The following is a 144179-nucleotide window of genomic DNA, read 5'->3' as shown; positions in this document are numbered from 1 at the left end:
CAAACATACTGTGTTGCAAAAAAAAAAAATGCTGTTTCCTTCTATCAGTAGTTGTATTATGATATTATATTGCGACTATATTTGTGAAATTTTTAAGTATTGCAAAATGGGTCAAAGGGATTATGAGTAAAGACAAAAGGAAGCATTTCAAATGTATTCTTTCATTGAAAATAGTTTTTACGTCCTCTTATCATACTTGAGAAAACTTAAGAGCCCCCATCACACATAATATCATCATTGTAAAAAAAAAGGCTTCTTAAGAACAGTTTACAAGAAAATACCATTCAGTTTTACTAGTTAATTGTAAAATGTACTAGCAATTTCTGAGAGAAAATTGTTTCTACAACTGTTTATTTCTGTTGAGGAACCTTGTGCAAGTCTCTTTGCAGACTTTGCTCAGATTGCTGGATCCTCAATCATGAACTCCTCTTTTCAGCTCCTGCCACATCGTCTCTGTAGGGTACAAGTCAGAAGTTTGACTAAAAGCCACTTCAGATCATTTTGAGTTTTGGATCAGTGTTCTGCTTCCTAGTTACATAGTTTAATCTCACACACTGATGGACAGATATTCTGTTTAATAACAGTCTGGTATTTAGCAGAGTTCTTCTTTTGCTTAGATCCCAGTGCAGAAGAAACATCTCATAACAAGTGGAGTGCCGCATTCGCTTTACACCACACTCCTTCAGTTTGGATTCACCTGCCCATATAATGTATATTCTCAAACTTCTTGTAGATCATCCAGCTGCTTCAGCGCAAACACAAGAAGAGGTTTGATGATCCTCTTGGTGGGCAATGCTTTCAGTTGTTCTGCTCATTCTTTTTCTCATGAATGAGTCATGAATACTGAACTTAGCTGATGCTAGAAATGTCTGCAGTTCTTTCAAAGTTTTTTTTAGATCTTTTGAAACTTTCTGAATCAGGTGCTGCTGTGCCCTTGAAGATGTTTTTGGCAGATTGGCTACCTCTGCATATATTCACCACTGTTGTGTAATGGCTCACATGGAGTTCATGGGGACCATAAACTTACAACTAGCTATTTTGTTGCATTTCAAGACTGAGATTTTATCAAACTATCGAGATTTATTGAGACTTTTATTTTTTATTTTTTAGCTGTTCATATATATATATATATATATATATATATATATATATATATATATATATATATATATATATATGCATTACTTTAAAAAGTTAGGAGTCAGTATGATATTTTTTAAATGTTTTTGAAATAAATGTTTTTAAAATTCTGAAATATTATTACAATTATTGTTATTATTTAAATATTTTAATATATTTTAAAATGTAATTTATTCTTGTCATCATAAAACTACATTTTCAGCATCATTACTCCAGTCTTCAGTGTCACATGCTCCTTTAGAAATCATTCTAATATACTGATTTGTAAAATTTGATATGGATACAAAATATATATATATATTGCAAAATGCTATATAAATGTATTATGAAATTGTCTAATAAAAACATTTATGTTAAATCATTCACTTAGAGAAATAAGCAATAAAAGAAGACAAATACATTTGAACCATGCTGTTAATATTCATCTTGAAGTCTTTAATCAAAGCCTATTAACTGAATATGGATTTTAATTTAATTAGGATAACTGAAATATTTTTGTAATGTATCTGGCTTTCACAGTCTTTCAGAAATACACTCACTCTTAATTCCTCTGCGTAATCAAGAACACTCTTTTTCTTTTACTGAAATGCTCCCAGTTCAATTTTAAAACCTTTTTGCTTACACACAGCTACAGATGATGTAAGAAACAGGGCTTCAGCAGCCAAATAAAAGCTGCTGATTTTACCCTGAGGGCCATTCTGTCCTGTTCTCCTCTCTATTAACTATCTGTGCATCTCTCTATAGCTTCAGTAAACCTCATTACACAGCATCATAAACCCACTTATAAAACCTCATTCTGAATTTCATTCAACGGCTGACATCCCCTTTTGAACTCTTTATCATAATAGCTGTCTGCTGGTGTTTTTGCAATTGTGTAAGTGCATTGTAGCATGTTTTTGTACTTAATTAATCACAGTATTGTGTAATTCATAATATAAATTATTTGCATTAACTCGCTCTAAGTTTATAAATGCAAGTTCAGCCGAGAGCTCTGGGATCGTCTTGACACATTCACATAAACACATGAACTGCATGCTTTAATCATTGTTATTTTTTGTGTTATTTTAAAACATCCATTAAAATTTGTAAACTATATCTTAACTTTTTTTTCTTTGATGTTTTAATCTAACAAATCTTTGAAAGTTTGTAATATTATTTCAAAGTCAAATGTATTTTTACATTAAAGGATTATTCAATATTTTCACTAGAAAGCAAGATATAAAAAAATAAATGACAATTTGTAAACATTTATTATCAAAGATAAAAAGAAATAAAAATAATAATACAGCGCTGCAAATCCTCAAAGCACATGCATATAACGAGACGCACTGCAAATCCTCACAACACATGCACATTAAGAAACAATTAATGAAGCATTGCAAATTTATTTTCATTAACCTTGAAATTATATTTAACTGAGGATATTAAAGTTAGCCATCTTAAGTAACGTTTTACATTTAATCATGTAATTATTCAGCTTATTTAGGCTACTAATATCCAAAAGGTAAAGGAATCATGAAATCAGGGTGTAACAAACAAACAAAAAAACTCACCTTTCAGTTCACCAACAACTCCAATGACCAGCAGCCACTGCACGATAAGCAAATCCCACATGACATTTTTTGGGGTCTCCTTGAAACATTTCCATTGTGGTCTGTGCTATTTGCAGCACATTTGTTAATTTGCATGTGTTGTAAGGATTTGCATTGTTTCTTAATTTGCATGTTGTGAAGGATTTGCAGTGCATTTCGTTATATGCATGTGTTGTGAAGATGCTTTTTTTTTTTTTTGCTGGTGTTTTTTCAATTTGCATGTGTTTTCTTAAATTTCAGCGTGTTGATCTCTCTCGGCCACCGTACATTTGTGACCCTGAAGCACAAAACCAGTCATAAGTAGCACAGGGATATTTGTAGCAGTAGACAACAATACATTGTTTTGGACTAAATTATTTTTTCTCTTATGCCAAAAATCATTAGGATATTATGTAAAGATCATGTTCCATGAAAATATTTTGTAAATGTCCTACCGTAAATATATCAAAACTTAATTTTTGATCAGTGATATGCATTGCTACATTTGGAAAACGAAAAAAAAAATCTCAAAATGTAGATTTTTTTTTTTTTTTTGCTCCCTCAGATATTCAAATAGCTGTTTCTTGACCAAATATTGTCATATCCTAACAATCCTTACATTATTGAAAAGCTTATTTATTCAGCTTTCATGTTATGTCGATCTCAAAATGTTTACCCGTATGATTGGTTTTGTGTTTCAGGGTCACATTTTCTTATTGCCATTGTCCCCAAGCATTAGGTTTTGTGTTGAGCTCAAACTCAGGGCTTTACCCTTCGGCTGAAGGTCCAACTGACGCTCCATTTCATATGCAGGAGTTAATGGCTCAGATCTGGTGTAATCAGGAAGCAAACAAACGAATGCATAACATAATGATCTTCCAGTAAGGCCAGGCCTACTATACACAAGCTCTCTTTAAGACTCCTGCTATTTATTTGTCACAAACCCAACTATTTGTATGTACATCTAGTTCAACCTTGAATCACACTGAGGTCTTTCACATTACACCTGCTGTTGGGTGTTTTTTCTCTTTTATTTCAGACCAGTGGCATATGTCAGTCGAGATAAGAGAGGCTGAGTTAAGATCTAATAGATGGCCACCAGAATGGAAGCGCTCTGCTCAGAGGAAAAAGGATTGTCTGCAGACATCACAAAGGAATATGATTATACTGTCAGGTAACTTGTATTTTAAACTATTTTTAAAAGCTGTTACTTGCACAGAAACTATGAAGATTTCAATGTTTTATCAAACTTTATTGGATAATTTGTGTTGGGTCAAGCTGTGATGAAAATATTGTAATTATGCTTAATTTTGAAATTATCATTCTTGCTTTTTACTCATGGTCTCACAGTTGTTTATTCTTAAATTTGCATTTAAGACGATATTTTGATTGCCACCGGTAAGATGATTAAAAATCATACTGTTCCTTGTCCTAAGATTATTCAGAACTCTGCGAACCAGAGCCCCAAACCTGCCATCACCCCCAATGGTGCCTGGAGCCGTTCGGACAGTATGAGCTGCTTTCACAGCATTCAGTTTGAGGATAAAGCAGTTTCCCAAGTCTCTGATTTTCACATAAAGCTCATCTCACAGCATTCAAAGGGGAACAGAAAACAGACTCTGATTCAGTGCTGGGTTTTAATTGCTCTATAATATTTATTGTCAGTAAGGATGCATTAAATTGCTCAAAGATGACATTAAAGACATTTCTATTTCTATAAACAAAAGACTCGAAGTAGAATGATTTCTACAAAAATATATAATAGCATAACTGTTTTCAACATGAATAGCAAATCAGCATATTAGAATGATTTCTGAAGGATCATGTGACACTGAAAACTGGAGCAATGATGCTTAAAATCTGCTTTGCACCACAGGAATAAACTACATTTTACAATATATTATAATAGAAAACAGTCATTTCAAATTTTAATAATATTTCACAATTTTAAAATACAACTTTAGCAAGCATAAGAGATCAAAAAAAAAAAAAAAAATCAAATCCCAAACTTTTGAATGGTAGAGTAAATATTCTGAATTCATTATTATTGCAGAGTATAAAATTTTAATTAGTATTAATAAAAAACAAGAATATAATATAATATAATATTATATAATATTATATATATATATATATATATATATATATATATATATATATATATATATATATATATATATATATATATATATATATATATATATATGTATATGTTGAAATTATTATTTTTTTATATCTTTTTTTCAGTATTTATTTATTTTTTGAGTGAGCGAGTGAGTGTGTGTGGACAGATAAATATATCTGTACTGTATATTACCATACAAAATAATCTCTTGATTGTGTATGTTACCCTCGTTCCCTAATGGAGAAAACACCACAGGATTTTGGCTAGTGGATTTCGCATACTTGAGCCCCTCCAAATGCATCTAGGTATAAATGATGTTTTATTAACAAGGTTTGGGAGGAGCACGATCAGATAATCACCTTAGCAAGCACTATACAGGTATATATACCTCCAACTTACCACTCTTCCACAACAGTTTTCCAGCATCCTGCCTCCACCCCAACACTCGTAATCTATTTTTCATCCCATTCTTGGGATGGGGTGGCGGTGGGGGGTTCTCTAGGTTCGGGCTCTATCCTGAGTTTGGAGCCCTCCCTCCGGACAGCATGCCAAATATGCTACTAATTGCTCTACCATATTATATGTTAGTGCAACTTGTGAAATAGGCAACAGGTGCATCCACTCACTCAGGTTTTATGCCTCCCACATCTCTGGGTTGCCCCATGTCAGGGCCACTTTGCCATCTTTTTAGAGGACCTAGGGGCCAGCTGGGACATGGAGGGTGCCACAGTCCTCTGAGTGGATCGGCGTACCAGCCTTGACGGTGTCTCAGCACGGGGCGGAGGCGCTCTTGAGGACACAGGGGGGTGCCCTGGACAACGAGTAGGCTGAGGCACGGCCTGCGGTGGAGTGGTTGCAGCTGGAGGATCACGTCTGGGCAAGATGTGCTGGATGGCCTCAGTCTGTCTCTGCACTGCCTAGAACTGCTGGGCAAAGTCCTCGACCGTGTTGTCGAATAGGCCAACCTGTGAGATGGGAGTGTCAAGAAAGCGCACTTTGTCGACATTTCTCATCTCAGTGGGGTTAAGCCAAAGATGCCGCTCTTGGGCCACAAGCATGGACATCACCTTCCCAAGGGACCGTGCCATGACTTTCGTCTCCTGGAGGGTGAAGTCACTCTGTGTGCACAGTTCCTTTATTAACCCTGGGTTGGAGTTATGCTCATGCATTTGTTTGAGTGCCTTGGCTTGGTGAAGTGGCCATAACTCATAGTGACCGACAGACGGGAACATTTCGAACACAAAGAAAACAGGTTTATGTTTTCTCAGTTTAAAGTATATAAAAAAAAGATACACAGCAATGACAGATGTCAGGACTTAATGTTTTGTGCATTTATTCAGTTCCGCAAGGCAAAATTCAACATTCGTCAGTCACAGCGACTTTTGGGCAAGCAAGTTAATTTCCTGTCCTGATTGTAACTTGTTGTGTCACTGTCATTTCTCATGATGGGTTTGCTGGTGTTACATAATCACACGATTGACCACTGAAGATAATTTCAGAATTTAACTAAATATCGATCGCCTTTTCATTGCATAGAGCAATACAGTAATTACCTTAACGTGATCTACAGTGTTATTGCAGAGATGGACTTGACATTGTCAGTATGTTTTATCTCTAGCGTGTGGCTAATCTGAGGATGATGTCCGTCAGTGAGCACTGATTTGTAAAGCCTCCTCTCTGTCAGTCCCATCAGGGCTGCTTAGCATCAGCCTTTGGCACTTGCCGAGGGTCTCTTGCCACTTGCCATCCCTGTCAATCACAGCCTACTGTCAGACAAGTCGAGTTGCACTGACGGCTGTCCTTGTGGAGGAGGATCTTAGATGACCTCTCACTGCAACACAGCTTCTCCTGCCCACTGTATGAACAGATTTATATCCTTCAGCAACTGGACTCTGGGTCAACTGAGACTGAAGTATCCCTCGGGATCCGATATGGTGACTCTGCTGCCACTGTATTCTTGTTTTTTTTTTTTTTTTTACAAAACTATTATTAAATTGCTGTGAAATCAATGTAAAAACAGTATGACCTTAATTAATTTCACAACAAAATGGAACCACCTACATTATATATTCCAACAGAACGTTTAACTTTAAAAGACCTCATCCTGATTTGTATTATATAAAGTCAAATACTGTTTGACTTCATTTAAATTTCAACAAAATTAACTTGAATATTTCGGCATTTATTTTGGTATGTTCAACTAAAAAAAAAAAAAACACTTCAATTTTATTCAGAGATTGTTTTAATGTAGTATAGTTATTTTTTACTAATATTTTCAAAGAGTGTAGGCAAAAAAAAAAAAAAAAAAAAAAAAAAAAAAAAAAAAAAAATATATATATATATATATATATATATATATATATATATATATATATATATATATATATAAAAGCAAATAGGTTTCACAGATAGATAAAACAGAGTTGGAGTGCAAACTCATCAGCAAACATTTTATGAGAGGTCAGTACCTTCATACTCAAGTCTTGAGGGGATCCAATATGAGATTATGGAGATATGAGAATAAATTAAGCTCTTTAACAAAATATGTATTGTGCATTGAGGTAGATGGTAATAATTCCAGTTTCACTTCTTTGAGAATAAAATGGTGATCCTTTGACCACACAGAAAGGTATATGGGAGCCTGCAAATTAAGGGACATTTCATATTACTTTGTGTTTTTTTATATATATATATTATATGCATGGCTCAATGAGATCCATTAATGAATATGCCTTTATCTAGCATCTGATGACCTCCAGTCTTTTCTCCAGTGGCTAAATATTCCCATCTGACTATGGACTTCGTGAGATAAAGTCTGGCCATGCAGTATTGTTGAATGAAGGGTGCGCTTCTGCTGGAGTCCTGATTAAGAAACACTTCTGGAGGTACAGTATCTGTTCTGAAAGCAGAACCCAGCTGCCTCACAGTGGGGGTTATCTGATGGCCACAGCTGTTCATTATTGAATGCTTTCTTATTTCTTTTAAGCCTATTTTTCTCACTAATCTGCATCTGGGGTGTAAAAAAAAACACTGGTTCCTCTGAAAGCTCCAGAAATATGAAATGATCTGAATTTTGAAAGTGATTTCTGAAGTGATTTCTGTTCATTCTGAGATACTGACATGCTCGGGTGCCAACGCTCAGCCCGTGAATGAGGCCACTTTGACGGCTGGCCTGAAATAGCAACTGCTGTGGAGAAAAATGACATTGTTCAGGTTAGGGAAGCATGCATTGAAAGGAAGAATAGAAAAACACTTCAATCTCCTGCTGGGTCTAGACGTAGTATTGGCTGTGACTGTGGGAAGCATCCCTAGAAGGTGTTGCTTCTCTGCAGGAGGGAGGAAAGTTGTGCCCTTTATCTTCATGACGTACTGGACGCACTTGACCGAGCGCCACAGTCACAAAGACTTGGTCCACTTCCTTCACTACTGGAGATCCTCAAACCCAGACGTGACCTTCAGAAGGCCTTGTCTTGTGCATGAATTAGTCACTAGACCGCAACATAATCAATCCCACCTGCAAACTCCTCATCATTTAGTGAAATTCTGTATATATAATGTATATCTGAATTAATGCATTTATCTCTGAAGAGAAATTACCCCAGCTAACAAAAATATATTCTTCAAAAATATATTGTAATGTTCCCTTCATGCTTTCTCTAATGACTGCACTACCAAAAAAATAACACAACTCGCCCCTCTCAGTTTTTTCACCGGAGATTGCAGAAATTGTATGCATGATGTTCAGTTTGAATAGCGTGACATTTGGGTCCATCTAGACCATTTCTGTTGGAAAAATGTACTGTACATGAAATTTGTTTATTATAATATTGTGTCAAAATATTGTTTCAGTTCCCCCAGAGAGTGTTTTCACAGGCCTGTTGTTTCACATGCCTGGTTGTAGTTAAGTGGATAATTGCTGGTAAACTGAGGAAAGCTCTTTAAGTTTCTCAAGCTATTTGTTGGCAAATGTCCACATTCAAAAATTTCCAAGTAAATCCAGTGAAATGTAAGTCCCAACTGGGCTCAGATTTATGATGGGAAGGGTTGTTTTTTTCACTCTTTCCCAGAAACATTACAGTATGAGCCTATATGTGGTGTTTTCAGTGACATAGCATGCCAGTTAGCCATCGCTAACCACTAAAAACCCTGCAAGCAGAAAACAAATAATTTAGCAGGTTTTCATTCGGCATTATAACAGTATGAACAAAAATCTGAGAGTTTAACATTCCTCGAAATCCGGACGAAGAGCTGATTGAACATCCCATTCCTAAACAAACATATTCTCCACAAAGGAATGGATCTGGCTCGAATAGACACTTGATTCGGACAAAAACATTAACATCAGTTAGTCTGTTGTATCTCTGTCTTTTTAAGGACAGCATTTGCTAGTAATTGAAAACGCTTGTCTATGACAGAGCAGTTAAAGTCATTGTGCTCTTTGCCTTCCTTCATGTAAAATATACACATCTGCCATAGAAGTCAAAGCACTGTCACAGAAACAATCTGACAGTCCTTTTTAACTGCTCTCATGGGAATCTATTCATGTGCTATCTTGAAATGATTCAGAAGGCTTAGCAAGGGGTTGTTTGTGGCACTGCATACAGTCTTCACAGTGCATTCAGCAGTCAAAAGCCTGCAGTCCCCTGATCAATGCACTGTCGTTCTATTTGTGGCTCTCTTCGACATACCATTGATGCCTGGCCAAAATGTAGCTCCCAACAGATCAATACCTTGACCTGTTACTAAAATCTGCCATGAATTATGGCACACAAATCAGTTAAGATAAACTGATTTGCACTTCGATGGAAAGTCAATGTCTGGCTTAATTAGGAAATCTTGTTTTACTGGATGTCCCAAAATGTACTCTGAATTCACACCAGCCCGATCTCACTGGTGTTTTTATAAAGGTACTGTACGCAACCTAAAGCTGCAGTAGGGAACTTTTGACGCTCTAGTGGTTAATAAACAGAACTGCTTGCGTCTTGCGGAAGAACATCGTAGCCGGAACTACTTCTCTCTGTTTATGTCTATGAAGAATCACAAAGGTACTGGGTTACTCCGCCGCGGTATCCCCGAAGCAATCTAAAATAGTCCGAATATAAACACTTATTATAGGTGTACCCTAGTGATTCAGGACAAGCCAAAAACACGGTTTGGAAAATGGATTCATGGTGTACTCGCTTATTATGTTCATTTTTCTACATTTTGAACACAAACAAAGTTACGGACCGCAGCTCTGATTGGTTATTTTTTATGGAGTTTCTGCGAATGGCAATAGGAAACTGGGAGGAGACAGAGGAGCTTGATTTTTTCACAGATTATCTGTCTCATATTCTACTGTCAGGACATAATGACAGGTTTAACAAATATGTAAAAAATATTTTTTTACAAAAGTTCCCTACAGCACCTTTAAATTATTATTATTTTTTGTACATATGCACATACAGTTTTTGCGTGCACATTTCTCTTCTGATTCAGACAAGATGCCTTTTCACTGGAGAAAGCAATAATATGAATAAAGGATATTTTCACCGGAAGCCACAGTTTAGTAAAAGGTAAAAACGTCTTGATACATTTGTGAATAAGCAAATATGCAGCTTTTCACGTTACAAGATGTTAACTGATGGACTGGAGTGTTGTGTATTACTGTGATGTTTTATCAGCTGTTTTGACTCAAATTCTGACGGCACCCATTCACTGCAGAGGATCCATTGGTGAGCAAGTGATGCAATGCTACATTTCTCCAAATCTGTTTTGATGAAGAAACAAACTCATCTACATCTTATAGAGAGAGTGAAATTAGTGACATGCCACTCATGAAATCTCTGAGCCTTTGGCTAATTGTTGCATCATTTAAGATAGTCAGAGACCACATCTAATGTCCAATGTCAGGTTCAGTCATGCAGTAGCTCAGAAGCACACTCTTGCACGTCATGTCAATGAACAGTTGCACTCAATTTAACGTAATTATAGGATGCAGTGTCCACGAGTCAGCTGACCCACACAAAAGACTAGTGTTGCATACTGGCATAGGATAGTGTTTATTGATCAGAGCCACTGATGCCTACTGAGTGGGAACAATGTGGGGGCGGCAGATTGAGAGCCGCTGCAGAGCTTCACAGAACCTGGAATAACATTTTTATGGGTGGTCCACTTCACCCATGGCCCATGTGAGAAGCTTATATCATGTGGGACCCGAGCTGGCCACTCTTTATGTTTCCGGATATCTGGATAGATACTCACCATAATGCATAAGAATAAAAATACAATACCTGTTAGGGAAAATAATGACGCTCACTGTGTAGAGCATGCATCTCTCAAGCTGGAATCTGCAGTAAAAACAGTTGTCACATAATGCTTTGATTGTGGAAAAGTAATAAGTCTGTTCGGCTGAATGTAATGACAGTGAGACATCAGTGTTTAAATACAGGATTTATACAGCTCCAAGCTATGAAATTACTATTTTTGGCTGATTGACATTGCACGTGTGTTTGCATGATTTGTAAAAGCACATGGTGAGATTTGTGGGTAAAAGTAGAGCTTTATTGTTAATCTATCACAGTTATTTTCGCTTATGCACTAAGCCTCACAGATTGATTGTAGCAGCTCCAAATCACATGTGGTACATTTGGAAAATCCGGGCTTAAATACAGGTTCACAAGACGGTGAGCAATTAGTTAGACCAAATAGATCATCTTTAGGATTTATTTGGATCTATCTAAACAGACCCAATCTTTTGTTTAATGGAGGTTTGTCACTCGGTTCTGGTCATGAAAGTGGTTCTCTGTCACCAAAATTCACTGTGTATTGAAAAAAAAAAAAAATAGGAACTATATTTGAACTGCTAACTCTGCCAGCAGAATAAAGTTGCTTTTTGTATATTTAATGTAATATAGTAGTGACTGAGTCAGATATTCAGGGGAATATAAAAACAATAACAAGCACAGAGAAGGGATTTAATGGTCATTGTGTGGTTTCTTGATTTGATTTTAATGAATTTTATGCACTTAGTTGGTACTTGTCAGTGCTTGATGGATGATTTTAAGGTAGAATAACTGTAATATAATATTATCACAACCTGTGAAGGGAAAACTGGAGGCTGCACAGCTGGCTCTTCCAAATAGCACAAGTTGAATAGGAATGAGAATCAGGGCTGCTAATGAAGTAAAAATAAAAGATAAATATTTTGTTTAAATATATATATAGATAAAAGTAATGTACACTACTATTCAAATGTTTGGCATCAGAAAGATATTTAATGTTATTAAAATAGATCACTTATGCACCAAAGCTGATTTTATTTGAAAGTAAAACAGCAATAGAGTGCAATTTTATTGCAATTTAAAATAAATGTTTTCTATATTAGCCCTAATAGAAATGTTTTCTTTATAATATATTATTTATATATAAAATGCAATTTTAAACAGCCTTTATTTAAAATAGGATTAAAAATACATATTTTTTATAATGTAGAAGATTTTATAGTCAAGTTTAATTTAATGCATCCTTTTTGATTAATTAATTTTTATATTAATTTCTATATTATATTATATTATATTATATTATATTATATTATATTATATTATATTATTATTTCACACAAAATATGATTATAGGGACAGATTATTGATTAGTAAAGGCTTGTTTTTGCGTGGTTCCTTACTATATATACTAGGCCAAAGCCAAAAAATGCTTTTCCAAAGCATTCAACTAATGCACTTTGAATCACATAACTAGTCTTTACAGTCAAGTTTGAATACTTTAATGCATCCATTCTGAATTCTGAATTCTGAATTTTATATTAATCAATCTTACAGATCCTAGACATCTTATGCAACTAATTAAAGAAAAAAAAAAAAACAGGAAGAGAAAAATATGAATAAATCTTCCATTTTGTAATATTGTGCTAATATCTTAATTTATGACTCAAACTATATTAAAAGTAACAAGAGACACAATATATATATATATATATATATATATATATATATATATATATATATATATATATATATATATATATATATATATATATAGGGTGAGGATGAATAAACCCGTGTTGCATATCCTTTCAAAAAGCCTTTAGTGAGCTGCTTCTTTTGGGTTTTTCATGCAAGCGTATTATAAAAGGCCAGACCAGACGTCTCTATGATCAGAGACATACCACAGAGAGTCTGTGATCGTGTGCTTCTGGAGGACCCAGATATGAACACCTCCTCGGGCACGGCGATGAATCATCTATGACTTCACCTCACCAAATACCAGCGCAAATTGAGGAGAAAGAAACCTGTAGATACCCTCTTCGTGTCAGGACAATACCTTCGACAGTGAACAGTGGGGATATGCGACAGAGCAGCCAACTCCTCAGAGAGAGACGTCTGACACGCTGTAGTTTCCCCACCACCCACCCAATCCATTAAAGGCCATTGTGGACAAGAATGCCAGTCGAATACCTGTGCAGATGCTATCTGGCCCTTCAGGAGGATATCTGCCCGGGATGTTTTTCTTAGAATTCAGATTTAGTTGTCATGGACACCAACCAAACCGTCACTGCCCAAAAAGTGTCATGACGCAGATGCAATTTTGCTGTTTACCCTTGCCTCGCACTGACAAGGACAATATGACACATTAAAGTGATGGCTCACAATGCAGAGAAAAAGGAACATCTAAACAATAAATTGTGTTGCATAACTGCAGACTCAAAGCCCCACGGGAACCTACAGTACAGAATGAGTTTATTTAAATCATTTCTATCATCATGTTTCAGACCCACATGGTTCGAACTTATTTCTAATGTGAATATCACCGCTTCATCATTCTGAATAGTCTTTTTGGACTGGTTGTAGACTCATTGGAAAAATGTATGTCAGGATCCAAAAACATACCTATCCACACAACGCAGTATTAAATCCATAGTGCATGATTTGTAAACTAATGCATTTTGATGTTTGATGTTCACACAACCAGCTCCATACACATGGCTTTTCTGACATAGTAAACTTGCTTGGTAGCGCACCCGGTAAACCACTGTACTTGCAACGCAGAGCCCCTCAAAACACAGGTCACACTAATAGTGCACAAAGACTTGGTAATCTCACATCAGAAAGGTTTATTATAGGGTTTAGCGAAGGTGCCACGTTATTTTCAAATGCAATACAGAATTAACCTTTTAGTGCCACTCATCAGACATTTCACTCCAAGCTGCCACAATTTGGACACCATAATCAACATCATAAAATGTTTCCAGATACATGTTCATCTATTTCAAATAAAACTAAAAATGCTTTTAGCACCACTCACTAGACATTTCACCTTGAAAGTATTGCAAAACATGCCAAAAGCAATATCATTGGTCAAACCTTATATTTAATGATCTAATTAAAATGAATTAAATGACATAATTACTGAACATCTGTTTACTTAATTTGACTGTATTGTTGTAGAACATCACTGCTGGTATAATCAGCAACATGCATGATCTATATCTTTTTGATTTTATTTTTATGCTCTTTAAACACATCGTTGAGTTACATGTCATTAAAACATATGTTAAAATTTTATTTAAACTCCCATTTAAGCCCTGGAGATTCATTTATTTTAAAGTTTGTGATGACTAACTTGTTTCATAGCCGTTACATTGCCATAGTCTTCCCACAACACGAACAGTAGGATGAAATCCACCCTAAATAATTGAGTAGATTGTATAGGTTTCTTGTTTCAGTGCAGGAATATTGCCACAAGCACATATTTCCAGTCAGCCTTGAGGCTGTTTACATACCAATGTCCTAATGTGTTTTCTCGTACCATGTGTGCACAGGGAAGAATCATGCAAAAATGAGATTGCGTCATGTCCTGGGTTTGATTGTACCCGTGGCACATGATCTTCCAGGAAACGCAAATTTGATTGCAACCGTGTCAAATATAATCATTTTGGAGACGCGTGAGAGAGGTATTCCTTGGACAGCACAGTGTGTGTCATCAGACAAAGAACAGAACATCATGATCCGATGTTCCAAACCCTAAAGACCAGGTCGGGATTTTGAAGAAGTTACGGCTTTAATAGAGAGCCATTTCCACCTGTATCCAGCTTCAGAAGAGAGCCAGTAATGAGACTGCTTGGAGCGACTACTAATGAGCACTGTGGACTTTTCATTTCAGCTTTAGCTAGACGTATAATAGTCTTTACCAGGCAATTCGCACCGAGTGCTAGAAGTTAAAGCTTGTGATATACTGGCAACAGCTCCAGCAATTCACTAGATAACTCAAGAGGTGACATGTCATTTCACAAGGAGGAAATTGCATCACAACAGATTCCCCCGCATTTAGTGAGTATAACAGAATGAGCTTCTGTTTGTTCCTGAAGTGGATGGAGTAAACTTTGGTCATCAACTATAAATCAGACTGAACTTTTGTGGAAAAGAGGAACATTTATTTATTTATTTTTTTTGTTGTTGTTGCTGTTGTTTTAGAGACATGGGGCAACACATACCATTTAAAAAAAAACTATATTAAAGTTATTTTTAAAATATATTAAATATATTATTTTAGAACACTGTTTTATATATTTTATAAAAATTATAATATAATTAGTACTGTCACACGATTAATTGCGATTAATCGCATCCAAACTAAATGTTTTTGTTTACATATGTATGTGTACTGCATTTATTTATTATGTATATATAAATACAAACATATGCATGTATGTATTTAAGAAAAATATTATGTTTATATGTTAAATATATTTATATATAATATAAATATATAAACATAATACATGTAAATATTTTCAAAATATATACTGTATGTGTGTGTATTTATATATACTTAATAAATAAACAGCACACATATATTATTTAAATTATTAATCGCGATTAATCATTTGCAGTGGTGGACGAAGTACACAAATCAAGTACTTGAGTAAAAGTACAGATACGTATAATAAAATATTACTCCAGTAAAAGTAAAAGTGCTCCTTTTTCAATTTTACTCAAGTGAAAGTACAAAAGTACTAAAATTTTTATGTACTTAAGTAAAAAAGTACTGAAAGATAGATGTTTGCAATTTTATATAGGCTAATTTACACATTTGTTTTATTTTTTTTATAATCCTACTGCTCAAAATACCTGGGATTTTTTCCAAAATAACCACTATATGGAGTCAAGATATATTTTTGTTGTTGATATGGACTACGTTGATGAGAGTGATGTTAACTGTGAAGCTTACACTATGATGTACCTGAGAGAAAACAGAGATGATCATCTGATTTTCACCAGTAAGAACAAAGTATTTTAAAGTTTGTTGTTTTACAGAACATCACAGTTATATATGACATGATAATAAGGCCTGAAGATTTTAAGGAAAATATAATTATATTTTCATAATGATTTTTTCCTTCTCAAACCTTGTCTGGGGTGTAAAAACACCACTGGCCAAATGGGGTGCATCTCTTCCCCTCTTTGATAATTACTGTAGTTACCATGTTCTGAACATCACATCCTTTCTTTTCTCCCCAGATGTAATCTATATATATATATATATATATATATATATATATATATATATATATATATATATATAGGTGGTTGAATAACGTCCTTTATTTACGTCCTTAATAACAATGGATGAAAAGTTTAGAGCTCTACTGATGATTAAGTCAAGAGTGTGTCCACCTTTGTGTGTGGGTCCATGTACATGCTGAATCGACAAGTAAAAAAAAGCCTCAAGTCCAAATATTCATTTATCACCAATTAACTGTTTGAAAAACACTTCCTGCTTCGATGTCTGAATTTAAAAAAATCTCAAACATGCTCCGATGTCCCGATCTGAATCAACCGAGTCGCGAACAGGCTCCGAAGTGCCGATCTGAATCAACCGAGTCGCGAACAGGCTCCGAAGTGCCGATCTGAATCAACCGAGTCGCGAACAGGCTCCGAAGTGCCGATCTGAATCAACCGAGTCGCGAACAGGCTCCGAAGTGCCGATCTGAATCAACCGAGTCGCGAACAGGCTCCGAAGTGCCGATCTGAATCAACCGAGTCGCGAACGTGCTCCGAAGTGCCGATCTGAATCAACCGAGTCGCGAACAGGCTCCGAAGTGCCGATCAGAATCAACCGAGTCGCGAACAGGCTCCGAAGTCCCGATCTGAATCAACCGAGTCGCGAACAGGCTCCGAAGTCCTGATCTGAATCAACCGAGTCGCGAACAGGCTCCGAAGTGCCGATCTGAATCAACGGAGTCGCGAACAGGCTCCGAAGTGCCGATCTGAATCAACAGAGTCGCGAACAGGCTCCGAAGTCCCGATCTGAATCAACAGAGTCGCGAACAGGCTCCGAAGTGCCGATCTGAATCAACAGAGTCGCGAACAGGCTCCGAAGTCCCGATCTGAATCAACAGAGTCGCGAACAGGCTCCGAAGTCCCGATCTGAATCAACAGAGTCGTGAACAGGCTCCGAATTACCGATCTGAAAACGTCGACCAAAGAATGTAAAAAAAAAAAAATAACTCAATTTCTCTAATAACTCTAATAACTCTACAAATCTATGAAAGACTCAGATCACGTGTCTAAAAATAAATCGCTATAGTAAATGAGAAGTAAGAGGAGTGAAGTTTCCTACCGTTCTGCTGTGTTTGGTCCTCACGCGCGTCTGACGCTCCGCGGCGCGTCTCCGCCCCTCACACGCGCGTTTACAGCGCTAAATTAATCATCTTTGCTAATTATTATACATTTACTTCATTGTCAGCTCCAGGTACTTCATTTATTATTGTTCATTGAACTGTTTGAAACAAAAAAAGGTTGTATTTCAGTAATAATTCTAAATTATCAAAATAAAATATATAAAATAATGGTTTCTATTTTAATATCCTTTAAAATATAATCTATTTCTGTGATGTGCGCTGTATTTTCAGCATCATTCCTCCAGTCTTCAGTGTCACATGATCTTTAGAAATCATGAAAATATGATGATTTATTATTAGAACTATTAATAGTTGTGCTACCAAATATTATTTTGGAATCTGTGATCTGTGAAAGTGTTTTAAAGTTTGTGGTTTTACAGAACATCACAGTTATATATGACATGATAATAAGGCCTGAAGTTAGGAAGAACATTTTAAGGAAAATATAGTTATATTTTCATAATGATTTTTTTCTTTCTCAAACCTTGTCTGTGGTGTAAAAACACCCCTGGCCAAACGGGGTGCATCTCTTCCCCTCTTTGATAATTACTAGTTACCATGTTCTGAACATCACATCCTTTCTTTTCTCCCCAGATGTAATATATATACATATATATATATATATAGGTGGTTGAATAAAAATATTTGGACATTATTTATAAAAATTACCTCAAGTTAGCACCAGCAAGCTTGTTAGCTAGACATTTAGCATCAGCTACAATATTTACTTATTTTCAGTACTGTTATGAATAAACATGTCTGTCTAACGTTGTCTAGTTAATCCAAACAATATACATATGTATAACGTTACTGTTAATACACAATATAAAAACAGATGTCATGGTAGCATTTTAATAAAACTGTTAATGTTACGGTAGCGGGGAATTTGGACATGCATGAGTTATTTCATTTAATCTGTGTTAGTTTAAGGTTATTTTATTTTATTTTTTTAACCTAAAACACAGAGACGCTGATTGATGTGTCTGCATGTCAGCATTTCAGTGGGCTTAAACAGATCACTCTTTACAGCGGATTTAGTTCCCAAACAACTGACAATTTTGACCTAAATATGATTTTCAGTTACAATAATTAATCCTAAATTTCGACATTAATAACTTAGCAACATCAGACGCACGCGCGCTCACAAAATCTCCCGGTTCTTACTTCTGTAGACTCGCACTTAACGGTTCATTTGAATCAGTGAGTGGTCGACTCCAGAACAGCTGCAATCGGATCATTCTAATTCGTAAACGAATCGTTTGGTGCGATTCGCGATCCGATTAAAGTTTATTTTGAAAAGACTCAGTTCGTTCATGATGAATCAGACACCGCTTCTGCGTGTCGGAGCACGTGATATATTATTGGGAGTAACGATATGTTATATGAAATGTAGTGAAGTTAAAAGTACGATCTTATGCTTTGGAATGTAGTGAAGTAAAAGTAAAAGTTACTCAAAATAAAACTACTCCAGTAAAGTACAGATACTTGAAAAATGTACTTAAGTACAGTAACGAAGTAAAGCTACTCCGTTACTCTCCACCACTGATCATTTGACAGCATTAAATATAATAAAATATCAAAGTTTGGTCTTATAATTATATCATATTTTTTAAATATCAATGGTTTTAACCAAAATAATTTATTAATAAATAAACATTTGTACTTTTAATAGAATGTCCTGTTTTATAGATGTTTTTTACTGGACAACAAAATACTGATTAAGAAATTACAGTTGAAGTGTTTGTTTCATGAGCATAAAGTTGTCCAGTGTACTAGAAGTGCAATATGCCTTTAGTATCCTGCTGGAACAGGATCAAAGGTCGCATTTACAACTTCCTTGATGACTGATCAGTTCCATCACAGTCTCATTAAAGTGTCAGGTAGGGAATTATACTGTGTAACATGGAGGATAAGTAGACCTGCAGTCAATTGACAATATAGAGCCACCTGGAAGTCTTGTCTACAACAGTAATCAAGAAAATTACCATGTCATGGAAACAACCGCATGTTCTGACTCTTATTACTTATGAGATTTAATTCTTTGTTAACTCTGCTGTATTCTCCCTGGTTCTGAAACATTTAATTAAACAATAAGTCAAAAGAGGCCATGCTTTATGGTGAATATATATCATTCGGAAAGCTGTGACTACCAGCAACCCCTTTAGCCTTCAATATATTCGATATAATACAGCATAGCCTCAATAATATTACTGCATTTAAAAACAAATACCACATGAAATAATAATATTAAAAAACTTTTGCATTAACTTTTTTTTTATTGTTATTATTTAAATATATTGAACATATACATGTATGTGTGTGTGTGTGTGTGTGTGTGTGTGTGTGTGTGTGTGTGTATATATATATATATATATATATATATATATATATATATATATATATATATATATATATTATTAAATACATTTTATAGTTTACTTTGTCTATGACATAACTCAACATTGCTATGCAAATAACATTAATAAAAAATCATTTTGCTATGGATGCTGAAGCAAATGGTGAACAGGTGATTTATTTAGTAACTATAAGAATATAGTGGATTTTAACATTCACTGATCAGGACCAAAAGCAGAAACCGGAGCTATCTATTTTACGGTTTCAGCAATTAACCGCTCAATTAATAAAGTATGTTAAATAAGCATTGCACATGAAATGTCCCCACTCTGATGCAATAATCACAGTTTGTAGTCAAAATGGTGTGATTAACCCACACAATTAACCCACTGTACCACTAACATTTTCAGTGTTCTTAGTCATTGCTACCAGAATAATTTTCTCATTATTGCAAAGCAGAACAGAGTCTGACACCAATTTACCTGATAGAAAAGTTTGGGAAAGGCCCTCAGCATGACCTTACTGTGAAGACCTAAAGTCAACTTTTGAAATCATTATAAGAGAGACTTCATGACACTGAAGACACTTAATATCATACACCATACTGTATCTAGATTACTATTTAAAAAAAGAGAGAGAGAGAGAGATAGAAGGTTTGAAAAGGTTTTGCTACATACTTTTGTGATACATTTTTTAAGCTTTTATGAAAAATAGAATGTTTAAAAGAACAGCATCTATGTGAAATAGAAATCTTTTGTAATATTATAAATATCTTTACTGTCATTTCTGATCGATTTCATCTTTTCATCTTTGCATTTCCTTAAAAAAAAATCCCAAACTTATATGTATATATAAATATGTAATAATATATGTAATAATATTTTATTCAAACTTCATTGAGTTAGTACCCTTTTGCAAAAGCCATTAATACTGTGATTTCCTCATAATTAAAATGGCTGTGTGAAGAGCAGGCGTCACAAACCCTCACTTCAAATCAGTGTGTAACACCAAAAGTGCTTTGACAGATCTAGTGTCGGCTGTCCGGATCAAATCAGCCTTATTAAGGTGATGCAATGTGAAATTTGTCATCTTGGTTCTGGAGGCAGAACGCATGTTTTGTAGTTGTTCGGGGATCAAAGACACAGGCTTCTGGCTGCTTTGATGCGTGTAAAGAGAGCCTCCAATCTGGCAGCTCATACCACCTGTTAAGGTTATGGATTAATTTCACAGGATGTGACTTTTATGAGGCAGCAAGAGGCTTCACAAGACTCGAAAATGATGTTTTAACAGAGCTCTGGCAGAACTAATGGACAGTGACAGTGAGTCACACAACAACATCAGCGCTGACTGACTGTAACTTTGACCAAATCAGTAATTCAATCACTTAACATGTCATGGTTAGTCAGTTTTGATCCGTGCACTGCTATAACGTTAGTCAACAGAAACATGGATAGTTTTGAATTTAGATGCTGAACTCTAAATTGGGACACTTTTTCCATTATGAATGACCAACCTGAATTCACCCTAGTATATATACTTCATTTAACGAGGACACATTAAATTGATCAAAAGTGACAGTAAAGACATTTTTATGTTGGTATTTTATATTGATTTGTGATGTCAAGATAATGTGACAATGAAGACTGGAGTAATGATGCTGAAAATTCAGCTTTGCATCACAGGATTTATATTTTAAAATATACTACCAAGTTTTTTTGATACTTATTACTTTATATATTACAGTTATTTTAAATAGCAAAAATACTTCCCATATCTATACAGTTTTTTTCTATATTTTAACCAGTAGCATGTTTGTGTGTATGTGTGTGTGTGTGTGTGTGTGTGTGTGTGTGTGTGTTCAAATTGAAGATTCAGAGCTAACAATTTTATTATGATCATGGTTGACATAACAGGCTTTTGATTTCATGGGGTATGTAAGGAAACTGTATTTCTGTTTTTACCAAACAGTCTTTATGCAAAGACAAGACCAGATGAGACCAAAACATGTTTGGATGTTATATCCCGGAGTGGTCAGACAAATTCTCAATTCCTGGAACATGGACTATACCAGTAAATGGTTATTAACTTAATAATGATCTATCCAAAAGCTGCTGTAAAGCTCATAGCTCAACAATATCTTCACCCAACTGATAATAGCTAAAACATCGAGACTTCTTTAGCCAGTGACCACATTCTTGCCCAAAACGTAGGCTGTGTGGATATCCATGGATGACTTTTCCAGGAAGAAATGTTGACGTGTAAAGCTGCTGGACCATGACCACTCTAATAAAATCGATCTCTCATCCTGATATGAGATTGACTGTTGCCCTTCACCCTGCTGAACTGTAGAGAGGACTCACAGTAGGTTTTTCTATATCCTCATGATTTAACACTTGTGAAAAGGATAAAAAAATATTCTTTGTTTAATATAGACTGCCAAACAGGGAAAATATAATATAGTAAAAGTAAATGTAAGCTAAAAAAAGCAAGTAAACTTAAACAAAAACAGAAAACATAAACTAAAACAAGAAAAAAACTCTACAAAACGAAACAAAAACAGTAAAAATAAACTAACAAAAAATAAAATGATAAAAGCTAATTAAAACAAAAACAGTAAAAGTAAACTAAAACAAAACAAACAAAAACAAAGATATTAAAAGTAAACTAAAACAGTGAACTAAAATAAAAACAACGATAAAAGTAAAATATATATATATATATATATATATATATATATATATATATATATATATATATATATATATATATATATATATATATACAGTATTGTTCAAAATAATAGCAGTACAATGTGACTAACCAGAATAATCAAGGTTTTTAGTATATTTTTTATTGCTACGTGGCAAACAAGTTACCAGTAGGTTCAGTAGATTGTCAGAAAACAAACAAGACCCAGCATTCATGATATGCACGCTCTTAAGGCTGTGCAATTGGGCAATTAGTTGAAAGGGGTGTGTTCAAAAAAATAGCAGTGTCTACCTTTGACTGTACAAACTCAAAACTATTTTGTACAAACATTTTTTTTTCTGGGATTTAGCAATCCTGTGAATCACTAAACTAATATTTAGTTGTATGACCACAGTTTTTTAAAACTGCTTGACATCTGTGTGGCATGGAGTCAACCAACTTGTGGCACCTCTCAGCTGTTATTCCACTCCATGATTCTTTAACAACATTCCACAATTCATTCACATTTCTTGGTTTTGCTTCAGAAACAGCATTTTTGATATCACCCCAAAGTTCTCAATTGGATTAAGGTCTGGAGATTGGGCTGGCCACTCCATAACATTAATTTTGTTGGTTTGGAACCAAGACTTTGCCCGTTTACTAGTGTGTTTTGGGTCATTGTCTTGTTGAAACAACCATTTCAAGGGCATGTCCTCTTCAGCATAGGGCAACATGACCTCTTCAAGTATTTTAACATATGCAAACTGATCCATGATCCCTGGTATGCGATAAATAGGCCCAACACCATAGTAGGAGAAACATGCCCATATCATGATGCTTGCACCTCCATGCTTCACTGTCTTCACTGTGTACTGTGGCTTGAATTCAGAGTTTGGGGGTCGTCTCACAAACTGCCTGTGGCCCTTGGACCCAAAAAGAACAATTTTACTCTCATCAGTCCACAAAATGTTCCTCCATTTCTCTTTAGGCCAGTTGATGTGTTCTTTGGCAAATTGTAACCTCTTCTGCACATGCCTTTTTTTTAACAGAGGGACTTTGCGGGGGATTCTTGAAAATAGATTAGCTTCACACAGACGTCTTCTAACTGTCACAGTACTTACAGGTAACTCCAGACTGTCTTTGATCATCCTGGAGGTGATCATTGGCTGAGCCTTTGCCATTCTGGTTATTCTTCTATCCATTTTGATGGTTGTTTTCCGTTTTCTTCCACGTCTCTCTGGTTTTGCTCTCCATTTTAAGGCATTGGAGATCATTTTAGCTGAACAGCCTATCATTTTTTGCACCTCTTTATAGGTTTTCCCCTCTCTAATCAACTTTTTAATCAAAGTACGCTGTTCTTCTGAACAATGTCTTGAACGACCCATTTTCCTCAGCTTTCAAATGCATGTTCAACAAGTGTTGGCTTCATCCTTAAATAGGGGCCACCTGATTCACACCTGTTTCTTCACAAAATTGATGACCTCAGTGATTGAATGCCACACTGCTATTTTTTTGAACACACCCCTTTCAACTAATTCAACTAATTGCCCAATTGCACAGCCTTAAGAGCGTGCATATCATGAATGCTGGGTCTCATTTGTTTTCTGAGAATCTACTGAACCTACTGGTAACTTGTTTGCCACGTAGCAATAAAAAAATATACGAAAAACCTTGATTATTCTGGTTAGTCACATTGTACTGCTATTATTTTGAACAATACTGTATATATAAACTGTAAAAACTAAAAGACAGTAAAAGTAAACAAAAACAAAAAACACAAGCAGTTAAAGCTAAAATAAAACAAAAACTGTAAAAGTTAACAAAAACACGAATAAAATCATAAAAAAAAGACAATCAGGTAACTTATTTTGAAAATTATTTCTTCTTTCTATTGTGTTTCTTAAAACACTTAAAGCGAAAAAATAATAATAATAATAATAATAAGTTGAAAAGAGATTTACCTTTTTCCCATTTACATGTGTGGATAAATCCATTTATTATAAGTAAGATTATTATTCTGTTGTATATTAACATGAAAAAGACTGACTCTTAAATAATTTTTCAACAGTTTGCTTTATATAATTCTCTCAGCAGCTGTTGCGCTCAAGCCAGTGCCAAGAGCAAGCCAGCTGGAGAACTCAGCGGTCACATGAGACCCCCGGTGCTCGTCCTCCTACTGCTGCTGGCCAGGCCTCCTTCACACTCAGAGAGACAAGGGGACAGAATGAGAACTCGGAATTGGCCATAATGAACTGTGGGGTCCTAACACAGACAGACGGTGGGAGATCCCAATGGGAAGATGGAAGAGCTGGTCTTGCACTGGCCAAACAAAACTAGTTCATCAGCTGGCCCTCAATGGCAAGATAAACAGAATAATTGGCATAAGGGCTGTCACCTGGCATCTGCCATCATGAGCTCACCCAGACTGCTGGCCAGACCACTTGCACAGTCAATGGCTTCATCTTAAATTGCTCCAGAGGGAACAGGCCGGATTATTGACCTCGGTGGCAATCGAACAGAGGTCGCACTGGGTCTCTGTCTGTGTCACTGCGTTCAGTCCTACTGTGTAGCACAGTGCAGGTTCCTATTAACTTAATATATTTCATGAAATATCACACACAGTATTTAAAGATAGAAAACATATTACATTAATGTATAACATACAAAGCTTGTTTCCACCAAAAGATAGCAACTGCAAATTTTATCTAACTTTTGTTTGTATTGTAATAAAGTTATAATCGAGAGGCAGTCAGAACAGCAAGACATAAACTCGGAACTGCAAGACAAAAAAATCTGAATTTAGAGAAAAAGTCAGAATTGAGTGATGTAAACTCAAAATTTAGAACCACAAAAAAGAATTGAAAGATATAAACTCAGAATTTAGAGTCACAAGTCATAATCGAGTGATGTAAACTGAGGATTTAGAGAAACAAGTCAGAATTAAGTGACGTAAACTCAGGATTTAGAGTCACAAGTCAGAATTGAGTGATGTGAAATCAGGATTTAGAGTCACAAGTCAGAATTGAGTTATGTAAACTCAGGATTTAGAGTCACAAGTCAGAATTGAGTGATGTGAAATCAGGATTTAGAGTCACAAGTCAGAATTGAGTGACGTAAACTCAGGATTTAGAGTCACAAGTCAGAATTGAGTGACGTAAACTCAGGATTAAGAGTCACAAGTCAGAATTGAGTGACGTAAACTCAGGATTTAGAGTCACAAGTCAGAATTGAGTGACGTAAACTCAGGATTTAGAGTCACAATTCAGAATTGAGTGACGTAAACTCAGGATTTAGAGAGACAAGTCAGAATTGAGTGATGTAAACTCAGAATTTAGAGAAACAACTCAGAATTGAGTGACATAAACTCAGAATTTAGAGAAACGAGTCAGAATTGACTGATGTAAACTCAGGATTTAGAGAAACAAGTCAGAATTGAGTGATGTGAAATCAGGATTTAGAGTCACAAGTCAGAATTGAGTGACGTAAACTCAGGATTTAGAGTCACAAGTCAGAATTGAGTGACGTAAACTCAGGATTAAGAGTCACAAGTCAGAATTGAGTGACGTAAACTCAGGATTTAGAGTCACAAGTCAGAATTGAGTGACGTAAACTCAGGATTTAGAGTCACAATTCAGAATTGAGTGACGTAAACTCAGGATTTAGAGAAACAAGTCAGAATTGAGTGACGTAAACTCAGAATTTAGAGTCACAAGTCAGAATTGAGAGACGTAAACTCAGGATTTAGAGAGACAAGTCAGAATTGAGTGACGTAAACTCAGGATTTAGAGAGACAAGTCAGAATTGAGTGATGTAAACTCAGGATTTAGAGTCACAAGTCAGAATTGAGTGACATAAACTCAGGATTTAGAGTCACAAGTCAGAATTGAGTGACGTAAACTCAGGATTTAGAGAGACAAGTCAGAATTGAGTGACGTAAACTCAGGATTTAGATAGACAAGTCAGAATTGAGTGATGTAAACTCAGAATTTAGAGACACAACTCAGAATTGAGTGACATAAACTCAGAATTTAGAGAAACGAGTCAGAATTGACTGATGTAAACTCAGGATTTAGAGAAACAAGTCAGAATTCAGTGACGTAAACTCAGGATTTAGAGAAACAAGTCAGAATTGAGTGACGTAAACTCAGAATTTAGAGAAACAGGTCAGAATTGAGTGATGTAAACTCAGGATTTAGAGTCACAAGTCAGAATTGAGTGACGTAAACTCAGGATTTAGAGTCACAAGTCAGAATTGAGTGAGGTAAACTCAGAATTTAGAGAAACAAGTCAGAATTGAGTGACGTAAACTCAGAATTTCGAGAAACAAGTCAGAATTGAGTGACGTAAACTCAGAATTTCGAGAAACAAGTCAGAATTGAGTGACGTAAACTCAGAATTTAGAGAAACAAGTCAGAATTGAGTGACGTAAACTCAGAATTTAGAGAAACAAGTCAGAATTGAGTTATGTAAACTCAGAATTTAAAGTCTCAAGTCAGAACTGTGTGATGTAAACTCAGAAATTTTAGAAAAAAAGTTAGATTTAGAGTGAATTTATATCTTGTAATCTGACTTTTTTTTCCTCATATTGTTCTAATTTGTAGTTGTTTTATTTTTTATCCCTTCAACTAATAGAATCTAATAATAATAAAAATCTAATCTAATCTAATAATAATAATAACTAATAAAACATCATCCTCCAGGAAGTGGCATCATTTTAGAGCAAAATCCACATCACAAACATCAGTATGCATAAATATTTAACACATTTTTCTCACTCGAAAGCACTCAAAAAGTATTTAACATCAATCTACACTCCATCCCCCTTAAAGCAAAACACAGATTTGTCATGTTTTTGCAAATTCACTAAATAGCTAAAACCTTAAATATCACACAGCATAAGTATTTCCGCCCCAAAATTAATGTCTAAATACTTTCTGAATCAACTGTGTATATGAAACTCAAACTGACACCCTCAACTAACTCTCTCTTTTACTGAGCATGGCTAACTTTAGCTTTCTATTTCCTTTCAGTTTGGATTCCTGTTCATTTCCTCGCCATTGTGTAGTTTAAGTGCCTTTGAGCAGAGCTTATTTATTAAAGTCTGATATATCCTTTTATAGAAATCCTTCCCTAAATTGCACCACAAGCATATTTATATTTTGAAGTTACAGTTCAAAAGGTGACCAGCACAGTCTGCAGCGCTGCGATATGGAGAGCAGCATTTGTTACAAAGAGCCCCATTAACATTTTTATGCATAAGTACAAAGAATACAAACATTTTGGTGCTAGTATTTTAAGAAAAAACTCTCTTAAGTGAAAATAAATGATGGTCTGGCTGTTAAGCCATAACACAAAGAGGCTAAAGCAGATGGTGGTGCTCCTCTAAGGTGGATTATGTAAATTCAGCATTTCACAAAAGGAGATGAATAGAGATGCCAATAAACTTTGCTTATCTCAACAGCCTCTGAGCTTTGTTCAAATGTATTTACACCAGCAATGCATACAGAATCACAAAACAACATCCTTCCATTTATTGCAGGAACTGAGCTGAAAAGTGCTGGAACAAAATGGATCTTTTCTCTTTACCTTTTTTTATAGTTTATGTAGCATTTTAAGACTGCTTCTTATTGATTGGAGGAAATGAGGCAGAGAGAAGAGCTTTCACATGACACAAAAATGTGAAATGAGCTCAAATGGAGATCGCAGATGCTTTCACTTATGCCCTGAGGTGGGAGATCTTGGGTGCTGAACTGATGACCGATAATTAATGGCACAATTACACTTCATTAAAGTGATGAGATTCACAGCAAATGAGAGTCCAATCAATACAGAGACAGTTCTTCAGGATCACACTGTTTATTACAGCAGTGAGGACTCTGCTCACTCTCTCTCCTAACTTTTCCTTTTTATTTTAGTCGTGATCATAGAATGATATCTACGGATTATGGAGCCCTGACATGCCATGCAAGAAACAATTAATAAATCGTGCGCACGATTAACTAATTTGTTCCCTTGATTAGCTAAATCGTCTGCACAATTTACTAATTCGTTCTCTCAATTTATAAAAAGTGTAAAATCACTATATTTAATTTATGTAAGTGAGGAAAGCAAAATAAACGGTGACATATTATACCCAAAAATACCTCATACAGTGGACTACCAGTAAAATTGATAAAAAAGATAAAAATAAGTGTTTTTTTCTTTAACTGCGATTGCGAACTTTTTGCACCACAGAAAAACTAAATTAAGCATAAACTATTGCTATAAAGTGCTGATAGTTGTGTAAATGCTGCCATAATAACAGTTGCCATAATTTTGGGTTGATTGTAATCCATTACATACCTATCAAAGTTATCTGACATTATCAAGACGAATTTGTTCTGATACAGTTTATGTTTAGTTATTGTCATATTTTATTAACATTTTCTAAACTATAGCGAATAAACAGTGATATAATATGAGAAATGTGTCTGGTGTCTGAATAGTTTTGACTGTATATTTAATTTTTACAGTGAAGACTATGCAGTGCTAATTTACATTTGATTATTCGGTTTCTGTACCTGGACACCTACAAACCTGATTTTTTTTTTTTTAAACATTGAATGAATAGCACAAATAAATAAATAGGATGAAATTAAACAATTTCAAACAGTGCCCACTACAACCTTCACTGGGGTCCCACAAACTCCAGCCACAGCCATGATTGTAACAGTATAGTATTAATATATTGTTTGACCATTATTATGTATATGAATGCTTCATAGAAAGTGTTAACAAATATATTTATGTATTTGCTAAATTTACATTGAAAACATGATTTGCACTGCAATGCTTTTTTTGTGTGTATTCAAAGGTCTTGTCCTTGTCAAAATCCCAGACAGCTGCTGTCTCCTCTGCCATCCCAACACCTGCTAAAGTCATTGAGATGCTCCATGTCTTTCAGACATCCTTTCTCTCTGGCTGCCTCGTAGATGTGACAAAAATAAATACTTTTGACAGGAGACAAACTGCCGAAAGAATCTGAAGGCATCATAAACTGCAGATGTGCTGGCATGCACAGTTCTCACGCCAAACTTTACAGCACACAGGTTCCTAGAAAAAATAACCTGTCAGCAGCTGCATAAAACACTGGAATTTTAGTACGTTTTCATCTGCAAAATACCATAAATTTAGGAAGTTTGTCAGCATTTTTTTTATGTTAAAACAATAGTTCACTTTAAAAAAAAAAAGTTTTATCACTCTCACATCCTTCCAAACCTGAAGTGTATGACTCTATCTCTTACATAAATAATATAGGTAAGACATTCCTCTAAACATCTTCTTTTGAGTTTTGCAGAAGATCAGTCATACTGGTTTGGAACAACATGAGGGTGAGTAAACGGTAACAGAAGTTTCATTTTCAGGTGACCTATCCCTTTAAAGACTAGACACATGATCTGCTGCAGGACAATACTGCACACTGGTGGTAGCTTTGAGTTAAAGCTGCTTTTCTTGAAGCATGCCCTCAACTGAGTAAGTTAGGGTTTCCTCTCACTCATCTTGTCATTCAAGATTACAATTAATTCAGTTTATATATATATATATATATATATATATATATATATATATATATATATATATATTTATATATATATATATGCACATTCAGCAGACTGCCAAAGGAAGCACCTGATGCAAAGGAAAATCCTTTTTTTTACATTTCTAATCAAGACAAGGACAACTTCACTTTCTATAAACATTTAGTTTATTTTGTATTAATTACAATGCAAATTACATTTGTAGATGACAAAATGTCACATTAAAAGAATGATATAGGTTTCCTCCCAATATCAGTGATTATAAATATTCTGTACTGTATTCATAACTAGTTGCATAGCTATGGGAATATGTTAATCTATCTATCTATCTATCTATCTATCTATCTATCTATCTATCTATCTATCTATCTATCTATCTATCTATCTATCTATCTATCTATCTATCTATCTATCTATCTATATATATATATATAGAGAGAGAGAGAGAGAGAGAGAGAGAGAGAGAGAAATTTTAAGAATATAAAATACATCTTTGACAATTAAGTAAAGTCTCCATTGCAGTAATTCTAATGCAAACTTAAACACACAGAAGCAATCCAAAAGCATGAACTAAAAACTATTATCAATGTTTCAGCAAATAAAGTATCACCATATGTTCTTAAAAATAAAAGTTATTTCCATGAGGAACCTTTAACATCCATAGAACCTTTCTGTTGCACACAACACTCTTTAAAATGTTCTTCACACTAAGAAAAAAAAAAGTTATTTTAAGAACTCTGGACTGGAAGTTCCTTAAGGAACCAAAATGTGGTTCTTCTTTGGCCTCACTTTTGGAGCCTGTATTTTTAACAGTGTAACAACTACATAAGACAAAAACTACATAAATAGTTCCTAGTTTGCCCTAAAAGACATATGTTTTAAATTCTGTTTCCATTTGTGCTAGCATTCTATCAGTTATATACATAACACAAGTTCCAGCATTTTAGAAATATCATCTGCATGCATACCCCGTTCCATTTGAACCAATGGGAGGACAGATTATGTAATTTCCCTGAGCCTGGGTTAGGCATGAAGTCGGATCATCCGGCTATGTCTCCTGTTCCTTCAGACCTGTTCAACAGGTTCAGACACAATGCCATTAAAATGCTCTACCTGAGCCCTCTTTGCTCTCAAAATGATGCACATTTTCCAAAGCTGCACAGTCACAGTGACAAGGCACATCGGCACACTCTCTGGTGCTTCTGCGACTGAGGTAAACATCTGATGACTGGGTGAAAGAGTTCAACTCGCATTCACCCAGACAACAAGCTTTATGGTCGTTTAAACATGCACAAGTACCCATAAAGCTGGGTAAATGTCCCAAATGAGATTATATAAGATATCATTCTGACCGAATGAGCAACAGACTAGAGAGGAAGGAGATAAAGAGTAAATATACAAGCTGGAGCTTGTCAAGCACAAATAATTTCTATTCATGTAGAAAAATTAAACCCTCGAATACGGAGTTTTAGCTATTTAAAATAAGCTCAACATGTTTTTAGATGTATAAATGATGTAAAAATACATCATTTTAAGACCAAAAAAAAAAAAAAGATTGTCATCCTGACTAGACAAAGGTTGCAGTTAACAAAGTTTGAACTTCTATTTTAAAGGTTCTGCAGAACACAACACAGCACACTGTTTTAAATAACAGATATAAACAGATGATTACTTATCCATTTTAAGAAGGTACAGTGATATCATTTACTCACTCTTATGTGGTTCTAAACCAGTAGTCAATAGTCAATATTTTGGACCCCATAAAAAATAAAAATAAAATACAAAAACACTTTCGGCGCATTTTTTTTGTAAATAAAAAAAGTTTTACAAATTTTGAATTACATGAGGTTATATAAACAATCATATAATTCTAAATTGCCGAAACAGACAAGAGACAACTTCAGATCAATGCATCACAAAGTGTTACACAACAGTGTCACAATCACCATTGTGTGTCTTCAAGCTTTGGGCATAAGAGACGGCATCACTAAGAGTGTGAAACTGTATTTCTTTGGTCCCTTTCTTTGGGTCATAATACCCTCCCCTCCGCAAAGAATCAATGACGGAGGGGTTGCATTGAGCCAAAAGCACATTGACTCCTAGCCCCTTGTAGTCCTTGCTTACCTCTTTCAAAGCATTGACCCCGGCAGTGTCCAGAAACAGCACTGGACTGCAGTCTATGACCAATGTGTGCAAACTGTTGTGCTGTAGCAGATACACAATGGTGGTCACGTCCACCTCTTGCTTTTGGTCTTCTCCACATTGTTTCTGATTCCTCTGCTTGTCTAGTTTCCTGCGCCTGGCCTTCTCTTGAAGCGGATCCAGACCTGCACTGCGGTACAGGGATTTCTTAAAAAGAGCTTGGTTGGCATAGTAGATGGGAGCCTCGTATCGGAAAACAGCCACCCCTGGCAGGCTCTGGAGACCCTTGTAGAACGCAAGGTCCTCAAAGAGCTCGCGGTCCCCTGCTTGGCCCAGCTGACGGATTTGGGCGGACTGGGTTCGGCCTAACACACAGAACGCAGAGACCAGGACTCCAACTAGTAGACCTAGCTCAGTGTTCACTAGCGCTGATGTAGCCATAGTAATCAGCCAGATGATAGCATCCACACGGTTGACGCGCCACATTTGGGGAATCTCCCCAAACTTTCGCAGTGCTCCACGGAGGTTGACGACTATGATGACAGCCAGAACACATCTGCGGAGAACAAGAGGACACAATTACACTCCCTTCAAATGTTTGGGATCAGTTCGATTTTTAATCCTTTTTAATGAAGTTTCTCATCAATGCTGTATCTATTTGATCAAAAAAACAATACATATAATTAATTTTGTGAAATATTATTCCTTTATTTAAAATAACAGTTTTGTATTTTAATATACTTTAAAATATTATTTATTCATGTGAAGCAAAGCTGAATTTTCAGCATCATTACTCCAGTCTCCCAGTGTCACATTATCATTCAGAAATCATTTTAATATGCTTAATAATATGCTTTAATAATATTATTATTATTATTATTATTTATTTTCTTTTTTGGAAATTAATCTTTTTATTCAAGGTTCATTGATAAATAAAAGGTTAAAAAGAACATTGTTTATTCAAAATATACATTTTGTGTTACAATCATAGACTGTATAAAAACATTGACACAGAGTCCGTGATGTCACTCGTAGGTTTCTGAAGATTAATTATGCAAAATGAGCTATATAGACCAACACCACTTTTTGTACCAAGCTTTAAACACATTTTTTTCTGCTGTAAAGTTGGGCTTTTTAAAATGGGGAGTCTATAGTGTTCCTGTAGCTCAATTGGTTGGGGGTTTGATTCCCTGGGAACACATGATAGGTAAAAATTGATAGCCTGAATGCACTGTAAGTTTCTTTAGATAAAAGCGTCTGCTAAATGCATACATTTTATTTAATTTAATAAAAATGTATGGGATTGACTCCCTTTTGAAGCAAGCCTCTAGCTACCAGTCGATTAATTGCAGCATTAGTCACTTCTGTGTTGGTTTCACGAGAGTCCAGAAGTTTGCCGCTTGGTTATGAACACATGTTCCAAAAAATTAACATTAAGCAGCACAACAGTTTCAACACTTATAATAAATCCTCATTTTAGAATGACTTCTAAAGGATCATGTGACACTGAAGACTGGAGAAATGGACATCAAAAATTCAGCATTGCGACAATAAAATAGGAAACCATTATAAGAAATTAAAAAAAATTTTCACAATATTAACTTTTTTTATGTATTTTTGATCAAATAAATGCAGCCTTGATGAGCATAAGAGACTCCACTAAAAAAAGAATCGTACTGAATCCCAAACTTTTGAATGGCAGTGTAGGTGAAGTCTAGACAATTTCAACATGAAAATGGCATAATTCGTACGTACTTCTGCAAGGAGTAGAAGGCAGGTGCTACAACAAGCAGGACGAGCAGCAGCACAAGAGCAGTAATCAACCCCGAGATCTGAGTCTGGCATCCCGTCGACTCCTTCACAAGAGTCTTGGTCAAAGCTGCGCTGGTCGTGAAACAGCAGAAGAAGGAAGGAATGATATTACAGAAACCAATAGCATACATCTCCTGGTTAGGGTCCACCATATAACCATGCTTCTTGGCAAACATCTCAGACAGAGACACAGTAATGGCAAAACCAACAATGGCGATTGAGAATGCATCAACGGCGATATTGGGAATGAGAGACCAGTTGGGAAGCTGCGGTGGCATGAAGCCTGTGGGAATGCTACCGGCTACATTAGAGCCATAAGTTTCCTCGAACCGTCCAAAGTGGGAAGCTAGAGTAGCAGCAATGACCACAAAGAGTTCAAAGGGAATAGGGGCCTTGAGCTTGGCCTTGAAGCGGTCGTTGAGCTCTTTGGTGGGTACAAGCACAAGCAAGCAGAGCACGCTAGTTACGAGGTCACATAGGTTGGTATGACCCAGATTCTTGAAAAGACTGATCCAGGTTTTTATGAGCGAACCCCAGCCTTGGACACGAGGAAGGTGAAGCCCCAGGAAGTACTTTATCTGGGATGTGAGGATGGTGAGAGAGGCTCCAGTTGCGAAACCGCTCAACAGAGAGTCCGAGAGATACACAGAGACAAAGCCAACCTGTAGGAGCCCCATCAACACCTGCAACCCAAGCAGAGCAATTAATACATTTAGATATTTCAAAAATTCTGATAGAAGCAACTAACCTTGACTAACCTGGTAGACCCCTGCTGTGAAAGTTAGTGTTGCTGCCACCATGATTGCATAACAGCTTCGGTCACAGACTGGACCAGTGCCGTTGTTCAAATTTCCCAAGGTGGTCTGATTGGTGTCCAATGGATATCCTGCCAGAGTAAGTTCCCTGTCCACAACCTGTCCCACCAGTAGACACAATACCCCAAACATCCCCACAGAGATGTGCCTGGAAGTTCCCAGTAGGGCGTAGATAATGCTGGCAAAAAAGGATGTATAAAGCCCATAAATAGGGTCTAGTTCTGCCAGTAAAGAATAGGCGATGGATTGGGGAACCAAGAGGATGCCCACGATAAGGCCAGACATGGCATCCCCAATGATCCAGTCTTTGAACTGATATCTTGGCAGCCATTTCACGATTGGGATGGAGTCTACGAGAAGGGCTTTAATTCGAGCAGAACTGCAGGAACACTTTTTTCCCACCTTCTTTCTCAACACGTCCTTCCAGGACACTTTCTCTTTTACACGCTCTTCTAAAAGGAAAGGAACATCAGGCCCTTTCTTAGCATCATCCTCTGCTGAAACACCATCACAGACTTCTTCAGTTGGCATAATGTCCAGAAACTCTCACTGAAACAGGACAAAAAAAAAGCACATTGATTAATTGGGTTTTAAAACACAGTTTGGTTTACAAAGATAAAGTAAGAGAAAAGGGTGTATCTTAGTTTTTGATAATCTTAAGTACGATTATTGACTTAAAAAAAAATGTTTATCATTAATTTCTCATTCTCATATCATTCCAACCCCTGTTATCTTTCTTGAAACTCAAAGTTACTTATCAGGCAGATATTACGAGCTTCTGTTTCACACACAAGGAAATGTTTGATTTAACCAATAAAAATATCATAAAAGTAATAACACTCATGCGCCGTATTAGCGTGAGGTAGTCAAATGGACTTTTCTGAAACTCTTTAAATTTGTTGTTGTCTTTGTACAGTATGAAAGGCACAACAATATTTATGTAAAGGGAAAACCGATCAAGAAATTAATCTATCAATGTCAGTACTAGCACACTTTATTATACAACCACAATACACAATTTACTAAGACCTTGACTATCTCAATTAATTTCTAAAATCCAAATTCTTCATCAGAGAAAACAGATGGCAAACATTATCACTCATTATGACTGTAGGAACAAAAATGTAAGAAGCATGCCAACTATGGAATTCAAAGTTATGCTGCCTGTTTTGTTCAAGCTAGAGAATAATTCACTTAGAAGTAACACACGAGGACCATAAATATTAATGATTAAATAAAGCAGTAAAAAATGTACTTTAGGTTAATAATCAAGAACTCAGCAGTACATAAATGACACACCAGAGTACATAAACCGAGTGCATTAACTACTGACTGACTGGACTGTTTGCAAATACTGCAAAATGTATAGATTTAAACAAGTCTTTGCATGGCTCTTTATTACATTTAAATATTTCTCATAGCTGCTTGACACCAAACACATTTCCTATGAATTACAGCTTGCATTCTTCATATTTTGCAATCCATACATAACTGTATTAAAATGTCATAACACTGGTATGCTCTCAGACACAGAAAAAAAGTTACAAAATACCTTTAATAAAAATACACCTTAGTACAGGGTGCATCCGAATACCTTAAAAGGTAGGCTACATATTAGTACCTTAAGTATTCAAAAATGAAAAGGTACTGCCCCCAGTGATGGCTTTTGTACCTTGTTTCTGAGAGCATAATAATAAATGTTTTAATATGCTACACCAAATCAGCATATTTTGTTTTTTACAGTCTATGATCTGAACAGATGCATTAATGGCCATCATTAAAATTAAAATATTTCTTGCACTGAAATTTCACACAGAATATTCATCTATGGAGTGGACAGACTTTAAGACATCAATTAGGGAAAAGCATCATATGAATTGACATTTACAGCTTTAAATCTGACACTAATTGATCATTAACAATATGCAAACGAATTCAAAATGGGACCTCATGCTTTATTTGTGATTTGCTGAAGTTCCCTTTTGGTTAAACTTTGGTTTGTGGTCCAATTGGCAGCTGGGGAAGGCAACTTGCGTCATTGTACATGATAACGTTCAGTCTGGGGCAGCATTCACGGGAAAAGGTTTTGCATAAAAACAACAAAAGGAATAAAGTGTAGAGTCATAGATCAGCTCAGTAGGCTATAGTCATATAGGTTGACTTAACTAAAGACTAGATTCAGGAGGCGAAGATGGTTGTCCGCATCACCTTTACATTATGAACCCGTAATAAAATAAAATAAATCACAACATTTACAAACCAAATGGTGGATTAGTGATGCTGACGTGTACACTTTATACACCTTTGATCTCTTCTGCAATTATGCCTTGAAATTCCGATGACGTAGGTTAACTGAATGATCAAAGCGGTTTACACTAAACAAACAAACAAAAAAACAAAAAAGACACGTTGCAGAAATCAGAAGTGCAGTAGTCGTATTTTAAAACTTTACTTTAGTTAAATAATCCAGTGGTGAAAAAACGCCACATTCAAATGACAATGGATGATGTGGAAACTTTTTTATTAACTTCATATAGGCTACTGCTTACTTGTGCCTTTTTTGTTGCTCATATGAATGTTAGTCATTTCAACAAAATATACTAGCCTACAAACAACAAGATTCAGGAAATTTTAACTAACTTCTTAAAATTAAAAATTTTAACTTCAGACTTAAAATTAAAGTCATTTAATCTTCCAGAATATATAAGTGTACAGAAGCGATGTAGCCTAATCTACAGTAACAGTGGTTTGTTTCACGCAGTGCTCGGACTTCTTCATGAATGGGACCATTGAAAACAAAACTGCAACCTGTAAAGTCACATCTATCAACTGGAAAATAATAATAATAATTATAATAATAATAATAATAATGATTCAGTAAGCAAATATTAAATATATAAAACTCACCTCAGACCGGCTGCACAATGAGATCGATTTATTATACATCAGGAGGACATTTAATCATTCAAGAGTCTCACCTCATGTACCTCACATAACTATAGCCTACTGAACGGGTAGGATCTACTCTGTGACACATGAAGCCTCGCTAAATTTGTAATATCACGTGGACAGTGAAACCAACATTAGGACTCGTCACGTGACTGCTAATTCCTGCTTGAGGCCAAAACCTAAAACACTGCTTTCTCAGTATTCACAAAGTTTTTGTACAACTCCTCCAAAGTTTCGAAACTGTCCCTGTTCCCGGATTGCCAAAATACTACGGTCAAGGCTTAATTTATGAATATTAATCTTACGCGCTCCATAGGTCGAGCTGATTGGCCAAATGCAGACGTGGGCAAGTAGTTCTGAATGCTTGGCTCATGAATATTAATAAGACTAGTTGACGCTACTGGCAGGATTCGGCGTTACGTCAGCGTCGCCTATTTAATAGTCATAAATTCAACCCTCGCAATAGTATGAGTCATGCATACTTCACTTATTGTAACCCCAATCTGATTTAGGCTAAATTTATCACTCATTATGGCTTAAGGAAAACAAATATAAGAAGCAATCAGGTACAAATGACAAATTATGTAACTCTATTGAGATCTGTTTCAATTTATTGATCAGTAAAGGAGCATATTTAATATGAGCTGGATGTGACTGGATTTCTTTTAGAAGACAGATGGGGATAATAAAGTATTAATGATTATATAGAACAAATGCACTTTGGTTTTATTGCAAACTACTACGTACATAAACAGTGTGCCAGTAATGTGCAACGCGTTACGCAAATCTTTGATGTCAGGGAAAAACTAAGATAAGATGGCATTAGTAAACTTTCTGACAAGCTAATCAAGGCTTTTGCTGTGACTTATCTTACTTCTAAAACTGATTTGATTATACTGACAGGTCTGATTAAATCCCAACATTCAGCAGTAAAATGAGGCTGACAATGCACAAATTATAATAATATAAGCTCATCATCGACAGGATGATATTTAATGATTATTTTTGTTTGTATGTGTACCTGTGTGTGTTAGTGTGAATTTTGAAATTTTCCTAGACAGATTTTTTTGAGCATTAACCCTGGGTAAAAAAAGGTTCTCTACTGCTATGAGGCCACAGGTCTTAATCCATATGGACTTCAAATTCTACACAGGCTTGAGAAAAGTCAGTCACACTGCCCTGCGATGAAACAAAGAGCACATTGTGTGATTGAAAGAATACAAGGCTGGATCTGATGCAGGGCATTTTTGTGTTATCTCACAATGATTGAAACACTTTTTCATTGGCATATCATTCTCAAACATATTTTACATTTTAGATATGTTTCTGTCCATTTTTGTTTTAATTTCTGAATGTTCCTGTTACATTAATTGTAAATGAATAATAATATTTGTTTGCTTGTTTCTTTATTTCTTTATTTTACTTCATTAAACTTTCACTTCTATCATCATGCAAACCTGAAGAATTTTTCCTGTTGAACATAAGGAAGTTATTTTGAAGAATGTGGGTAATTAAACTGTTGCTGGCCCCCATTCACTTCCATAGTATTAATAATAATAATAATAATAATAATAATAATAATAATAATAACAACAACAACAATAATGGGGACTAGCAATTCTTTGAACCAGAAACTCAAACAGGTTTGGAACAAATTGAGGTGAGTATATATGAAGGCACAATATTTATTTTGTGGTGAACACTATCCCAAAGTTCTAATAAAATAAAATAAAATAATAACACTAGAGTTGAGCTACAGGAATATATTAACATACTCCTGTCAATAATAATCAATACATGCAGTGATGTTACCAAAGAGCTGCTATTGACAGAAGCACAGCAGACTCGCCAATGTCAAACATGCTAAAGCTGCAGGATCACAGTACATCCAAGATAAACATAAGCATGTCAGATAATTACAGATAATAATAGGTGAAAAAAAGACCATGACGTCATATCGTCAAATCACAGACAGTCAAGCTGAAATCTAAATCAGTACACAATCTTCTTGAAAGCAAAGCCCTAACTTAACTCTTTGAAATGAAGTTTGTGTGTGCATTAATATTGTGGAATTTTGTGTTACACACTAATGCTGTTAGGACCAGGTTATGAAATGTGGTCATAACGTTCACCTTGGAGATTGAAAATGTTTTTTGAGAACCCAGGAGCCCAAATTCAGACCCAGAACAATTAAACCCACAGAAGAGGTGGCAGTTCAAAGAAGTAATCTTCATATTACCATACTGCAGGGAGTGGAACGGTAGATATAAGTCATGATCTTTTGAGTCTGTTCGGCAGTTCGGAGCGGGTTCGCAAATAATTTGAGTCAGTTTGGCAGTTCGGACCAGAATAGCGAATCATTTGAGTCAATTCGGAAGTTTGGAGCGGGAGTTCGGAGCATGAATCATTTGAGTCAGTTTTGCAGTTCGGAGCGTGAATCATTTGAGTCATTTCGGGAGTTCGGAGCGTGAATCGTTTAAATCAGTTTGGGAGTTCAAAGCAGGTTTGCGAATCATTTGAGTCAGTTTGGGGATCGCGAATCATTTGAGTCAGTTCGAGAGTTCGGATCAGGTTCACGAATCATTTGAGTCAGTTTTGCAGTTCGGAGCGTGAATCATTTGAGTCAGCTCGGGAGTTCGGAGCGTGAATCATTTTAATCAGATCGCGAGTTCGGAGCGGTATCGCGAATCATTTGAGTCAGTTTGGGGATCGCGGATCATTTGAGTCAGTTCGGGAGTTCGGAGCGGGATCGCGAATCATTTGAGTCAGTTCGGGAGTTCGGAGCGGAATCGCGAATCATTTGAGTCAGTTCGGGAGTTCGTAGCGGGTTCGCGAATCATTTGAGTCAGTTTGGCAGTTCATACTAGTGCGCGTGTGCATTTTGAGTGCGTTCTTTCACTGCATTATTCTGTGTATTCAAATGCATTTATGAATATGGGGGTTAGAAAATGTATATATTTTTATAATTTTATGTAGCCAATCAATATCACACGAAGAGTGCCATTTCAGTTTTTCTTCAAAATCAGTATGATTAATATGTTATATTAAGTTACTACAAACAATAATTTAATTACAAATACAAAATGTTGCAGAATAATGTAATATATGAATACATAAAACCGCCTAAAGAACCTTTGTGGGTTCCTTCCTGTCATTATAGAAACTTTATAACATAAAAGGTTCTTTGGAGTTGAGTAAAGAACCCTATGGTTCTATATAGAACCCCAATTAACCCCCTTTTTTCTAAGAGTGTACTACTGGGAAAGCATGGAAGTACCAATGGAACACTTTTGACTAGTGTCACATTGTCTGGTTTGTGTATCCCTGGGCGTCCACTAGAGGTCTCACTTCCCCATATCGTCACCCCACTTCAGGAACTGTTTTCACAATAGATTTATCTGGACTAATCACTGTAAATCACTGTAAGCACACAGCTGTTCCCACTCACATTGTTTGCACATGTCTATATATACCCGGTTTGTTTCTGTCATTGTCATGGAGTCTTTGGTTAATGTCACCCGGTATTTTGTGTTCCCTGGTTTTTGTTCGTGTTACTTGTTTTGAGCTGCTTACCTTGATTTTGACCTTTGCCTGGCTGATTTATGATCCTGGATTACCCCCAATAAACACTGCTATTGGATCTACCTGTTTGTGTGTGTTCCGTGACAACTAGATATACAATATGAATGGAGGCCCATTTACAACACATAAGAAAAAAAAAGCTTGATAAATCATAATAATAAAATGTATTTATTATGGATAAAACATATTGTCAAGCAGTGAATTCAGGTTAAAATGGTGAGGGAAGATGATGAGGGAAGAAATGGAGGATAAAAGAAGACACTTCGGCTGTGAATTAGAAATAGACAAGTTCAAGATTACAGTAAAATAGCTGAGAGATTCCTATATATAATAATATTATATATTTTGTATATGTTAGCCTATAAACTTAAATGATGATTTCTATTTGGACAAGAAGGGTGACAAAAGACCCCAGTTAGGTGACAGAGGGCACTAATGAGACAGTTTTCAGGAAAACAGATCCAGAAAAATGGCAATGAGTGCTTTCTAGATTTAAAAGGTAGTGAACATTTTGATGATAATGTTTCTGGGTGTTTTTACTTTTGAAACTTTTGTTTTTGTAATTCCTATTTCCATATAGAAAGGATTAAAATGTGATGTTTATACCATCTCATCTTATTAAAAAATCCCCCTTTTTGCTTTAAATAGCCTATATGTTGTTAAATGTTTGATGCTAGGACGAAAGTTTGATTTGGACATTGGACATAACAGCAAACCTTTTTGCATTTATGCTACACATAATAGACTGTCTGCCAAAGTATTAATTTATAGATATTGTAACTACCATATTTATAATAAAGAGAGCCTCAGACAGTTGGTAGCCTACACAATTTTGATTATACAAAACCAACAATTTTGTGGCTACTTGAGGAGTGCTTTTTATTTATTTTTCTTAACATGGGAACATGGGAACACATCCCTTAAGAAAATTCACAATGGCTTTACTAAAAAACCCACGAAAATAAAGCGGAGTTTGGCTCCCTCTTGAGGAGGAGGAGCTTAATGGCAAAGCGTTCTATCACGTGACGCAAACGTCACTCGAGCATTCATGAGTCGGCCTTCGGCGCGGTCCACTGACTGGCTGAGGCTGCTGTGAGGAGAGAGATGGATGCGACGCCGCTGTCCACCGGCTGTGGTACTGAACATTTTAAATATAACAATAGAGTTGGCTCGTTTTGAATGGCAACGATTTTACTGAGGAAAGCGGCATGTGAGATGATTGTTTAAATGCTTGATGCATTTTTGTGTGAGTGATTCTGCTGATCTGTGCAGTGAATGAGATGGAGACCGGGGGAGATGAAGAGGGAGAGGCTCGGGAGGAGAGCAAGGAGGTGAGAGATGATGTATGCACGAAATAATGCATCTTAACTGCCTTCACGTTTAATTATTTTAACATTCTCTATTCTTGAGTGTAAAATGATCTCAGAGTAGTGAGGAAAGGGAAATTCGGAGATCAGGCTGTGGGTGTGTGAGTTAACCGGCTTTTTATTCATTCGAGGGTTGACACCCTTTTCATGTGACAGTGTCTGAGCATCTTTTTGTATGTCTCGTCAGAGTTTAAGACGATAATGCAGATGATGACCTTACATTATCAGTATTTTTTCTCCATCAGTTTACTTTGGCATGCCACATCCTTTGTGGTTGTTAGTGTCACACCTCTTAAATCCACCTATTGTGGTTTCATGCATATTCATATTTCTTTTGTGGTTTTATTCATATTAATAGTTCCAATTATTGAATTAAACTAAATACACTGGATTTATTTAGATGCACAGAATAATGGAAGATTAACACTGACAGGTTTTACTGGATCACATTTTTTTGTGTTATGACAAAGGGAACATCTTTGCATGTGTTTGCAATTTACATAAAGGAGAAAGGAGAAAGAAATATTGGTTTTGTTAGTTTCTCACTGGAACTGGCCTTTTCTGAAAGGTGTCTAGAGTTTCTCCATAGAATTGCATCACTGTCACCATCTGAAAAAACATAAGAGTATATTTAAATTTTTACAGTGTTGGGAATAAGACAAGCGTATTAATTTTAGGCCAGAAGAAGATCATAACTACAGACCGATAACCTCACATCTACATCTGCTTCAGGCAGGGGAACCTCATTACTTCGAAGAAAACAACTATGTTTATTTGGACGTTGAATAATGTGAATAAGAAATATTATTCTGTTATATGTAATCGTACATGAATGTCCGTACATTTATTCTGTTTGGGGTCGAAAAAAATTTAGTTTCTTCATGTTTTTGAATGTCTTTTATGCTGAAAACAGTTGTGCTGCCTATTTTTTTTTTTTTTTGTGGAAGCCATGATACATTTTTTAAATATTCTTTGTTGAATAAAAAGTTAAAATGAACAGCATTTATTTAAAATAGGAATCTTGTGTAACATTATAAAAGTATTTAATGTCAATTTTTATCAATTGAATGCATCCATGCTAAATAAAAGTATTAATTTATTCCGGGCTTAATTTATTACCTTGCTAAGTAAACTCACACTTTTAAACAGTAGTGTAGCTATGTTTTAGGAACTGCTATGCTCTCAAACTATATTATATAATTTTCTGAATATTGCATCACCTGTTCTCTTCTTTAGTGCCAGAGACTCACTGCAGAGAGAGATGAGGCTGAGAGGCAACTCAAGCACATTAAACGGGGTAAGATCAATAAAGTCATCTGCTGTTTGTTTGTTTTTTCTTCCATTTTTCATGCATGTTTGTCATTCAAAATGGGAAGACAAATGTTGCAAAATCCGACATAGAGTAGATTCTGTTGATAAGTGCAGTCTGTAACTTGAATATAATTTCTGTTACTGCAGCAAATTCATTTTCTGATCTTCTGTATAAACCAGAGGTCAACAATTAGCATCCTGGGGTCCTGACCCCGGCTCAATCTGGACCTCAAATCCTCACTCACAAATGAATACAGCCTTTCTTCATAGCACCCCACTTAATCCTTCAGGTGAAGTCAGAAAGATTGCAATAACGTTACCGTAAGGCTGTAATTACAAGTGGGAAACTTCTTTCTGAGTTGGGTTCAGACTGATTGTGAATTTTACTGATACTGATAGCTAGACTGGACTACACTGGGTGATACGGTTGTAACCTCACTGATAAAGAAGAGTGTTACAGATTCAATATTAATATGTGGCAGTGCTACATAGTTTAAAGGGTTAGTTCGCCCAAAAATGAAAATTAGCCCATAAATTACTCACCCTCAATTCATCCTAGATGACTTTCTTCTTTCAGACGAATCCAGTCTTTGATCTTTCACATTGTTTAATACCACTCAGCGGGTGTTGCATGCATCAGTCCAAAAGAAGTAAAATAAAAAGCATGCATCCATAAAAAGTGTCTTTAATCAACTGATAGGTTTTAAAATGGATACTGGATGAAAACTACAACTGTGCTTTACTATAAAAAAAAAAAACAGTAATGACCTGTACTTTGTAAAAGAATAAAAATATGAATTATATATTGATCATTAAAGTGAAGTCATGATTCATTAACTAATGTTAACAGAAGCAATAGACTATCAGTCACAATTGCAAAACGGATCAAACAGTTGACCTCTAATGTTGATGTTAAATTTGTGGATTGTTTTTATTTACAATAAAACTAAGTTGCATCCACAAAATACAACAGTATTATACAATTACGAGATCATATAGCAATTCTATTTACAGCACCTTTATAAATTGAATATAAACATTTATTCACATTCTTTATTTATCATTTTGCGGAACAAAATCTTGCTGAACTACTCTGACTAAATGATTTGAACATCAACTTCCTAATTCCCAGGGGGACTTGAATGCACCACTTCACTACCAAGCGTGGCCAAAAGTCTTAAATTCTCTTTGGTTTACACTTTAACCACAAAATTCGAAAAAGGTTGTACATTAAGTGTATTATTTTGTATTTGTGATGATTCTGGGGTCCATCACACCTGACCTCAGTGAACTCCATACATCATCTTTTCACTCAGAGTAGGCGGTGAAGATGATCTCACTTGGCTCTTCCCACTAACTCGATACTCTGTGTTGTCTCATTTCCGATCCCCTTGCCCTGTCCCATATCATCATGACATTACCTGGGGGATCTTCTCAATGCTCCATTATTGTAGATGCTAGTGCCTAAGGTGACCTTACCTGCTTCCATTCCATTTGATGACATGTAAGGAAACCCAGCCTCAGTTACAAGCTAATTAGTTAGCATTCTGACAACACTCTAGTGGCTGCCAGCTTTAGGAACAGAATCTGGAAATTGTTCACAGGTGAGAAAAGGCCATTTTTCTCTGCAATATTAAAAATGGGTTTCACTTAACAGGGTTTTACGTTACTTTACATTGCAACGTTGTTGTACTATATATATAGAAATATATATACACATACACACACAGCATTGTGGAGTTTTGTTATTGTTTTTGAATGGAGATTAAACTCTAAATACCTAGTTACGTGTGAAGAGAATACTAAAGAACACATATTTTAGTTGTTTGGGAAAAAAATGATAGATTCTCTATTTATGATTAAGTAAGAATATACTTTTGAATGTCAATTTGCATGTGATATTTCTCTTAGAAATTTATATTAAATGATCAATATCTAATTATCAGGTTATATATGTAAAATTGTAGATAAGTCTATTTTCATTTCTATGTAGGATATTGTGAATATTAGTTCACAATATTGTTGTTGTAAGTGAATCCGTTTTTATTTTAGACTGTTTTAGTCTTCTTTTTATTGGAATCCTGGAACGGTCAGACCCGGGGGAGGCAACATAGACCAGGCTGAATTCAGCTCTCTCATCACTGTATTGTTATATCATTAAATTATTAAAAATCACCAATTATGAATTATTTATCAGTAGAAAACGAACAGGCATCCGCTTTTCAACCTTCCATTGTAGTTCAAGTCAAACCCCTCATACACTCTCATATCATTTCTGAAATGCAAGTCACCCTGAATATGATTACAGTAAGTGGAAATATATTCAATACGAATACCTCAAAAAGCAAAATGCATGACATTTTCACAATTGCCTTATTCATTGTTTTATGCAATGAAATGGCAGTGTATTTATTTTATAACCTCAACCTCACTAAATGGCACAAATTCTTGCTTGGCTAACATGACACAGCAAATGTCACAGCAGTTTGGCCTAGTTGCTTTCATACTGGACAATAGTCTGGTGCTGGGTGCGCGTGATTGGTCTGTGTTCTGTTTACTGATTGGCTGCTGCAGGGGAACTGCTGTCGAGTATCTGGGAGGTTCTGGATCTTCGTCTGGAAAGCAGCTGATCCCACCTCCTCTTTGAGACGCCTGAGCAAGCTTCATTGAGAATACCCTCTGCACTTAAGTGTGTTAAGCTGTCAGCCCCATTACTCAGCTTATTTACCTTTACACTTTACATATCTTACGGTTCATGGGTGGGAAGAGATAACCCTTAATATTTACATAAAAATGAATGCTGCATTTTAATGTAGTCTACTGTCCTGGGTTTGGAATAGATTATGGGTTGCAAGCACAGGCACAATTAGTGCTGGAGTTGAAACCAAAATTGCTGGGTGATTAAAACCTTAACTGTTGAGATTTATTAAAAGAGCTTAATCGCTGTGATCAAAATTGGGATGGAAGCTCTTTAGACTAATGCCAACCTGAGGTTGTGTCAAAGTGGCAGATAAATGCTTATTTGAAGCAGTCTGGAAAGGATTTTTAAGCTTTCGCCTCTGTTTGACTGACTCTGCAGAGCCATATTTTACTCATGCAGCATTAGGCGTTCTGGACTTGCTGACCTAGAATCTGCTCACAGAAGAAAGCCCAGAAGCAGGGCTCTCTCGGTCAATCATTAGAAGCCAAATGAGTTGAGCAGATGAGTTTGAACTGATCTGCGAGGGAGAGATAGGGAGCCACACCCCTTTCATTGTGCTGCTTTATTTTCATGGTCGGCACGTGCACACAGAAAGAATCAGTGAATGACCCAGATGAGCAAAGATTGAGGCTGTTTTGCTTTTATTGAAACTAATAAATGCCAGGTTTGGTGATTTATACAGCATTCATGTAGCTGACATTAAAATTTCAATCAGTTTCTGCGATTTTGGTTTAAATGCAAAGTGTAAACATATGTTTTGGGGGGTGTCACGTATCACGTATCAGTTCAACACAAGATACTCATCTCACGATACAATACTTAAAAAGCCTACTATGAAATAGCCACTTCCTGACTAAATACATTTAAGAAGTTTAAAATAGTGTAATTTATTAAATTAAGCATTTTATTAAAAAAATCTCAAATGTCTGACCTTCTGGGTTTACCTTATTTAATGTGCCATATCTGATGGCAAATTAGTACATATTATATTAATGGACATTTTTCAAAAGGTTTCTCCTGAAATAATTTTAGAATTTTTATCATATAGTTATTGAAAGAATCTATATAATTGCACAATGTACAGTTTGCTTGTAGGCAATAGCAAGCATGATATGTTTGGTCAGTGGCAATAATGGATCAATTAGCTAAAAACACATATTTAGATGATTTCTGATATGCATTTCTCTTGTGGACATTTGCATTACTGAATTCTCTTTCGGATTTCGGTTTTGAGCAAGAGCTCTGATAGCTGCTTGGAGCTGTGAACATCACTTTGAACTGTCAGGTTATTCTCTTATTGAATCTGCAGATCTGCGCACTGCAGCACTGATGCCCATCCTGCATATTTAACAGGAAATTAAGAAAAATGTGCCTTAAACCAGCTGAATTTAAATAATATTAAAGTAATAGTATTATAGTAATGTTTAAGTATTATATGATACCCTAAGAGCAGTTTTAACAGTTTGATCCGTGTTTATTAATTATGATCAACTTTTGCATATTTATTTTACATGTTTGCATTTTTCTGTTGTCAAATGTCTAATATGATGTGATATCAGAATCATGATCACCCCCTGAATAAGGGGTCAAATTGGGGTCGTGCATTGTCTATGACCTGCTTTCCATTCTCACAGTATGTTGCCACATGAAAAGAAAATTAGGAGGGATATTTATTCTGGGGAAGGTCTCGAGGGCAGGCCGTTGATGCACTTTGCTGACTGCATGTGGAGAGACGCACAGTTCCTGCATAATTCAACAGCCTTTCATGGAATAATGTGTAAAAACTCCCTCTCTTGCTCATTTCCTGTGAAAAGCACAGATATAAATGATGCATAACCAATATTTTGTCTCATACACATATATTTATGTAATATTAAAAAAAACAATAATTTCCATTTGACCACTTTGAAGAGCTGCTGAAAGTTTGTGTTTTTTAGATGCTATTTGTATGCATTGCATTTGTAGTGCAATGCACCAATGACTTGATCAGGAGTCTCTGCTCTGGCATTGCTATGACATCCAATCCTGTATTTGAGAGGCCAGTGTAGTGTATAGAGTTACCGCGCCGGTGTTTTGTAGCGGCAGTCCATCAATGGTACACAAAGTGTTGGGAAATGGTCCCTATTGTGAGTGTGCAACTGATAACTGTCCATCTCATTGGACTCTGATAATGTTTCACTGATAACAAAAGCACATCTAAATGAAAATGTACTTTTTACTGTTTTTATAATCCTTGTTTTATATGCTGTTAATGAATCAAGTCACATTTAAGTCATATATTTTCATATGTGCCTCATTTCTGTTTTAACAGTTCATGCAACAAAGTTTTTTCCTTTTAAATGAATTTTATACATTAAACCGCGACACTTGTGAATCATTTCTGTGCTTCTGGATTTGACCACCCCCAATTAACCATGTAGGAGGTTGCTTGAAATTTACTTCAGGAAATACTGTAAAGGATATAGCTGAACACATGACTTACTCACAAAAAGACTTTGTTAATACTTATATCTAAAATGTGAATAGAATCTAGATTTATATCTAATTGATTTAGATTTAGTTCCTGCATGATAGATTTCACTGTATATGACCTGATGTGCTTTAAGTTCCTCATAAATGCATCTGATTTCTCTGCACAGTTTCCCAAATGGTGATCGAGGAGGTGAATGTGCTACAGACCCAGCTTGAGATTGAGAAATCTTGCCGGGAAAATGCAGAGGCTCTGGCTACCAAGGTGTTTACCCAACAATACTGCCCTCCTGTTTCATTAGAAAACCTGGTAACACTTTACAATAAGGTTTCATTTGTCAACATTAGTTAACTATCCATCCATCCATCCATCATCTTCCGCTTATCCGGGGCCGGGTCGCGGGGGCAACAGTCTAAGCAGAGACGCCCAGACTTCCCTCTCCCTAGCCACTTCCTCCAGCTCTTCCGGGGGGACCCCGAGGCGTTCCCAGGCCAGCCGGGAGACATAGTCCCTCCAGCGTGTCCTAGGTCTTCCCCGGGGCCTCCTCCCGGTGAGACGTGCCTGGAACACCTCCCTGGGAAGGCGTCCAGGAGGCATCCGAAATAGATGCCCGAGCCACCTCAGCTGGCTCCTCTCGATGTGGAGGAGCAACGGCTCTACTCTGAGCTCCTCCCGAGTGACCGAGCTTCTCACCCTATCTCTAAGGGAGCGCCCAGCCACCCGACGGAGAAAGCTCATTTCGGCCGCCTGTATCCGGGATCTTGTCCTTTCGGTCATGACCCACAGCTCATGACCATAGGTGAGAGTAGGAACGTAGATTGACCGGTAAATCGAGAGCTTTGCCTTACAGCTCAGCTCCTTCTTCACCACGACAGACCGGTACAGCGACCGCATTACTGCAGAAGCTGCACCGATCCGTCTGTCAATCTCACGTTCCATCCTTCCCTCACTCGTGAACAAGACTCCAAGATACCTGAACTCCTCCACTTGAGGCAGGAACTCTCCACCAACCTGAAGTGGGCAATCCACCCTTTTCAGTCGGAAATTAGTTAACTATAGTTATGATAAATGTTTTAAAAAGCACTTATTTATTAGATTCCAACATTTACAAATACTTAATGATCTTAATACTTAATTTCTACTTAATGATCGCGGTCTGTCAGGAAGCACTATACTGCATCATTACACAAACAGACTGACGTTACCCTGAAGAGGAATGTTTTGCGTTGTTAATCATAATGGGCATAGTCTCTGAACTTTTGATCACCCCTTCTATGTTTGGATAGCACGAATAGTGTACCTTGAAGTTAGCGCAACTGTGCATATAACAGACAGTCATCGGACTCCTCCTCTTTAGTAACACCATCATACGATCCTTTATCTCTGGATGTGAAATAGTCCATTATAACATCTAATCTATCATCTCTGAAAATATCTTTGCAAAGTTCACTTGTTTAGTGCAGAAAAATAGCAATTTATTGCAGCAATCAGAAAAGACTGTTTTCTCTCATGTTAAGAACATGCTGCGGAGGTGTTTTCTCTTAACACAACAAAAACAGTTAACCTATCAAAAAAGATTATGTAACATATTTAAACCCTGATTTTGACAAAAAAAATTACAAATAACCTATTTTTAGAATTTCCTGAAAACATCCCAGCACGACATTGCATCACAAATGTGTTGCTCATTGTTTGTTAATGTTACTTAATGCATCAACTATAGATAACAAAGGGAACCTTGCTGTAAAAAGTACCTGAAAATCTTAATGATTTTATCAGTTTATTTCTGTTTGTTTACATATTTCAGCTTGTCATATATTTTTACTATAAAGCAATATAAGTATGAAAAAATATGTCTACATGGTTATAAGTGTTGAACACAACGTACTGGCTGTGATTTGGAACTTGAGAATTTGAACTAAATGTGAAAAAGCTCTACTCCTTTAGATGACTTTGCTATACTAAGTCCTTCCAAAGGTCCAGAGTTTTGTGACCTTAGGAAGCAAAAATTGTAGCATGGTAGAAGACTGGTTAGGTAAGAAATAGTATTTTGTAACTGATATGGAGCTTAATAGGTAGCCAATGCAGAAACTGTAAAATTGGGGTAATATGATCATATTTTCTTGACCTGGTAAGGACTCAAGCTGCTGCATTTTGGACTACCTGTAGCTTGTTTATTGAAGATGCAGGACCACCCCCAGCAGTGCATTACAATAGTCAGCGCCTATAGGACATGAATGCATGAACTAGTTTTTCTGCATCAGAAACAGACAATATTTTTCGTAGCTTGGCAATGTTTCTAAGATGGAAGAATGCTGTTTTTGTAACATAGGAAATATGATTTCAAAAGGCAAGTTGCTGTCTAAAATAACACCCAGATTTTTGTGACTGTAGAGAACAGTACATCCGTCTAGTTACAAATTGTAAGCCAAGAGATTGTGCATACTGTTTTTTGGTCCAATAAGTAATATCTCTGTCTTAACTAAATTTAATAGGATAAAATTATTGGTCATCAATTTTTTTACATTTTAATACACTCTATTAGCTCAGATAATATAGAAGTTTTATCTGGTCTTATTGAGATATATAGCTGAGTATCATCTGCAAAACATTGTTATTTTTTTATAATATTACCAAAAGGCAACATGTATATTGAAAATAGCAGAGGACCTAGGACAGATCCTTGTGGCACTCCATATTTTACTGGTGATAACTGAGATAACTCCCTGTTTGAATAAACAAAGTGGTAGCAACCGGACAAGTAGGTCATTTTATCTGTGATCATTTCATTTACAATAACTGCTTTGGGTGCGAGTGATCACATTTTTTGGAGCCTAAACTATATTGGACCCCTAAAAATATTTTTTGTTCATTTATTTTGCAATTTACTGGTTTAATCACAATCATATTTTTTTCTAGACCTCACTACTCGGGGAACAGACACAGTCTTTATAGATTGGACAGTGCAAGTACTTCTATTATTTGAGTCGGTAGAACCAAACCCATCAAAGCAGTTATTTGAGAATTGGTTTACTAGTCATACGAAGCGTAGTGTCCTGGAGATGTTGTCCGACAGGAGTTCTGCTCTGACCTGATTACCAGGCAATTTTTTTAAATCTGTGAAATATAAATTAAATAAAAAAGCCGTAGTAGTCTACCAAAACATTAAGTGAAAGTGAAAGTGAAAGTGAAGTGACATTCAGCCAAGTATGGTGACCCATACTCAGAATTTGTGCTCTGCATTTAACCCATCCGAAATGCACACACACAGAGCAGTGAACACACACACACACACACTGTGAGCACACACCCGGAGCAGTGGGCAGCCATTTATGCTGCGGCGCCCGGGGAGCAGTTGGGGGTTCGATGCCTTGCTCAAGGGCACCTAAGTCGAGGTATTGAAGGTGGAGAGAGAGCTGTTCATGCACTCCCCCCACCCACAATTCCATCCGGCCCGAGACTAGAACCCACAACCCTTCGATTGGGAGTCCAACCCTCTAACCATTAGGCCACGACTTCCCCTAAATTTATTTATTACTGTAAATTCCCCATTTATTTATTACTGTAAATAAATGGGAGCAACATTTGAAGTTTTACAGAATTAAATGAAATTAATATTAAAAACATGTTTAATTAAGTGAAATGTCAATATACCAAATTACTAAAATTAGTTTTTTTATTGTTTAAAAAATTTCAATGGCAACCCATCAAATGTGAGCTGTCAGAGAATGTTAGTTTAGATTTTTTTTAATGTAAATTTTAATAAATTTTTTTAACCATATTTTTTTCTGTAAAATTACATAAAATGTCCAATTAGATATTGTCACAGGTTTTTCCTGTATGTAACAGTTAACAGGTTTTTACCATATTATCTTACAGCCTTTTACTGTTAAAATTACACTTTTTTAATAGTGCAAACATAGCTATGGCAAAAGGCAAACTTCAAATGTCACTAATTTAAGGCATTAATAATTTTATTTTGACCTCTTTTAGTTGAACTGTGAGAACAGGAAGCTGAAATATTTGAGCCTGTCCTCACGACCCTGTCTGGACGAGCTGCTGCCCAGTATTTCTGACTGCATTTCCCTAGAAGAAGAGACTGACACGCAAGATCCTGGCTCTGATCCTTTTTCACAGTATAAGCAGCAGGTCAAAGGTAAATATCATGATGTATCGCATAAAGTTATTCACATTTTCCTTTGCCAAGCGTTATGTCATCATATAAGGTACGTCGATTGCAACCTCTGAGTTTTCCACAGATCTCCAAGAAACCGTGAGTTCTTTACTGGAGGAGAAGAAGCAGTTGACCTGTCAGCTTCAAGATCAGCAGAGGCAGATAGAGGAGCTGGCAGCACTTGTGAGTTGCAAAGCAACACTTGAACTGATTACTAAAATCGAGCTCAGTCAGGCTTGATGGTAGTGAACGGTGGCTTGGACTGCAAAGCGTGCTATTTTAACCTGTTAATAAATAATAAATCAGCTTGAAATGAAGCCGTAGAGATCTGCGTTATTGCTAATCCTAAAGGATACCGAAGTAACAATGTCTAATTGAGTTTCTGAAACATGTGCGGTGCCTCATGTTAATTTACAGACTGAAAAGGAGCAAGCCGAGATGAAGGAGCTTCATAAAACCATTGAGCAGCAAAGCAAGACCATTAAGAGGTTCAACAGGGGTGAGTTAGGACATTATGAGAGTAGAGCCACTTCATTTCCTCACTTGTATTCAAATGCATGAGCATGACATCATCTCAAATGGCCAGCAGTGCATCTGTACATCTGCCTTCCAAGAAGACTAATGTTCCTCATCAGCCCACTCACTACCAGCCACACATCACAGCCCCTGATCAAATTATCTGTAAATAAATTCACCACAGGAAGCTCCTCTCTTCCAGCTGGGGGTGATGCACTTTGTTTTGACGTCCTCCCAGCTCCCACTTTGCTCATTTGTGTTATTACTCTGAAACTGCATAGATCAAGTCAAATGCTGCACTGGCTTGTGCTGAACTTGTCCTGCACATGCTCACAGTTTAGTGGATTTAATTTAGTAAATTAACATTTTGCCTATAAAATTTGATGGAATTTGCCATGATGTAAAATAGGTGATATATGGAGACTTGTGACTGTATATTAGTTAAGGATATATACATATAGCCTATATTTATGTGTGAATCACATTGTTATTTAGAGCTTGGAACCTATTTCTGTTCTAAGATGGTTTTTGTAATGAAAAAGTGTAAAAGGCTTAAAAAGTTTATACCTTTCAAATGTTTCAGGGTCAGTATTTTTTTCTCTTATGCTCCCCAAGGCTAGATTTATTTAATGCAGTATTTTACATTTTACATTTTTTTTTTACTTTATTTTAATTTAATCCTGTGATCAAAGCTGAATTTCAGCATCATTACTCCAGTCTCCAGTCACGTGATCGTTCAGAAATCATTGTAATTTGATGATTTACTACTCAAGAAATATTTCTTATTATTATCAATGGTGAAAACATGAATAGGAAGTTCAAATGAACAGCATTTATGTGAAATAGAAAACTTGTAACATTATAAATATCTACTGTCACTTTTGACCAATTTAATATGCTTTAGCTAAATAAATGTATTTCTTTATTTTTCAAAATTACTGACATTCAACTTTTGAGTATATTTGTTAAGTATATAGATAGATCAAATTATTCTTCACTTACTAAAAGATTTATTAATGTAAAAGTGGAATCAGTAAATTCCTTACAATTACCATTCAGGTTGTTGCATGTAATACTGTCTTTTATAAAATTGTTTTGTATTATAAGGATTTTACTAGGTTTGTTGCTTTATTAGAATAAAACAGAAGTATCATTGTTCATGTCTTTAGTGTCTATGATGGCCACTCATGAGTATGAAAACATGAAGGAGCAGCTGGATTTGGAGCAGAGCCTCAGGCAGAAAGCAGAGACCTATGCACACGAGGTACGGGACAAAACACATCTGAATCCACTGCATCAATAAAACTGTAGTTTGTGACCCGGTGACCTCAAAATTATTTGATGAATGAGTATGAGTTGTCCTTGACTCGATGCAATGTTTAATTTCTCTTAATAGCTAAAGAAGAAAAATTAAGATGTTTCCTAATGTTCATTTTCTCCTGTAGATGATGGTAAAGCAGAAAGGAGCAAACAGACAGAGCATGATTCTGCTGCAGCAAGCAGATCCCAGCATTCAACTGCTCAAAGCTTTAGAAGATGTGGCCGGTGTGACCAAAACATTAGAAGAAGAGAGAATACAGCACCAAGAGAAGGTATAGGCGAAGCTTCAAAATTGAATTTGAATTTTATGTGCAAAACTATAGTATAGATTTTCAACAATAAAAATAAATAAACCTTCAGTGAAAGTTTAACCATATTTGCATGAACCCAATAATCCTGACCTTATTGCATATGCATTTGTAGGAGGAGAGTATTTAAATGAATCATGGAAAGTGATTTACTAAGGTTTGCGATAGCAAATTTATATTTGCGCCATTATTTAATGCACAAAAATGCATGCATAGCTGCGTAGATTACTTAACATATTTTAGTCTGTTGCTGATTCCAAATTACATGACAAAAATGTAAATTATTTACGTAATCTATTACATCACACATTTAAGGTAATCAGACTACTTTTATTATTGTTTGCGACCCAACTCATTTATTTAATTTCGCTTCCCCCACAATGTCTTGTAACACAGTACTTTTCTTAGGGTCTCCTGTGGGTTTTCTGTACTACACTTGCAGCTTCAGCGGTAACATGTAATATTTTTCAAACCAGATTAAATGATAAACACATGTGGGTGTTAGACTGCCAACACAACCACAACTATATTAAATCAACACAAATCTCGAAGCACCAGAAGAGACATCCGGAGGCTTGACAGCTGTCATAATTAGGAGATTCATTCAGCATCTGTCTGTCGTATATATAAGCTATGGCAGCAAATAAAGAATTGGATGATCATCTGATGCTCATTACACATGACAGTTACCACAAACTGAGCAAACTGGATGAGCAAGGAAAGAGATGAGGCAATATTCAGTGGCAAAATTGTAGCATCACTAGTACTAGTACTGCTTTTGGTGGCAAATGGCATTTAGTGTCATCAGTCAATATACAGTCTGACCCACAATTGAAGTCCAGAGAGCATGGATCCTAACTGCAGACGTCACGTAATCAATATGTTGAGTTAGCACAGCCATGTTTACAAGTCAGCCTGTAAAAATGGACTAATTCTGTACTAAAGTCAAGGGCGGTTAACATTTGGAACCAGTTTGGGTTCCATTTGAGTTCAGTGCACCATTCAAAACAAATGACAGATTTCCACAGGAACAAATCATTTAAATAAAACATTTATGGTCATTTAATCTGTTTTTGAATTTTTGTGCACTCAAGATTTCCTGATAACTTCATATTTGTGAGCTGGGAAGTATGGTGTGTTCAAATCAGGCACATCCACACATAAACATCAAAAGGGGCTTGAGCACTTGCCATTTTTTGTCCTATTCGTTTGATGTGTGCGTTCAATTCGTAGACACACTTTTTCCGACTTGAGCTCACCATATGCCCAATTTGTTTTGCAGGTAAAGGCTCTAGAGGCTGAACTGGAAGAATGTGCTTTGCATAAGCAGCTAGTTCAGCTGCAAAGACAACTGGAGATATTAGACGAAGAAAAAAAAGAGACGGAGGGACGACTGCAGGAGGAAGAGAAGAGAAACACTCTTCTGGAACAGAAAGGTAAAACTTAGGATGACTTAAATGTAGGGCAGCAAAACGATTAATCGCGATTAATCACATTTGAAAATAAAAGTTTATGTTTACATACTATACATGTGTATACTGTGTATATTTATTATGCATATATAAATACACACATACATGTATATATATTAAGGAAAAATATGTTAGATTTATAGATTAAATAAACGTATTTCTATATAATATAAATTAAATTCAATATATATGCATAATAATATATACAGTATGTATATATACGTATATATACAGTACATATATAGATATGTGTGTGTGTGTGTGTTTCTATATACTTAATAAATATAAACAGAACACATACATATAGTATGTAAACATAAACTTTAATTTCGAATGCGGTTAATTGCGATTAATCGTTTTGCAGCCCTACCGTAAATTCAAAGGCCAGATACTGTAATTTCTGTAACAGATAATTTAGGCATAACCCGCAGTGACCCACATACAGTAACATCCCACATCCTTTTGTCGTTTGTCACAGTTAAAGAGCTGCAGGAGGAGAGGAGGAGCTGTGCGTCAGAATCAGGCCCCGCCCCCGGGACAGCTCCGCCCCCGACCCCTCCTCCTCAACCACCTCCCCCTCCCCCACCTCCTCCGCCTCCACCTCCCCCGCCTCCTCCCTCCCGCTGTAACCCCCTCAGGTAACGAGCTGAGCCGTCATACACAATCATTAAGAACGGTGCTGGTGAACATCTAATTACATCTCTCTGTTTACGGCAGCTCTCTCATTGCCATCATGAGGAAATCTTCCAAGGGAGGTAAAGGAACCCCCAAACTAGAGCAAGCCCCAGGTGATTGTACCTACATTCAGAACAGTGTGTTTTCGTTCTCTTGCCCTATTATTGGTATCTGGATAGACGCATTCTCTTTCGATGCAGTGAATGAAGCAGTGGACGATGTCAAAGTCAAAGCTGTCAATGAAATGATGGAGAGAATCAAACACGGCGTGGTTCTCAGGCCTGTGAAGAGTCAGGACACTAAGGTGAGATTCTGACCCTGGACCAATATTCATAGTTTAATTGACTCCCTTTATAAGTTTAGAGTCAAATTGGCCACACCACAAAAAATACAACACAGTCACAAAGCATAGAGCTTGAATTTAGCCAAAACAAATAAATTTAAGATTTCCATTTGGTAAATCTGCTTTGCGTTGTCTGGCTCTATTTTGAAGACTTTGGGGTAAATTTTAGCATTATGTGAAATTCAATGTTTTACCTTTATGGTCTATAACATAAATGTTATTATTTATTTTTTTGTATAATGAAATTTGTATAGACTAAATACAAATATATTTAAATGCCATTTCAAACATTTCACTACCGCTCAAAGGTTTGTGTCTGTAAGATTTTTTATTTATTTATTTGTTGGTTCGAAAGAGGAGCTCACCATGGCTGAATGTATCTGATAAATCAAGCATTAACAACAAAAATATTGTGAGATATTATTAAAGTTTCAAATAACTGTATTCTAATTGAATATGTTTTTAAATGAAATGTATTCCTGTAATCAAAGTTGAATTTTCAGCACCATTGCTCCAGTCGTCAGTGTCACATGTTCCTTCAGAAATCAGTCTAATTTCCTGATTTGCCAATTGATAATTAATTTCTTATTATTTCCATTGATGAATGCAATTGTGATAATTCATATTTCTCAAAAGAACAGCATTCATCTAAAAAAAAATATAACTCTTTTGTAACATTAGAAATGTCTTTACTGTGTTAAGTTTGATGAATTATTATTATTATAGTACCTCATATGCTGTGTGTTTCATACCATAGGTAGTACATGCTGTAAAATACACATTTTATATTATGAAGTCAAATGAAAGGACTACTATTCAATAAATTTGAATTTCAGTCATTCTAATTTCCAATGTAATGATTCTTTCTTGAATTCAAATTACACTTCTGTATGTTTGCACTTCAGTTTCTAGAAATGAACTGGAATTTAAAAGGAGTTTATCACATTCTCACACTGGTTATGAATATATTGTGTATTATGTGTGCACTGATCGTTATTCTGTTTTCTCTGCTCTGTAACATCATCTGCTGACCTCATCGTTGCAGAGATTTGGCACAAAGGTATGTTCGAACCACAAATGTTGTTTACAGTGTTTACTCACAATTATTACACTGCCTCGACCGCTCTGTTATGATTAAAACAAATCCTGTGTTTTACAACTCAGCACCATTTGGTCAATATAGATGGTTCATAGCATTTAGTCGCCCTTCCTGAGGAAGGGCCGGGTCATTAAAGCATTTTGTGCACAGACAGTTGATGGGCTGAGAGGGGATGCATCTCGTTTAGGTTATTGATGGGCAAAGACTTCTGATCAATAGCTATAGTCCTGACTTTACAGATTGCCTCTAGCCCATTATGCTGCATACGCAGATTGTCTTTTGTTTTTGGCATTCAGACATAAATTAAAAACACCACATGCTGTAGCTGCTTTTTAGTAATTGAAGTTTTTGTAATGTTTTGGTGATCTATATCACCAGTGTTATTTTAGTATTATTTATAGAATTTCATATTATTTAATAATATTTTGAATTAGCTTTTTTATATTTGAATTTAAGTTTATGTTCTGATTTTGTTATGTCTATTTGTAATTTTGTAATTTTTCTTATAAAAGTACATTTTTACATTTGAGTAATTTTACTACAACTTGAATACAACATATTTATTTCGGTTACTTTAGGAAATATTTCTCATTTTAGTTTGCAAATGTAAGTCTTTAATCTAATATATAATCAAAATAATATATATTGTTTTACCTTTATTTCAATTACTAGAACATTTTTAACATTTATTAATAATTTATAATAAAAAATTTTGCTCAAACCATGATACATTTTATAAACAGAAAGCTCAAAGAAACAACATTTATTTAAAATATAAATATTTCGTAACATTATAAATGTGTTTACTTTCAAAAAAAGCAACACTGTTCAATTAATTTCCAATTTAATTATAATTTTTAAATTCAAATTGCCCTTCTGCATGATTGCAACTCAAATAAATTAAAATAAATTCTGATTCAGTTCTATTTATTTCAGTTACTTGACATGGCAACATTTCTATGTTTATTTGTTCAAGTTTTTAATCTAATATTTATCTAATATTTTAGCTTTATTTAAATCACTATCACTTTTTTTAGGTTCAGTTAACAGTAACACCACTAAAAACCATGTTAATTGCAAAATATGTTATGATTTGGTCATAAAATGTAAATTGAGTTTGTTCCTGACCCCCAGCAGCCGAGTCCAGTGACAGCAGCAGCAGCAGCAGTGGAGGAAAAGCACCAGGAGAGTGCGATGGAAGAGCTGAAAGGCATTCTGGTAGGCTTTCTGATTAACAGTTGCATGCCATTCAGTCACCTGATTTTGATTATGATGCCAGCTATTGATCCACAGATTACATTATCAATTTTTTTGTGATTGTTAAAAAAAAAGTGAAATGAAGTGGCTACATATATAAAACATACATTTGCTCAGGAATTCCAGATTGCAAACTTATCACTGAAACGTTGAAACTTCTGAATCTATAGGAGACGGTGAAGAAGAGTCCCAGTCGAGGTTTCCAGGAAGTAGTTCATGCTAAAAAGGACAGTGAACTGGAAGTAATTCTGAGGAGGAGACGCAAACAGGCCTGTGATCCGGACGCAGAAGGCAAGAGGATGAACTCTACCCTTCAAGAACATATGAAGCACATATATTCACTGTGTACCTTGATATTTAAACAGGAAGTGTGACCTTCTTAATCAAGGGGCTTATAAAATAGATTGCAGGTTCTAGTTCACAACCATGAATTTGCTACTTCCTATTGCTAGTCAGAGGATTATGAGTGTACTGTAGAACAAAATTTGATTCGAGACTATTGAAAATACCCAAAGCAACTGGAGCGAATAGTGAAAATCTATCATCTGTTGTTCTGTAGATGATGGACAGCTGAGTAAAGTCTCCTCATCAAACAGCCTGAACGGCCGACACAGTTCAGACTCGGGCAAAGACACAGAAGGGCCGGGCAGCAGCTCTCTGTCGGGCAGCGAGCGCGGATCGAGAACCAGCTCAGACTCGGGCCGAGAGCCAGCCGTGGCTCGACCCAGCTCAGATTCTGGCATGGAGTCCAAAGGAGCCGCACAGACAGAGTGTGTCTGCAAATCTCTCTCTGAGAAAGAGTCCGCTGAACCAGTCACCAACACGTGCTATTCAAGGTAAGGGTACACTACACTACTTATATTTTCAGCAGTGAACCACAATAATCTTTTAAAGGAATAATTAATCTAAAAATGAAAACAGAAATGGAGTTATGTAGCATTCCATCGCTTGCTCAACAATGGATCAAGTGGATTATTATTGTGATGTTTTTATCAGCTGTTTGGACTCTCATTCTGACGGCACCCATTCACCGTGGATCTATTGGAGAGCAAGTGATGTAATGCTACATTTCTCCAAATCTGTTCCAGTGAAAAAACTAACTCTGGATAGTCTGAGAGTGAGGTCATTTTTGTGTGAACTTAAAGATTGTTACCTTTTTTGCCAAATGTTAACATCATATATATATTACATTTTTGCTTATTCTTTTCTAATCAGTGAAATGAAGGATGGCGATCCAGAGAAGTGGGCGGGGCCCAATGGGATTGGTCATACAGATGCAAGTGACGACCTGCAAACCACCATCAGCTCCTCTGCACAAAGCCCTAATGCAGCAAACAGTAGCACAGACGCCGAGTGTTAACGGCAAAGACAGCTGCATTATTTGCACATAACCATGCTTTCTAAATTTATTTATTCAAAATTCAAAACCGACCGTTCGTATTGGAAATCAATATAGAAAAATCATGTCATCATTTGCAGTTCAAAAAATCAGAAAACATCTTAACAGACAACACATTTTTTTCCTTTCAGTGTAGAGGCACAGGGTGTTTAGACATTAGAGACATCAGTCATATGCTTCAGATTCAAGCACAGTGGTTGCTATTAGATTCTGCTTGGTTTCAACATCTGAGTCACATTTCCATTAGAATGCAAGCAAGGAGACTTTAATGATGAAGAGTGTATTTTCTGTGCCACTAGCAGCAGAATTCGAGCAACCTGATCAAAGAAATCCTGGAGAAATGATTGGCTGACAGTCCCATTCGTCTCAATTCATCTGAGACGGAGGAGACCCTCACGGATGCACGTGATTTATGAGCTGCCATCATTGCAACCTTTGCAATTCCCCTCATGTCATTTCAGAGCTGTACAACTTTCTTTCTCCTTACAAACACAAAATAATGTGTTTTTTTTTTTCACACGATGGAAGCCAATGGGGTCCAAAACATTGCTAGACCCCATTGACTTTCACTGTATGAAAAGCAGTTTCTTCCCTCAAAATATCCCTTTAGGAAACAACAAGTCAAACCTTGATGTCAACTGACAACAATGGCTCAGTGGTGTAAGTTTAGGTCAGGACTTCTTGTTTTAACAATGGCAGATGCCGCTAGTGGCACAGAATCCACTTCAGATTCAACGCAAAGCAGCAAAACAATCCTGACAGAATCACTGCACTGCACATCATGGCACATTTGCTGTTATAAAAAAATAAAAGGTCCTAAGTGTGAACTAGACTATCCAAATTAATCAAGAGATGCAATTATAAGCCATTCAAGCGATTCTTTCCGTGAAGAGGAACTGTTGTGGTCTGTTCTGTCTACCTCTCAAGACACACTCACCTCTTGGGAATCTAAATCGCACATTAGATGTTAGGAAAATGAATACAATCGAATCATGGAGGGCTACGCACCAGTGTCTTCCAGCCATTTCCAAAACGTTGCACTGCATGAATGCACTGTAGAAAAGTTTGGCTTATTGATAGACAGTTGCGTCTTGATTAGATCCGCTCACTAATTCTGAGCTGTTCCAATGCAATATCATCTGCAAATTGTAATATTGTGCAGGATCAGGCTGCATTTAATAACTGCAAATATTTGCCTTGTGACTCCTCTTGACTCGAAGTGGATCATGTTAATGGTACGACGTGGAGAATATTAATGAGACTAGGGTTCTGGTCATCTCAGCTGTCCTGGTCTTATTGCTCAGCTAACACAGGGAACGTTCTTAGAACTTTGTCTAATGTTGTAGCAAGGTTCTATCAAGGTTATGAACAAATGTTTTATCAGGAACATTAATGGAACGTTTCGTTCAATGTTACCTAAAAATATTAGCACAAAAGACGTTATTTATACGTCGCTCATGGAGCTTTTCATTTTGTTTTGTTTCAGTTGAATGTTTTGCTCCTTTACCACTTGTGTCAGAACATTTAAACTAACATTCACATAATCTTTGCAAAATGATAAAATGGAATGCATAATCAAAACACTAAACAAACTGAACATTTTGAATGTTAACCCTCTGGGCCTCTTTGGTCAGAACTGACAGTAATTAAACGTTTAGAATTTTAAATTGTTTTCAGTTCATCGGAGTGAAATGACACTAGTTGACTTTTGTTGCATTAGCTATGTGAACACACACACACAAAGCATGCACATGATTCGGATGTATTAAAGAGTAAAAAAAAAAAAAAACTAATTTGGTAAAAAAAAAATGACAGTGGAAAGAAATTGCTCATAAAAATTGCATAGTGCCATCAAAATTTTTAATATATATATATATATTATTGAACAAAAACATATTACATTGACTGTCCTGAAAAACAAGTTATATTTCAAGGCTTTGGTCATTTTTGACTGCAAAGGAACCAAGTGTGACCCAAAAACAAAGAGGTACAAAGGGTTAAACGAACATTCAAAAATATTGGCTTTATAACTTAAAAGGAATGTCAGCAAAACGTTCTTAAAATAAATATTTGTCAGCTGAGATGTCTGACGTCTTTGATATCAGGCTATCTGCAATAATATTTGACGTGGCTGATAATTATGATTACAGAAAATCTGAATTGTTTTATTATACATTCTTGTTTTCAGTCTGTCGTCACAAGTGATTCTAATAGCCTACGTTGACGTGACTAATTTACACTCTTTTTTAATGTAGGAGACTTATTTAAAATGCTCCTTGATTTGTCACCACTTCTGGAATGTGTTTTTGCCTTACTGTATGCACCACTTCTTCCTCTTCAGCCTTATTGGGGAGTGTAGACTTGATTTTCTATAAGAGCTGAGAGGTGACTGATCTGACTTGTGATCTTGAAATGAGTGTGTTTTGAAGCTTAAACTGAGTGTACCTGTTTTTATTCAAATTGATCTGAATCTCCCTCTTCAACATACCTTTTAAAACACTGAATAAACTTATGAAGAAATACATTTTTTTGTACCCTTTTTTTTGTATTTTTCAAACAAATGCATGTCAGCATAACATCTTATCGTTAAACATCAAAAGCTCTTTTTAATAAAAACTTGCATATGCAAGGCGAAAGAATGTGTACTTTAATAATAATTATAATATATTTATTTTGTATAGCGCCTTTAAAAGTAGCTTTCTCAAAGCAATTTACATACAAGCATAACTCCAAATGAACAATACTTTAAACAACATGCTCAGGTTTTTCAGTAGTTGGTTTCTCTAAGTAATTGGTCTCTATTGTCTAAGAAGGACTTTGAGCTCAGTTTAACACTGTAGAGTTAAACAAAAGAAAGTGCAAAACATTACAAAGAGTGCATTGAAATATAGATGAGAGCATTAGCAGGTAATGCAACTGGATCTGCCAGTGAGAAACAGAGCCTGGATGTGTGCAGAGAGTGGACAGTGAAGAATACAAACTTTCAGGTTTGGAGTAGAGAGTACAGCGTGATCATGCACATATAACACTGAACTTAACTTTTAATGAAGCTTAGTATAGTAAAGGTGACCATACTTCTGAAATGGAGACATTTCCTAGTTCAGTGGGCAAAGTATCACTGAAATCTCACTTTTTATACTATATCAATTAAAAAATGAGGACAATATTTTTTTTTATGTTTTGTGTGTGTGTGTGTGTGTGTGTGTGTGTGTGTGTGTTACAAATAATTAATACTTTCTATGATGTTTGTCGGCCAGAGCTATAAAGACAGCAAATGTTAACCATTGCCATTAGCAAACAAAATAAAACAAAATTAGGACATCTTATCATACTTATGAATTAGTACATCATAATTTTGTCTTTTTATTTTATAATATTGACCCTTTTATCATTTTGACTAACAGAATATTCCTTTATATGTCATAATTTTGTATAGTTTTCATAATTTTGATTTTTGTTATTATTTTGACTGCATTTCTCAGAATTTTGTCATATGTCATACTGATTATGATTTAGTATTTCATAGTTTCAACAATTTACACCATCATTGTGAATTACTATGTCATAATTTGAAAAAGTCATGAATTCAACTTTTCTCTCATAATTATGATACAGTATCTCATAATTTAAAAACTTAATAATTCTGACATTTTATGGCAATTTTGGTTTTGTGTCAAAGAATTGTTACTTTTTACGTCCTAATGTTGACTTTTTCTCTCATTATTTTGATGAGGTATCTTCTAATTTCAACAATTTGTCATAATTTTGACTTTATATCTTAGAATTCTTTTTAAAAAATCATAAATTCAACCTTTCTCTCATAATAATGATATACTGTAGTAACTCATTATTTAGACAGATTCATAATTATGACATTTTATGTCAATTTTGGTTTTAGATCAAAATTTTTACTTTTTCTCTGCTTATTCTGATTCTGAAATGTGGTCCCGTGATCTATCCTGGTTGTGTGGATTTTATTCAGCATGTCATGTCACTCCGCTACAGTAGGTGGCGCACAGTAACGTACAGATGAGGAAGCAGCATAAATACACGGCGAAAGAGCAGCAAACATGGCGTCCTCATACTATCAGGAGATGCAGGAGGTCTTCAGAAACAACAATAAAAGCAGAGAGTTCCAGGCTCACAATGCTAAAGTGCATTCAGTGGCCTGGAGCTGCGACGGAAAACGACTCGCGTCCGGATCCTTCGATAAAACCGCCAGCGTGTTCGTCCTGGAGAAAGACCGACTGGTGAGCGTTGGTTTGTCCCCCCATCATCGCCAACATGAATTTACAAATGATTCATATATGTTGATTATTGTCATTATTTATATATATTATTTATATAGTTAGTTCTTACTTTATTTAATACAAACAAAGTCCGCGACAACAACAAAACAAACTATTTTGGCTCTCCAAGCAGCTTTAAATTTCTTGGTCATGTTGTTTCGGCAAAATTAATGTTTGAATTGATATTTCCCACTGAAACCCTTTTTTAACTGGTGAACATCAATCATTTTGGCCACCACTGTTATTAAAACCATAGTAATTGAACTACAATAGTTTAGGTAGCATTTAGGTAACATGTGACCTTTATTAAATGAGATCTTGCTCATTTTTAACCTGTATTTCACGCATCAGGTGAAGGAAAACAACTACCGAGGGCATGGAGACAGTGTGGATCAGCTGTGCTGGCATCCCACCAACCCTGATCTGTTCGTCACCGCATCAGGAGACAAGACCATACGCATCTGGGACGTACGGACCACCAAATGCATGGCCACGGTCAGCACCAAAGGTGAATCGCTGAACTTATCTGTCATACAGTGGCATGCAAAAGTTTGGGAACCACTTGCAGAATCTTTGAAAATTTTAATAATTAAAAAAAGTTTTTTATTAAGTACTGTCCTGAGTAAGATATTTTACATAAAAGATGTTTGCATATGGTCCACAAGAAAAAAAAAATGCTGAAATTATTAAAATAACCCCATTCAAAAGTTTGGGAACACTTGGTTCTTAAAGGGATAGTTCACCAAAATAGCAAAATTATGTCATTAATAACTTCCCCTCATGTTGTTCCAAACCCATGAGACCTCAGTTTATTTTAAGAACACATTTTAAGATATATTTTAGATTTAGTCCGAGAGCTCTCAGTCCCTCCATCGAAGCTGTGTGTACGGTATACTGTCTATGTCCAGAAAGGTAAGAAAAACATCACGGTAGTCCATGTGACATCAGAGGGTCAGTTAGAATATTTTGAAACATCGAAAATACATTTTGGTCCAAAAATATCAACAACTATTACTTTATTCAGCATTGTCTTCTCTTCCGTGTCTGTTGTGAGACAGTTTAAAACAAAGCTGTTTGTGATATTTGTGATCATTCGATGTACCCGGATCTTTTTGAAACAGTTCACCAAATCGAACTGAATCGTTTTAAACAGTTTGCGTCTCCAATACACATTAATCCACAAATGACTTAAGCTGTTAACTTTTTTAATGTGGCTGACACTCCCTCGGAGTTAAAACAACCCAATATCCCGGAGTAATGCATGCACTAAAACAGTACACTGACTGAACTGCTGTGAAGAGAGAACTGAAGATGAACACCGAGCCAGATAATGACTCGTTCATGAGTCAAGAACCGTTTGCATTGGTTTTCTGATCACCAGTAGTTCTTTCAGACAGTTCGATTCAATAAACCAAACTTTTGGAATTTGAAGATCAAGGTAAATTGTACTTAATTTGTGCTCTGGGAAACATACAAGTATCTTCTGTTGCTTACGAAGAGCAGAACTAAATGGAAAAAAATATATATTTCGACAAAATAAGAAAAATTTGGCCATCTTCATCATGTCCAAAAGTTTTCACCCCCAGCTCTTAATGCATCTTGTTTCCTTCTGGAGCATCAGAGAATGTTTGAATCTTTTTTTAAAAGTGAGTTTATTCCCATGTGGGGTTCTCTTTGACCTGTTTCAGGGGAGAATATCAACATCTGTTGGAGTCCTGATGGTCAGACCATTGCTGTCGGCAACAAGGATGACGTCGTGACCTTCATTGATGCCAAAACGCACCGTTCCCGTGCAGAGGAGCAGTTCAAGTTTGAGGTCAACGAGATCTCCTGGAATAATGACAATGACATGTTCTTCCTGACGAACGGAAACGGCTGTATTAATATATTAAGGTATGGTCGGTGCAGTTCTAAGAGGACGCAGAGTTTGTGCGCAGAACATTTTAATGATTTCCATGTTTGTCTTTGTTTCAGTTATCCTGATCTCAAGCTCATTCAGTCCATTAATGCCCATCCGTCCAACTGCATCTGCATTAAATTCGATCCCACGGGGAAGTATTTTGCCACAGGAAGTGCAGATGCTCTGGTCAGTCTGTGGGATGTGGAGGAGCTGGTGTGTGTGCGCTGCTTCTCCAGGTCAGTTCATCAAGACTTTGATTCACAAATTGACTTTTTACCTCAAAATTATGACTCGGTATGTCATCATTTTGACTTCATCTCATAGCTTTTACATTTAATGTGATAAAGACATTTTAAAATAAAGCATTTTGTTTCATAATCATGGCTTTTTGACCTCTCATAAATTGGGCTTTTTATTTCATAACTATGACTTGGTATGTAATTTTGCCTTTTCATGTCAGCTCTTACATTTTATGTCTTTATGAAATAAAGATGACATAATTTTGACTACTTATCTCATAATTATTAGATATAAAGTCCAAATTATTGTATAGACTTCTGAAATAGTCAAAATTAACTTGACTCTATCACATAGTTTTCACTTTTTATGTCATAAAAACTTTTAAAATAGACCTTTGGAAAAAAAAAAACTTGTTTGGATTTAAAATGTTTGACTTATTTTGCCATGTGTCATAATTTTTACATAATTTAATTTCATCGTCAGTTGATGCAATGTTGTTGTTATTAGCTAAAATGATTAAAACTGAAGTCAGTCTGAAATTAAATAAAATTTAGATGGAAACAAACTAAATTAAAGAAGTTGCCTCGGCGGCTAAAAAAAAAAGTTGCTGTTAGTAAAATTACTAAAACTGAGAATAAAATTAAAGCCAAACATAAAAATAAAATAGTTACATTTCATACAGCTCAAGTAATCAGAAATATAAAAATACAAGCGGATTCAAAATATCAATAATATATTTAACAATATTATTACATATTTTCATGTTTAAATTGTAACATATTCACTGTAAAGGAAATGGGGAATTATTATTATTATTTGTATCACTTTCAATTCATCAAAGATGAAAGTTCATTGATTGTAATTTGTTGACAAACAAGCACGTTTGTCTTATTTTCATGGCAAATAATAGTCAATATTTCTGAATCCCGTCACAGACTGGACTGGCCTGTGCGGACGCTTAGTTTCAGTCATGATGGGAAAATGCTGGCGTCAGCTTCTGAGGATCATTTCATTGACATCGCTGAAGTAGAGACGGGTGAGCAGGCACATTTCTCCTGATCACGAGAGCTGAATCATGTGTTCTGTCTGACTGATGTCTGTCGTTGTGGGTTCTTGCTGTAGGTGAGAAGCTCTGGGAGATTCAGTGCGAGTCTCCGACCTTCACCGTGGCGTGGCATCCGAAGAGACCGCTGCTGGCGTACGCCTGCGACGATAAAGAGGGCAAATATGACAGCAACCGAGAGGCAGGCACCGTCAAGCTCTTTGGACTTCCCAGTGACTCCTAATCACCAGAGTTTCCATGTGTTCAAGGTTTACTCTGCTTCATCTGCTTCACTTGATATTATAGCTTTGTATTAGATTTCTACATATTTTGAAATAAATGCTGTAAGTAGTTCAAAGATATTTTGATGTTCAGCTAAGTTCTTGAATGATCAAGGTATCAATGACAAGTATAGAGAACTACATCCAGCAGCTCCTCTACAGAGCATAAGAATTATCTTCATCTATTTCCAAAAAATTGGCCTGGTGATGTGGATGGACGTCTAATCTGAGCGCTGTTATCATATCTGTGTAGATGACTTGCAGAGCATGTTATTTGTTGTTTCCCATACTTCACCACTGCCATTTTGTAAAAAAATGCATTGGATGTTTCATCTGAATCTTTTGTTCAAATGCATGTCTTGTGTCTCCAGTTTTAGAAGTGACCAGCAGAGGGCATCACTAGCTCAGAGGAAAGTTTATAATATTGGCATTTTTATTTTGCTTTTTTTTTTTTTTTTTTATGGAAAAACTTTATGTACTGTATTTTTTAAATAAAAAGTGTTTCATGAAGTATGATTGATCTAAAATCCATATGACATGTAGTGTTTTTTTGTTTAGGGCGGGAATACAAAGCTCAATATTTTCATGTGAGCAGTGTTATTTTAGTTCTATTTATCAACTATTATAGTATTTATAAATATTTTGAATTAGCTTTTTTTCCTGATTTAAATTTTTTTAGTTTATTTTAATAATTTTATGCATTAATAATTTTTGTTAGGCTTATATATATGTATATATATATATATTAGAGGTGGGCATAGATTAATTTTTTTAATCTAGATTAATCTCACTGTGATCTTGAAATTAATCTAGATTAAAATGGCTCATTCGAATTCTGCCGTCAGCATTCAGAATGTCAAACAGTAAGTCTTTGAGAAGGGGTTTATCAAGCTAGACGGTGCATTAGAAATGTACATCTCCGGTTTCCAAAATGCATCATCGAGTCCGTGCTGCACCACATACACATCCATGCACACGGACTGCAGACGGAGTTTGTGTGAAACAGGCGTGAGCGTAGCTCGGGTCAGCGGGGCCCCGGTGAAGGTTGTACCAGTGGGCCCTATTTGAAATTGTTTAATTTGTATGTTTGTTTATTTTTATTTATTTGTGCTATTACACAAAGTTTAAGTTTTTTTTTTTTTCAAGTTTGTAGGTGTCAAGGTACAGAAACTAAATAATTAAATGTAAAAAAAAAAATATTCTTCAATGTAAAAATGAAATATACAATCAAACCATTTATTCAGACACCTTCAACATTTCTCACAGTATTAAAGTTTTGCTATACATATCAAAAAAATATATCTGGTGTCTGAATAATTTTTGGTTTGACTGTTAAAACTACAAAATAGGCCTCAGCCAGTCGGTTATATAAAATATCAAGGTGAAAGTCATCATAGGTTGCTTAGTATAGACCCAGCTCCCAATCCAACTTTGAGAATACATTAACGGCGATATTTTTTTTCGCCGACAAGAGTCTCGCGTTAACGCAGCACGTTAACGGCGATAACGGCCCACCACTAATATATAATTTTTTAACATCTCTCATTTTAATATTTCAATCTATTTGTCATAAATAGATTTTTATTTCAATTAATGAAAATGTAGGCCTACATATACATACATGCTCCGATGTCCCGATCTGAATCAACCGAGTCGCGAACAGGCTCCGAAGTGCCGATCTGAATCAACCGAGTCGCGAACAGGCTCCGAAGTGCCGATCTGAATCAACCGAGTCGAGTCGCGAACAGGCTCCGAAGTGCCGATAAATCAACCGAGTCGCGAACAGGCTCCGAAGTGCCGATCTGAATCAACCGATTCGCGAACAGGCTCCGAAGTCCCGATCTGAATCAACCGAGTCGCGAACAGGCTCCGTAGTCCCGATCTGAATCAACCGAGTCGCGAACATGCCCCGAAGTGCCGATCTGAATCAACCGAGTCGCGAACAGGCTCCGAAGTCCCGATCTGAATCAACCGGGTCGCGAACAGGCTCCGAAGTGCCGATCTGAATCAACGGAGTCGCGAACAGGCTCCGAAGTCCCGATCTGAATCAACCGGGTCGCGAACAGGCTCCGAAGTCCCGATCTGAATCAACCGGGTCGCGAACAGGCTCCGAAGTGCCGAGAATCAACCGAGTCGCGAACAGGCTCCGAAGTGCCGATCTGAATCAACGGAGTCGCGAACAGGCTCCGAATTGCCGATCTGAAAACTTCGACCAAATAATGTAAAAAATAACTCCATAATAACTCTACAAATCTATGAAAGACCCAGATCACGTATCTAAAAATAAATCGCTAAATGAGAAATAATAAGAAGAGTGAAGTTTCCTACCATTCTGCTATGTTTGGTCCTCACGCGCGTCTGACGCTCCGCGGCGCGTCTCCGCCCCTCACACGCGCGTTTACAGCGCTAAATTAATCATCTTTGCTAATTATTATACATTTACTTCATTGTCAGCCTCAGGTACTTCATTTATTATTGTTCAATGAACTGTTTGAAACAAAAAAAGGTTGTATTTCTGTAATAATTCTAAATTATCAAAATAAAATATATAAAATAATGGTTTCTATTTTAATATGCTTTAAAATATAATCTATTTCTGTGATGTGCGCTGTATTTTCAGCATCATTCCTCCAGTCTTCAGTGTCACATGATCTTTAGAAATCATGAAAATATGATGATTTATTATTAGAACTATTAATAGTTGTGCTACCAAATATTATTTTGGAATCTGTGATACTTTTTTCAGGATTCTTTGATGAATAAAAAGTTACAATTAAATAAATAAACTTGAGTAAAAGTACAGATACGTATAATAAAATATTACTCCAGTAAAAGTAAAAATACTCCTTTTTCAATTTTACAAAAAGTACAAAAGTACTCATTTTTTATGTACTTAAGTAAAAAAGTACTGAAAGATAGATGTTTGCAATTTTATATAGGCTAATTTAATTTTATATTAGCACTTTATATATATATATATATATATATATATATATATATATATATATATATAAAATCCTACTGCTCAAAATACCTGGGATTTTTTTCCAAAATAACCACTATGGAGTCAAGATATATTTTTGTTGTTGATATGGACTTTTGTTTTAAAGTGTTTTAAAGTTTGTGGTTTTACAGAACATCACAGTTATATATGACATGATAATAAGGCCTGAAGTTAGGAAGAACATTTTAAGGAAAATATAATTATATTTTCATAATGATTTTTTCCTTCTCAAACCTTGTCTGTGGTGTAAAAACACCCCTGGCCAAAAGGGGTGCATCTCTTCCCCTCTTTGATAATTACTGTAGTTACCATGTTCTGAACATCGCATCCTTTCTTTTCTCCCCAGATGTAATATATATATATATAGGTGGTTGAATAAAAATATTTGGACATTATTTATAAAAATGACCTCAACTTAGCACCAGCAAGCTTGTTAGCTAGACATTTAGCATCAGCTACAATATTTACTTATTTTCAGTACTGTTATGAATAAACATTCATGTCTGTCTAACGTTACTCGTCTAGTTAATCCAAACAATATACATATGCATAACGTTACTGTTGATACACAATATAAAAACAGCATTTTAATAAAACTGTTAATATTATGGTAGCGGGGAATTTGGACATGCATGAGTTATTTTATTTAATCTGTGTTAGTTTAAGGTTATTTTATTTTATTTTTTAACCTAAAACACAGAGACGCTGATTGATGTGTCTGCATCGTTTGCACTGGAGTATTTCAGTGGGCTTAAACAGATCACTCTTTACAGCGGATTTAGTTCCCAAACAACTGACAATTTTGACCTAAATATGATTTTCAGTTACAATAATTAATCCTAAATTTCGACATTAATAACTTACTTTTAGCAACATCAGACACACGCACACTCACAAGCTTTGCCGGTTCTTACTTGAACCGTTTAGTGCGAGTCTCCAGAACTTCTGGAGACTTGCACTAAACGGTTCATTTGAATCAGTGAGTGGTCGACTCCAGAACAGCTGCAATCGGATCATTCTAATTCGTAAACGAATCGTTTGGTGCGATTCGCGATCTGATTAAAGTTTATTTTGAAAAGACTCAGTTCGTTCATGATGAATCAGACACCGCTTCTGCGTGTCGGAGCACGTGATATATTGAGAATGAGAAGTTGTCGTCATAGCACAAAGCCCCTCCCTCGATATCACAGTCTCCGCCACGTTGGAAGGATACCGGCCGCGAAACAGGATTGTTTACATGTGTTGTTAAGAGGAGGCTCTCACAATTCTGCACTGTTTTACCATGCCTGGAAGTTACTGCTGCGTTAAAAACGGCTGCAGTACCTCACACGATACATATGGAAAACATAGGAACAATGGAATACAGTTTTTTTAGGTTACACCAAGCGCAAAACAGCGGTATTTGGAGAAGCTCTCAAGCATACAAAATATCGACCCATACGAGCTCCCTGCAGCAGCACAGAGACCTGGACCATTTACCTCCATGCACACATATGGACATTGGGAATTATATATTTTTTTGGTTTAAGTTACTACACAATGCAGGAGTTTAAAAGTCACAAGTCTTTGGAGAGTTACGAGGCTTTCTGCTGTGGCTGGGTCCATCTACAGCAGGTGATGACAACAGTGTTGTACTGGCCAAAGTAAGTTTATTCACATGCGTTTTAGCGTATTGTAATTACATTGCATTTAGAATGCACTTCTTGACCAAAATGGCAAAGTAATTAACTGCGAATGAACACTAGATTGTAACGAGATGTTCAATGTATACGAACGTTTCCAACATATTTTGATGTAGGCTAAAGCTGTGTATGTTTAGTTATAATTTGATTTTAACCCAATGACACATACTGTACCAGGTTTTTTTTTGTTGGGGGCTGCAAAGTGGACAAACCAGTTCTGGGTTAGCTAGGGTAGTTAAATATGTGATTGCTAGATGTAAATGTCCGGGTTAGATTAAGCCATTAACAGCGTGAATGCAAAGTGACTTGCATCGTAAACAATATAGTTCCCAATGTCCATATGTGTGCACTGAGGTAAATGGTCCAGGTCTCTGTGCTGCTGCAGGGAGCTTGTATGGGTCGATATTTTGGATGCCTGAGAGCTTCTCCAAACACCGCTGTTTTGCGCTTGGTGTGAGCTTGTTCCTGTAAGGTCCCCTTTCTTTCACCTTATGTTTTTGCATTGCTTTACTTTCTTCCTTTTCTTTCGCGTATTCGTAGATCCGTCTCGATCTGTTCCGCTGACAAAATAAATGCGCAAAAATGAAAGCGCTCTGAAATGTTTAGTCGCGCCTCTGTGAAGTTCTGAAGGCATTGCCCCTGGCAACAGATAGCGTATCCTTCCATCAGGGCCGACCGGCTCAGACCCCTCCCAAATCAACCCAAATCGGCACGTGACTTCTCATTCTCAATAGGGCTTGGGCGCCGAGTTGCATTCTGGGACGTGGCGGCTATGTTGATGTTGCCAGCTTCGCGAATGTAAACATACAGCAAGTTGAACGAGAAGAGCAGAGTTGGGAGAAAGAAAAAAAGATGTCAAAATCGCGAAAAGGTTGTGGGATTTATAGGGATACGCTAAATAGGGATGTCAGGGACCGGTATGTGGACAAAATCGGCTCTATTAACGGTTTGGATCCATATGAAATTCCCAACAAATAGTGGAGTACCGACTGAGACTTGTCGCACTTTTGCATTACAGATATCTTCGGCTACCTTGTTTGTTTTGTGAGTGCCTACACTTCAGAATAATTCCGAAGCTACAAGTCATTGAAGTCTCATGTACAGTTCACAAATGGATGGGTTCAGGAGCTGCAGATCATAGAACCCCGGAACAGCGGCAAACAGTATACATTAATCCGGTAAGCTGCGCTCTAACGTTACCTAGCTGCTAGTTTAGTAAACGCTAGTGCTAACAACCATTCACAAGTGGACTTTTAACAATGTGTTTCAAAAATGTAGTTAGTAGCTGTCAACTCTCCTGTTTTTTCCGGGGGTTCTCACGTATTTGAGCTCCTTCCCCGCTGTCTTCCCGGTTTAGTATTTTCCTGTAAAATATCCCGTTAGCTCTTCTATCGGACCTGTCAAGTCTCTGTGTTGTTGTCCTGTTGCTACTCCTTGTCCTTCCAGCGAAACAGATTTTTTTAAAGGATAATTTTTCTTACTTGAAAGCAAGCTTAGCGTGATGTTGGGCTTTTAAAGATAGCGTGGTTTTTGTGAGAGCACGATTTCACGCCAATCTGTAACTAAAGTCACGTTAGACCTAGCTCCACAAATCGCTTAACGTTAGTTTTTGCTGTCAACAGAGGGATAGCAACAAAAAGATGAATGTTGAAATTTCCCGTATTTTGGATGAGTAACTCGAGAAATTTCCCTTATTTTCAATGTTGACTTAAGCTATATAAAATAATATTTAGATGTTATGGTCTCCGTAGTCGCGCCTCCAAGCAGGAAAGCAATGTAAAGTGAATCCATTTTAATTTTATTTTCCCCATGGCGATTATGTGTTGCGCTATTACACCCCACAATACAGCAATGGTTGAAAATTGTTTAAATAGATTTTTAATTAATCAAATTAAGACACACGGATGAGAGGGATTATGTCTAAACACTGCGCAGTAGTCCGAGTGGCAGTAAAGGAGGCAGTCAACGTGGCGGCCACGCCAAGTAATGACGTCACGACGCCCAAGCCCTATTATAGGGATTAACGATATGTTTTATGAAATGTAGTGAAGTTAAAAGAACGATCTTATGCTTTGGAATGTAGTGAAGTAAAAGTAAAAGTTACTCAAAATAAAACTACTCCAGTAAAGTACAGATACGTGAAAAATGTACTTAAGTACAGTAACGAACTAAAGCTACTCCGTTACTGTCCACCACTGTTTACAGTCTATTTATTTATTTTAAGCACATAAATTTGCTTATCATTGCTCATTTTTTTTTATTATTATTTTGATTTGCTTCCGTTTTTCATATTTGTAAGTCACTTTAGATAAAAACATCTGCTAAAAGACTAAAGTTTACAAGGTTTGTAAGTTTACGGACTAAGCAGAAAATACTTTTTTAATGTCTGTGCCATATCATGATTGCAAATTACAAATTTCGCCTGTCTCTGATTTGCATATACCAGACAAGGCTGTTTTAGCAAAAGTGTGAATAGATGCGTCTCTATTTCTTTGGCTCTTACTAAATGGTGGACTGGTGGAGTACACACTGTTTGGAGCAGCCTCCGGTCAGCAGGGAATAGCTGGTAAGTGAGATTAGGCTCAGGCCATCATTAATCTTTCTCCACTGTGACAGACACCAGCGTCCTCCGTGTCCACTTCAGCAGCCTGTAGTCTGGCCCTTCACCCCAGCAGGCTCCAGGATGTCTCACTTTGCCACTTCCTACATGTGACCTGCAGCTGCAGGCGTCTTTTTGATTGCTGCTTAATTACATTTAATTAAGCAGAGCCCATTTCCCTTGTGATGTCCAGTTTCCAGGCTTTGGCTCATCACCATTATTGTCATCCTCTTGTTTATGGTTGGGGATTTAAATCCATTTATTACTCACTAGGATTTTTTTCTGTTTTACAGTCTTAATTAAATGTGACCTTTTCCATTAACCATTAAAAGTTTTTTAAACTAATATATTATAAATGCTTTGTTTACCTCTTATTGTTACACTGGCAGAATAAATTAATTAAAATTATTATTTATATATATATATATATATATATATATATATATATATATATATATATATATATATATAATATAAGCACAAGCACATATATATATATATATATATATATATATATATATATATATATATATATATATATATATATATATATATATATATATATATATACATATATATATATATAAGCACAAATTTATGTGCTTAAAATAAATAAATAGACTTGTAAGCAGTGGTGGAGAGTAACGGAGTAGCTTTAGTTCGTTACTGTACTTAAGTACATTTTTCACGTATCTGTACTTTACTGGAGTAGTTTTATTTTGAGTAACTTTTACTTTTACTTCACTACATTCCAAAGCATAAGATCGTACTTTTAACTTCACATACATTTCAAGACAAAATCAACCACTTTTTCTAGAAATCATGCTTGATTTGAAATGTTGTTAAAAGACAAAAAGCAGAATTACTTTATTTGCATTTCCCATTATAAATGTATATATCTAAATATATTTTATTGTGTTCAGTAACAAAATCTCTTAAGTGAGTCATTGAATCATTCACTCAAATGACTCATTTGCAGTCCGCTTCATTGAGATGCCAGTATCATAATCAATATCTAATGCTTTATATTCCAAGCACATTCTAATTGGTTCTTTATGCTTTATGACACTCATTCTCCAAATCTGTAATTTTTCAGCACATTTAAATTTTTGAGTGTACTGTACCTTTAAACTTAACAATGGACCTTACATTTAAATGAATAGTTATTCAGATTAGCTTCTCTGATACACTTTTAAAATTACACTTTTATATGACAAAAGGTGTTTAATTCTTATGTTTTCATCCATGTGCTGCAGTTTACATGCTTTGCATCCAGTATTCTGCCTATTTTTGTTAGAATTTAAAAATTTTCGATGTTATAATAGTTCACATTTCTTTTGACATTTGCATTTTTTCTTATATAAGAATGAGCCATCATTTTAGAGTGTTATAAATCAGAAGATGAGGGTTTTTGCATTTAAATCAGCATAGATATGTTATGAATATAAGTATAATCTGAAACGTTATATGAACGGCCACCAGTGATAAAGAGAAAATTAATCTGTTTTAAAAGAGTTTAAATTCACAGTGTTTTATCAGGACTGCTGACATGAGGAGGATAATGTGAGTGTGTGCAGTGTTGAAGATATAGTTTAAATATATTTTTCTCATCTATAGAAAGTAAATTTTTACCGGCCAAGATGCAAAAAGCCTGATGTGCCTTTCTATTATTTCTCTATGCCTTTATTTTTTCATGATTTATGTAATAATTCAGTTGTGTTAAAATTGTCCTACATATGTCATAAACACAGGTTAACCCACAAAAGAACACACACAAACACAAATGAAGAGGCAGAAGTGAAATGCTTTCTGCTTTTCTCTGTTAAAATGACATGACACATTTTCGTATCTCTCCTAATTTCCATTTCAATAGATAGAGCTTCCAGGTCCCTTCTGAGGCTCTCTCGGCCCCTCAGGTCTTAATGGATTAGTTTCTCCACCAGCCATATTATTGGCTTTCGTTACTCTTCCAATTTGTCTTTCAATTCTTGCTCCAGTAATTTATGGGGCTTGATGTGAAACAAAGCATTTCTGACATGCAATTTATTAGCAGCCCACAGTAACCTTTGCTGTTCGACAATTCAGCCTCTCAGAACGTTGTTTTTTCAACAGCTTCTGAATAAATCAAATTTGCAATTCACATGCAGGAGCCATATTTTATGCTTGGCCACTTTCCTGCACTATTTGTGTTCAAATATTCAGATCGGACTCTTACTGTAATCAGGCTGTTTCTTGTGTGCAGACTTTTAACTAGTTAGTTGCCTCTTCAGGAGGCAGGATTTGAAACTGTTTGCTGCAGTTATTTAGGAAGGATATCCACTCTTAAACCATGTAAATCCTGACATTACAAGAACAGTTACATTTCCACACTGGATCACTTTACAAGTATATTTTGGAAATGTTTGAGTATAGGATACACGTGAAGTAATGAACACAAAACCTTTCATAGGAGCATATATATATATATATTTAGGGAAATCATTTGGAGCTTTACTGTTAAACTGTGAGTTTTTAAGGCAAAGATACAAGATTATATACGAGACGCTCGCCTTTTTTAATGCTAGACAGACTATAATCTTGTTAACGCTTTATTTGAATTCACAAAAACATGAACATTTAAACCTTTTTATAAAGCATTTTTATTTGCCTTTTAAAAAAATGGTACTTTAGGTCATTTAGGTTCAATAATGTATCAGATTTACAGTGATTTGGTTTGACAGATGTTGTATTACATTTCATGCTGTAAGAAAATCATTCTCTACATCCTCCACACTCTTGACCCTGGATCACAACCTCAATCGGCTGAATGCTTCTCAAACTTTTTTCTTTTTCTTTTAACCTTTCAACTTTATCGTATTTATACATATAATACGCTGGACATACATTTATGCAATGAAGATTAATTAATGTACACATGGAGAGGCAACTGAAATAAGCTGTTCTTAGAATAGTTCACCCAGAAATGGAAATTAGCAACAAAATCACTCAACCTTAGGCCATTAAAGATATAGATGAGTTTCTTCATCAGAAGATATTTGGAGAAATGTAACATTACATCACTTTCTCAACCATGGATTCCTCTGTAGTGAATGGGTGCCGTCAGAATGAGAGTCCAAACAGCTGATAAAAACATCACAATAATCCACACTAGTCCAGTCCATCAATTTACTTGCATGTTTGTAAGAAACAAATCCATAAATAAAGCATTTTAACTTTAAACCATTGCATTTGGCAACAGTTCATATTCATAATAATGCTTTCTCAAGTGAAAAAGTAAAACGTTCATCCCGTCCTCTCACATCAAAATCCACTGACATATTTATTTAGCATTGTTTTAATCTGTTATTCCTTGTAAAAGGTGTTTGATTTTTGGATTTTTCTTTGATTTAGACAAGGCAAATTTTCCACTTGAAAAATCAATTTTAGAGATGAAGGACTCATATTTCTGCTGGAAGGGTAGATTTGAAGCAACGATGGATTTATTTCTTACAGACACAGATTTTCACTTCAGAAGACATTAACTGATGGACTGGAGTGGTGTGTATTATTGTGATGTTTTTATCAGCTGTTTGTTCTGATGAACAAACCAAAAGCTTTGAGCAAATTCCAGTTTCTAAAAAAGTAAAGATGCAACCTTAATATCCATTTTTAAAATGAAAATAAATGGTATCGGTTGATGCTGACAGCATTACACATTGATCTACTAAATGAGTTTGAAACATGAAAGCCTATTCAGATTGGAAGTGTGATTTTGTAGCTAAATAACACACTGAGCATCCAGTATTGTGCCTCAGGATGAACTGTGGCCAAACTACACTTTTTTACACACTCAAACTTACAAAAACGTGTCTATAAATACAGCCACAGCAGACTCATAAGATAACAATTATTATTTTTATTTATTTTTTTGCTCCATTGCACTTTTTATAGCTATGTTCACATAGTTTCTGATCAAATAAAGCTGAAAGGTTGCTGAGGTTAATTCTGACAGAGTAGTTGATTATTCTGATCCAGAGTTCATAATTATTAAATGAGAAATGATCAGAGATGCAGTAAACCGTAAATAATTCTGCTAAAGTTACATTTCCATATGGTTTGTAATTGCTTTTTAAAGAAATCACATTCTAAAGTTGTTTTATTAACCAAAGCCCCAAACAAACAGCAAGAGGATAAAAACCAGTGTTATACTCCATCATATGTAGCAGTAATCCACATATGTTTAAGAAACTACTTTAAACTGAAATGAACTATTACAAATTCATTCAGGTCTCTGGCAACAGAAACTTGCTCAGTTTAATAGTTTAGACCTCTGCTTTCATTGCTTCATCCTGTACAGCCACAAAATGATGGCAGAAACAAATATTCTCTCATTTATAAATGATGTGATGTGGAAACATGCATGTCCAAAGCCCACATTAATGGCATATGTCATGTTTATGTACTGGTAGGTATTTTTTAAAACCCAATACACCTAATATATACAATTTTATTAAATGTTTTATGCTGAAACAAAAAGACCAGTCATAGCTATCGACAGTCCCCCAGCTGACAGTGTTAAAGAGTGATTTACAATAAATACATGTATTTAACTGATTGAATGTTTGCAGTGATTCATCCAAGATCTTTCTCATTTATGAATATTCATTGAAAGGACAGTGCTAAAGTAAATAATAGCCATTTTAATGGTTTCATGCATTCACAGCCAAAGAATGGAAACAAATTGCTAATTTTCCTCCATTCCTGAAATAACGCATGCAAGTGTTTGGCCCAACCTAACCGAAGTGTGTGGTGGAAATGTGAAACATAGCCCTTAACATAGACACTTTTTAGCTTAGAGAATCATTACTTTTATATGCTGATTAAAAATACTGAAACATCCCAATATGATTTAGCTAAAATCCCATTAAGCTGTGCATTTATCATATTCATCACAAGATTGTCAGATCTCTTTTTTATTAATTAATTATGTTGGCCATAATTCACCCAAAAATGAAAAATTGCGTAAAATGTATTCACCCTCAGGCCATCCAGGATCTAGATGAGCCTGTTTCCAATGGATCCTCTGCAGTGAATGGGTGCCATCAGAATGAGAGTCCAAACAGCTTCTAAAAACATCACAATAATCCACACCACTCCTGTCCATCAGTAAACACCCTGAGGAGCGATAAACTGCATGTTTGACACAAACAAACAACCATCAAGGCATTTTACCATTGCTTCTGGCTAAAATATGAGTCCTCTAAAATATGAGTCCTCTACCCAAAATATTGATTTTTCCAAGTCTGAATCAGGAGAGAAATATGCACAGATCAATCACCTTCACAAATATGTTGGTGGATTTTCATGTGAGATGAAAAATACTAATAGTTTCTCACTAATATGCAGCTTTTTGATTTACGAGATGTTAAATTGATGGACTGGCATGGTGTTGATTATTATGATGCTTTTATCAGCTGTTTGGACTTTTATTCTGACGGCACCCATTCACTGCAGAGAATCCACTGGTGAGCAATTGATGTGATGCTACATTTCTACAAATCTGTTCCGATGAAGAAACAAACTCATCTACATCTTAAATGGGCTAACAGTTGAGTACAAATGTATATTTTTGGTTAAACTATTCCAATGAGCAGATATGTTCGAGCAAACTCACATGCAACAGATGTCATCATTAAAATCATTACAGATCCATAAATGGTTCGTTTTCTCCAGTCTGATAACATCTTAAAGATCAAAGAATCACCAACACAGTCAGCCCTTTTACCATTTTATTGTGTCATCTTCACGTAATAGAAAAATTACATAAAATGTAAATTCCAAATATGTCTATGATACATATGAAACGATGGAAGTTTGGTATTTAAAATCTAATGACATTTAAGTACAACCAAAAGTGTCCAAATATTTTTTTAGGGTGATTTAGTGAGTTTAAATGTCCTGAAGTGATTAACCACTGCATTGAGGCAGCGCAATTCAAGAATGTATTTATGCCAAGAGGTATATGTGTAGTACACCTAATATAATATCAAATGATTTGTCTGAGATCAAGCTGCGAATGATAAACGACTAGTAATCAGCCTAGTTGAGTAGTAGCTGTAATGGTTTTGAAATGATCTCTCCGTTCTGTCAACTAAACAACCTGAATGATAGGACTGATAATAAAACACATTTCATTAGACCGATGGGATCTAATCCCTGGATAGAGGATGCAGCTTCTGTTGCAGGGACAGTGATACATAAACAGGTACAACCTGATGCTCGGATTTGGTATTTAATGCAAAGTTTATCTGCATGCATACATGAACATTAGGACTCCTATATACCCCTGATTCCACAGACTGCTTTAGACTGTACACACATAAAACACATCAACCGTACACCATGAATAACAGGTACAGACGCACAAAAATACACACTTACAAGAACATACAGCACATACAGTAGACCGTACTACAATAGCAATCTTTTTAAAGACTCTCTCTCTCTACGTAAAGTATATACACTTTCTGACATGTACTATGAAGAGTTAAATAGATATCGACATATTTTTACAGATGCATGACTACAAGATGATTATTTTTTTCATTAATTATTGCAGTCTAACGGTATGGCTTTGACTAGTGAAAAACCTTTTAACGCTACAAAAATGAAAAAGTCAGTCTCATTTTTTTTTTATAGTTTAATTTAAAAAACTTACTTGCGTACTGCTAAAAATTAAAGTCTACTTGAGAGTAGCACGTGCTATTCTAAAGTATGTCATCCTGTTCTTACTAAGATTTTTTTTTTTAAAACAATTTTTACAATCTTCAAAGCATTTTGATCACAGAACAACCAGCCTAATAGGTACAGTCACATTCCTGAAGGCATATCATTTGCTAACAGAGTTTAAAAAGGGACACATTGATTGGAAAACAAACAACTACTGACTTTTCTGCAATGAAAACTTATCTATAGGTTTATATGTCCCCATCATGCAATACAATACCCATTTGGGCATTACTATACAAAATAAGTTTGCGTCTTTAGCCCAGGTTTCATATGTAAACATTTATACATCTTCAAAATATGTGTCCAACATGTTTATCAAATGGCAGTGTTTACTAAATGCTTAACATAAAAACACTTATAACTAAAGTAAAAGAAAAAAGCCTGAAGTAATCATATTTGTCACCCCACATCAGAATTTGCCAGCAGTAAGATTAATATTTTGGGCAGTATTTTTATAAATGATATACATTGTGTATATATAGTTTTATAAAGGTTGATATATTGTGTTTCACAGCAGGAATGATTGTTGATCAGATGTGTGAATATAATGGTTCTCAAAATATTACTGTTGTAATAGATAAACTGTCAGTGATGTACTAAGTATAATTGCAGTTTATTCTCTCTTTGGTTTTTTACTGTTGTGATTGAAGCTCACACAAATTAATTAATGTATTTTCATTAACTACTAATTCTTTTTTAAAACTATGGAAGCCCTTTTCCATAATTTCCAGGTAATTGCAATGTTTTATCTTTACATAACTATTCAAATAAGGTCGTTATTCATATTTAGCGGAACATCACACAAATTTGGTGAACCATGTTTAGTTTTTCCTTGCAATTTTGAGTTTATGTCTCACAATTCTGACTTTTTTCCCCTTGACAATTTTGAGATGAAAAGACAGAATTTCAAGATATAAACCCACAATTGCAAGGGAAAAAAAAATATTGAGATTAAAAGTCACAACCACTTTAAAAAAATTTTTTTTTTTAGAATTCAGATTTTTTCTTTACATCTTGCGATTCTAAATTGTAAAAAACAAAGTGTGAATTGTGAGATAAAAAGATGCAATTACCTTTTTTTCGTTTTTATTATTATTATTATTAATGCATGGAAGAAACTTGAATATAAAACAATGCATGCACTTATACTAAATTCATTTTACTGTACACGTAGGCTTGTTTTTTGCTTTTTAATGTTACAATTACCTACTTTTTTTTAAATTCTTTGCATTACAAGTCAGGTTAGACCTTTACATAATATTCTAATATTATAACATCCCAAATATTTTTTATGAGCCATGTTTAAATAACATTTTGATGTGAATCCTACAAATAAGAAAACATAAAATTATGTTTTTCTTTTTTTTTTCATTTTAGTATGAGACCACTTAATTTCTGATTGTCTTGTGTGTGTGTGAGTGATCTAAGATCAAATCTGCATGCTTTTAAAATGACACATTTGCTGTGAAACATTGACTGATTGTATGGTTTTGAGATCTTAAATATCTCTTACGTGTATAGAGAATTTGGTCCAGTTTGTAAAATGATTATCAGAGACACTTACTGAGCTTTTCCTGATCTTTTGCTGGCAAGGCTAACGTGAATAACACTTGTGGTCATTTCAAAGTCTATTTCACACTAACAAAAATAGAGAAAAAATCTAAATAAATAAGAGATAAATGAGAACTGCCAGGCTGCAAACCATTTGAGCATTCAGGTGGTCTAACGTGGCACATCTAAGACAGTATATCAGCATCTCCCATATTTACATATGGCAACGTATCATCAAATTCACTGATGCAAACGTGATTCATCAGATGCAACTACTGAAAGCATACAGCTGCATTCTGCAATTCACTGACAATTCTTCTGTGAAAGACGGGGCAGTTACATCAAGCTACAGATTTAAAATGTTTTAAATCAATCAATATTCCCAGCATCAGTGTGCTGTTAAGGTGGAGCTGACCGCTGAGGACCTAAGGCCATGGTGATCAGTAAACAAACACTATAGAAAGTGTAAACCATCTGAACCTGAATGGCAGTGAAAAGACCAAACGTTGTCGGGTTATGATTTGTGTATCTATCCATAAAATTCCGTCGAGGCAGTGAACCTGTTTGGCAAAAATCCCCCCTCACCCATCTTTCTTGAGGAACAGCTTTGTGTCTGTTACTTTTTAAACATGTCCTGTAGAGGTCCGGGCAGGAATTTGAGGACGGTGTCCAGGATGCTCTCCTCGTCCTCGTCGTCATCCGCCCCGCAGCCTGCTGGGATAGCCTTTTTGGGGCGAGTCAAGGAGCCTTCGCACGCTTGTTCCATAGCCGCTTTCTCCTCTGCCTCCTTCTCTTCTTTCTTCTTTAGTCCATACTATAGAAACATACACACAATATGAAGTTGTAATTAAACATGAGAAGAAAAGGAGTAGAGGACTAATGAAAATGTTGTAATGATGCCATTCCTCATAGCTCTACTGAATTTATTTTTGGATCAAATAAAATAAATAAAATGCTATATGATATATTATATTGTATAATATACTATATAATAAACTGTACTATTTGATCATAAAACTTAAAATATATTTTGAAATAATATTGCTGTTTAAATTATTCTATTTGAATATGACTTTTTTAAATGTAATTTATTCAAAGATTAATTTTCAGCATTAATACAGTGTCACATGATCCTTCAGAAAACAATAGAATATGCTGATTTGCTGTGCCAGAAACAATTATTATTATAATCAATGTTGAAAACAATTGTACTGCTTATATATATATATATATATATATATATATATATATATATATATATATATATACAAAAAATAAAAAAAAACGTAAAATGATTTATTTATTTTTTTGTGGAAAGCATTTTACGTTTTTTTTTTTTTTTCAGGATTTCTGAATGGATAGAAAGAGGACGGCATTTATTTAAAATAGAAATCTCCAGCAAACATCTTTACTGCCAACTACCAGAAAAACAGATGATCAATTCCTGTGTTTTTTTTTTTTTTTTTTTTTTTATCAAATAGTGAAATAGTGATATCTCAGTTGCCCTATTTTGGGTTCATTTATTAACTTTAAGACCATTGCTGTGTTTCAAGACTGAAACTTCACATACGTTCATATGTACATTCATGATTTCTTCAAACATTAAAACATTAATCTTGTAGCAGGATTGAACTGTTTCTGTTATATATCATATTTGCCTTAAAGGGATCACAAAAAATGAAAATGCTGTCATTATTTATTCACCCTCACATTTATAGGGTGCTGATTTCATGTGCACTCCAAGTGCAAAAAATAAATATATATATATATAACATGAGGTAATCTCTATGAACTTTAACCAATCAAAAAATCGACTGATATTTGGGAGCCTTTCTGATTTGTGGATCTCTCATAACGTCCCGGTGGATCATTATACACAAATATATATATATATATATATATATATATATATATATATATATTTTTTTTTTTTTAACAGTGGCTTGCAGTGCTGGATTGATTACTTACTAATTGTAGTCCATTACAGTTTACAAATTACATAATGTAAAAGTTTGTTTGTAACAATCTATAGGACTACACATATTAGGTAATGTATTATGAGTATACGTTCAGATTACTTTTGACCTAACATTTTTTTTTTGTTATCAACATCAAAATGTGCATCAAACATTGCATTATGGCAAGTTTCAAGTTTTCCCAAACTGGGGTTCGTGAGGTGATGAAAAGCTAATAATCAAATGTAGAATTAAACTAATTGTGTGGCCTTTCCATTTTCTGTGTAATTATAGTCACATGACGAGCGGCCGGTGTGTGATGTTCCATACACTAATGTTACATTCCTCTGTTCAATTAGCTGTAATTAGCTGACATTAAGACCTCTTGCAAATGTGTCATTTCATTAAAGTGTAATGGAGATTTGATTTGATGTGTTATTCCCACACATATATTAATCATTAAGTCCTGTCATCAAGGTAAAATGGCTTCATCCTGCTTTAGTTTGAAATTGATTAGCAATTAACAAATGCTGCCATGTTTCCCAGTTCACTCAAGCGTCGTGGTCTGAGTCTAATCAGCGGTCACAAGCAGCTGAAGTGAACGGGACATGTGGAAAACGTACCTTGTCTCGAATGGCCTGTCTGACCTTTTCCCTCTCGGCCTCCATACGAGCATGTTTGGCCTTTCGCTCCTCTTCTTGTTGTCTGAGCGCCTCCTGCCTCTCTTCCTCTTTCTTCTGGGCATCAGGGTCCTTCTCTTCCTCTCCTCCTAACATCTTCCCCATGTCTTTGGTGGCCCCTGTGCAATAAAGAGCAAAGACATCATAAACCGGTTTCTACTGAAATATTAGTCACACTATTATTTAAAGGTTTGGGCTCAGATTTTCTTTTCACAATGATAAAGAAGATTTCTATTTCTTTCTTTCCTCTTCTTTTTTTTCTGTTCATGAAAGAATTTTGAAAACATGTGGAAAACAGTCATCTTAAATTGTAAAATAAATCTGTTAAAAAGAGAAACATATAAAAAAATGTAAGTCTAAAAATCCAATCTTAAAAAAAAAATCCATACTATATTTTCTAAAGGTTACTTTTTTTAATTGTTCATTCATGAACAGAAAATTAATTAATAAATAAATACATGCATACATAAATATAAAAATATATTTAAAGCCTGGCCTTCAAAAAACAATCAAACCAAAAATGAAGTAAATTTAATTGTAACAAAATAGAGAGAGAGAGAAAAAAAATGCCAATCGGGTTATACAAGTACTAATATTTAGATATCTGTTATCACGCTATTTCTTACAGTATTTAGCTTCTCAAGTACACTATATGTTGTTTAAAGCAGGTTTTGAGTCAAAAACAAGACAAAAATACTAATTAAGAATGTTTTGCACCATTCTTAGGTGAATTTTTCATTTTGTTTATTTATTTATTTATTTTTTTATAAATGCTGTACACTTTGAACTTTGTATACAAAGGATCCAGAAAAAATAAAATGAAATCAAGGTTTTATACAAAAATATTAATTAGCATTCAATATTGAATACTTTGCCATCCCAGGAATAAATTACATTTTAAAATATATTAAAATAGAACAATTAGACTATTTTTACTGGATTTTTAGATGATACAAATATAACCTTAGTGAACGTAAGAGACTTCTTTTAAAAGCCCCAAACTTTGAATGCTAATGTAATTCTATATTTTAATCACAAATCCCCAAAAGAGACAGAACACTGCACAACCTCCTTATATGATAATACACTGAAGCCAAAATGAAGAAAGGCAAACCGAGCCTCCAGAATGAAGCATGTGCCTCTCCTCTCTCTGCCATCTGTTTCACTGGTGCAGCTCTACCTATCACGCTGTGTATTCTACATCATGTTTTGCCTTCAGCAAACTTTATGGGTAGTGCAGCAATACATGCTCTTAAGAAATGGCTGTGTTTGCATATACCTCGATGTACACTCTAACCATTAAATGCAAAAAACAGTTGTATTTGAGAATCATACAGACTAATGTAAACAGTCTCAGCTAGATTTGATTGCAAATTCTGTACTATTGCTGAAAGACATTAATCATTTGCATAATGGCTGTGCACAACATGTCTCTACAAGCAAGTGTACACTCATTTATTATTAATGGTAGTCATTTATAATGTATGAGTGTGCATTTGAAATCCAGCGTCAAGGCCTACGCATTTTCATCACAAGTGTTTAATTGCTTCTGTATGACACTCGGACACTGAAGAGAAAAGGAGCGGCAAAGTACACTTTAAGTGGCCTTTAACCATCTCTGTGTGTGTGTGTGTGTGTGTGTGGATGGGTGTGTGTGTGTGTGTGTGTGTGTGTTTGTGTGTCGAGGACCGCTTGAGCTGACATAACAGAGCTCATATCATGTCTAGATGTAGGTTTCCCATGGTCCACAAGGACTGTATATGGTCTTTTAGTGTCTGTTGCCTAAGGCTTTTCAAAGCCCATAGTAGACCCTTAGTAAACCAAAGCTGCCAGATTGATAATTAACAACCTGCAAATATATATATATAAATTGAGTCATTTAATATCTTTTTTACTCTCTTACATTTTTTTTACAAACTGAATTGATGGAGGTTTATTATCTTTTTTTTTTTTTGCCAATAAAAGAAAAAAACACTTATTTGAGTAATTTAATATTACCTTTTGTTTTTATATTTAATCCTTTACATATATATTTTACAGGATGTTAATATGTATTTATTGGAAAATACAGATTAATATTTTTGTAGTATTTATTATTATTAATTACTTTTTAACCCACTTTTTTTTAAGAAGAAATTTGCCAATAAAAAATACCTAGTTGAAGTAATATAATAATAAAAAAAAAAATCTAATATAAGCTTCTCAGATATTTATCTATTTTACAGGACTTTTTCCTGGAAAACACTAGTTAAGATTTTTTTCTCATTATTTATTATTATTAATTATTTTTAATATATATATATATATATATAATATTAATAATAATAAAATATTATATATATATATATATATATATATATATATAATTTTTTTTTTTTTTTTTTTTTTTTTTTACCCACTGGCAATGGGTTTTTCTTACAAACTAAATTAATTAAGATTTATGTTTTAGTTTTTTAGGAAACAATTTGCCAATAAAAATGCCTAATTTAAGTAATTGAATATAATCTTCTAACATAATATATTTACAATATTCAATTAAGACTTTTTACTATAAAATAGAGATGAAGATTTATTTTTTTTTTATTTATTTTTTTGCTGTATTCTTAGGTTAACTTAAACTGCCTTTGGTTGTTTAAACAGACAGCCTCACCCTAAACTCACACCACTGATTGACCTTCTGTTGTCGGGCATGTCAGGATGTTCAAACACTAAATAAAAATACCAATAAACATCCTTCAGATTTGCACATCACATTAATTGTACTAAAAACACACTGCAACTGCCGTTCCTGAGAGCTTCAAGTAAGATGTAGCCACTGAATGTCGTCTGTTTAAAGCCACACAGAGGATGGTTAGCATAACAAAAGAGCTGCATCCCTCTATCAGATACTTCATGGCTTTACATCAGAGCACTTGGCACGAACAGCAGTGATGGTTCTGGATGGAAGAGCAAATCTGGGCTCTGCATAACGATGGCACAGTATCTCTGGAAACAGCCTAATTCTTAATGATACGTGAATTATCAGAGCTTAGGAAATTACCATATTAATTAAGTCCTTTTATAACAGTAAAGAAGTAGTAGTGTTAAAATAGGTCACTTGATTTTTTATAACGCAAGTGTTTCACACAGTCTTTAAAACAAACATAATGAATAAAATATCTTACACAAAGAGAAAGAAATCGGAGAATGAATAATAAGTTGGTAAGTGTATCTATCTGGAGATATTTTAGGTAATAATGTCCTTTTATAATGTCACGTAAACGTACACCAGCACAAGCATTGATAAATAGCTATAAACTCTTTAACGTGTAAGCTGTTAATTTTACAGCAGGGGGCGATATTACACATCTTCTGAAAGAGTACTGAGTCTCTGAATCAAAACACATCGAAGAAGAAACAGAGACAAACATTGTTTTGTTTTGTTTTCAGCATTGAGTCTTTTATCACAGAACAGTAACAATCTTTCATAGTTATAGACATTGGTTTAAACTCAGTAAATATAAACAACGCATTATTCATGCATTTTACTTCTAGGTTTGTATAAGAAGCTGCTCAAGCAAGTGGCAAAACATTTAAACACAGTAATTAGCCTATGACTTTTCTTGTTAAAATATTTACAATTAAAACACCACAGACAGAAACCGTCTCGTGCCTTTTGCATTTAAATCTTTATCACAAGCAATCCCACAGGTCTTAATGAACTTTGTTTTTCTGCCTCTATAAAAGTGAATATATATATACAGTTTTCCTTGTTTATCTAAAAGTGCGCTTTTTCTTGTTTTAAACCTAGCCAAAAACCCATGTGTTGTGTGTGAAACACAGCTTTAATTAGTATACATTTACTGTGAAATGACTGCATTCGTTCCGAACGTTGAGTAATAAAATGCATCAGTATGGCTGTATATTAAAAATGAATACCGTAATGAAAATATACACCGGTTTTCGGTATGAACCGGTATAATGCCCAGCATTACACCTCACTTCTCAGAACGATGAGTTTTGTAAAAATCGACTTGTTTCAAAAGGTGGGGCATAGAGGAGAACCAATACTGTACAGAATGTTTTTTTTTTTTTTACCTTGAACAGCATAAACATATTTCATAACACCAAATAATGTTCTTTTTAGCAGCATCATATGACCCCTTTAAACAGCATATAACACAAAACTCCCTAAAGTTACTGAATTAAATAACAAGTCAGGAAGTTTCAGTTCAAAATACCAAACAGATTATTCATTATATAATTTAGAAATTATTTTAACTGGAAGCAGAAACACCCTGTTTTCATGCATTGTCTCTTTAAATGCAAATGAGCTGCTGCTTCCTGCCCCGTTTTTCAGAATAGAGCTGCGCTAATACAGCTCGTACCTGCTAAAAAACAATTCATGCGGTTCTGATTATTTATGTTTATCGCACTAAAATCATGCATTTTAAACCATTTTTGTTCAAACTTCTTATATGCGGTTTGTATGCGGAGTGCACACGGACAAAAAGCGCCTGTCAGAGCATGTGAGTACTAAACTAAGTTCTCATTCAAACACAAGTTTACATTAAAAACACACACGAGTTACAAAAACAGTCGGTTATGTCTGTGAAGGTGAACAGCTGGGAAATAGATTGCATGTTTATTTGAGATCTGTGTGGCAGCAGCAATATACAGTAAATGAATCAATAAATCATCTGCTCTGTTGTCTCCTCTGGGGGTGGGACTATAAACAGTGTTTTGTGCTCGTCTGTGCACCCAAAGACAAAACAGTTAGTATGTTTTGCTCAAACTTGCGCCATGGCATTATAGCTAGTACAGTTGTCCCTTGCAAAATCGTAATGGCAGTGCCGTGGGTGGAAATGTACAGATTAAGGGGCGGTAATATTATAATGAGATCCCTTTGCGTGAAATCAGATGCGCTCGTTTTCTCAGACACTTGCAGAAAAAGGCTTACCAAAACAAAGTCACTGGGTTAATCTTTTTCACATTTCCTTTGTTGGTAGATGCACCGGGAACCTGATTATAGCACTTAAAACCAGAAAAAGTCCGATTTTCATGATATGACACCTTTAAAAGCAGAGGTTGTTTCTCTTGACAATATTGCATGTTCAGATATTCATAAAAGCAAAATGTTGTGAAGATGATCAAAAATGCTGACGGCTTTTGACAGAGTTAACAAGCAGGGCTGTTCTGAAGCACATTTGTTATTACATTGTATCTTTTTTTAATTAAAGTATTTTTTAACACTAACAGACGACAAACATAAAGGTTGTTTTTTACAGGCTGTTGAACGCAGAGTCTTCTCTGTGGGATCTTGAAGAAATTCTATATGCTTCTGAATAATTTGCAAGGGTTGAGAAAATCAGTCTAGGGGAAGTGTGTTTAATAATGGATGACTTTCATGAGTAAATCATGCTCCATTACCTCAGAGCTACGAAGCAGACCTTAAGTTTATAAGATCTATGCTCCAAACAAAAGGGAAAAAAACACATTTGATAAAGATTTTTAGAGGTTGGGATCAAATTCAGGTCATATTTACATACTGTATCAAAGCTTTTTCTGATATATTAAAAGTGCCACAAGGCACATTTCTTTCATATTTCATTTTATATTACACAATTCATATTCTCGATCTGACGTCTCGGCATCATCCATGTGTAAGAGAAAAGGACGTGTGTAAGATTAAGACTAATACGAAATGTAAAATATGAAATTGATTTAGGGGCTCAGTGACTTTTAGACAAACTTTTGATTATAGGATTGGCAAATCTATAACATATACAAACATCATGTCAAATAAAGTAAAACTATACACAGATCAATAAGCACTTTTCTTTGTTATTGTTAAAAACATATTGCTGCCTTACTGTCTTAAATTGCCCTACTGTCCCTTTAAATTAACTGGCATAATTACTACTAATTACTTTTAAAATAATTGTAATGTCTTAATTATTTAATTTCCCAAAAATATATAAATATAAAAAACAATTTTAACTGCACAATATCACATTTTCCAGCAAAAATCTCTATTAAAATACATTTCCTGGTTACAGGCCATTATGCAAGTGAAAATTATTTAGTTAAAACACACACACACACACACACACACACACATTTTATATATATATATATATATATATATATATATATATATATATATATATATATATATATATATATATATATAGTAAATATAATATAAAACCAGATGTTATATTAATTCAAAAAACAGACTTAGATATTATTTATAATTTTTTAAAAATAAATCAACTTTTTTATTATTATAATACTCCTTTAGAAAAACAATTTTTTTTATTTTACATTGAAGAAAAAAATATCATCAAATTCTGCCATGTGTCAAACAATTAACAAATAAAACTAAAACCATAAAAACATTATTTGAAATGAAAAGAAATGTTAACTGAACTAAAGTAAAAAATATCTTATTTTCATTTAGTGTAACTTGATTCATTTATTTAAAAATTCAAATTTCAAATAAATTTGAATTTGAAAAAGATTCAAAATTTAAATAAACATTTAAAAACTACATAGATATAATTAAAAAAGAAATAATAATAAAAATGACAAAAACACACAACTAAATTACAAAAACTTTAACTAAAAGTGAAAATGGAAAACATTCAAAAAGATTTTTTTATAAAAACCATAATAGTGTCTTAATAATACTAAAATAGCATGATAAATAAAGCATCATACAATCTAAATGGCCTTGACCAAACTGACTTTAGAGTTGAGACTAATTCACATGTGGTATATCTTTGTGGAAATATGGGTTGATAATGTGACACTCACCGCCCAGCGCTTGCTTCATCACAAAATCCATGATGCACTCAGATATGTGTTCCTCTTCCAGCTAAAGAGAGAGTTGCATTTATAGCAGCTGTGATCCTGAATCTGTCGGTCCACCACAGAGTGTCAGTCTCCTGATGAATCCTTCACACCTCCTGGGAAAATCAGAATTATTGACCGTTCAGTTAGATAATACTGATCACTACAGCATTAACACAATCCATCACATCTGTGAGCATCTGAGCTCAAATTTAACAACACTACTTAAAAAATCCCCCCTGAAACAGTAATATGCTCATTAGTGTTATTCTGAGCTTAGATGAATCCCACACAGTGGGTGCTTAAAAACAAATTCACAATCATTTCAGAAAACTCAAGAAAGACCAAGCAATTATTGTTTTCAGGATCACATCGAACATTTCCAGCTACACCGTGACATTAAGTGGAAATGTCAAAATATTTATTGTGGATTTCATCTCAAGAAGTCCTCTGAACCTCTATAAAAGCTTGATTTAGTGTGAAATACTTTCTGTAGACACACAAGAGATGGTTTGTCTGGTTTGGCCATGCCGCGTTTGAGACATAATAAATGCACAAAATCTGTCAGCTTTACAAAGCCGCCAAAAGAGCTTCATTGAGGCTTTAGATACTGAAAACTCCCAATTCACACAACAAATAAATAAAAAAATCTGATTCCTACATCGCAGTCAAACACCTCTAAAGAGACGAGACATAAGACTAAAGAACAGCATTTAGATTCATGAAAGAAACATTACACAAACTGGAGTTATGTGTTTGTAACTAGTTCCTATTATGAATTTACTTAAGTCTTCTTCCACTTACCAGTTTACTGACCTGCAATGTGTTCTTCTTGAAGGAATCCTAACTGAATGTTAAAGAAAACTACATGCTTCAATAGCTGGAACATGACAAACACTCAGTGTGTCCTGATAATCCACCTCTCCCTCTCTCTCTCTCTCTCTCGCTATCTATCTCCCTCACTCTCTCTCTCTCTCTCTCGCTATCTATCTCCCTCACTCTCTCTCTCTCTCTCTCTCTCTCGCTCCAGTAGCTTCATTCATATTCGCCCACACTCCTCCCCCTCATCTTTCCATCTCCCTTCAGTAAAATGAAGTTTCTTCTGTTAAATTTAAAGGACAGATTACCCCAATTACTGCATGTTTTGGTTTGCCTGGAGTATATAATAGCTTTTCAAACTATACATATTTTTCATTTCTCACTATAACACTTCTGTTTCAGTGTATATATATATATATATATATATATATATATATATATATATATATATATATATATATATATATATATATATATATATATATATATATATATATATATATATATATATATATATACACGTGTGTGTGTATATATGTATGTATATATTTATGTATATATATATATATATATATATATATATATATATATATATATATATATATATATATATATATATAATAGGGGTGTAACGGTTCACAAAATTCACGGTTCGGTTCGATACGATACACTGATGTCACGGTTCGGTTCGGTTCGATACGTTTTAGATACAGCAAAATGTAAAAACATCTCAACTTTTCAGAATGCCGCAAGCGCACCGCGGGTCATGTGACAAGAACCAACCAATCAGCTTCATCCTTTCCCGTAACAACGTTGAGAGCTCAGCCAAGATGAAGGAACAGCTGATCATAGTTGTATATGGATTGCAATTTTGAAATAAATTCAGTAGCAGAGCTACTGCAAGCGATTTTTAGAGCTGCAAATCCATTTATCCTTCGCTGAAATTTCCGCGTCTCATGGAGAGAGCACGTCATTGTTGCTTAGCAAAGACAGACGCCTCATGAGCGCTTCTGCCCGAGCGCTTTGGAAAGGAGGAGAAAGACGCGCTTAGCGTTTTCCATGCGTTTTTAGGCACGATATGTGAACGGCCCCTAAGGCGCTCGCTCACTCAGCACGCGCTGAAGGCTCGTTGCAAAATGTCTAATGCATTTAACAGACCAGAAATATAAGATCCTAAAATAACCAACAGGTCTGGTGTTTGGGTTGGATTCCCTGTAAGCTATAGTGTCTAAATGCTGCAGGGATAGTTTGCTGTGTGCATGTTTCTCCTTTTTTTCGTCTTTTCCCAGATAGTACTGACGCATATATCCCAGATATTCCCGCTGTTTTTTTTTTTTTTTTTTTTTTTATTCCCGCTGGTGTACCCTGTCATGTTGCAGATGCGACATACCGTTGTTTTTTATCCACCACTCTCTTGCCATCACCATTATAGCTTAAAGGGAATCCAAAGTGCACCCAAACACCAGACCTGTTGGTTATTGGAGGATCTTCTCATTTCTAGTCTGTTAAACGCATTGGCTATTTTGCAACGAGCCTTCAGCGCGTACTGAGTGAGCGAGCGCCTGCTGAGTAGCCTAACATAAACATATAAGATGGTGTTTTTTTCTTCTTCGGGAGTGTCAGGGGCGTTGCCTGTTACGTTGTTTGGGTTATTGGGCTACCTTGTTGAACGCATATCATTATATTTCTTTCTCTCTCTTTTTTTTTTTTTTTCAAATATAATTAATTACTCCAACGAACCGTTCGGTATACATAATGCGTACCGCGTACCGAACCGAAAGCGTCGTACCGAACGGTTCAATACGAATACGCGTATCGTTACACCCCTAATATATATATATATATATATATATATATATATATATATATATATATATATCCTCGTTAAAGCTCCACCATGCAATAGGTATAATTATTACTAAACCTGTTTTACCAAGCTACACTGAAAAAAATGGTCTATATATATATATATATATATATATATATATATATATATATATATATATCCTCGTTAAAGCTCCACCATGCAATAGGTATAATTATTACTAAACCTGTTTTACCAAGCTACACTGAAAAAAATGGTCTATATATATATATATATATATATATATATATATATATATATATATATATATATATATACTATTTTTTAAGGTAAGTGGCTGCAGACTATTTATTATAGCGACATTTAAAAAAAAATGTTAGTCAACTAAATGTATTTATTTAAATGTAGCTAAAATAAATTGATTGCAACCACTTTCCTTGAAAAAATGTAGTAAATTCAATGAATAATTTTTTTGAGTGTGGTTCATTAAGATTAAAATCACTTTTTAGGCATTAAGGCACAAAAAAATCTGTATATTGTAAGAAAAATGTTAAGAAAAGTATTAAAGCTAAAAACAAAAATTCTAAATCAAGAATTCTTATAATTAAAGTTGTAATTATAAATCAAATTAGATGTCCTGACCTATCTCTACATGCAGTGGCTGACCTTCTTTTCTCAAGTCAAAATAGGGCTGTAACTCCTGCCAGGTCTGATTAGCAGAACACAAAGCGTCCTTCTGCGACCTTGAGGTTGAGTTTGTGAGCCATTTACCAGTTCAATTCAACCTGCACCACATCAACACAGCACTGATGTTCTAGCTGAGTCTTCTGTGTTTCAAATGCTTCCATTAAACTGTCTTCAGAGTGTTTTCATTTGAGTAATGACTTGAGAGACTGAAAAAAGATGTGGTGCAATAATCATTTGCTTTGAATGATTTGCATTATCAAACATTGCTTTGCATCTAATTATAAATCTTTTTCTGTCATATCCGATAAAACCACATTCCATCCAGCTCAAGCATCCATCCTGGTGAAATGTAAATGCAAATTATATGATAATCTGACACCCGAATGTGGAGATTTGTAAAAACAAGACAGCAAAGGGATATATGTCATCTGAAATCTCACAATGCATTACAATGGTGGGAAGATGTCAAGGAAAAGCGACATTCTGATTGATTGGTGCATCTAATCCATCTTTGAGCTTCTACAATCATATAACGGGATTAGAAAGAAAGCCTCAAGGTTACAGTTTTTGCCAAATGAAAGCATAAACTGAAACTCAAAATCAGGGTTGCCAAGTCTGTGAAACAAAACCATCTTATTCATTCACTAGACCAATCATAATCCAGGGGGAAATGGCTATCAAAATTGCTTTAAAGTTGCATTACAGGGGGACAGAGGACTAAAAAAAATCCACCAACCAATGTAGCAGTATAGAAATGGTCTAATTTTGCCTTAAAAATATGGATTTGGCAACAATGTCTTTTATTATGAAACTCCTTTGGATCTTAATGCACACAATACTGCACATAAGACAGTTGTATAGTTTAACACTAAAGATCAGGAAGCAGGGCAGAAACCATATACTTTCTGAGCTATTACTGGATCCTTACGTAAGCGCTACTTTAGTAGCAAACTATAAGATCACCGCAAAGTATTTGATTTCCTAAGCAGTGATGTATGCTGGCACAAGGTGATGTTGTGATAATGTGACAATTCATTTGAGATGCTTACCGCACTAAATACTGTGATAGATTTTTGAAATCAGAGGTCTCAGGAAAACAACATAGCTGCTTAAAGCATGAACGAGCTAACGGAGACTTGCCCAACCAGGCATGAAATATAAATCTTCCTATTAAAGGCTTTAACATTTACACAGTTATGCAACACGATAAGGCATGAATAGAAACATGGTTTTTCCACATGCACAGGAAAGAGGAAACCACTCTGAAGTCTTTCGTAAAAAATAACATACTTTTTATGGGTTGTTGTGTGGACTTTAGTACAAAAACCAGCAATAATATTCCTATAAATCAGAAAAGCAATTATGAGAAACCCGTCTCACATGCCTTTGTGAAAAAACACTTCACCCAGATAACAAGCAAAGCAGTTAGGTGAAATATTTTTTCCCACATTTCTTATCTGAGCACCATAAAATCAACTGATGGACAGCTTGTTACATAAAGTAAATAACTGTGAATTTATCTGGTGGTAGATTGTTCAATTCAGGCATGCATCTCATGGCAGTGGACTCATGACTTCAGTGAAGATTAGTTCTCCATGATTCTCTCCACACATGCTCTATCTTCTTACTGATCCTTTCAAAAACATCCATTTAGAAGCGATACACATGGTCCCTGGTTGCATCCATTAAGCCCATTGGAAGCTACCTTCAGCCACAGCTTAATGAGTCAGGTAAAACAAGCCTGGGGCTAGCTCAAATCAATAGATATGAACAAGGAAAGAATCCAGCTTCAAGGCAGCTACACGACTTTAAAAGACATAAAAAAAAAATCCTTTCTGACCAGCAGTTTCTTATCCACAAAGAAGTCTTGAAAGCAAAAGGAAGAGAACATAGCATCAGAACCTTGAGGAAATTTCAGCATGTTCAGTCATTTTTAGCATCCTTTCTTGTTCTTTCAAAGATTGCATCACTCTACACTTATCTGTGTTAGTTCGTTCCAGAAAGCCCAAAGTATAGCTACCTTTTTGTTTGCATGTCATAATTTTCATAACTCTACACACACACCATTTGCAAGTTTATTTGCAATCTGTAAAACATGATATTATTAATTATTGATATATAAAATAAAATACACAAAATAATGGAAATTGCTTTTATTCTAACCAGCTTCTGCTAGACCGCATTACGAGTAGCTCTGTCCCACTTATTTTGTGTACTCTAAAATGAGGATGTTTTCCTGTATCTAATTAAAAAAGCTGCAAGAATAACATTTACCTGAGGGTAGTAAACATGCCTGACATTTACAAAAATGTTTTTAGGCATTTATGAAATGTTTACACCATTGCAAATAACCAATAGCCATAGTTTCAGACTAAAATAATTGTAAATATTTCAATACGAGGATAGAACATGATAAAAAAAAAAACGTTACACTGTTAAAAATGAAAAATATATTAATTCTTAATCGTTTCTGACATTTGCAGCCTAAAAGACATGCCTGAAATGAATGAAATCAGCAATATTTTTCGGTTGAGTTGCATGTCCATGATGCCTATGGCAAGTCGTACACTTAGAGCAATTTATTCTGTGACATTTTGGCTGTGTTTGCCAAACCACTTTGTGCTTCAATTATTAATTAATAAACAAAAAGCAAATATTGCAGTGAATATGCCAAATCATCAAGTAGAAGTATGAACCCATGCACACAATCTGGAGCCTGGAAGTCTGCCAGTGCAAAATCTTTAAACCATATGTCGACTGACATAATTTTGCTTAATAGTCATAACATAAAAGATAAAAGCACTGATTATGCAACTGTTACAGCAAACCCACGCTGTAGATAAGTCTGGAAAGTAAATAAGGAAGCTGATACACTTCCCGCACAAGAGAAGATGTGGGAGGTTGTGGGAGGGAAACAGGAAGGCAGGGCATGAAGGGTAATTAGGTTAAACTCAGAGCAGCTCTGCTTGGTTTACAAAGCCATTCTGACAGAAAAGCACCATTCACAATGAGATTCAATTTGGGGCATGGGGCCTGCACACAATACTATACAGATCCATCCCAACACACAGGACAGGAAAGCAATCTGTTTATTCTCAGCACGTTTATTAATACATCATGCCTGGAATCATTTTGCTGGGGATCGGCATTTATTAGCACAAGGAAACACAGATCTAGTGCAGAGCATCCTACATGTGTCCTGAGCTGCAGCTGCAGTGCTATATTACACAAACACTGTAAAATACATGCAATGCCACAGAGCTGGATTAGAGTTCATTATGAGCCATCATGGAAGCAAGCAATATTTCTTTCACACACTCAGAAAACCAGTTTTCATTGTGTAAAATGTCTGTTTCTGCTCTGCAAACAGTCACATCTTATTTAAACCCCATCTTGCTAGCAGTTAATTACACCATTGAAAAAAATGGTGCTGTTCCAAGTTTTAGTGGAATTTGTGATTAACAGTGTATTAAGGCTTTTAAGCAAAGTTTAAACAGTAAAAGCAATTCATAAAAAAGCAGAAATGTTAAAGGAAACTTGCAAAAATCCAAATAAATCAATAAAACATTTCATTAAAATGTATAGTACAATAGCTTACACAGCGCAAGCCTGATTTTGTGAGCTGTATGTGAGGTTCACACATACTCTGTTTGCAGTGTGTATGTAGTCCATGTGTGGTACAAAAGCAGCACGGACTGTGCTTTCACACAGGAGTCTGATCCTGATCCATGGCTGTTTACCACAGACACATTTATCCATTATTTTGATTTTAAATCCAAAAATGATGTCTCACAGAAACTTCAAATTACTTTATCAGCTATTTAATGAAGAAATATGAATTGTACCTAACCTAAAGCATTATAATTATTTCATCCGCGCCAGACAGAGACTGAAAGTGCTGCTTCATTTCAAGCCAAACCTCTGACAGCGGAGCGTCATCAGCTTGAGATCTGCCTTTTTAGAGACCGCCGATCAATCATCCCAAAGCGATTTATCGGCCGATTGTGATCAGTAATCGGAGCATCCCTACCTATAACTCCCAGTTTGTGCTTTGAGGGCACGCCTCACCTTGAGAGCTGAGAGCTCTGCTCCCAAGCACTTCATATGCAACAAAACTGGGTTGTTAGGCCTGTTAGGAGTTAGTAGAGTTGGTACTTAGTCCTCGCCATCGCCTCGCGCCTCGCGTTTCTGGCATGCATTCCCCTCAGCATGGGGATGTTGGTATACTGTTCCCCATAGCGACCTCTAGAGGATGCAGTTCATAGTTCCCTCGGAAGGGAACGTCTCAGGTTATGGATGTAACCATGGTTCCCTTAGAAGGGAACGAGACACTGCGTCCTCTAGCTCCCTTGCCATGCTTTGTACACAAGCTTCAAATGAAGAAGTGAATGATGTATTCTCCCGGCACCCTATACTGTGATTGTGCCGGGTAATGACATCATATGCTGTCAGCGGCCAATGCTATTGTCATGTTTAGATGTATGCTACAGACACTGGTAAGACAAGGCGTTTCTCATAGCGGCCTCTAGAGGACACAGTGTTTCATTCCCCTCTCAGGGAACCATGGTCACATCTGTAACCTGAGACGTTATTTGTTAGAAATACTAAATGTTGTTTGTAATATGATATACAGGAAGTTAATGTTTGCTAATGAAGAAGCTTTATGAGCAAAATAAACCACGAGAAAGAGGGTCTTATCAGTGTGAATAGAAATCCAAATAAAATTACATATAAACATGTTCATAAACTACAATCTCTGCTCGTGATGCACCTTTGCAGAATGTTCTAGTGCATATCATAAAATTAGCAGTACAGAAAAAGGTGTTTGGATTTGTTACAAAAGCAAAGCTTTTCTCATAAGAAACACCAACCGAAAGCAGTGCAGAGAGAGTGAAGTACAGAACTGGCTGTAATGAATCCAACACTCGTTTCTCTGACTCCTCTGGCTTGGTCAAAAATAAATATTTGCTTTTGACTATTAGAGAGATTGCTACCAAGTGAAGCAAAAGCCACTGGGGTTTTGACAGACATCTTGTTCTTGAAGACTTCTGAGATTAATTATTTCTCTTAGTTCTGCTTAGGCAATTTGTCTGCAAGTCTTTAAATATGGAAAGTGTTATCCACATAAACTGCCAAATATACACTGTAAAATTAATGTTTATTTATTTTTGACCATTGTTATTTTAATATTAATTTCATTCATATTTTTTATTTTATATAGTTTAAGTAATTTTTTAGTTGTGCTTTTTCAATATTATTATTTTTTATATGTCCATAGTTTTATTATTTTTATTTCAGTTTTAGTTTTAGTTATAAAAAAGTACAATAAGTTGACTCTCAGCTGATCCCCATCTACCTATGGGGATACGACACCTAAGCATTCATATATAGGTCCCTCAGTATTATCAGCAGTTTTCGCATTGCTCAGTAGCTAATTACCCTCCTCCATCCCCAGCTCCTCCTTTGTCAGTTAGGATTCAGCCTTCTGATTCTCCTTTGATTTGTGTACATAACATACATAACATAACATAATACATTTATGTTTGGGGGGTTATCGCTGCTCTTTGAGTTCTTAACCAGAATAGAATCATACCACCAATTCAAACTGTTTGATAATTGTCAATCATCTTTGAGGATAGTGGTCCTGACAGAGCTAAATGTAAATAAGAAATGTTGCCAAGTAGCAAAAATAAATAAATAAATAGTAATAAGTTTAAGGTTTAAATTTTTTTATTTGATTGTATGAGTTTATTATATTTCAAGTAACATGTTTTTTTAATGGCTTTAATTATAATAATTAGTTACAATAGTTATATAATTATATATATAAGGCAGAAAATTAAGGTAAATAATTTTATCGTGTGCCATTTCAAGTCAAACTGTAATTTCTTCTGTTATTAAATATAAAATAAATGTTAATATTATTTATTTTCGTATATAATGCTAGCTGTAAAATTTACTTTAGCAGGTCAAAAGAGTCATTTTAGTTAAAAAAATTAGTTAAAAATTATATTTTCATCACAGAATGCTATTAAACACAACACATCATTTGAGAAGTGGTCCAAACGACACCATGGTGGGAATATTTATGTTCATGAAAAATATGTATTTATAGTCACACAAATATTATTTAATTTTTATTTTCCTTAAAGCCATTTATCGCCCGCATATTTTTAAAAAAATCCTCTTATTAGCTTAACAAAGCAAAGCACTTTTTTAAAAGTACAACCAAAGTACAGACCCTGGTTGGGAATTGCTGGCACAGGAGAAAAATCTGATACTGTACAGCAATGTTTCACGACTCAGCACTGACCCACTTAAGCCTGCATATGAATATGAATATTACACCCTGTGCTGCGCGAGAGCAGTTGAGGACTCTTGATTTCAGGAAGGGGGTCTGCAGCCACTTCCACTGCCCTCCTGCTATGTAATTGTCAAAGCCTATCATTGCATGCTGGGTCAGGATCACACAAGAGGTCACGGGAACCCCCCTCTCCAATGGGGGCCAATTAACTCTTGTCACATTAAAGTTATCATGCCATCTACACATTACTACATTGCTGCTGACTGTAAACCTGATTCACACTTTCTGCATTGTGTCAAACAGGTGCTGTGCATTATAAACAGATGGACCTGACTGTGAAAAATGAACAGTTGTTGAGCTGAACCCACACAATATTTTCATGTGCAATCTTGAGAAAACAGTGGAATAAATCTGTGTACATATTGTGAAATACTGGACCACCTGTGCAAAGAGATGAGGATTTATGCCTGGTATTGTTTTACATGTTGGACAGATGGTATTTTCCTGTCTAAGTGTTATGTTCCTGGCTTGAATAAGCGTCATTGGGGACTAGAAAAGTTTGTAAAAGTCTTCCATGTTTTTCAAACTCATTTAACTATTATTCTACAGCCATAAGCTCTCATACTTCCAGATCACACATACATATTGGTTTTGCACTAAAAAATGCATATCTGCTGACCCCGCAGGTTGTCTGTTTCAGCTAACTCAGGCCTCTTTCTTGAGTCTGAAGTGTTTTCGGTGTTTTTATGTGTCTGCCAAATGGCTAACCACGCAGAGGCAGTAAAAATCTGGAGAAGGGAGATAAGCTTTCAGCTGAAATACTTGCCGCAAGCATTTCATCCAAATAGTATTATCTTCAAACCTTTTAGCCAGATTAAAGATATTTTCAATTATATTCAACCCCCCTAACATCTTTCCACAGCTTGACTCGGTAACATTTATATCTGGTTTACAAAATCATCCGGTCTGACCAGGTGCAGTCAAAGCCTTATTCTTTTAGGCATTCTATATCAAATAAGTCTATTTCTGTCCAGGTCAGACAATGTGAAGTGGTGAAACAAAACAAGCAAGAATCTTTCAAATTTCATAAAACAGATTATTAGCATGGATGAAAAATTGCAATAATCACCTACGGTCCCTTACGAGAGGAAAATATATTTACCAATATATTTCTTAAAATATATTATGATATATTGTAATATATTATTTTACCTTTTTATTTTCTTATATTTTATATATTTGAATTCATTTAATAATATATTGATGATACATATATTATGTAATATATTGCAAAATATACAAATGATTGCCGCTTTCAGTATATTGCAATATATTGAAAAAAAAAAAAAATATTTATATATATATATATATATATATATATATATATATATATATATATATAAGAATATATGCCTAATATATTACATGATATTTTCCAATATACTGCAATATATTTTTGTTTCATAAGGGGTAACCTGTCACTCCACACCTATTGGCCGTTTTACTCAGCAGCTGTTTTATTTCACAGGATTTCAATGGCAACAACAGAAGCATAGCCTGCAAAAAGGAATATGATCATAAAGCCTCACAATGCAATTTGATGGAGGTTTGGACACAGCTATAAATAATTCAGCACTTGATTTCTCCCCTGCAGCTAGACCTCTCGTGACGACTCTCAGCACCAAACACACAGCGGAGGCTTCAAAACTGCCACTCCACACCTGTCACCAAATAAACCCTCACACTGGAGGACAGATGTGTCCATATGACTGACTTAAGGAGTCATGAATCATAACTTCTGCCAGTATGTATTTCTCCTGGTTATTTTAAATGCCTGATGGTAGGCAGACCAATTCTCCAGCTCTATTCGATGATGCTATAGTTGCACAAAAATACACTAAGTTTAAAAATCTAACAAGTGAAAGCAAAACCTCATGGGAAAAAATAGGGAAAGGAATACCTGTAGTTCACCCCAAAATGAAACCTTAACCTCTGGCCATCCAAGATGCAAATGTGTTGTTTTCTTCATCAGAACAGATTTGGAAAAATGTAGCATTCACATCACCTACTCACAAATGAATCCTGTGCAGTGAATGGGTGCCGTCAGAATGAGAGTCTAAACAGCTGATAAAACATCACAATAATCCACAAGTAGTCCACACCACTCATGTCCATCAATTAGTACAATAAAGTGGAAAAAGTTATGTTTGTAAGAATCAAATACACCAATAAGGCATTTTACCCTTAACTTTCTGGCCATAATCCAGAATAATACTTCCTCTAAAAAGTCAATCTCATGTTGTCTTCTCACGTTGAAATACACATACATTTTGTTTAGAACTGTTTTTGGACTATTTTCACTTGTAAATGGTGTTTGATCTATGCATATTTCTCACATGTTTGCAATTTTACCATTAGAGAAAGCATTATTATGGATAGAGGACTCATGCATAAGCCAGAAGCAATGGTTTGAAGGTTAAAAAAAAAAGGTTGTAATAATGGATTTGCTTCTAACAAACATTCAACTTTTCACTTCACAAGTGGTTAATTGATGGACTGCAGTGGTGTGGATTACTTCTATATTATTGTGATCTTTTTATCAGCTGTTTAGTCTCTCATTCTGACGGCACCCATTCACTGCAGAGGATCCATAGATGAGCAAGTGATGTAATGCCAAATCTGATAAAGAAACATATTCATCTACATCTTGAATGGCCTGAGGGTGAGCACATTTTAATTTCTGGGTGAACTGTTCTTTTAAATATTCTCCACAATCATCACACATAAACATGAATATGCATGTAAGACACTTAAAGTAAAGCCAATCAAGAAAAATGGTGCATATACTCTATACTCTTTCATGACAGTAAACATCAAGCAGCATAGGCAATCTAAATCAAGTTTTTACAATTTTTTGAAGCAGAAAAAATTTGATCTTATCTGCTACTATACATCCATTCTCTCTTTCGCTCCTTTTAACCCTCCATTCACTCTCAGTCTCTCAGACACATCACATGAATAATGGTCAAGGGTTAGGCCTAATTCCCATTCTTGCCTGGGGCAGAAAATAAGAAGCAGTAATGTGCATTTGCTGCATCCAATTAGTAGGAATCTTTTGAATGCGAGAGTTACCGTCTCATGCGTATAAGAACAACAGCGCTGCATGCTAAAGCCATTTCAACAGCTCAAAACTTAAGGTTTTCAGACTTTAACCTCATGAGAATTGATTATAAACTACATTTCATATTGATGACATGCTTAAAAACATAAAAATATTCCATTACTTAAGTTGAGGGTGTTAGCAATCCCATGTACATGATAAAATTAACTTCTGCGAGCACGAATATGATGATTTTTTTAGTGTATTTTAGTGTTTTAGTTTATTTCACTCAAAAACTGCTTTTAAATTTCACAAATAATTACAAAGAAACAACAAACAACATTGAATTAAACATGAAATTTAAAAGACTGAACTAGTATTTTCTTATAAAATATACTCCAGAAATCTGTTTCAATTATAATTTTAATAAACTATTACAGTGTATTTAATTGCACAAATGAATCTCCAAAATGAGTACTATATCAGTGAACATTCACAGTAATGATGCATGCATGCCTAATAATATCTGTTTCCTTGTTCAAGAAGCACATTAATGAATTGGAAGATATAATTAAGAAGTTAATTTCAAAAATGCTATTGCTATTTTTACATTTGCATGGAGTCCATTTCACCAGAATATGAATTATTTGGTACTAATACATATACTATATATGCTGTTTGCTCACGCTACTTAATCCTACATTTTCATTCTGTTTAAATTAGACGTGTACAGTTTTAAGAATTAACATTTGAAGAATTACATAATAAACCAATACAATGGACAGTAAGAGCATATATAGGGAATGGGCTGCCACTGTCACGTACTGTACTAGAGCTCAAGGCAATTGTAGGATCAGATACTGGTTTCTCACACATCCACTATGCATCAGAGAAGTCCTCTGAAGCTCAACCCCACTATCAGAAAAGCTCCACAGTAGGATCATGAACCCCATTCAGCTGTTTTCGGCCTTGCCCTCCACCAGTACACAATGCAATCATGCAGTCCATCAGCTGACAGATTCATCATTTGCTGCACCTGCGCATACTGTCGTCTCTCTCTCTTTCTCTCATCATGCACGTCGAGCGCGCTTCTGTCTCTGCGGCTGGCTAAACTGAAAACGCACAAGGCATCTCAAATCACCTGGCAAGCAGCCTAATTTCACACGCCTTTTTCCTCACAAACATGGAGCTGAAACTGGCAGCTCACGCCATAGCCTGCGAGCCCAGCCCTCTCCATCGCCGAGTTCGCACCATGGCAGCAACATGCAGCATTCAACGGCAGCAGAGTCTGAGCAAATGCATGGAGAAAAGAGAGCATGCGAGGGGCGCACATTTACAAACCTCCGCGATGTGAGAGAGCGAGCTGGCGGCTCTGGGGTCCTGACTGCTTTGAATTCCGCGTCTGAAGTGTGCAGCTCTGTATCGAATCGCCCACCTCCCTCCCTCCTCTCTTCCTCCTCTCTTTGCCCGCCCCTCTCCCACCGTCTGCCAACAAGACCCGCTCCTACGGTGAAACGGGAAGCTTGAAACCCCCCAAAGGAAGTCCAAAAAAATGTGAGGACTGTTGTTTCTAATTACAAGTATATGTACGCCTTTTAAATGTTTCCGGAAACACCAAAGTTCCATTTAGAAGTTCAGAGCGCGTCGCGGGAGAACCGGAGGAGGTTGTCATAGCAACAGAACGCCGCTTTCGCGCTTCTGGATGCGGTACGTCGCCGGAACACAAGTACTGTCATTATGTTTTAATTATACATGTTGACATCACAAGTATGTGACCCTGGAGCACAAAACCAGCCATAAGTAGCACTGGTATATTTGTAGCAATAGCCAGCAATGCATTGTATGGGTCAAAATCATAGATTTTTCTTTTATGCCAAAAATCATTAGGATATTAAGTAAAGATTATGTTCTATGGAGATATTTCGTAGACTTCTTACTGTAAATATATTTAACATTATTTTTGATTAGTAATATGCATTGCTAAGACTTCATTTGGACAACTTTAAAGGCGATTTTCTCAACAACAACAAAAAAAGATTCCAGATATTCAAATATCTTATTCAAATATTGTCATATTAATTTACATTATTTTAGATTAGATTAGATTCAACTTTGTCATTGCACATGTAAGGTACAATGCAACAAAACATTTATTCAGCTTTCAGATTGTGTATAAATCTCAATAAAATAAAATACATCGTGGCTGGGTTTGTGGTCCAGGGTCACATATTGCCAACAGTAGGCTATATACATTTAACATTGACTTTAATGGTATGAGACTACTGGATGCTTTCAACTGATTCAAACTGTATAAAATATAGTGAAACCCGATCATAATTTATTTTATTTGCTAACAGCATACTAGTTTCTCCGCTTATTTTAGTTAATTTCATAAAACTAGGGAGCTAGGCAAAGTAATACTTGCATTGTCTTGTAAATAAGGCGCGAAAAGCGGAGGAACAGACAAAAGACTCAATTAAGTGAGTCATTTAAAGAACCGCTCTGATTGATTTAAACTCATTTAGATTCACTAGCAATAAAATAAATGTAAAAAAATAATTTCGACATGGTGTGTACAGATTTTAAAAAGTAGCCTACACAGATGCAACTCTGAATTAGTTGAAGCAACGCGTTGCAAAATTATTGACCGTTTCATCGTGCTGAATCAGATCTCCTATCAGGAAAATTTAGATTCAGATCGGGATTTCAAATGGGAATAATTTAATTTAGACTGGAACTAGATTTAAATCTTTTAATTCGCATCGGAACGTTGGATCTATCGGATTTGCGAATTATTGAGATATTCATGATAACAATAATTTGATTTAGAACTTCATTGCGTGAATTTTTTTATTCAGACCAGAACTTCGGAGCAGGAATCATTTGATTTAGGCTAGATCGGAACTTCGAGACGGATTTTTGAATCATTATACAGTTTAGGTCTTCGGAGCGCATATAGCGAATCATACGATTCAGATTGGAACTTTACAATGTGAATCACGAATCATTTGAATATCAGGACTTCAATGCAGGTTTGCAAATCAGTTGATTTAGATCGGGTGCTCGGAGCGATTTTTTTTCTCATCAGCATCCAGCAGCAGAACCACACGGCCGCCATTTTGGTTCTCCGCGGACTGCCAGTAGCGGAGATCTATGCGCAACTATACAGCCGCTTTGAGCCAACATGGTGGACTTTTTATTTTCATTTTTATTTTTATTAGACATTATGAAAATTGAAGCAAAAAGCAGTACATTTACACACAGACAAAGAATAAATAATAATAATAATAATAATAAAGGAAGGGGAAAATAGAGACCGATATATTGCCAGGGTAAAAACACACCTCTTCCATCTTTATTTGACCCTCTAACTTTAACACTCACTATTCTAATTCTATTCTTTAAAAAATCTAACTACCTTTCTAATATTTTTGTATTCTATTTTCTTTTCATTTATTATGCAATTGTATATGTATGTGTGTGTGTATGTGTAAAGACCTCTAACTAGCTTGCTCTATTCTTTTATTTTTTTATTCTATCTGTTTTCTTTTTATTTATTATATTAGTTAAAAACCCATCCTACGTGTACTGTGTTAACCTAACTGAGACTTGTTATAGCACTTATATATCATTGCTCTTTTTGTTGTTTTTGATTGCTTCCACTGTCTTCATCTGTAAGTCGCTTTGGACAGGCACAAAGGATGAATAATGCAGTTATTATTAATCTTATTATTTACACATACAGTTTCACTGCTTTTGGATTAATTGCATTTTGCTAGCTTCCATGTATTTCTCTAAATCAACTTTGTATGAAGAAAAGAGAGATTTGGAGCCATAATTTTTTATTTGTGTAGGCTATATAAAATTTGGCTAACAGGAAACACATATAAGTTGTATAATATCTTCTTGTAATGTCTTTTAAGTGACCAACCAATCCAAAGTAAACAACTTTAAAACAAAAAGAGAAGTCATTTACAAAATAAAACTGGATGAACATCAAAAAAAAATCTGAAATTGCCAAAATAAATAAATTAAGTCTTCCTCATAAGAGTGTCAAAAACAGCAACTTACTTCAATGTCCAACTTATATATTTTTTAAGAAAAGCTTTAGCTGGGTAACATTTGTGAATCAGTTTAAAAGTCATTTATTTTATTTTATCGGTATCTATGAGGTAAGGTCCATATTTTGGGATTTAAGAGCTCAGATTGTGAATCATTTGATTTAGATCGTAATTTCAGAGTGGGTTCATGAATAATTTATGTTCTTTGAATGCATATAGCAAAACTTTGTGTGTGTGTGTGTGTGTGTGTGTTAAAATCTCTGAACATAAAGAGTCTTTGATACAAAAGAATGTTGTTGTGGTTAACATGGTGTCAATCACCACAATTTCAAGAGTGAGTTCTGTTCTGTACACACACAAAATGATCATTTAGGGGATTCACTCTCATATTTTAATTCTGTTGTCACTCCTGAAAGCTTACAGTGTTGACGTGGAGATAGTTCCTCTGATTACAGTTTGCTGTTGCTTTATTAACTTGTCTTTAGGCACATGCTCACTCTCACTGTACAGACACACACAAACAAAAGTGCTGAAACTGTGTTGAACACAAACAGTACACAATCACAAATTACAATGTTCAGTGACACTATCTATCAGCACCGTGGCATTATGGGCATTCAGTTATTTTGGACTTTACACCGCAGTGTTTTCTGTTCTGAAGGTCGGCAGGATCTTGCTGTAAGTGCTGTGTACAGTGATAACGGATCCCTCATTACCTCCTGTACATAGAGCTGAACAAATATTAGTGACAGGTGCTCAGGCTACACTGAGCAGCACAATCAGTCCAAACATCAAGCAGCCATATGAGAGAGCCGCTTTTATGACATCACGTCTGCAACAGGAGAAAAATGAAGTTTAGGGAGCTGTAATGGGAGCCGCAATGAAATCATCATCTTAATATGTCACCGAGTGAGCCGTGAGGGAGCCTTCAGGGATAAAATCAATACTGAAGGATGTTCTGCTATTACAGTATGTCACCAAAACAGATCTATTTCAAGGTCAAACTAGGACATGATCTTTCTGGAAATGTGTCAGAGTGCATGAGGAAGACTAGAGAAGAAGATAAATAGACTTAATTAATTAATTATTATTTATTTAGTTAGTATAGTAAAAATTTGGTACAGATTACTGTGAATAAATAGCTGGAAATGTACGTAGAGCTCATTTCAGCTTAACATTTTCTTTTATGCCATAATAAAATAATAAATAATAACAATAATAAAACAAACAAACAAACAAAAAAAAATATATATATATATATATATATATATTTTTTTTTTTCTTACACCACCACCACCAATAATAATAAATAAATAAAAAAAAGTATAGCAATGCAACACATAAAATAAACGTAATATTAAAGAAAGAAAGAAAACATACAAAAATCAATACATCAATATAATGTGATGTTCATTTACAATATCTACAAACGCAATAATCAATGTATGAATTTTCTATTACTGGAATTTTTTCCAAAAAATAAACCAAGGGACATATGTGTAGAACCAAGTACTGTGTTGATAAAAACATAATATGACTGCATTCTATAAAACAAATTTATTATTGCCAATTTAACCTAATTATCAAGGAAAACAATAATAATGAGCACTGTACAAGGGTTCCACTTGTTGTTTTAGATGAATGGATTCACCGTTCAAGGCAAGCCAAGGTTAACTGAATGCAGCTGAATTAAGCAAGCTACTGTATGATGAAATTAGATTAAGAGAAAGTTCCATGTGGTATTTGGAAAGATAAATGTAATGCATTCGGCCACCAACAACACCAACACCAATTTGTCCAGAGCTCCAGGTTAACAGCTTGTGTCTCAGTGGACAAACTTTCAGAGACCTGTATAAAAACTGTTTCCAACCAGCAAGCCAACATGCAAACAGTTAAACATACAGGAGGATGAAATAATGTAAGTTTAGCATGTATGAAATCTTTTTCATTCTGCATTTTATATGCATACTTTACATGTGTTATAAACAAAATGATGATAATAATGCCTAAATAGATACATTTTAGGTTGGCAGTTGTTAAGGATTTAATTTTTGCCAGTTTTTGGGGTGTTGTAATAGTAATAATAATAATACATTATAATGAATAATAATAATAATAATAATAATAATAATAATAAAGTTTTATTCATTAATAGATATTTATTATTATATTTGTAATAATTTATATTTAATTTAATTTAATATTTAAATATGTATTAAATGATAAATTATATTTAAAATAATTATTAAAATATTTGTAAATATATATATATATATATATATATATATATATATATATATATATATATATATATATATATATATATATAAAGTAATTATCTTTTGTAATTACAGTTTTATGTTTTCACTGACTGTTTTTGAAGGTTTAAATTTTTTATTATTACCAATGAATTACATTTTTTTTGTAATTTGTGATTACAGGAGTTTCTTGCAAATGCCAATTTGATATAACATCTTATAAGTAACTAGAAATAATATTTATTTATTTATTTATTTATTATAAACATGTTATATGTGTTATCATTGTCTTGCAATACTAGTAGTACAACCATAAAGACAACTGTAAATGAGGATAGCAGTTAAATATGTTGTGCTACAGGCTTTTTAAATTGTTATCAAAGAACAGCATATGGCATGCACATTTCTTCTCATCCAACAACAAACATGCAATAAAACATAATTCATGCTGCACATGAACAGCCCACAGGTATCTCACCACCAGTCAAAACATGCAATATGTTGCTTTAGAGCTGGATATTGTGTGCGCTCACCATCTAGAAATCAGTCACTGCAAAATATTACATTTACATGATGGTCTGATATCTCAGAGCACACAACACCTCTTTCAAAATCCTGGAATAAAACAGACGTTATTCAGCTAATAGTGACGTTCATCTTCATTAGCCTGTTTCACGTCAGATTTAGTGACATGTGAAGTAGTCAATATTGATTCCGACAAATTAATCAACAAGATAAACAACAACAACAAAAAAAATACAGATCAAATCTCTGCTGATATTGAACCCCCATATCAGAGTCATCATTTAATCCAAAGATATGAGTATTTCACTGTCTAGAGCTCTTTTTAATCGCCATGTTTTGTTATTATACTGTGTGTGTATTACTTTTGATACATTAAAGCTAACTTTCTCTTTTAGTGTGCACACAGCTAAATCCAAACAGTTCACAGATGAACATGGATAGATTGATGGATTCCTTTTTAGTGACGTAATATACAAAACAGTATATAATTATCGAGGCACCACTAAAAGGGTTTTTGGCATTATCCTTATGGCTTGATTGACTTGTGCTGTTTTGCTTGTGTCTTTTCTAGAGTTCAGTGGAGGCTGCTCAGCTGCAGTGAGTTAGACACACTCTCACCGGTGCTTTAGATGCTGCTCGTGTCCTCGGCTGTTTTCATTTAAACCTCATCTATCTTTCTAAAAATCCTACTATGTCTCATTTAGCTTGAAGTATATTACGAAATGTAAATATATTTGCAAACATGCTTGGAAGAAGAAGAAAAAACCCACCTCTCAAGCAATTAGACCATGCATGAAACAAATAATTATGAAGTTACTAAACACTGGTTATGTATATCCAGGGGCGGATCTACTGGGGTGGCATAGTGTGGCAAATGCCACCCTAAAAGAAAGCCTTGCCACCCCTGCTGCCACCCCAGTTGGCAGCAACGAATTAAAGGTTATGGCCAATATGAACATTTACCAGCGCAAATCTTTCATGATTCGTGACCCCGCTCCGAACTCCCGATCTGATTCAAATGATTCGCGAACTCGCTCCGAACTCCCAAACTGACTCAAATGATTCGCGAACCCGATTCGAACTCTCGAATTGATTCAAATGATCCGCGAAGCCGCTCCGAACTCCCGAACTGATTAAAATGATTTGCGATCCCCAAACTGACTCAAATGATTCGCGAACCCGCTCCAAACTACCGAACTGACTCAAATGATTCGCGATCCCCATAACTGATTCAAATGATTCGCGATCCAGCTTCGAACTCCCGAGCTGACTCAAATGATTCGCGAATCCGCTTCGAACTCTCGAATTGATTCAAATGATCCGCGAACCCGCTCCGAACTGCCGAACTGATTCTAATGATTTGCGATCCCCAAACTGACTCAAATGATTCGCGAACCCGCTCCGAACTCCCGAACTGACTCAAATGATTCGCGATCCCCATAACTGACTCAAATGATTCGCGATCCCGCTCCGAACTCCCGAACTGACTCAATCTGCCTAGGGCACCAACTACCTGAAGGGGGCACCATCCCAGTCGCTCCAAAAAAAAAAAAAACTTCCTCCATTCTCCCATCCGCGCTCGCGACCGCTCGTACCTCATGTTTGCGGCTGAATGTTCATAATTGATCATCCAGCAAAGAGAAAAGAAAACTAAAAGTAAAAAAAAAAAAAAAAAACAGACATAAAGTTGGCTTGATGTTGGACGAGTATCAAATTTAGGGACCGTCTCTAAAGTTACATGCGATATTGGTATACTATATTTCTAACGTCAGTAGCATTTGAGGAGAATGACCTATAGTCATAAAAACAACTGTAATTGTTCATGTAGGTGTCAGCTATAATTGATTAACACTAAACAGCAGAAAATCAGTTCAGTCTCCCCATCTGTAAATGCCATTGGCTGTTAAAATCTTGTGTTTCTTATAATAAATTGACATATTGATAACACCGAACCTTTCATAATGCTCTTAATTACATGTCGATGCATACTGTATGCATTAGTGAGTGTGGGGGTGCTTATGGGGTATGGTCACTTATTCCTTATATGAACTGTTTCAAATGCAAGACATTGATTGCATGAGATTAAGTTTGTAAATGGCAGCCTGTGTCCTTTTGTAGTGTGCACATATATTTATCATCAAACTGTGATAACTGTGACTAAATTCAGTATATATACGTCCGCCATATGTTGCCACCCCTCAAAAATTCCTGCCCCCTCCTCGCCACCCCATCAATATTTTTCTAGATTCGCCCCTGTGTATATCAACACTACAGCTTCAGTAACTGCTGAAGCGTGGACTAAAATATTTCAAATCTTTGGGTGTGTAATGTCATTGATATCTTTATGTTTTTTAGTATTAGCTCATGTAATGCAGTGATTTCCAATGGTTTTTGTCAGCCAGGCCCTTAAAATAAAATATTTACTTGAAATATCTCTGAGGATGTTAATATTTCAATAATTGAACATTCATGTTCATAGTTCTCTGGTGTCAGTTAATGGTCACTTTGGCATGAAGGTAAACAAATAAATATATTGATAGTGTTAATTACAAGCGTTCAAGCAAAGAAAAGGCAGGTCTCACAGTTTTGTTTTAGATACAGTGTCTCCATCTAGTGGAAACATTTTTCCTTTACCTTTCTCTAGCGTCACTACCGATTTTCCTGACATAATGAAACAGCGCCACCTAGTGTATAACAAGAGACATCAACATTCAATTGATATACTGTTTCAGAATTATAGCCCTATATACAGACATTATTATATTATGAAAGTGGAGGTTGCAATAAAAGAGCATCTTAAATACTAACAATATCAATATTTTCTAAATTCTACCTTGAGAGGTATGTCTACAAAAATAAAAGTTCAGTAAAATACATGAGTATTATTTTGAAATTGATTCACACAAACAAGCTAGCAGACACTTTACTTCAGTATACCATTTGATTTATTTACATATTTGAATAATATTTCATTAGCAGATAATCATTGTAAAGGCATATTGCACACAGCTGACTGAACTTATATAAAAAGTAGATAAAAACTCTTTCTCAAGTACAGTCTAATGGTTTGTTAGGTGATCATGCATAAATGTGACAGTTTGCAAATGCAGAATACATAAACATGTGTATAAGCAAAATATAAATTAGTGTAGCATTCTCATGCAGGTGATGCATAATCATATATTAAAACATCTCAGCAAAATGTTGTACCTATTTTCTTAATGTAAGAAAAACTTAAAAGCTTCACTGATACTCTTCATTGTATCAACAATGAACTCACATGTAAGTCTCTACATGCCATTGAAATCATGGACCCTTCTGGAAGCAGATGAGTCTGTTTTAGAAACTGCGGAAAAACTGGAGGGAAAGCTCGTAACCAAGAAACATAGTTGCACACATTGGAAATCCTCTGACGGCATTGACAGTCGCTCCACGAAAGAAAACCTGCATCGGACATAGATAGCAAAGAAGTGAAAAAATAACAAAAGCATCAGTATTACGTTCATATTTCACAAAACTGATTAAACATGTTTGTGCATGCACCTTTTTCAACTTTTTGATTTTCAACTCAATCTTATTGTTTAGCAGCTGTGCAATTCCTGCAGCTGTTGCATTACAACATTGTTAGAATCAGTCTAGGTTTAAACTGCATCCGTCAGCAACTTACATGTATTCCCTCTGTCTTGTAACTTTGCATGGTGCAGTGCAGAATGCCCTTGTATTTCCTGTGCTGCATGGCATCTGCCTGCAACCGGCTTTTCACTACATCTGCTGGTGTGGCGGTGACCCACGAGATGGATCCTGTGGGACAACAGCATAACCAACAAGTGAGATCTCATGTGAAGTATTCTGTGTCCTTAAAATACCTGACTCCCAACAGGGTCATATTCAGGTCTTTCCCGTCATACACCAACAGGAGGGAAATTTTTAATGGAAAGTAAACTGACAAATTTCAAAACAATGCTGCCTCCCACTATCCTTAAACAAACATCCACTTGTTCATCTGTGCATGACTGCTGAGAAGTGGTTTGGTGTCATACAGAGGGTCTGACAGCTTTTAAACAATTCAACACATGCAAACAGACTATGCATCTGGTGTTTCTTTTGGAAAGCATCACATTCAGGCTGGAAAACAATAGCTCTGTTAAACCTAGTGAACTGCAATTTACGAAAGGTTTATTGTATTATACTACAATCTGAGATAAGATATGACCACATTTTATGATATAATTAAATTACTATTTTGTGTAGCCAATCCTATAATGCATTATGACAAGCATAGAAAAAAAAATAAAGAGTAGTTCACCAAAACTGACAATGTACTGAAAGTACTCACCATGAGCATGAGCAGTTTAGCATTGCAACACTTTCTCACCAGTGGATCCTGTGCAGTGAATGGGTGCCATCAGAATGAGAGTCCAAACAGCGGATAAAAACATCACAATAATCCACACCACTACAGTCCGCCAGTTAGAGGCAACTGTTTAAAGTTACAACATTTAACGATGGAGTTGTTTCTTACAGACATATAGTTGATGGACTGGAGTGGTATGGATTATTATTATAATTCACTGCAGAGGATCCATCCAAACTTATCTACATCTTGGATTGCCTGAGAATGTGTACATTTTCACCAAATATGTGTTTGTAGCTGAACTGTTCCTTCAATGTGGCAGACCAAGTGAAAAAATGTTGCTTTAATCCATTCAGTACTGAATGCAATCTATTTCAGATAGACTCATGTTGCTAGCTTAGCAACAGGCTAACATAAAACTCTAATGCGAACATTTGCAAGTTAAGCCTGTGCATCGGAGAGCGTATTAAATCAGTCACTTATTAGGTTCCCTTTTAGTCTGAAGACTGTGTAGGCAGTAGACAGTAGCTACTAAGTTTTGGAAGAGAGCCCATGTCTCATTTACCTGCTAAACCTCCTGCTAGCCATATACAGCAGGGATGGAGCGAGGCACTGCCATCAGGATTCAGCCAGTCACAGAATAACGTGTATGGTACGAAGTACAGGGTGTACCCGGGTACATCCCGCAATATCATGGCTCCTGCGCCCCTGTAGAGCCCTTGAATGCCCTCGTTCTGCAGGACGGTACTAATGCAGTGCAGTGGCCCTCTGTACAACGACTGGGTCTGAATTCCCATTGACCGGAGAGGGACACTCCCATTCCCAGCAAGGTTAAAGTTCTCTGGAAACACACAAAACAGTAGATGAGAAACAATCTGTGCAAAAGACATTGTTTCCCTGGAAATGTTTGTCTTTAAAATGCTTTCAGCAGGGTGCTAAAATGTGACCTTGGAGCACAAAAGCAGTCTTAAGTCGCTGGGGTATATTTGTAGCAATATCCAAAAGACACATTGTATGGGGCAAAATTATCGATTTTTCTTTTGAGTCAAAAATCATTAGGATATCAAGAAAAGAGCATGTTCCATGAAGATATTTTGTAAATTTCCGCTCATAAATATATCAAAATTTAATTTTTGATTAGTAATATGCATTGCTAAGAGCTTCGTTTGGACAACTTTAAAGATGATTTTCTCAGTATTTTGATTTGTTTGCACCCTTAGACTCCAGACAGTCAAATAGTTGTATCTCAGCCAAATATTGTCCTCCTAACAAACCATACATCAATGGAAATCTTATTTATTCAGCTTTCAGATGATGCCTAAATCTCAATTTCGAGACATTGACCCTTATGACTGGTTTTGTGGTCCATGGTCACAAATGTATTTATAGCCACAGTTTACCTGCAAGAACAGGTTGGGTTTGCATCTGCAGTCTAATTTTGACGAGGTCAACAGGAGCGCCCATCCCCACTGACACCAGACCAGTCAACATGCTCGCTACAGTCAAGTCAAGCACGCTGCATGGGTGTCTGCCATCACCATAACGATATCTGCTAATGAGGCGCTGTGTGTTGCTGAAGAAACCGAACACCATAGAATTATAAAGAGTGATGCTGGCCAATGGAAAGGACAGTCCTTTGAAAAAGCCCGTAACCTGAGACAACACAAAAGAGAGATGGGTTGTGCACTTCTGCTTCCAAAGAAAGGAAATACCGGTTTACACCACAAACCAGGTCTATTATTTTCTAAGTAGAAATATGAGTGCTTTTTAATAATCTGCCTTCTTCTTTTTGAGTGGATGTTGCCAATTTTGTTATTTCACAGAGATGAAAAACTGGCATTTTATCCCATAGCTTTACTCTTTTTTTTTTTTCAGCTTAAATGTTTTCTTTCTGAATATTTGTTGTTTTATTGTTGTAATAATTGCTTTGGTCACTCTTTAGTTTGGGGATCAATTCTTACTATTAACTATTAACTATTTTGCCCCAGTGAACTAATTTGCTGCTCATTAATAGTTAGTACAGTAGATGTTAAGTATGATAAAGGGTATTTAAAATATGGGCATGCAGAAAAGGCACTAATATGTGGTTTATTATATCAATTATATTTATATCAACACTACAGCTTCAGTAACTGCTGAAGCGTGGACTAAAATATTTCAAATCTTTGGGTGTGTAATGTCATTGATATCTTTATGTTTTTTAGTATTAGCTCATGTAATGCAGTGATTTCCAATGGTTTTTGTCAGCCAGGCCCTTAAAATAAAATATTTACTTGAAATATCTCTGAGGATGTTAATATTTCAATAATTGAACATTCATGTTCATAGTTCTCTGGTGTCAGTTAATGGTCACTTTGGCATGAAGGTAAACAAATAAATATATTGATAGTGTTAATTACAAGCGTTCAAGCAAAGAAAAGGCAGGTCTCACAGTTTTGTTTTAGATACAGTGTCTCCATCTAGTGGAAACATTTTTCCTTTACCTTTCTCTAGCGTCACTACCGATTTTCCTGACATAATGAAACAGCGCCACCTAGTGTATAACAAGAGACATCAACATTCAATTGATATACTGTTTCAGAATTATAGCCCTATATACAGACATTATTATATTATGAAAGTGGAGGTTGCAATAAAAGAGCATCTTAAATACTAACAATATCAATATTTTCTAAATTCTACCTTGAGAGGTATGTCTACAAAAATAAAAGTTCAGTAAAATACATGAGTATTATTTTGAAATTGATTCACACAAACAAGCTAGCAGACACTTTACTTCAGTATACCATTTGATTTATTTACATATTTGAATAATATTTCATTAGCAGATAATCATTGTAAAGGCATATTGCACACAGCTGACTGAACTTATATAAAAAGTAGATAAAAACTCTTTCTCAAGTACAGTCTAATGGTTTGTTAGGTGATCATGCATAAATGTGACAGTTTGCAAATGCAGAATACATAAACATGTGTATAAGCAAAATATAAATTAGTGTAGCATTCTCATGCAGGTGATGCATAATCATATATTAAAACATCTCAGCAAAATGTTGTACCTATTTTCTTAATGTAAGAAAAACTTAAAAGCTTCACTGATACTCTTCATTGTATCAACAATGAACTCACATGTAAGTCTCTACATGCCATTGAAATCATGGACCCTTCTGGAAGCAGATGAGTCTGTTTTAGAAACTGCGGAAAAACTGGAGGGAAAGCTCGTAACCAAGAAACATAGTTGCACACATTGGAAATCCTCTGACGGCATTGACAGTCGCTCCACGAAAGAAAACCTGCATCGGACATAGATAGCAAAGAAGTGAAAAAATAACAAAAGCATCAGTATTACGTTCATATTTCACAAAACTGATTAAACATGTTTGTGCATGCACCTTTTTCAACTTTTTGATTTTCAACTCAATCTTATTGTTTAGCAGCTGTGCAATTCCTGCAGCTGTTGCATTACAACATTGTTAGAATCAGTCTAGGTTTAAACTGCATCCGTCAGCAACTTACATGTATTCCCTCTGTCTTGTAACTTTGCATGGTGCAGTGCAGAATGCCCTTGTATTTCCTGTGCTGCATGGCATCTGCCTGCAACCGGCTTTTCACTACATCTGCTGGTGTGGCGGTGACCCACGAGATGGATCCTGTGGGACAACAGCATAACCAACAAGTGAGATCTCATGTGAAGTATTCTGTGTCCTTAAAATACCTGACTCCCAACAGGGTCATATTCAGGTCTTTCCCGTCATACACCAACAGGAGGGAAATTTTTAATGGAAAGTAAACTGACAAATTTCAAAACAATGCTGCCTCCCACTATCCTTAAACAAACATCCACTTGTTCATCTGTGCATGACTGCTGAGAAGTGGTTTGGTGTCATACAGAGGGTCTGACAGCTTTTAAACAATTCAACACATGCAAACAGACTATGCATCTGGTGTTTCTTTTGGAAAGCATCACATTCAGGCTGGAAAACAATAGCTCTGTTAAACCTAGTGAACTGCAATTTACGAAAGGTTTATTGTATTATACTACAATCTGAGATAAGATATGACCACATTTTATGATATAATTAAATTACTATTTTGTGTAGCCAATCCTATAATGCATTATGACAAGCATAGAAAAAAAAATAAAGAGTAGTTCACCAAAACTGACAATGTACTGAAAGTACTCACCATGAGCATGAGCAGTTTAGCATTGCAACACTTTCTCACCAGTGGATCCTGTGCAGTGAATGGGTGCCATCAGAATGAGAGTCCAAACAGCGGATAAAAACATCACAATAATCCACACCACTACAGTCCGCCAGTTAGAGGCAACTGTTTAAAGTTACAACATTTAACGATGGAGTTGTTTCTTACAGACATATAGTTGATGGACTGGAGTGGTATGGATTATTATTATAATTCACTGCAGAGGATCCATCCAAACTTATCTACATCTTGGATTGCCTGAGAATGTGTACATTTTCACCAAATATGTGTTTGTAGCTGAACTGTTCCTTCAATGTGGCAGACCAAGTGAAAAAATGTTGCTTTAATCCATTCAGTACTGAATGCAATCTATTTCAGATAGACTCATGTTGCTAGCTTAGCAACAGGCTAACATAAAACTCTAATGCGAACATTTGCAAGTTAAGCCTGTGCATCGGAGAGCGTATTAAATCAGTCACTTATTAGGTTCCCTTTTAGTCTGAAGACTGTGTAGGCAGTAGACAGTAGCTACTAAGTTTTGGAAGAGAGCCCATGTCTCATTTACCTGCTAAACCTCCTGCTAGCCATATACAGCAGGGATGGAGCGAGGCACTGCCATCAGGATTCAGCCAGTCACAGAATAACGTGTATGGTACGAAGTACAGGGTGTACCCGGGTACATCTCGCAATATCATGGCTCCTGCGCCCCTGTAGAGCCCTTGAATGCCCTCGTTCTGCAGGACGGTACTAATGCAGTGCAGTGGCCCTCTGTACAACGACTGGGACTGAATTCCCATTGACCGGAGAGGGACACTCCCATTCCCAGCAAGGTTAAAGTTCTCTGGAAACACACAAAACAGTAGATGAGAAACAATCTGTGCAAAAGACATTGTTTCCCTGGAAATGTTTGTCTTTAAAATGCTTTCAGCAGGGTGCTAAAATGTGACCTTGGAGCACAAAAGCAGTCTTAAGTCGCTGGGGTATATTTGTAGCAATATCCAAAAGACACATTGTATGGGGCAAAATTATCGATTTTTCTTTTGAGTCAAAAATCATTAGGATATCAAGAAAAGAGCATGTTCCATGAAGATATTTTGTAAATTTCCGCTCATAAATATATCAAAATTTAATTTTTGATTAGTAATATGCATTGCTAAGAGCTTCGTTTGGACAACTTTAAAGATGATTTTCTCAGTATTTTGATTTGTTTGCACCCTTAGACTCCAGACAGTCAAATAGTTGTATCTCAGCCAAATATTGTCCTCCTAACAAACCATACATCAATGGAAATCTTATTTATTCAGCTTTCAGATGATGCCTAAATCTCAATTTCGAGACATTGACCCTTATGACTGGTTTTGTGGTCCATGGTCACAAATGTATTTATAGCCACAGTTTACCTGCAAGAACAGGTTGGGTTTGCATCTGCAGTCTAATTTTGACGAGGTCAACAGGAGCGCCCATCCCCACTGACACCAGACCAGTCAACATGCTCGCTACAGTCAAGTCAAGCACGCTGCATGGGTGTCTGCCATCACCATAACGATATCTGCTAATGAGGCGCTGTGTGTTGCTGAAGAAACCGAACACCATAGAATTATAAAGAGTGATGCTGGCCAATGGAAAGGACAGTCCTTTGAAAAAGCCCGTAACCTGAGACAACACAAAAGAGAGATGGGTTGTGCACTTCTGCTTCCAAAGAAAGGAAATACCGGTTTACACCACAAACCAGGTCTATTATTTTCTAAGTAGAAATATGAGTGCTTTTTAATAATCTGCCTTCTTCTTTTTGAGTGGATGTTGCCAATTTTGTTATTTCACAGAGATGAAAAACTGGCATTTTATCCCATAGCTTTACTCTTTTTTTTTTTTCAGCTTAAATGTTTTCTTTCTGAATATTTGTTGTTTTATTGTTGTAATAATTGCTTTGGTCACTCTTTAGTTTGGGGATCAATTCTTACTATTAACTATTAACTATTTTGCCCCAGTGAACTAATTTGCTGCTCATTAATAGTTAGTACAGTAGATGTTAAGTATGATAAAGGGTATTTAAAATATGGGCATGCAGAAAAGGCACTAATATGTGGTTTATAAGTACTAATAAACAGCCAATATGCTAGTAATATGTATGCTAAAAGGAACTAGTTAATTGGACTGGTCCCAAAACTAAAGAGTGTACCATTGCAGTATTTAATATTGTTTTTCATCTTGTTAGTCTTGTGAAATATTCTTTTTAACAATCAAAAGACAGGTCCTTAATGATATCATAGAGAGACGCTGCCAGGAAGAATTAATTCACACACAATCGCTCTCACTAATGCATTCATATGAATGTAATCTTTAATGTGCTACTTTATCTATATCTGATTTAGAATGAGCAGAAATCTGTGAGATATATAACAACCCAAAGCCAAACGAACTGATAAAACTGAGCTGTTATAGAAACAATAGTCCTGTGGGCAGCGCTGTGTCATAGCTGTGCACGAGGGGTTTGTGACAGCTCCAGACTTATTTGTTCATTAATGACGTTATCACCGACTAGTCAACTTCGACTCGACTTTCATCACATAAAAATCGACTTTAAAAAATCTAAAGTCATTCAACCTCTAGTAAATAAGTACTCTTCATACTGTTGAAGAACCTGAGAAGAAATGCAGATCTCTAAATGTACAGCAAAACAAGAATGGCTCAACAAATACAAGGCTCTGTGGCCTTTAGGAGCAGTTGTGACACATTCATTGTGAAAAATACTTGCCAGAACATTTTCATATATATATATAAAGACAGTCAGTGTAATGAAGCCTTACATTTTCTTTTTTGTAGATCGTTACAACACAGTGGAGCGTGTTCTTGTATCCTTTGCCAGCTTGTAAACGAGTCTATAAAAGGAGCACAAAATATTATTATTTTTCATTATTCCCCTCGATTGACACTTTATACCTGAGGGAACTTAGGAAGTAAAACTGACAAACTTTAGAATGGAAATATAAATATATATTTTGAACTACAGCATTTTACTGTTTATGAATGAGTAATAAATACATAATATAGGATTTGTACAGAATGAATGCCAAAACAAGGATTTGTCTTGATACCTTGACTGTGTCAAGTGGATGTCCCACAATCACACTGGATGCTCCTGTAAGTAAAAAAGCAGTTGTAGATGTTTAATATGTGGTTGCAGCTGAAGACAAATGTGATAATGATAGATTCTGCATACTGCAAAGCTTTCTGGTGGCTCTTCTTGCAGAACAGAGGGTCCATTTTATGAATAAGCTACATTGTTATGAATATTTCATGGTGGGTGCACAGGCACATTAGGGCTTCACAAAATAAATGTTTCCTTTCATTGATGAACACCAGGTTTCCACCAAACCCCGTTTATGACCGAGAAATGTCGCCCAGTCCTCAGTGCCAAAGCGCGTTAGCTCAGAGTTGTTTGCACATAAAATACTTTGGAAACAAAGTGCTAACTTGGTTTTGACGAACACGAGACAGGAATTTCGTTAAAACAAAAATGTATACTTTTTTAAAATTACTCTTTCAGGAGAACACCACTTAGCTGATAAACAAACCAAAAAAAAAACAAAAAAAAAAAACAGATACAACGACGCCCCTAACGATGCTTCTTTCCATCTTCTTCTCTGTTGGGTTTTCACAAAATAAACTTTCTCTAAGTTACATGTAGGCTTCCGATAAATCACACGATATTGCATCGCGAAAATGTGCAATTTTTTGAATCGAATGTTAAACACACGAAACTTTTCCAGGCTATAAGATCGGCAAAACAAATACAACTCACCTCCAATCCATCCAGCTAAAAAATCATCCAATTGAAAGACTGTCATGGTAGCGTACAACAGAGTGAGTTCACACCGGAGAGTTCCACACAAACTTCAGCATTGATGCGGATTCATTCTTCCCGCTAAACACTCGTAAGCTTCATTTAATAGTTGGTCAGATCAATAAAAGCAGAGGTAGTAACTTCAGCCTCATCCACATATTTACATCGCTAAAGGGGGAGTATATGGGGGCGTAGCCGAGATACGAAAATAGATTTGTCCTTCAACAAACATTCAGAATTACCCCAATAAAACAATATGCTGCATACATATTTCACACTATTGTGTAACATGACGGCTATAATGTAGGATTCTTTATCACGTGACTCTTTATGTGGCTGCTGAGTTTCTCTATATGTTGAGGAATGCCTGGAATGTGCTGGTGTCCATAACACTCATCTGACTGAACCGTAAAACCAATGTTTTTCACAAAGATTCTCTTGTAAACCATGTTTAAATGATTGCTAAATAATAATGTTGACTATTGTCCATTGTGTATACCACCATAGTCCGAGACCTTGACATGAAAGGTGTAGGCTGGGATGTAAACAAACCCTCTGTTAATAATATGCTTCAAGTCATTGTGGAAAGTTGCTGGAGCAATGCAAAGTAACCGATGTTTTACAAACCTTTGAATGTGAATATAACTAGAAGCATAAGAGTTATGAGGACTGCCATTGAACACTTAAAAAAAAAATGACCCGCTATAAAACTGAAAACATAATTGCAGCCTTAAATCAAAATGATGTCAAAGGTACAACATGCAATGACTTGCACTTTTTCAACCCACTTTCAATTTGATTTAGAACTCATAGAATCAAGTAGTAAATAAATGATAGAAATTATTGTGAATGCGATTATTTGTGGACTGAAATCATACGGGTTAATAAATTAACCTGCACATATGTGGTATTGACTGACTCGAAGCAATAAAACTGAAAACATGTTCCCTTCATTGTGAAATATATAGTTGATTCACATGCCCTCCAAAACATTTTGGCACAGGTTATGAGACTCGGACAGCAAATAAACCCTATGACATATGAGCCTACTGTGCTGCAAACTCTTCATACACACACAAAAAAGGGTAACATCTTAATTAGCAGGTTTTTTGTTTTTGTTTGTTTGTTTTTCACAAGTGACACATATTATTTTATATTGCTGTATCAGACCTAACCGTGATAAACACAGATACTGTGGAGTTTAAAGAATAAATTAGATTCACATGAAGGAAACACATGCAAAATAAATGTAGCAATTAGCAAAATAAAATTAGTACATAAAATAAAAAAAGTGTTGTGTCAAAATGGCGGAAAATCTGGTTTAATGGTTTGTTTGACTATTTGGCCCATTGTGACTTATCATTAACTCACTCTTAGTAATAAAGTCATATTGTATGGGCCATTTCTCCTTTATCATCTGACCTGAGATGGGTGAGGCAATCCACTCATGTATTGCAGCAAACCATGTTATGAGCGCTTTAACATGCAAGTTTGCAGAATAAAAGGTTTTTTAAGGATTTTAACAATGGCGATTCAGGTCTGATTAGTGTCTCACAAGCACAACTATTGTTGTGATAAGTGATCAATATTTAACAACACAAGCGGTCTTATTATGCATACTGGATAGAATGTGAGGTATAGAACGCTCCATCTGTCTGTGCACATAACAGACTAGGCAGCTCAAATTTATATGTACTTATTTGCATGCACTACAAGAGATCTCCTGTGTGTCTGCTGTAGACTTGACTACTAATGAGCATTTGTTTGGGTGTTAGAAAGAGGCTTGGCTGCAAATTCTGTCAAACGTCGGCAGAATAAATTAAAAGTCAACATTGCATTGACAAAACCAAGTCTTTGTTACTGACACAGAATGAGTAACGCATGCCTGGGAGAGCCGGAGAGATCGCAGCCTTCAATTATGGCTAGAAAAATAAATAAATAAATAAATAAAACCTTAAACATTGTTTTTTTTTTTTTTTTCTGAGATGAGAGAGGCCAGCACATGCATTTACTTTAAAATTTAAAAAATAAATAAAAAGGAAGAAAAGTAAGTAAATCAAGGAAACCATTCCATGTTCACTTCTTCTAAACAATGTAAATTAAGACATGACCAAGTGAAATAAATTGCATTATACTTCTGGTAGTAATTCATTTCAGAAAGCTGAAACACATTCTTGTTGTCATAACATTCACCTTGGAGATTGAAAATGTTTCTTTTTTGAGACCCCAGGAGCCCAAATTCAGACCCAGAACAATAAAACCCACAGAAGAGGTGGGAGTTCAAGGGAGGAATCTTTATATTACCAAACTGCAGGGAGAGGAAGAGTACAGATATAAGTCATGATCTGCAAGATTAACCACAATCTGATGTGATCGACCACCTCAGAGAAAACCAGTGTTGAGCTGCTGCAAGAGCTTTAGAAGCACAGCAGCGGTGGTCAAAGAGTTCTCGTGTGTTCTGATTGGTGGATGATGATGATGAGTGGATAAAGACTAGAGAAATCAAAGGTGAGAGACTGATCTGCTCATTTGGTTATGTTCGTGGATGTTTTGACGTGGAAAGCAGTTTGGAATGGAAATATTGATATTTTATTTGTTAACAACATACCTTTCGTACCTTAAAATCAGTAAATGTTATGAAATTAGACAGCTAAGCCAATAGTAGCGCTGGCGGTGTCATTTGATTTGGATGGGAATTTAGGATTGTGAATTATTTGAATAAGTTTGTGAGTTCAAAGCGGGTTCTCTAATCATCAGTTTGGGGATCGCGAATCATTTGAGTCAGTTTGGGAGTTTGCAGCGGTTCGCAGATCATTTGAATCAGTTCGAGAGTTCGGAGCGGGTTCACGAATCATTTGAGTCAGTTCAGGAGTTCGTAGCTGATTCGTGAAGTCAGTTTGGCAGTTCGGTGCGTGAATCTTTTGAGTCAGTTCGGGAGTTCGGAGCGTGAATTATTTGAGTCAGTTTGGGGTTCGGAGCGGGATTGAGAATCATTTGAATCAGTTCAGGAGTTCATGGCGGGTTCGCGAATCATTTGAGTCAGTTCGGGAGTTCGGAGCGGCTTCGCGGATCATTTGAATCAGTTCGAGAGTTCGTAGCGGGTTCGCGAATCATTTGCGTCAGTTCGGGAGTTCAAAGCGGGTTCGCGAATCATTTGAGTCAATTTGGGGATCGCGAATCATTTGAATCAGTTCGGGAGTTCGTAGCGGGTTCGCGAATCATTTGAGTCAGTTTGGGGATCGCGAATCATTTGAATCAGTTCGGGAGTTCGGAGCTGGTTCGCGAATCATTTGAGTCAGTTCGGGAGTCCAGAGCAGGTTCGCGAATCATTTGAGTCAGTTTGGGGTTCGAGAATCATATCTGTATATGGATAGGCATTTTTAAATAATTTAGTAGCTCGTTCTAATTACGTTTTCCACGCGTGTTTAGGTGTGATATGTGAACTTGTATTTTTTGTTTTAATGATGTGACTTTAAACAGTATCAAGTATATTCAAAAACTAAACAAATCTTGCCTAAAAAGTGCAAGCATCTAGGCTAATGTAAATTTACATGATGAAGTCATACTAGTGGCGTGGCGTGTGTGCATTTTGAGTGCGTTCTTTCACTGCATTATTCGATGTATTCAAATGCATTTATGAATGCAGGTGAATGATCACAAAATTCAAGATATGGGGGTTAGAAAATGTATTATATCATTTTATGTAGCTAGCTAATCAATATCACACAAGAGTGCCATTTCAATTTTTCTCCAAAAATCAGCATGATTAAAATTTGATACTATGTTACTACAAACAATAATTTAATTACATATACAAAATATTGCAGTATAATGTAATATATGAATGAATAATAGCCTAAAGAACCTTTGTGCCAAAAGGGTTCTTTCTTGTCATTATACTTTACTTTGGAGTTGAGTAAAGAACCCTATGGTTCTATATAGAACCCCAATGAACCCTTTTTTCTAAGAGTGTAGCCGGTTTCTGTAAGTCTGCTATAATTACAAATTGGTCAGGTAAAGTTCTCTGGTTTCAGTTTATATGAAAGACGAAGAATTTTTACCCAACTTGTACACCGTCTTGACCTACTGACATAATTCATTCCAGAAATATTATCCTTACTAAACATGTTTTCAACCTGTTTTGAGGTCTGTGTTGACACAGATCACAGTAAAATGCCACAAGATGTCAGTAAACTGTTCAAACTGTCAGTAAACAGTACAAACCCTATCCAGATTGAAAAAAATAATTCATTTTCCAATATTCCAAATATTTAAACAGAATACATATCATTATTATTTAATTTTACAATATATTATATTATTCTTACTAGTAGTACTAGTAAAATAAGTAGAAAGCAACTATTAATAATAATAATAGTTATATAATAATAATAATGACTGTTTGGTCCAAACAATCCACACACACTGCTCTTTTTATGATTCTATAATTATTCCTTTCTAGAATTCCCCTCCATTTCTAATAAGAACCGTTAATAGCTCCTTTGACCCCTGACGTTACATAAATGTTCAATTCACAGAGTGCAAATAAAATGAAATGAGTTGAGTAATTTAGATTATACATCATTGTAAAACCTTGAATAAAGAGGTGTGCTCAGCTTGTGAATGCCCATTGGCTCTCGATGAAATGCTGAACAGCTGTAAGTGTGCGAGGAGATGACGTGTGAAGACTTAGATAGGGACGAGAGTCTAAGTCACAGAGATAAAAGCCAATGATGTCACAAACTTTCAATGTTAGTCCTGACAAGTGGCAAATGATAAGCAGTTACTTTTGTAGAAGCAGAAGAGCGATGCTTTTTGCCTTGATCACCCTCTGTACACCTGAACATCCCACAGCTGCTTTATGACCATGAACTTTAAATGGACACACGACTGACTCAATAATAACCAGACAAATAGGTCATATAGTGCATGATCGGAGGTGCAAAAGACACCGACATTTTTCCACTTTTGCTATGTTCTGTATATTCACTTTACATGCTTCATTCATTCATGTCTTCTTATCAGAAAGAAATAAGAAGAGATATAATGAATAAGAATTCCAATGAAAGCATCCAGGGCCGAGTAAGTATCTGTAAAAACGTTGACTGAACATATTCTGAATATTAATTTGGGATGACTACAATGGTACATAAAGCTTCATCTCAATACACCAAAGCATCAGCATTGACTATTAATGCCATTCAGACAGTCGGTCAGACCCACAATTCGTTTGATAGAGGCAATTTCAGGCTTTGTTGTATATATTGCCACCAAGTGACTTTTTTTTAATGCAAATGTTTTGTGGCCCCGCAGCACCTCCCTTACAGCTGGGGCTCACAAGGGGGTCTCATGAATTCTTCTCTCACTCAGACACTATAACTGCCAAAACTCTTTGTACGTACAGGCACAGGGCCGGCCCGCGGTATAGGCAAATGCTAAGGGCGCCACCCATCCATAGGGGCGCCAGAATGAGTGAACGAGTGAATTTATATTTTATTTATTTATTTATTTTTTTTACATATTTTTTTTTAATAATAGGCTACTATTTAAAAACCATTAATTCGAAATACTACCAAATAAAGCAAAAAAAAAAAAAAAAAAAAAAAAAAAAAAAGTCCGGCTCTTCAATCTTCCCCCGCCCATCGAGTGCTTGAAGTGCGTCAGAAACAGAGCGCGCGCACGATCAACAGTTGGTAATTTGTTGTGTAGCGTGCCCGACGCCGCATCCAATGTAGACAGCACTGCTTTTGTTAACACGCAGCTCGTAGAAACGGGTCTGGCAGCTCGCGCCAGTTCTAGACACGGTGAAAGTTTCCTGATTGTGACGGAAGGCCAAATTTACATGACACGTTATAAATGAGCATAGTCTGCGATAGATACAGTGCCAAAAAGAAGAGAAGAGGATAAAGACAGAGGTAAAGAGATGTAGTGAAAGAACAATTTATTGCATAGGAGTAAGATACTATAATTACTATAATTTACTATAATTAATATTGCCACCAAGTGACTTTTTTTCATGCAAATGTTTTGTGGCCCCGCAGCACCTTCCTTACAGCTGGGGCTCACAAGGGGGTCTCATGAATTCTTCTCTCACTCAGACACTACAACTGCCAAAACTCTTTGTACGTACAGGCTGCAGGCACATTTGCACATGCTTACATACTGTTTTCACAACTGTTAAACTTGTGTTAAAAACAATAACATAATACAAAGATGAATAAGACAGCAATTTGCTACAATTCTACAGTAATATTTGAATGAAATATATTTTAAATCTTAAAATTAAATGCTATAAAAACAATTGGACAGTTAGTAGATTAGCATTACTATTGTATCTGTATCAGTGGATGGTGTGGATACAAATTCCTCTATTTTGGAAATACTCAGTGCAAAAAAATAAATAAAAAAATAAAAGACATAAAATATTGACTAATGAATATTTCAGTGAATACAGTGAATTATAAACAGAGATATGTCCTTGTTTTACACAAGAAATCATTGTATAATGCTACATGTTGTTAGTGTTTTTTAGGTCATTGTTTTGTGGCTGACAAAGTGTGTTTGTCGGCTGTCGACCTTTGCTAGTGTTCTGGAATAATGAGTTGATTTGAGACCTGAAGAAAGTGTTTTGGTAGTTGTAGAGCATTTTGAATGTGAAATGAACTGCTTTGCCAAGCTGAAAGTTGGTTAGGAGAATTGTATGAAGAGTTTTGCAAAAGTGACCAAAGTATTGAGAAATGTGTCCTAGTGTGTGTAAAAAACTGTAATATTTAATTTAATATATCAACACATCTGGTTTCTGTTGGCAAAAAGTTTGATATCAAGTTACAGCAGAAATACCAGAGGAAATATAGTCTATATTGTGTGCATTTGAATAAACACACACACACACACACTTAAAATCTCAGTTACAGCACTAATATCATAATCATTTTATAAAAAGCTTTTTTTTTATTATGCATTCTAAAAAAATTCTGGGTTGTTTCAACCCAACTTTTGGTCAAATGTGGACTAACCCAACCGTTGGGTTACATTTTTACATAAATTTTTTAATAGTTCATATTTCACCCAAGTTGGGTTAGAATAACCCCGGAATATTTTAGAGTGTGGCAACAACACAAGGGTCATTTAGCGTCAGTTCTTTTAGTTTATTATTTCTTTGAATACTAGTGTGCTGTTTTACACTGACACTATTACAGAAATGCATCCTCTTCATTACGTTGTTTGCCTTTTTAACAAACTGATTGTCTATATTTGTTGTAAATAAGGTTTATAGCAGATTTTAACAGTGATTAACAAAAATTAATCTAAAGGGCAGGGTTGGGTGGGCTTGCTATAAACCAGTAATGCTTTTGATTCAAGAAAAAATACAGCCCTGCAACAGTTCTGTCAGCCACTGTGTCATACCCCCACCACACACAACATACACCACAGCACCATCTACAGCTCTATAGAGCCCCCCTGCAATCACCCACCACAGCCCTGCAGGGGGGCTCTAGAATTTACTTACTGTCCCAAGTGCACATTCTCTAAAATGCGAGTGTTCTGAGAAACTCTTGAGAGCCTTAAATCTGAAAAAAGAGTCATTCAGAAGCTGTAACTAAAGATCAAAGATTCCAAACATTCTATTTATGTTAATGACTCTCACTGTGACATCATACTACACATTTGAATCTGGCAGTGTGTTCTTCACGAGTGTTAAGTAAAGCAGATGCATTTCACACTAGTAATTTGCCTCAGATGCCACAAACGGAACATGAAATTAATGACTTGCCCCCCTGTAGGGCTGTGGTGGGCGGGTGCAGGGGGCACTATAGAGCTGTAGATGGTGCTGTGGTGTAGTGTGTTGTGTGCGGTGGTGGTTTGACACAGTGATTAACAAAAGAGGTGTGCGGTTGTGCTTTATTTCCAGTCAAATGAGCATTAATGGTTTAGAGCAACCCCATGTTATTAACATGTTAATGCTCAAGTTAACAATATAATATTCACGCATTCATGTGATTAGGAACTGAATTTCATATTCAATTTTAGGAAATTGTTTGTACTTGTTTACAAAAACTTAGTACTGTGTTTGGCCTGCACTAGAGGAAAAAAAAAAGTAATTTTTGTGCAGACTGCCCTCATTTGATCATTCAATCATGTTTCTTTTCTTGTGAACACAAGGGGGCAGAACAGAATAATCTATTATTTTGCCAACCTTACAAAATTTGTGGTTTCTCCATGGTTTTGTACTTTAATTACCATTGACCTTTTCTCTCTCACTATAGATTCTAATCACGAAGCACAAGGCTCCGGACCGATCCCTCAGTTCAGATGAAATGTGGAGAGGTGAAATTTCCTATAAATCTTTCTAGCGCAGCTCTCTTCTGCCCTTAAAGGAGTAGTTCACTTTCAGAATGAAAATTCTGTCTTCATTATTCACCCCCAGCTTGTTCCAAACCTGTTTGAGTTTCTACTGTTGAACAGAAAAGAAGATATTTTGAAAAATGTTGGGATCTGAACAGTTGGGCACCACTGTATTGTTTTTCTTTTTCTTTCTACTGTGGAAGTCAATGGTGCTAAATATCTTATTTTTTCTAAATATCTTATTTTATGGGTGGGGGGTGTTGGGGTTGGTTTCATTCTGAAAGTGAACTACTTTAAGTGCACATGGATGGAACTGAATACTCATTGGCTCCTCAATAATTATATTGTTTTTTGCCTATTCACTTATCTTTCTCTTTCTTTCTTTCATTATTCTTTCTATATTTAATAAATATATGCAGGCCTACATTAACAATTGAAACTTTTTAAATATTTTTGCATTTTATGGTTATTGCCACTGAAACTGATTATACCTGCAAAATAATGGATTAAAAATATATTTTTAAAGCACCAAAATTTATGTGTATTTGGATTTCTGTTATTATATTTAAAAGTTCAGCCGAAAAGATTTTTAAAATGTTTTTGAAAGAAGTACGTCTCTTCAGTTCAACAATGCTGCATTTATTTGATCAAAAATACAGTTTTTACAATTAAAAATAGCTGATTCCTATTTGAAATATTTGAAAATGTAATTTATTCCTCTGATCTTTAGCATAATTACTCCAGTCTTCAGTGTCACGTGATCCTTAAGAAATCATTGTAATATGCTAAATGCTTAAGAAACATCATTATTATTATTATGTATTAGCAATATTTTTGTGGAAACAGTGCAATTTTTTTCAGGATTCTTTAATAACATTCATAACAACAGCATTTATTTGAAATAGAAATATTTTATAACAATGAAAAAGTCTTTACTGTGTCTTGAATTCTTTCAAAGAAAAAAAAAATCCTTCCCACCCCCATATTTTTGGAGTAGCATTTGTAAATGGGATAAACTGATAAAGATATTCACACAACAATAAAACATTATTTTATTCAAACAGTTGTGTGCGGATGAACTAAACTTAAGGCTGAAGCCATTTACTGACAGTCGAAGGGTAAACACTCTTACAATGTAACAGTTTAAAAGTAAAACAGTAGACTTACAAGGATGAGAACAGTATGTGCTCATACCATTTTAGCTTAAATAGATTTAGTTTTCACTTGTTGTAAGCTATAAATTATTTACTCTTACTCTCTAACCTGATTTGCAATCCACAAATAGTCTAATTATTCAGAGAAATGACCAGTGTATCGGCTAGGGAGTCTAAAGCTAATTTGCATTCAGTGAGACTCACAGTGAAGGACAGCGTTAAACAGCAGATGCAATAATGTTCCTGACATGCTGGGACAGTAGTCGTAGTGGCAAATACAAATATTAAACCAATGCATAATTCATAAATCAAGAGCCCAACTCTTGGAGCAACATGATTGCATGCCGAAACAAAACAAGATCGACCGCTCTGGTAAATTCAGAGAGTGTGGAAGTACACAGTTCTTGAAGGGAAAGGTTAGCGCTGTCCTTGAGTCACATGAACAGACTGTGTGAATCACACAAGGGTGGATGAAGCGGTCAAAGTTCTACAAGAACAAATTTCTTATGTAAAAGCATGACTGCGTTTCACCCTACAGCAGCAGATTAAAGGAGAAGCAACTTAATGTGGAGTGACAGTCCTAACGGAACTGGCTGAGAGTGACTGTCCTGGCCACAGATTCACAAGGATTTCTGCAAGATCTACAGCAACACTCAAGAAGGAGCTGAAAAAGCCAGGAAAGGTTCTTGTAAATATTTCCAGACCTGCACTGTGAATAGATCTATCTTGCTCTCCCTGTCTCATCACCTGCCACATGCAAAGATTCCTGACACCGAGTGTTGACGGTGCACTCTGGAGACCTGCCTGAATTCAGTCCTGTCTCTTCCCTCCACAACCTGTGCAGAAATAAACCAACAAACAAAAGATGTTCCTTAAAAAGCTAGACCACCCAAAAATGCTCATTTGCTTTTAATTCACACACCCTCAGGCTGTCCAAGATGTAGGTGACTTCTTTTTCTTGAGTACAACAGTAAAGAAGATTTTTAGCTGAAACCATGATCCTTGGTCATTCATAAAATCAAGTCAGTGGCTTCATATTTTTGAGAATAAAAAAAGCATATCAAGAAACACAAAATGAATACCTATGGCTCCTTGCGATATATATATTGAGATCTTATGAAGCAAAACGATTGGTCTCTGTGCAAGAAATTACAAAATATATTGTTGTATTTACAACATTGTTACCTGTAATCCAGAGCTTCAGGCAACTGGGAAGTACAATTATTTTCTGCAAACTGGTTCTTCCAGATGGTTAATTTCAATGAACTGATTCACTAGTTCTTTTTTGTAATCATGACTCAGCAGTTCTCAATCCCAGTCCTCACGCCCCCCGGCTCTGCATATTTTGCATGCCTCTCTGTGTTAACACACCTGATTCAGATAATCAGCTCATTAGAAGTGAGCTCAGTGCATGAACTGTGTTCTGATTGACACTGTCCCTACACCCTGAGCCAGAGGGAAATGTGTTGAAGTTTACCTCACTTCGGAACATAAATTCACGGATTTACGCTGCGCAGCGTCTTCTTACATGGATAAGTGTGACATCATATACCTCTATAAATACATACAATTTAAATTCACATCTTGCACATTTCAATGCACTTTGAATGGAACATATCCGTTTGCTTCGAACTGGAATATCCTGTGATGTTGAACCGCTGCTTTGACATAACATATAAGCAATTATATTATTCAAGCACCCAGTAATTAGGTGAAATGTGGATGTTTTACATGTCCAAAGCACATAAAGTGACTAAACTTCTCTTTATCAGCTCAGCTTTTTACATAAACAATGAGAAACCATAAAAATATGTAATGTGCATATCAGCGGCTCGTCAGTCTTCAGCCCGAATTAAACTGTTTCCTCAATTCAGTGACTGGATAGTAATAATGGTCTAATAGTTGATCAAAATGAACAGGTTCAAAAGAATGTTTCACTTGCGAACCGGACATCTCTCAGGACCGTTTAACTGAGGCTCTGGATCACAGGCAATAACTCTGTAAATACTGTAACATTCGGTTTCTTGCACAGACTGATTGTTTCGCTTCACAAGACCTATATATATTGTCAGGTGCCACTGTTATTAGATTCGTTTTCCTTTTTTTTTACTCTCAAAAACATTCAGCTGCTGACTTTTATTACCACGGTTTTAGCTAAAAATATTCTTTACTGTTTTACTTAAGAAAAAAAGTCACCTACATCGCGAATGGCCTGAGGGTAATTAAATGGATAGAGAATTTTCATTTTAGGGTGAACTACCTCTTTAAGAGGGTGTGTTGTACTGGCTGTCTCTATATGTGTGTGACCTCTGTATAAACAATGAAATCTCCAGTGGCGAGGATGGATCTGAGAAGCCTGAGGTAGGAGAGCAACAAACAGTTACGGATCAGTGGAAACTAGGCACGTTATTTACATACGTGTTACAGTATGTGACTAAATCTGAAGCGACAGAGGTCCAGCACGGCAGAGCGGGATTTATAGTCCTCCAGCAGCTGTTCAAAGCTATAGCAGGCTGTTGTGCTTAGTCATCTCTGGATTTTCCTCTCTGAGCTGCCAGGCCTGGCCACTGCTCAGTCTACACACTGGCTGCCATTGGTCATGTGCAGCTGGGAGCTGTCAAACTTTTCAGTCATCTTAATACCTCTATGGGGTACCGTTACAATGTAATTAGTTACACTGTGAAAACAGAAGAGTTAAATTCCTTGATTTGTTTCGACAGCATCATAATTACTAACTGACAAAGTTAAAAATCACAGGGCTGCTAATTGCAGAATTGTGGCAACATTGTGGATCTATAGTTGTGTGTTGGTAATCAATTTTTATGTTTCATTTATTATTCTATTAAGTAGTATAACTTAATTAACATGTCCTCATTTGCCCACACTAATTTAAAGGCTTAAAGTATATTTATTTTGAAAAAATACAAAAATTTCTAAATTTTGTATTTATTTTCTTTAATAACCAATATCAATATCACACAAGAGAGCAATTCATTTTAAAAAAAGATAATAAATAAATCTGTTTTAAATTCTGCATTTATTTCGAAAGAGGCATCAAGTGTACTGCTTCTTAGCATACAACATTCACAAAACTAAAAAAAAAAAAAAAAAAAAAAATGGCAGGAATGCTGCACTGAGCTCATCCAATTACATTATCAAATGCAAGACAAAAATAGTTTTGGCAATGAAGGCATTAAGTTATCTTTTGTTTTATTGTAGATTAATCACATAATACTAACCTGCCCATTATGCAAACCTAAAAAAAACAAAATTAAAATGTATTCTTAATAGTAGTTTTGTGCTGGAGTGAACTTTTCTTACTTAGGCCAGTAAACATCTACCTAGCAACCATCCAGTAACACCTTAGCATCAACACTGCACTTCATAAAAACACTAACCACAATGCAGTGCCCAATACAATTACAAATAACACTCGAACATCATGGCAAGCATTTTTTTAAATGCAAATATCTACTTTATTATTTTACGTAATTCTTTTATTTTTTATTAAAGAAGCAAAATACAGAAAACAATTATTATTTATCTAACAGAATAAACCACATTGTGAATAAAAAGCATTGAAAATAGAATTTTGAGGCATCATAGCACTAGAAATTAGTTTTTCTCAGTCTGGACATATCAAGCCATAGAGCATTTCCTGAATTGTCCGTTTCTTTGGTGCATTGTCACATGTGCATCCCCTCTTGTGGAAAGGATTGCATGTGCACCAGTTTGGAACATGACACATTCTCATGGGATGTTGGCAGCCTCATGCATCACAACCTTCATTCCTGTCCGTGAAAACTCGATATATATTGAAGGGAAAGTTGTAATACTCTGTTCTGGACTGAACGTACTTTTGCTTTCGGTGGCAGCTGGACTTCTCAAGGGATCTCTGTGCTTTGTGAAGACTGAATTGTGATAAATCCTGTTCTTTGAAGGCTCCTTTCACAGTTTGGTTCAGATTTCTGATACACATTTGGATAGTCTGAGATTAAGTGATGAAACAAAGGAGAACAAAAGAGAGTTCATAATCAGCTCATCCTTTTAGAGTTGCTCATCCTGTGCCAAGGCTATTGTTTGTTAAATCAACCATGAAAGGGCTTGTTGTTCCATCTCATACTCTCCTCTCTGGCCTTGAGGCTTTATTGTGTTCTGTCATTGCCTTAAGTAGGACTGAATGCTCATATTGGCTATCGGCCATAGTTCCCTGCATTCTCCCCTCTTGGCCTCAGTAGTTGAAAGGGTCTTCACCGTGGCTCTCTCTCTTAATAGCACAAACTCCTACATTAAGATCTTTCTTGCCTGCAGTGGGCTGCGGCACATCCACATTATGGCATATTGGAGTCATTTAGGGTCTGCAGTACCTTTTAGTACTCTGGATTGTTTTATGGCCATGGTTTAATTAAGTTACTCAGCCTGAATGTAGCAAACAGTTCATTTCAGTGGCAAATTTCTTGCCACTTTTGTGTCCCATTTCCGGATTTCCCTTGAAAGCATTGTTTGTTTGATGTAATTCATGTTTATGTGACACTAAAAATTTCTGATCTGGAAACCTAATTAGTAAATAATTACTTTTATAGTTTTGTGGTTCTGCAAATCTGTCTGTGGAGCCACTAGACTTTTGTGATGGAAGTAATATAAGAGATGAAATAAAATATTGTATTTCTGTGATTCTGTATTCAAATGCAAAGATGGGGAACACAATGGCTTGGCCAGAGAATGCAAATGTTTTGTAAGTGAACAGAAAATTTCTCTGAGGAACGCGAGACTTTTGAAACAGAATGCAGATGTTCGGAAAGCAAATAACATTTTTGTAGCAATGTAAAAATGCAGAAGAAGCATTTCTTTTTCGAGTGAATGCAAATTTTTTAAAAGCTTATGCTAAATGTCTCAGGGGAACGCAACATTTGCGAGAAAACGCTAATTTACTCTGGGGTTTGAAATACGTTAAAAAGGAAACAAATATTTTGAAAGAAAACAAAATTTCTCTGCTGAACGCAATAATTTTGTGAGAATATCCAAATAATTGGAAAGCAAACAAAACTTCTAGGAGGAATACAATAATAAAACAAACTTTCCTGGGGGAAATACTTCAGCGTGAGAAAAAAGTATGACGGGCACAATACATTTGAGAGAGAATGCAAATGTTTTGAAAGCGAACACAAACCTTTTGCAAGGGCTCTGTATCTGCAGTTAGGGTCTACAATTACTTTTATCTGAAAGCAATATTATAACATTACATTAATGTCTTCTAGCATGATTTTTTTTAAAGGTAAATTAGTGATAAGTTATTGTTTATTATTATTTCTACATTCTTTTTCCCCGTTAAAAATAACATCTAAAGCTGATTTTATATTCCCCGAATATAAAAAAATGGGGCACACTTGTCATGCTAATTTTAATACAGATGTTCACACATGCTTTACATTTTCAAGCCATTTGATTCAGCATGACATATTAAGGTCTATTAGAAAATAATTCATTTCTCAAGTAGCTGGCTTACAACCCCCACACAAAGCTATTTTCTCTTGATCCCCAGTCACACTTCCTTTTTGTATTTAGGAGGTGCAGAAAAGGCAGGTGGTGTGTACAGATTTGCTGAGTGAAAGACGTTTATGTTGCAGGCAGACATCCACACATTTTATTGGGAACAGATGGCAAATACATGATAAGAGCATCTTGGGTGCTGTCTGTATGGAATTTGTTGCTTGTTGTTCTCGATGCAGTGCAAGGGCGCTTCGGAGGAACGTGAAACACTACTGTAAACAGATCTCTGAAAGCCATATGTTAGCCCCTTTATTCTTTAGTTTATCAAACGTTTGAACGTGCATAACAAAGGATATGATACCGTTCTGAAAAAAATAGCATTGATACTTCTGGCAGAAGATATATTTAGGAAAGATTTACAGTACATCTTAAAAGAGGTATCTACTGTACTGTATGTGTTAGTTTCTTACTTTAAGACATGAGTCTTTCTTTAGATCACATTTTGAGTGATTCATTTATTTTTGGCTCGACTTTTATTAGCACAGTATAGCTTTTTGTCTTTAATGAAAGTAAAAAATTGTTAGCAGCATAAACTACAGTGTTTTTTAATGAAAAAAAAGCAGATCATTATTCGAAAGTTCACACAAACAAACCTAATGAGGCAGTTGTTCATTGTCATTGTACTATAATTCATATTTTATGTGATCATGTGGTGCATTGTAAAAAAGTATCTAAAAATAATTATATTTAGCTTTTTATTAAGTATTACCAAAACTATATGCATTTTTCCCTTAATGCTGTTTCTTCAAGGTCACACACACACAAAACCTCAATTTATTTCTAGTTAATATTCTTCAGAAAGCAAAATGAAATTATAATACTATTGAATTTACTGAATGAGTGCAGAGTTTGAAGTTAAAAAGCCTTAATGATGGATTTGTTTCTTACAAAGACAAAGCTTTTCACTTCACAAGACGTTAACTGATGGACTGGAGTCATGTGGATTATTGTGATGTCTTTATCAGCTGTTTGGACTTTCATTCTGACGGCACCCATTCACTGCAGAGGATCCATTGGTGAGCAAGTGATATAATGATACATTACTCAAAATCCGTTAAAGAATCTGAGGATGAGTACATACTGCATTTTTTTCTTTCTTTGAACTATTCCTCTAAAGTACATACGTTAACCTTGACAGCCCTATAATACATTTTGTGAAATCTGTTTTGTTTTTTGTTTTACTGACCCCGTGAAACCTTAGGGGGCCGCTATTACCTTTATGGCCCCCGGGGGTCGACTTTTGCCATCAAAGGTCTTTAGAAATACAAGACTATTTACTCAGGGTCCGGCGATGGGACCCTCTCAGTATGTGTGAAGAAGCATGAAGGTTGAGTCCCTCAGGAAAGGTTGAATAAACCAGCACTGTCAATGCTAATCTAAGACAATTGAAAGAAATAGTCTCTCTGCTCTTCCATGACTACAGTCGGAACAAGAGTGCGTTTGTTTTTGTCAAAAATGACTATAACGTTTATGATTCTCGATGATGTAGTGAAAGAGTCTCATCTTAGCAGGTCAATGCCATTACACCCCTCACCTTCAGAACTCCTCTGTCTTTGCTTGAGCAAAAAAAGCTATTATATCAGGTACAATTCCTCAAACACAACTGGTCTCGGCCATAAATCTCTGTCTCCATTATAGTTCTGCCAATAGCGTGGCCATGCTGGCTGCACACACTCTTTATAGTGGGGGTTGATGCATATTTCACTGTGCTGGTGTGACAGAATGGGGTTGGAAAATGAGAGAGCAGCTTCATTACGGTACTAGTGGATTGTTCGCCAGAGCTGCCAAAAGTGGCATGAAATGGGGGGAACGGAGCTGGAGAATTGGAGGGAAGGAAGTGAAAGAATAAACAGAAATAAGACAAACTGTACCAAACATCAGCATCTAATTCTTATGCCTGGTTCTGAAGCACATAACTAGTCGTCAACCGAATATTAACAGAAAGATAGCCATTAAAACCGAAGGAGAATAGCAGAGAGTTCGTTTTCACTTCACAAGCTCCAGATCTGAAATCACATTGCTTTAACATGACACTTAAATGCATAAATGTCCAGTGCTTTTTGTGACACATGCAAAACTTAGAGGTAGGTATCAAGATTTCAACATTTACTTAGAAGTTTGGTGCATAGCATTGGGAAGAGCCGGAGGTATACCTCACCTTCACACAGCAGTAATCTCACTAGTGTACTTACATCATACAACATGCTGGGGAGCTTGGGCATGTTTTAAATCAAGCTTTAAAGAAAATTCACTCCCGCTGACTATACAGCAGATTACACTGACTCTGAAAAAGTTTTTATACAGATTGGTAGCTTTGGGTAAATGACAAGAAATATTTCTCAAACCATTTCACTTTGCAGCTGTCGTTGATTCAGTCTTTGGGAATTTTATATTCACCTCACATTAATGTTCATTTAATGGGATCATTTTATGTAGGGCTGTGCGATAAAATTATATCAGTTGAGTTGCGATATAAT

The 144179-nt window shown here is 35.6% G+C and overlaps 6 protein-coding genes and 1 long non-coding RNA gene across 13 annotated transcripts; 3 read left to right on the top strand and 4 right to left on the bottom strand.

The window, feature by feature from the left end:
• Positions 1-30284: 30284 nt before the first annotated feature.
• Positions 30285-38100, bottom strand: slc26a2 (solute carrier family 26 member 2). Of its 2 annotated transcripts, none has more exons than XM_026281160.1 (4): positions 37812-38100; positions 34848-35453; positions 34033-34772; positions 30285-32833 (listed from the first exon to the last, which is right to left on the bottom strand). In XM_026281160.1, exons 2-4 carry the CDS (start codon positions 35433-35435, stop codon positions 32059-32061), a joined length of 2103 nt encoding a protein of 700 aa, XP_026136945.1. In that variant the 5' UTR covers positions 35436-35453; positions 37812-38100; the 3' UTR covers positions 30285-32058. The 2 variants fall into 2 exon arrangements, with proteins under 2 accessions (XP_026136945.1, XP_026136946.1); XM_026281161.1 differs by lacking the exon at positions 37812-38100 and adding an exon at positions 36852-36988.
• Positions 38101-42483: 4383 nt separating this feature from the next.
• On the top strand, positions 42484-64151 carry shtn3 (shootin 3). Of its 3 annotated transcripts, none has more exons than XM_026281158.1 (18): positions 42484-42570; positions 42708-42778; positions 44039-44099; positions 49454-49548; positions 53278-53440; positions 53544-53641; positions 53876-53957; positions 55144-55238; positions 55420-55566; positions 56885-57038; positions 57553-57712; positions 57792-57862; positions 57950-58053; positions 59138-59152; positions 60329-60409; positions 60619-60739; positions 61008-61284; positions 61664-64151. In XM_026281158.1, the coding sequence occupies exons 1-18, from the start codon at positions 42540-42542 to the stop codon at positions 61806-61808; spliced, it is 1971 nt and encodes a 656-aa protein (XP_026136943.1). In that variant the 5' UTR covers positions 42484-42539; the 3' UTR covers positions 61809-64151. The 3 variants fall into 3 exon arrangements, with proteins under 3 accessions (XP_026136943.1, XP_026136942.1, XP_026136944.1); XM_026281157.1 differs by having other exon boundaries at positions 60326-60409; XM_026281159.1 differs by having other exon boundaries at positions 42708-42766; positions 60326-60409; positions 61664-61808.
• A 1731-nt stretch (positions 64152-65882) lies between these two features.
• On the top strand, positions 65883-70068 carry thoc3 (THO complex 3). Of its 2 annotated transcripts, XR_003293696.1 has the most exons (7): positions 65883-66097; positions 66488-66644; positions 67825-68029; positions 68111-68272; positions 69212-69312; positions 69399-69625; positions 69836-70068. XR_003293696.1 is itself a non-coding variant. In XM_026281156.1 (6 exons), exons 1-6 carry the CDS (start codon positions 65918-65920, stop codon positions 69560-69562), a joined length of 969 nt encoding a protein of 322 aa, XP_026136941.1. In that variant the 5' UTR covers positions 65883-65917; the 3' UTR covers positions 69563-70068. The 2 variants fall into 2 exon arrangements, 1 of the variants encoding a protein (XP_026136941.1); XM_026281156.1 differs by having other exon boundaries at positions 69399-70068.
• Positions 70069-75186: 5118 nt separating this feature from the next.
• Positions 75187-115353, top strand: LOC113114274 (uncharacterized). The gene is made up of 4 exons (XR_003293695.1): positions 75187-75202; positions 75304-75463; positions 105962-106111; positions 114823-115353. It is a non-coding gene; the product is annotated as an uncharacterized LOC113114274 (long non-coding RNA).
• On the bottom strand, positions 82639-109205 carry cplx2b (complexin 2b). Of its 3 annotated transcripts, none has more exons than XM_026281153.1 (4): positions 108749-109205; positions 94637-94788; positions 87782-87957; positions 82639-86017 (listed from the first exon to the last, which is right to left on the bottom strand). In XM_026281153.1, the coding sequence occupies exons 2-4, from the start codon at positions 94665-94667 to the stop codon at positions 85820-85822; spliced, it is 405 nt and encodes a 134-aa protein (XP_026136938.1). In that variant the 5' UTR covers positions 94668-94788; positions 108749-109205; the 3' UTR covers positions 82639-85819. The 3 variants fall into 3 exon arrangements, with proteins under 3 accessions (XP_026136938.1, XP_026136939.1, XP_026136940.1); XM_026281154.1 differs by lacking the exon at positions 108749-109205 and adding an exon at positions 95477-95618; XM_026281155.1 differs by lacking the exon at positions 108749-109205 and adding an exon at positions 95489-95613.
• A 1050-nt stretch (positions 115354-116403) lies between the features above and the next one.
• LOC113114272 (solute carrier family 25 member 48-like) lies at positions 116404-120380 on the bottom strand. Its single transcript, XM_026281152.1, has 4 exons — positions 120006-120380; positions 119171-119446; positions 117919-118052; positions 116404-117695 (listed from the first exon to the last, which is right to left on the bottom strand). The coding sequence occupies exons 1-4, from the start codon at positions 120196-120198 to the stop codon at positions 117591-117593; spliced, it is 708 nt and encodes a 235-aa protein (XP_026136937.1). The 5' UTR covers positions 120199-120380; the 3' UTR covers positions 116404-117590.
• A 71-nt stretch (positions 120381-120451) lies between these two features.
• Positions 120452-127157, bottom strand: LOC113114271 (solute carrier family 25 member 48). The gene is made up of 7 exons (XM_026281151.1): positions 126611-127157; positions 125904-125947; positions 125616-125687; positions 124209-124461; positions 123374-123649; positions 122122-122255; positions 120452-121898 (listed from the first exon to the last, which is right to left on the bottom strand). The coding sequence occupies exons 1-7, from the start codon at positions 126654-126656 to the stop codon at positions 121794-121796; spliced, it is 930 nt and encodes a 309-aa protein (XP_026136936.1). The 5' UTR covers positions 126657-127157; the 3' UTR covers positions 120452-121793.
• Between the last annotated feature and the right edge of the window lie 17022 nt (positions 127158-144179).

This window comes from Carassius auratus, chromosome 14 (assembly GCF_003368295.1).
Source record: "Carassius auratus strain Wakin chromosome 14, ASM336829v1, whole genome shotgun sequence".
In the NCBI taxonomy this organism is placed as follows: Eukaryota; Metazoa; Chordata; class Actinopteri; order Cypriniformes; family Cyprinidae; genus Carassius; species Carassius auratus.
Note: the sequence above shows the minus strand (reverse complement) of the source record. Positions and strands in the feature narration are given on the sequence as shown.

Coding starts and splice junctions, on each gene's coding strand:
- thoc3 (XM_026281156.1), top strand. CDS start 65,918: ATGGCGTCCTCATACTATCAGGAGATGCAGGAGGTCTTCAGAAACAAC. Junction 68,030..68,110: donor GGCTGTATTAATATATTAAG/GTATGGTCGGTG, acceptor TCTTTGTTTCAG/TTATCCTGATCTCAAGCTCA. Junction 68,273..69,211: donor TGTGTGCGCTGCTTCTCCAG/GTCAGTTCATCA, acceptor ATCCCGTCACAG/ACTGGACTGGCCTGTGCGGA.
- slc26a2 (XM_026281160.1), bottom strand. CDS start 35,435: ATGCCAACTGAAGAAGTCTGTGATGGTGTTTCAGCAGAGGATGATGCT. Junction 34,773..34,847: donor TCACAGCAGGGGTCTACCAG/GTTAGTCAAGGT, acceptor CTTGGGTTGCAG/GTGTTGATGGGGCTCCTACA. Junction 32,834..34,032: donor GCCTTCTACTCCTTGCAGAA/GTACGTACGAAT, acceptor TGTTCTCCGCAG/ATGTGTTCTGGCTGTCATCA.
- LOC113114271 (XM_026281151.1), bottom strand. CDS start 126,656: ATGACAGTCTTTCAATTGGATGATTTTTTAGCTGGATGGATTGGAG. Junction 124,462..125,615: donor CGATCTACAAAAAAGAAAAT/GTAAGGCTTCAT, acceptor GTGTTGTCTCAG/GTTACGGGCTTTTTCAAAGG. Junction 123,650..124,208: donor AACCCAACCTGTTCTTGCAG/GTAAACTGTGGC, acceptor GTGTGTTTCCAG/AGAACTTTAACCTTGCTGGG.
- shtn3 (XM_026281157.1), top strand. CDS start 42,540: ATGGATGCGACGCCGCTGTCCACCGGCTGTG. Junction 42,571..42,707: donor GCCGCTGTCCACCGGCTGTG/GTACTGAACATT, acceptor TGATCTGTGCAG/TGAATGAGATGGAGACCGGG. Junction 55,567..56,884: donor GAATACAGCACCAAGAGAAG/GTATAGGCGAAG, acceptor TTTGTTTTGCAG/GTAAAGGCTCTAGAGGCTGA.
- LOC113114272 (XM_026281152.1), bottom strand. CDS start 120,198: ATGGTGTTCGGTTTCTTCAGCAACACACAGCGCCTCATTAGCAGATAT. Junction 118,053..119,170: donor GCTAGCAGGAGGTTTAGCAG/GTAAATGAGACA, acceptor GTTGTCCCACAG/GATCCATCTCGTGGGTCACC. Junction 117,696..117,918: donor ACAAGACAGAGGGAATACAT/GTAAGTTGCTGA, acceptor TGTCCGATGCAG/GTTTTCTTTCGTGGAGCGAC.
- cplx2b (XM_026281153.1), bottom strand. CDS start 94,667: ATGGATTTTGTGATGAAGCAAGCGCTGGGCG. Junction 87,958..94,636: donor GATGAAGCAAGCGCTGGGCG/GTGAGTGTCACA, acceptor TTTATTGCACAG/GGGCCACCAAAGACATGGGG. Junction 86,018..87,781: donor GACAGGCCATTCGAGACAAG/GTACGTTTTCCA, acceptor ATGTTTCTATAG/TATGGACTAAAGAAGAAAGA.